This window comes from Cnephaeus nilssonii (genome assembly GCF_951640355.1).
Source record: "Cnephaeus nilssonii genome assembly, chromosome: 22".
NCBI classification, from domain to species: domain Eukaryota; kingdom Metazoa; phylum Chordata; class Mammalia; order Chiroptera; family Vespertilionidae; genus Cnephaeus; species Cnephaeus nilssonii.
In genome coordinates, this window is record NC_137093.1 from 12,574,265 (window position 1) to 12,702,175 (window position 127,911).

Sequence of the window (127,911 nt, forward strand, 5' to 3'; positions counted from 1 at the left end):
TTGGAGAAACACAGGGCATTTGCAGCAGCAGCAGCAGGACATACCTCAGTGTGCAGGTCTGCAGGCTCTTCCCCCAGCGGGAGGGCGCAGGTGAGGAGTCTGGTGCAGGCCTGAAAAAGCGCAAGGCTGGCAACAGCTGGGTTTGCTGCGGAGCTACATTTGATCCCAATGCACTGAAGAAGTTAGAGGAGCTTAAAGGAAGTCTTGGGAAGAATTTTTTTTTTTAATGTGAAAATATCAGGCTCACTATAGCTTCCAAAGAGCAACATAAATGAGCATAACTAGTCATATAATGACAGTATCAGAAATTGCACTCAAGTTCACCCCTCCCCCAATACAATGCATTGCACACAGTAAATTTGTAATAAAAATGCAAAACACAATCGCATATTGGAAAATATTAACACAAAACACACATTGGAATTCATAGCAAAGATGCAAAACTGAATTCTAAAATATGTGAATAAATTCAACTAAGAAGTTTTCATACTTTTCTACATTAAAGAAAAAAATTTATACAATGCCCCGTTATAGGAAGAAAAGAATAAATAGAATTGAAGGGAAAACCAGTTGGTAAGGGTCTCATTTTACAAGAAATATTTACATTCAGAATTCGAAAGAGCTCAACATTTCTATATATACACCCTTATGTACACATATATAAGTACAACATAAAATTAGTAGGTGGGTATCGATTTCACCTCAAGGACTCAGGAAAGCATGACTAGCTAGCTTGAGTGGCAGGTGTCTAGATGTGCTTCCTCCACCTCCATGCCCTTAAGACACTGCTTTTGTATTAGACATTGGCAGCCAATGAGGAATTTCTGCAAATGGATTTTGCTCAGAGCTGCGGCCAGGCAGGTATGGACTGTGAGCTGCATAGACTTCGAGTAGCCGAGTGTGCACAGTGGGTGTGCATGGGTGCGGTGTTAGCGGGGAGACCCCAGACACAGGGAGCGGGGTCAACAAGTGCCCATCATCCCAGTGGCGACCACGGTCACCTCACAGGCTGAACTAACCAAACATGTGATAACTGGGTCCCAGCCTACCAGCGACTCTCACGCAGCACCATTCTTAGAAACTACTGAATATCCCTCAGGTACGTTTTAAAAACCAGAGGTTTCAGACAGGGACCTTCCTCTTCATCTCACCAAGAAAAGGACCCGAAGGGAAGATACTTGGCCTCTGCTCCTACTTTCATCACCTGGGATGCACCCGTCATTTCTGTTCTATCGCTTTCCCCCTCTTGCTCAATGGGAAAGTGGAGCGGGAGGGAAAAGGCTCCCGTTACACAACTGTAAAAGCTGAGCGGGTACCCTCTCCTGTCAAGCCTGCCACAAGCTGTCTAATAGCATCACAGCGATTAGCAAATGAATGCCCAGGGGCTCCAGCCAGAAAACTCTGTCTCTAAAAGAGTCTATTTCCCTGGAGTTTGGTATTCTAGACCTTTCACTTTTACAGATGAGGCAAAATAAAACGAAAAGGTGCATTGTTGCAACTCAAAAAGGTTTCTGAAGTGCTAATTGGACGGCAATAAATATATATACATACACGCACTACTACATTGCTTTGGACGCAGGATCTTGCTAACTTATATACTGGTGTAAAGATACTGACGAGGGGATATGCAATTTAGCCGCAAAAAGGGGAAAACTGCTTAAGATATTTACTTTTTGATTAAGTTGTGTTTAAAGTACTTGGTTAATACCTTTAGGAATTCACACCATTGACACCTATCTGGATAACCCACTAAACCGAAGATAGACTTGTAGTGCGGAGGGTGCTAACTTAGGGGAACACTAATTCCCCCGAGGTACCGTCTGAGCAGCTCTGGACACTGTAAACTCTGAATACACTCCCGTGATTTACAGGCCAATCTTTGTGCTCAGAGTCGTATTGCTAAAAAGGGAGAAAAGGCATTGCGGAGGCCAAGTGGGCTCACACGGAGATCCACAGAGCCCCTGGGTTCAGAGGGGCATTCAGATCCTGAAATACACGGGCCTGCTTCAGACTTGATGTTCTGGCAGAGAAGGACCTTGAATGCCGGGATTTCCCATAGTTGGCCAACCTGAACTTGCTGACTTGGCTAAGGGCACAGTGTAAAGGTCATATGCTCGCCTCCAGGAAGGGGGATGGGCAGCAGGCTCTGGCACACCACCCTCTGCAGGGGGTGTGAACGGCACCTCAGCCCCCTTCCACTTGCGCTGAGTGCTGCCTTTTAGAGGTCTACTCTATTTGAGAGTTTTCAGAGGCCTTATTTCTGGACCTTATTTAAAAAGCAAAACAAAGCTGTTCTACCGAGAACAGAACATCTGACTGCCCCTTTGCATCAGGTAGCTATTCCAAGAGCAAACATTACATCATGAACCATGGGGCCACTAATTGCAGGCTAAAGAATCCTCATCCTGACGCTGCCTGGGAAGCACCGTGACCTGCTGGTACCCATACACAGAACAGGGAAGCTGGCCTACAGCCCGAGTCTCTCTTCCTCCCCAACCCAGCCGCTCGGTCGTACTGGAGGGGCCCAGCGGTTCACCTTAGCATGGGCGCGAGATTAAAAACGGACACCTGGGAAGCGCTGCTGCAGGCTGGGGGTTGATCTAGAAGCCCTAACAAGGGATTGGCCGACATACATGTGGATCACTGCCTGAGATATAGGGACTAGACTGAAGATAAAAGTTGCATCCACTAGGCAAAATATGCCAAAGAACAGAAATTATTCTCCATTTGTCTCTTAAGCATCAGGAATAAATGAATCCAAAGAAAGCAAACCTGTGGTAAAGGCGACACAACTGAACTGACAACCACACTCAGGCGGGAAGAAACACAAGAGGACGAAAGCCCAGCTTTCGGCCACCATCACTACCTCCCCTGCTCTGAGGCGTCTAAAAGGTCACAAAGGCAAACAACTCAGCCGGATGGATTCACAGGTACTGCATCTCAGCCCTGCATCTCAACACCTTCTCATTCTAAAACCCGAGACACGCTGAGCAGCACCCGAGTTCTGCAGAACCCCCGTCAGACTACCTCTGGAGGTGGTGGGGCCTAAACAAGAGTCCACTGCTGGTTCGGATAACAACTTTTTATTTGACATCTACAAGATGGTGGTATCTTGCAGCTTTTGACCAGGTTTATACAATCTCAGTTTTTCAATAGTGCAACCTGTGCAAGCAAAGAAAAAGGAAAGGAAACAAAAAGACCAATTGTCCCCTCACTTGTTTTTATAAAACATCTATTATAGGCGAAACAAAACTTACCCATATTATAGATAAGTGTCTATTCACATTTGTACATTACCATTTTTAACAGCTTGAGATAAACTCTACAATGTCTTACAACACATTAAACAATATTCAAGTTACTAGGTAACAATAACAAGAAATAAACATACAGCAGAAGCCTCAAGTGTTTCCTCATTGTCTACTTTACAGCTCAAGTATGGTTTCCTTTTTTATGAGCGACCAACATATTACGATAATAAAGTAAAAAAAAGATGATTTGCAAAATGGAAGCCGAGTTGTCCTTTTTTCTAAAACTATCTTAAGTTAAGGAAAATGGAATTTTGAGAAAAGCAGGCTTGTAGCCGTTTTTGCAGCACTCATTAGGAATACTATTAATACATTAAAATTAACTTTTAAGAGTTTTATCACACACAAAAAAATGTTTGTACTTATCACCTTAACAAGAAACCTGGGACAGGGAGAATGGGGGTCGGGAGAGGAGTCACGGGGTTAGAAGCAATACCCAGGTATAAACGTTATAAAAATGCAGTGACCAATGCTATACACCTACAAATGCTTCTCTCCGTCACATGACATCTGTTAATCTTGTTTACGCATGCTTTCAAAGACATGCACTGTCAGAACAGAAACTAGAAAAGAACCTGAATGTGTGATGTGCAACCTTTCGTTTCATGCTTTAATAGACCTAGTGTTTAATAAGTTGGGTAAAGAAACCAATATATATTTTCAATATTTATAGACCCAAAACACATGCATCCGGGGAGAACTCCCACAGCAATGGCACGGATGACCTGCGTTAACCCTGAGCACTGTGGAACATTAAGTAAAGCCAGTTGGGAAGTTCCAAGCATTTTTAAACCAATTGTGGTTCGTAGCCTTTAACAAACTCACAAACAAACAAACAGACGGACACACGCACGCGCACACACCCCTCTGCTCCCCCAAAGTAGGAGCATATGGGAAGTACCATGGGCAAAGCAAAAGGAAAGACATATGTACCACCATCGGCACTGTTGATTTTCAGTTTTGCTATCTATTCCAGGTTTGTCCTTATTCCCAAAAAAATTAACTAGAGAGAGCACAACTGAAAAAAATTATAATTCTTTGGAAACTGTCCCTGATTTTTATGCAAATGATATGCTTCAACAGCATTTCAGATACATCCATGTTGAAACCTGTCTGTTCTTATGCGTTGCTCAAGCTGGCAATGCTCTGGGGGTGGCGCTGCTGCCAGAGCTGTTTCTGTTGGACCGCAAGCTGTTGAGACTGGTCTGAAGTTGACAGGAGATTTACAAGAGGAGCCACACAATTTGCAGGGATGATCAGACCTGCCATTAGAAACAAGAATTTTTAAAGGTTGCATTCAGGAGCAACCACACAGTATTTTACACTGCACAGCAAATTCCCAGTGAGGCATAATCTTAAGTGTAACAAACACCACTCCACACAAAACCTAAACAAATACCTAACCACCAAAATGGCTCTTTCAGAAGAAACCTGATTCCTCGGCAGTGTTACCCACAAATACCTGGGCGTACACACGTGTCTTCACGTCACACTGTCTCTTTGGTGGAAGAACAGACAGTGAAGTCCCGGACCTTCCTATCTATTATCTTTCACAGCTCCCCAACATGGCCTTCTCTGGCCAGTACTAATGTAACAAAAAGACTAGAGTTGTGGTCACAAACTCAAATGCTGACTGAGGCAGGCAGGTGCTTGCAGACTGGACAGCAGAGGCCCTGGGTAAGGAAACTCGAGACTTCTCCCTGGTGGGACGGGAGGCCTCAATATTCCAGAGAAGTTGCTGTGTGTTTTGAAAAGATGAAAATCCAGGCTTTTGGATTTTACATGTTGGCAACTAATTCAAATAAATGAAAACTTGCAACCAAAAACACTGTGTGAAAAAATGTTCACAGATTGCCTTTGGCCACAGGCTACCACCAATCTGCAGAGGAGAGGAAGGTTCCTGCAAATAACACAGAGACCAAGGAGCGGGAAAGGGAAAGAACTGGGGGAATCCCCGGAGAGCCTGGGACAGAGCAAGTGGTGGCAACAGCCAGCCCAGCCCTGCAGGACCCCATCCACCTCTGGGCAGTGGCTCTGAGTGCCATCATCCCAACCTGGATAATAAACGTGACAGGGTGGACTTCAGACAACCCTGGGGCAAGAGGCTGGGAACCTGCACAGACGGCCAGTGAAGAAGAGGAGGAAGGAGAGCAAGAGCAGCATAAAATAAAAGACCCATCCCAGAACTTTAACCAGAATCAGCAATGTCCATTCAAAGGTATAACTTCTGTTCAACTCTTTAAGAACATATAAAGCAAGTTCTACCCCACTACAAGAAGAGACGGTAAGATTCTAAGGTGTAAAAAGCAAAATAAGAAAAAAATGAGATCTTTTCCCCAGAACTCAAACAAAAACAAACAAACAAACAAAACTCACCTACAATCCGCTGTCCATCCTCTGTTCTCAGCCGAACTATCTGCATTTTCACATTTGTGCCACTGACAGATGCTAGAACACCCTCAACTTTTGTCCAGACGCTCAGTACTGAGCCACATAATACATAATACGTGCGGCAACGAAGACCTATTTCACAAACTAGTCCCAAGCTTGCTTTTTTACAATTGCCACGCCTAGGAGAGAGGGGGAGAGGGGATATTTATGAACACACACTCAAACAAAAGGCTTGCAAGGTCTACCCAAATTTCAAGTGGAAAATACCTTGTCTTTACTGGCAGTTCCTTAGAGTATAATCCTTTCAACATAATGAATTATCTTTCCAATGTGAGCTACCACTACTGATTTTTAACATTAGTTATTTCTGGGACCTAACTCCCTATACAATGGCTGATTTACTGGTTTTATATCCACTTAAGCATTTGTCATTTTCTATCCATTAGTTTACTTTGGATATTACTATATTAATGCAAGCTTATAAAATAATCCTGCCAGTTATTTCTATAGTATTTTGGGTAAGTGGAAAAGGTCTCAGCAAACAAAATAAAAACATATAAATTTATTTTAAAAGCTATGAAAAAAAAGACATACAAAAATTACTTTCACAATTCATCGATAAAAATATCTTTCCAGCCGAAACCGGTTTGGCTCAGAGGATGGAGCATCGGCCTGCGGACTGAAGGGTCCCAGGTTCGATTCCGGTCAGGGGCATGTACCTTGGTTGCAGGCACATCCCCAGTAGGGGGTGTGCAGAAGGCAGCTGATCGATGTTTCTCTCTCATCAATGTTTCTGACTCTCTATCTCTCTCTCTCCCTTCCTCTCTGTAAAAAATCAATAAAATATATTTAAAAAAAAAATCTTTCCAGTATTAATTCAAGATGAATATACAAGTATTAGGGCACTTTTCTTGCTAAAACTCAAAGCAAATGTTTGAGAGGATTTTTGCAGGCTAATCTTTAATATATTTTATCTTAAAGAGTTTTCATAAGTTAATTTCTAACACCACTAATTTACTCTCAAAACAAAAACAAAAACACTGTTGCCTGGTTGGCGTGGCACAGTGGTTGAGCATCGACCTATGAACCAGGAGGTCACAGTTCAATTCCCAGTCAGGGCACATGCCCAGGTTGCAGGCTTGATCCCCGGTAGGGGGCGTGTGAGGCAGCCAATGATTCTCATCATTGATGTTTCTCTCACTTCCTCTCTGAAATCAATACAAATATACTTATTTTTTATTTTTTTATAAATATATTTTATTGATTTTTTTACAGAGAGGAAAGGAGAGGGATAGAGAGCCAGAAACATCGATGATGTTTGAGAAACATTGATTCAGCTGCCTCTTGCACACCCCCTACTGGGGACGTGCCCGCAATCAAGGCACATGCCCTTGACCTGAATCGAACCTGGGACCCTTCAGTTCGCAGGCCGACGCTCTATCCACTGAGCCAAACTGGTTAGGGCCAAATATATTTATTTTTTTAAAAAACTGCTCACATCAAAGCAAATTAAAACAAAACAAAAAAACAATTCATCTACCTACATATGTAAAAATAAATTTAACCTTTTGCACTCGGATGTCAAGTGTGACTTGACCCAGTTAGCATCGGTAGCAGCTCTTTTTATACTCTTTGAATGTATCAATAATTTGAAATATAAAAAAATCCAAATAAATAAGTTTGTATGAAAAGAAACTCCAGTTTTTTATTCTACTGCCGCGCTTTGTAAAATCTGGGGTATTGAAAAAATTAAATTCCGAGTAGAATAAAGGAATCGAGAAAAAAGCAAGCGAGTGCAAAGGGTTAAAAACCTAGGCATGGGTAGCTCAGTTAGTTAGAGATCTTGCTAATCACCAAGGCTGCAGGTCAGGGCACATAAAAGAATTAACCAGGGGAGGGTCAATTGGGGAAAAAGGGGCATATGTAATACTTTAAACAATTAAAAAAAAACCCAACCATACACATCCTATAAGCATTGCTGACTGAGAGAGCCACACCACACAGCAAATAATGTGCTCATATATTTATAGACAGCACTAGAGTAAAGGCATGTTTAATTAAATCTTGATGACACTGAAGAATGTTGTGAGAAACATGAAATACTGACCAATAAGCATGAGTACAAGTGTCTGCAGATGAATTATACTGATCTAACCAGTGAACCAGGGCATCATCCGAGACGACCTGTTGAAAGTAAGACAAAAACTCTGTTGGAAAGAATTGTTGTACACAAACTGGTTGCCTAATCTGGTCTGTAAAGCCAACTTAAGGTGACCTCTATTCAGAATACCTGACCCTTGCTACAGGCTGCATCTGAGGGACATTATCAACTTCTGCCATGAGGACCTTCCTATGTAACACAGTTTTCAAATAGCTTAATTATAACTAGAGGCCTGATGCACAAAATTCGTGCAAGGGGCTCTGTCCTTGCAGCCCCGGCTTCATCTGGAAGGTCGTTTAGCTGTCTGGTCTAATTAGCATATTACGCTTTTATTATTATAGAAGATTGTTTTCAAGTGACAATGGACAAGAGAATAAAAGTTTAAGGTAGCCGAAACCGGTTTGGCTCAGTGGATAGAGCGTTGGCCTGCGGACTCAAGGGTCCCAGGTTTGATTCCGGTCAAGGGCATGTACCTTGGTTGCGGGCACATCCCCAGTATGGGGTGTGCAGGAGGCAGCTGATCGATGTTTCTCTCTCATCGATGTTTCTAGCTCTCTATCCCTCTCTCTTCCTCTCTGTAAAAAATCAATAAAATATATTAAAAACAAAAAGTTTAAGGTAACACTAATAACCCTATCCTATATAATAAAAGACTAACATGCAAATAGATCGAACAGCAGAACAACTGGAACAACCGAACATTGCTATGATGTGCGCTGGCCACCAGAGGGTGTGCACAGAACATGGCAGGCATCTGCAGTGGTGCAGCAGTGGAGCAGGTGAGTGGGGGTGCCAGACCAAGGCAGGCGCCGGTCACTGTCATCGGGGTGAGCCTCTGGTGGTTACTGAAAATTCTTTGCTCCTGCATGCCACGGTCCCACCCAGTGCTCGCACCTGCTGCCAGCGCTGGCCCCGCTTGCACCCGCTGCCGGTGCCTGGCGCCAGTCTGGATCGCTTGGTGCCATCAGCAAGTGCGAGTGGCGGCTGCCAGCACTGATTGCCCGAGGGCTTTTCCACCTCCCCCTGCTCCTGAGGGGCGATCGGGGCGGCAGCAGCCGCTTGCACCCACTGACAGCGCCGGCCCAAATCACTCCGCGCTATCAGCAGGTGCAAGCGGGGCTGGCGCCTTCTGCATGTGGGAGTGGCGGCGGCAGGAGCGGGGCTGCCCGCAGTCAGAGAACTGGGGCAGTGGTGGGAGGGGTACGGAGGATGGGCCGAGACCCGCCCCTGTTCCTACAGCCTCGTGGCCCACAGTTCCTTTCAAGGTGCACGAATTTGTGCACTGGGCCCCTAGTAATAGTAATGTTAGGAAAAACATAGTCATTCACTGTTTTTCTAGAAATCATTGCAAAATATAAACAGCAGCTCACAATGAAGCCAGAGTTGGTGGGAAGGAATTTCAGTCTTGCACATCTTCCCTTTATTTAAAAACTTCTAGTTTCACTGAAAGCTTTTTTTCTAACAACACAAGCTATTTTAAATCATCACCTTACAGGTTTCTTAATAGCAGATAACAAAACTGGGTATAAACATACTTTCAATCTTATTATAAAACAAGTTATTTATAAATAGCATAGTGTACAAATGAAAAAAAAATACCTTCTTATATTTCTTCTTTAAATCAGCATAAATTTCTAATTTGAGTTGTTTCCCAGTATTTGGTCTATAGACTAAGAAAAGCTTCTTTTTTGGGTTCACTTCTTTGACTAAGATGGCAGTCTTCTTGTTGTTCCTTATCTATTAAAAAAGTGGGGAAACACAAAGATTGGTGACTGCTCACTCTGAGACACACTGGTGTTTGGTGCCATCACAATGGCAAGTGGAATCCCTTGACCGCAGCAAAGCAAACACAGGAGCATGAACGTGAAATGGAGAAGGATGACACGCTGCAGGAGTTTCAAATGGTCTCTCCAAAAAGAGGGCTCTGGGACCTGAATTCTGAGGAGGCTGAAGACTTTCCTTAGAAAATGGTTTTGAATAAGCGTTAAAAGCATAAATGTCCAGTGGAGACACTTCACAAGTTCTAGTCCACATACCTGACTCAGAACCCAAACAGCCTAGAGACAAGTGAGGCAGAGGTCAAGGGAGTGGGCACGAAGGGACTTCACAGGAAAATTCTGTTACCTCTGCCATGTGGCTAAAATTTTTCATAATTGAATGCTGTAACAAATGTCACTCTCCTTCAAGTTACAATAAAATATAACCTCAAAGATAATGATTTTGATTACCCATAGGCCTCTGAGTTCATTTCATCCTTCGGTGCCACCTACCCCTACGGCTGCCCCAGGGAGATCCAGTGCTGAACAAGAACCACATAACTACGTATGTAGAAGTGGAAGAAAAGAATGCACCTGACAAATGACAGAACTTACATAAATTTTTTAAAGTCAGAATTATGAGAAAAATCCTAGGAAGAAGGAGTTATAAGAAGCCCCATTTAATTCATGAAAAAGTAAGATTGGAAAATTAGTATCTCCTTTAAAGCAGTGGTCGCCAACCTTTCAGACCTCATGGACCACCAGTGGTCTGCGTACCATCGGTTGGTGACCGCTGCTCCGAAGGTTTCCTTAAACCAGCGGTCGCCAACGTTTTGGACCTCACGGACCACCAGTGGTCTGCAGACCAACAGTTGGCGACCGCTGCTTTCAAGAATGGTTAACGATGACTAAGCAATAATCTATGACAGAAAATTGAAAGAAAAAGAACAGTTTCAAAGTGAAGCCCTAACCGGTTTGGCTCAGTGGATAGAGCATCAGCCTGCGGACTCAAGGGTCCCAGGTTCGATTCCGGTCAAGGGCATGTACCTTGGTTGCGGGCACATACCCAGTAGGGAGTGTGCAGGAGGCAGCTGATGGATGTTTCTCTCTCGTCAATGTTTCTTACTCTCTATCCCTCTCCCTTCCTCTCTGTAAAAAATCAATAAAATATATTAAAAAACAAACAAACAAAAAAAACAACAAAGTGAAGACATTTCCCCAGCTGCTCTACAACATGAATGTCTTGCTGAGCAACTACGTTTTTATATTAAGGTCATTCTTACACTGATAAAAAGACAACATTTTACTTTTCATGGATATTAAAGATCCTTTGTCTTTTACTGGCTCAAATGATTTGAAACATTTTTTATATAATTCTGCAAAGTCAATAAAACAATGGTTAAAGTGAAAATTACATTTTCAAATTTTTTTAATCAGTTGAGGTAAAACACTTGATAAACTTATAAAAGTACAATGTTTCAAGCAAATAACAGTGTGATCTGACTTGGTAGAGTCAAGTAAGTTCACTGTATTGTAGCCCAGTGTTTTAAATTCTAGCAGTAATTTAAAATGAAAAACAATAAGCAATACCCTTTGTGGGCCAAGCAAAATCCATCTAAGGAAGAAATATGGATAAAATCTGGTGAACTGTATCGATATCCTGGTTGTGATATTATATTATAGTTCTGAAAACTGTCACCATTAGGGAAACTGGTGTACAAGAAATTTCTCTGTATTCTTTCTTATACCTCATGTGAATTTATAATGATCTAAGTAAGGTTTTCAAATAAGCAAGCAAACAAACAAACAAAGAGCCAGATCCAATTTGAGAGCTTTAGCTCTTGGGTCAGGGATCAGTAAACCAGGCTTGTGGACCAAGTCTGGCCTTCAGCTCCCAAGTTTAACAGTGGCAGGAGGGGAGGGAGGTAGAAGGGAGGAGGAAAAGCCAAAACAGAGACCATATATGGCCTGCAAAACCTGCAATATTTACTATCTGCCCCTTTACGGAAGGCAAGCAGGACTCCTGCTCTAGACAGCGTCCGTGACTGGCCCTGCCTGCAGCATCACAGACACTCCACTGCACACAGTTACATCTTGAACCAGGCCGTCACTGACAGTCAGTCACTCCATAAGCATCTATACATATAAAAGGCTAAGTGACGGGTTGATAAGTATGATGCACACTGACCACCAGGGGGCAGACACTCAACACAGGAGCTGCCAAGCAACAGCAACTTTGCAGAGTGCCCTCTCACACTCTGGGACCTCTCAGGGGATGTTGGACTGCTGGTTTCGGCCCAATCCCTGCAGGCCAGGTGGAGGGACCCCACCTGTGCACAAATTCATTCACCGGGCCCCTAGTATTTTAATAAAACTGTTAAAAAATTTTTTAAAAAAGAAAGATAGATAATTCAAGAGAAGGTAATTATTAGAAACAGGCAAAATCTGCCCTGGCCTAGGGTAGCTCAGTTGGTTAGTGTCATTGGGTGTTTGATCCCTAGTCAAGGCATATACAAGAATCAACCAATGAATGCATAAACAAGTGGAACAAGTTGATGTCTCTCTCACTCTCAAAATCAATAAAATAAAATAAATTTTAAAATTGCATCTAATAACATCTCTTCAATATAGTAAATGAAATTGTACATGAATGGAAAAACCCACAATTACAGTGATAAATTATCAAACCAGAGAAAGCTAAATATAATTGGGAAATATGCTCAAAGCCAAGATGAGAATCACAATGCTGGCAATGAAAACACATATCTGGATAGTTCGCATCTAAAGGAAACGAGTCTTGCTGACGTGGCTCAGTGGTTGAGCATCAAACCATGAACCAGGAGGTTCGATTCCTGGTTGGGGTATATGCCCAGTTTGTGGGCTCGATCCCCCAGTGTGGGGTGTGCAGGAGGCAATCAATGATTCTCTCTCATCATTGATGTTTCAATCTCTCTCACCCTTCCTTTATGAAATAAAAAACAAACAAACAAACAAACAAACAAACAAACAAACAAGTCTTACCTGCAGTGACAAGTAAAAGCCATCATCTGGTCCTGTGAGCTCAGCCCAAATCTTGGTAGCTTCCTCCCAGGACATCCCTCTCTCTACACTAATCTATAAGAGAAACAATAACAATTAAATTCGACTCACTTCTGTGAGTGCCTATCACAGAAGGACAGCACACAAGTGTCACATGACTGCCAGACTTACTGTGTATAACTCTACATGACCAGAGGTTGAATATCCCGGAGTCAGAAACTTCTTAACGTCACTTTTTCTCACTTTCTCATCTCCAGAACCAAGATCTTAAATAAGAAAAAAGCAGCATATAAATGTAAAAAGAACATTTTATCAGGAATACACATTTAAAATTTTTCCCACTGCTCTGGCTGATGTGGCTCAGTTGGTTGGGCACCGTCCTGTGCACCAAAAGGTTGCCGGTTTGGTTCCCAGTCAGGGCACATGCCTGGGTTGTGGGTTCAATCCCCAGTAGGGGATGTGCAGGAGACAGCCAATTGATGTTTCTCCCTCTCTCCTTCTCCCTAACCCTCTGGAAAAATCAATTAAAAGAAAAAATTCCCCACTTACCTAAGATTCCCATATCGTATCTTCCATTTTTTTTGGCATTTTGAACAACTGCAGTGAGCGTGTCTGCAAAATACTGAAATAACGCATTCTGTTGGTGCACCTCCATGCCCAAAATTCTATTCAGGAATTTCCCGATGTTGTTATAATCTGCAATGACAAGAATATAGGAAACAATTTAATGCACAAAATTGGCAATTTAAAATTTGTTCATCTAAGCTTAGTTCAAAAGTCTCGCTTTTTCCTCTAAAGTTTTCATCACACATCCTGCACTGTCCCCAAAACAGCTTTAATCAGACAATTTCTAACTCGAGCAACTAGCATGACCATAGTCCATGCTCAAAGGATGTTTGCTGAACTGAATTTTTGCATCTTCAACTTCACTTATTAAAAGTATGAACACAATTTAGCATGAAAATGTTCATTCTCCAACATCAAGTCTCAGCTAGTCAATTGTTAAGTGCTAGACGTCAGTGAAGCTCAACTTTGGCTGCACAATTAGGATGTCTCAGAGCTTTGGCCCAGCTGGCATGGCTCAGTGGTTGAGTGTCGACCTATAGACCAGGAAAGGTCACAGTTCAATTTCCGGTCAGGGCATATGCCTGGGTTGCAGGCTTAATCCCTAGTGTGGGGCGTGCAGGAGGCAGCTGATCAATGATTCTTTCTCATCACTGATGTTTCTCTCTCTCTCCCTCTCCCTTCCTCTCTGGAAGGTAACCATGCCTGAGCTCTAGCCCTAACTTCAGTATTTTTTAAGAGCTTGGCAGCTGATCATAGGTGCAACCTGGGATGAAAACTGCTACTATTAAGACAGAACAGAAGTTGAACCTCTTTTGAATAACCAGAGGAGAAAGAAACCACCCAGAGTGCTTTGTGAGCACTCAGTAATGAGGGATTGAAAATTACAAACTTGAACCTTCCCCTTCAAGTTGATAAAGGCATAAATAACAAAATGGGCTTTACCAAAACAGCAATAGCTATGTGTATATACAAAACTAATACCAGTACCTTTATCTAGAGTTAGAATTCCTGAGCGGTCTTCTACATTTATCAGGCCAACCCCTATCAGTCCTTGCCGAACATCTGTAAGAAAATAAATTAATAAAAATCCTCAAAACCCAAATGAACCGTCACCTACCTAATCAAACTAGATCAAGTTCTAGCACTAAGACACAAACTATGTATCTTCCACAGTTCCTATTAGCCAAATTAAATGGAATCAACAGGCCCAAAGGTCTTTAGACACTCAGAACTCCTACAGTAGTACTCAAGCCTCACACTCTAGTTTAATATTTCATTAAATATCTTATGGCCCTGGCCGGGTTGGTTAGAGCATCATCCCGATACACAAAGGTTGCTGATTCAATCCCTGGTCAGGGCACATATATACAAGAGTCAACCAATGAATGCATAAATAAGCGGAATAAAAAACCCAATGTTTCTCTCTCTAAAATAAATTTTTTAAAAATCTCATCTTTCCAACAGTAATCTTTGGCAGTGGATATCTTTGACTACCAGCTGTCAGCCATAGAATGTGCAACAAAAAACAACATCTCTAATAGTAAGCATGTTCTGAATTTTGTTACTAAGAGAGCAGTTTATGGACCTTTAAAACATACTGGTGTCTTGCAGAATAAGGAAGTGAGGGAAAAGGGTCAACAGGAAGCATGATGACATTGTTTACACACTTTCATTTGCATGGTCAAAACTGTCTATATTCTGCAGATGACAACTGTGTAGCCAAAGATCTCTACTGCAAAAACGTCTCCTTTGGGAACCCTTCCTATCCCCATAAATTACTTGTATAGGGTGGGGCAAAAGTAGGTTTACAGTTGTTCATATGAAAAATCATATTAAATACAAAAATTAAGTATTCACAACTGTAAACCTACTTTTGCCACACCCTGAACAGAAGGATATAATCCCAGCACTGTCTGTAATGGCAAAAACAGGAGAGTCCACTAAATGCCAGTTATTGAATAACTAGAGAAACTTACATGAGCTAGCCGTAGAACATTATGCAGCTACTAAAAAAGTATTATTGCTATAGCTACTGGCTTATGAGATGTCGGTAAGGTATTAAGTGAAAAGTACTTTGTAAAAGCAGCATTAACTGCATTTAAAAGATAAGATGTGTTTAGATGAAAATGGAGAAAATATGCTGGTAGGCTGTCACTGTTCAGATTGTCAACATCTGTAACCTTGGTGGTGGAAATGAAGGTGGGAGTTAAGGACAAGACTGACTCTTCACCATACACTTTAGGTTTCTTTCATTACTTACGATGATTAAGTAACATGTAATTTTAAAGAGAAGGGGAGAGGGAGAGAGACAACAATAAGGCCAAGACTATAGAACTGGAAAGGTCCTTCCAGTGAAAAATGCTAACTCTACAATGATACATCAAATACCTTACAGCTACTTCTTACACATCTATTTTCCAAAATATGTTCATAGTTTCCTGAGCTACTAAAACCATCTGGACTGCTTACATTTATGGGGTAGAGTCTATATTACAGATCTGCGAGACAGGTCTAAGAATTTCCTTAACACTACCTAGAATTTTCTTTTATTTAACACTAATGGCCCGGTGCATGAAATTCGTGCACATTAAAAGGGAATTAGAGGAAATATTTTAATATTGCTATTTGCCCTTTCTCTATAATAGAAGGGTCAGAGATGAAAGAAAATTAGTAAAATGTATATGAAAATCTCCCTCCTGTCAGAATCTGGGGTGCATCGCGGGACCCAGAGTCAAGTCCCTGCCCACCCACTTGCGCCTTGAAATTGTGCAAGACCCAGACCCAGCCGGCCCCACCCATCAAGCCCCGCAGGGCAGGGGGTGCAGCCTCAGGTCCCTCGGCCCCGGGGGTGTGTGGCTTCAGGTCCCCTGGCCCTGGCGCAAGGGCATAATGACCATTTGCATATTATCTCTTTATTATATAGGAGGACTAGAGGCCCACTGCACGACATTCGTGCACTGGTGTGTGTGTGTCCCCCTCAGCCCGGCCTGCGCCCTCTCACAGCCTGAGACCGCTTGCTCCTTACAGCCTGCCTGCAGCGGAGACAGGAGAGGCTCCCGCCACCACCACTGCACTCGCCAGCCGTGAGCCTGGCTTCTGGCTGAGCGGAGCTCCCCCTGTGGGAGCTCACTGACCACCAGGGGGCAGCTCCTGCATTGAGCGTCTGCCCCCTGGTGGTCAGTGTGCGTCATAGTGACTGGTCGTTCCGCCACTTGGTCTATTTGCTTATTAGCCTTTTATTATATAGGATGAAAATTTCCAAACACGTACAAATGTAAAGAAAATGCCATGAACCACATACATTCTCATTACCCCATTTTAACAACTGTTAACACATGGCCAATTTTATCTAGTCCCGTCCCCCCCCCCCCCCGCCGACCAATCTCCACAGATTATTAACCAAGGTACTTTAACTTTCATATTTAATTTTAAAAGCTACTGGACATAGTGATTTCAAATGAAACTAAAAACACTTTCCTCCATGAATCTAGTAGTAACATGAAGTACACAATCAAGAGCAAAAACATCTTCACTTGAATGAAATTTAATAAATCGACTGCTTATTACAATTGATCAACTTAGGTGTCTAATAACTTTCAATTTCTAAGTTTTATAAAAAGTAAAACAACACTGCACGTTAGAACAGGTTTGAGTATCTCATCAGTACTCATTTTCCTTTGTTATGATTATTCTTAAAATTTACCTTTAAAGAATTCTCCAGGGTAGTCTGGAGGTGGTGATACCATAGGAGAATCTAGGTTTACAATGGATTTCATGACAATTTCTAATGCATTTCTTCCATACTGCAATAAAACAAATAAACCAGTTTTAACATTTGGGTACTCTTTAATCACATGACCAAGTCAATACTATAAAAATGATAATTATATCACAGAATCAAAAACAGCAGGAATAAATTATCTTTGTACATATTCTGCACTGCCTAATGCCTACTTCACACCTCTGCACATAGCAGACATTCAATCAAGAACTTCTGGGAACTCACACCTCATTCATTCACAAACATGTGTTATAGTCCTATTTTCAATAGGAATAAAAAGATAACTATATTGCAGAGCTGATCACTGAAGATCTCACTGACGTGTGAAATCTTGTCTTCCTGTCTATGGGAAACCATGATTTTACAGCAAAACACGGAGAGGTACCATTGCTAGGTTTTCAACAGTCCCCACTTCCACGAACCCAGCACACTACTGCGAGATCAGAGATGGAAATCTGAAATTACCTTATTGTCAAAGTTGAACCTGCTCAAATCTCTGGATTCTGTTGCTCTTCTGTCACCATGTGTAAGTGCCCCCTATCAAAACATAACATTTCCAATCAGACAGGTAACATACACCAGACTGTACATACATCTATACAATTCCTAAACTTACCAAACTCTCAAGTCTTTTAGCAACAATAGATGCAAATCTTTGTTCTCCCGCCAATTCAGAAATTAGAAAGACATATTCGGGAGCAGTAACTTGGTTTGATCTATGAGTTCGTCCTGTAACCACATTAAAAAAAAAAAAAATCAGATTGTGTTCACTAGAAACAGAGAATTCTGAGATCTATTCCTAACATTTAACACCAAGATGGGATTCAGAAACCCTGAAACAAGAGGAAAAATATAAAATTGTTAAATGCGAAGCATATCACTATTGCTACCCCAGTTTGGTTAACCACAATGTTGCTGATGCACAGCTGCTCTGGATTCTGCCCAGATTCTTGTTTATAATCACTGGGTCCCAGGGACGTGAAGATGGAAGGAGGGGAGGAGCGATGTGCCCTGAGTGAAGGCTGTGGGGATTGAAAAGGACGTGAGCAGCAGCTGCTCTGACATGCCCTGACCTTTAACCTAAAGGTCTGTAATGAAGACACTCCTGAGAAACCCTGTTCTGGGAGAATGCCACAAGCCCAATGAAGCCCCACTGCAGATCTTTTACATCTTTTAAAACAGGTATGAAAGAAAAAATATTAAATAAGTAAAACAGGCATGAATTCATGATGCAGTCACTATTTCAAGGTACATGCTACACACAACACTTCCAAAATCTGTATGTATGTGGAGTTTAAGATGTCTGACATTAAATACAGACTGATATGCACACATTTCGGGACCTTACCAAACTGCTGAATGGCTCTGTCTGCACTCCAGGGCAACTCCAAAGTCATGTGCACTCGCCGTCGTTGATTCTTGGCTCTCCGATCTGCTTGTAATGAAATACCTGAGCTGGCAGCTTCCGAGATGATAGCAATATTCTGTACCAAATATAAGAGAAAAAAAGGTAGTCTTTGCACAAAGACAAGCAGGGAAGTGTAAATAAAGTCCTTAGGTAGATTACTGGGGATCCATCAATACCAACTCTCCTCTTTCTAAATTACAGAACCCCCAATTTTAGCTGGGTGCATGGATGCCCAAAATGAAGATTACATTTTCCAGTCTCCCTTGAAGCTAAGTATGGACATGCTCCAGCCAGCAGGTAGTAGTAATGTGAACAAGGTCCAGGAAATGTCCTTAAAGTTGAGAACAAGCCAGTGTGGCTCAGTGGTTGAACAACAACCTATGAACCAGAAGGTCACAGTTCAATTCCCGATCAGGGCACATGCCCAGGTTGCAGGCTTGATCCCCAATAGGGGGTGTGTAGGAGGCAGCCCTTCGATGATTCTCTCTTATCATTGATGTTTCTATTTCTCTTCCTCTCCCTTCCTCTCTGAAATCAATTTAAAAAAAATATATAAAACATGTAAATGTTCATTGTGTGCAATTACTAAAATAATATAGGATAACAACATTCAACAGGGACAATTCATATTAAAAGAAAAAAACCTTCTAAAGATTAACCTAAATGTCTAACTATATGGACAGTATTCTTGTCGCTGAAAAGCATCCCACAAAAGAAAGGAAAAAAAGAAAGCATCCCAGAAAAAACATACCTTATCTCCATCCATAAACCTTTGTTTTTCTGTGATATTTAATATTTCCACAGGGACGTCAAGTTCAGATCTTGACTCATAAGATATGCTTCCATCATCATTGCTTACGACCCTCCCCTTGCGGCCCGTCATCTGCAAAGCCAAACAAACCGTGCCACTTACAAACTGCCACTTACAATTAAGGTGCCTGATTCAGACCCAGGACTCCTTCACTGGAGAAACCTGGTGCGAGGCAAAAGATATGATGAGCCAACATGTGTTGCACAGCCTGCACTGCACCAGGCACTGTGGGAGAGACATTGCAACATAGCCCCTGGTCTTGAAAAGTTCAGATTCCAGTGGAGATAGCAGACATGTGGCAACGATCAGAGGCCGCCTGCGGCGCAGGAACAGAGGTGAGTGTCTCAGGGCAGACACGCAGATACTAGGAGCTTGGGATGAGAACAGAGTAAGAACAAGAGCCCTAAGATCTGAGGAAACTAGACAGATCATTATGTGATGATACCCAAAATATCACTCATTCTACAGGGTTTTAAAGGTGGCAAAAAAATTACCAAGGAGAGACACAGCCCTGCTCAAATCCTATATACCTCAGCAACATTCTCAGGGCCGCCAAGTTCATCAATCAGCTCATCCAGGGTATTAGGAGGGAGGTCTTCAGCTAATTTTTCTAGTTTATCAAGTAGGTCTTTCTTCATTTGCTGGGCCCTTTCCACGGCATCCTGACTTGTTATAAGGCTGCTGTTGCTGTTGGTGTTGCTGTTAGCTAGATAAAGTACATTTATTAAAAATCAATACAGAGTTTAAATATTTGTTTTGTTTAAATTAAAAGTACATTTCACAGACAAAGCAAGCTTTCACATGGATACCTGGTGCACTGTTAGGAGCAGGTGAAATAACTGGTGTGGACGAAAAACTAGGTCGTTTTGATCCAAGACCTGATGCTAATAAGGCACTTTGAATAGAATCTGGATCTATACTTTTCTTTCTTTTTTTATCTTTGTTTTTCTTGTGGTCTTTTCTGATTAACCAAGGATCTGAAAGTTAAGAAAAGATAGGTGTCAAATAATTTGTTAAAACAAGTGGGAATCTTCAAAGGACAGGACCATTGAGCTTTTTTGTATTGTTAACGGATAACTTGTAAACGGTTGCCAACTACAGTGTCCAGTACATCCACACACAAGTCCATGGTTTGAGGTTAAAATAACTGCACAAAACTAAGATCATCTCACATAAGTGAGCTAACACTCCAGAAGACAGACAGGCTACGAGCTCTCCACCAAGCAAAGACTAGAATCTGTGTCATGTGTTTACTTCACAGAGGATAAAAGGTGTTAGTTACTACAATATCCCATGTCAAATACCCAGAAGGAATGACCCCTCAGCTTCCATTTAACACACTGACGAACTCACCGTCCTCATCGTCCTCACTGGACTCATCTCTAAACGGGTTGAAGTCATCGTCATCTCCAGAACTCAGGTTCTTGGAGCTCGCATAGTCACTCTCCTCGTTATCAGAGGCATCGGATTCGCTCCCACTGTCGTCAGAGCTGCTCCCAGTGAGGCCACCCACTTTCCGTGCTTTTTTGGCTTCTCGAGTTATTTCTTCGCCTACCCTCAAACCCCAGACAAGACCGTCAGCCAAACACACTGTTCTCAAAATCCAAGAAATCACATTTAGTTCATGAGTTAATTCAAATGAGACCGGTAGAAGAGAAGCATTTACGTAAATATATAAGAACAAATAAAATTTACAAAAAAGCTAGGTTATGTTCAATTATGTATCTAATTTATTCTTAAAAAAAAATTAGATACATATGTAAAAACTCAAGACTGCCTTCAAGTGCACAAGTTTCAAATGAAATCATAACAGAGATAAAAAAGAATCTCTGGTGCTGTCACAATTTAATTGTTTATCAGGCTGAGAGAAGAAGCCTAAATAATCATAGTTTTACAGAATACTTAACATATTAAAGCCCTAGCCGGTCTGGCTCAGAGGATAGTGTCGGCCTGCAGACTGAAGAATCATAGGTTCAATTCCAGTCAAGGGCACATGCCTGGGTTGTGGGCTTGATCCCTTGTAGGGGGGTGTGTGGGAGGCAGCCGATCGGTGATTTTCTCTTATCATTGATGTTTTTATCTCTCTCTCCCTCTCTCTTCCTCTCTGAAATCAATAAAGATATATTAAAAAAAAAAAACTTGCTGGAATACAGCTGACCCTTGGGTCTGAACTGCGTAAGTCCACTTATGTGCTGATCTTTTTCAATAAGTACTGTAAGTGTCATTTTTACAATCTTATGATTTTAATAACATTTCCTTTTCTCTGTCTTAGTTTATTATAAAGATACAGTATATAATACACAGAATATAACACAAAAAATATGTGTTAACTGACTGTCCATGTTATCGATAAGGCTTACAGTCAACAACAGGCTGTTAGTAGTTAAGTTCTGGGGGAGTCAAAAGTTGCACACAGATTTTTTGACTTGGGGGGGGGTGCTGCTAACTCCTGTGTTGTTCAAGGTTCAACTGTACAAACAGTAGATAAAACTGTTCTTTTAAAGCCACAGAAGGTGCTGATTTGAATTATGTTACTCAATATTCAGAAGATAACTGAAACAGCATTACTTTTCATGCCATGACACTAAGATAATAAAAACACTGCCAATTATACTATAATAATCAAGCCACTTTCAGGCATATTAGAAAATGTATTTCTTAGAATGAATGAAACAAGGTTGAAGTGTCAGGCATTGTGTTTGAGTTCACAGCATCAGGTTTCACAGTAAGTTATCATCACCCTTTATAAAGAGCATGAGAAGGCAACTTCTCAAACAACTTAGTAAGCACCTTAACACAAACCCATGTTTGTATTACTATAAAATGTCTAACAAACATTGGCTCATGTATTTCAATTATGAAATAATAAACTAACAGAAGCCTCTTTAAATAAGACTATAAATACACATATGTGCAGTTTTGACAACACAAAGGCCTGGATTCTGCTTCCCATATATCACCCACTAGCTGTTGTGAACCTGGGAAAACTCCTTAACCGCTTTGTCTTCCTGTACCTTAATTTCCTGTCTACAAAACTGAAAACCTAAAACCTGCTTTCATATGGATGCCAGTGCTTAGCACCATGCTAGCACTATTTTTTAAAAATAAATTTTTATTGATTTCAGAGAGGGAGATGGAGAGATAGAAACATCAATGATGAGAATCACTGATCGGCTGCCTCCTGCATGCCCCACACCAGGGATCAAGCCCACAACCCGGGCATGTGCCCTGACCGGCAATTGAACCGTGACCTTCTGGTTCATAGGTCAATGCTCAACCACTGAGCCTCGCCAGCCGGGCCATGACAGCACTATTCATATGGTTCAAGCCATGATTTAAAAAGGGTTTCTTGCGCACTGGAAACTACATGAGCGACACTGAAAATATGCAGCCACTTGCTGATTGAATGAAAGTAGTTAATTACCAAAGTGTATCTGCTTCAAATCTATACTATTTTTAACAACATTTAAAACAACAACAACAACAACACACACACACACACACCTTTCCGCTTCTTTATTTTATTTTCTTTACAGGGACTGTCTCTTGGTGAACTGTTGTTACTTGGAGCTGTCAAATCAATTCCCAGCAAACTATAAAGCTTTTTCCTGTCTGGAGCAGGGAAGTGTTTTTCAATGAGTGACTGCAACACTCCTCTGTTTGTAGGAGAGAGAAAGTGACAATGAGCTGTTCAGTGTTTTTTTTGTTTGTTTGTTTGTTATTTATTGATAATTAATATGCTTTGTTCAATCGTACAAAATACTGATAATCCAGGTCAAATGAATTTAAATATTCTAGGCCAAAGCTGTCCAATTGCAATATAATGCAAGCAGAGCCAAATACGTAATTTTTACTTTCCAGTAGCTACATTAAAAAGTAAAAGAAAACGTAAAATTTTAACAATATATTTTACTTAGCTCATTATATCACTTCAACATGTAATCAATTAACTATTTTATGTTATTTTATCTGAAATCTTTGAAACTTGGTGTGGATTTTATACTTACAGCACAACTTAATTTGGACTAGCCAAGTCACCTCAATATCCACACATGACTAGTGACTATCATTTTAGAAAGGGCAGTACTAGGCACCCAAGCACAGAAAAACACAGATTAGCAAGGGCATGTTCTGCTTTTAAAAGTCGTTTTTATTTATATATTTTTTAAAAGGAGCCATTTGAATGTATCCCCTAAAGCCGTGGTCGGCAAACTGCGGCTCTCAAGCCACATGCGGCTCTTTGGCCCCTTGAGTGTGGCTCTTCCACAAAATACCACAGCCTGGGCGAGTCTGTTTTGAAGACGTTTAACCCTTTGCACTCGCTTGCTTTTTTCTCGATTCCTTTATTCTAATGCTAACCGTGTGGAGTCACACTCGACATCCGAGTGCAAAAGGTTAAGTTTAAAAAATTTGGCTCTCAAAAGAAATTTCAATCGTTGTACTGTTGATATTTGGCTCTGCTGACTAATGAGTTTGCAGACCACTGCCCTAAAGCAAGAGATAGTATGGTGGCAAAAGTCATTTTGCTAATTTTACTACCACAGTAGGAACTGGCAGGATAGGCAAACAAACTGAAATACAATGCCAAAACATTTTTCTAAAACTCTTTCAATCTCATGACTATTTGCAATTATTAGAGCTATCTAAATTGGGACAAACTATAATTATTGCTTATATACTTATTGAAATTGCAATTTCAAATACACAAATGTGAAAGTAAAACAGAAACTAGACCCAGCTGTCACATTTCCAAGAGGTGCAAAACAAACAAAAATCAAGCCCTTTTGTTAATCATCCAAACACTTGGAATAATACTGTCAAAATGCTTAATATTTCCGCATTTCTGTTGTTTTCCAATTGATATAGTGTATGGATCCACACAGAATTGCAAAAACTAAGATCAGAAAAACTTTAAAAGATGATATAGGTGAATCAAAAATTTTACCTCCAGGAAATGCCAACATTGAAGTTAATCTAAGCCAGTGATTTTCAACCAGTGTGCCGCAAGAATTTTTAAAACATCCAATACCAATTTTTAAAACGTAGGGGCACTGACCTCTTTTCTCTTAGATTGTCAAATAAAAAAATGACAACAGCCAACACAACAATAGACATCCAGTATGAATCTATCAAAATTATACTTTTTTTTTGTCAGATTGGCAAAGAAATATATATTTTTGGTGTGCCACAGAATTTTCATTAGTTTATGTGTGCCATGAGATGAAAAAGGTTGACAATCACTGATCTAAGTAAAAAATAAAAACTAAAAACATTACTTGGCCGTTGAAACAAAATCATTCAGCTCTCCCCCGCCCTCTTCCAAGGCTTCTAATGTTCTGGCTTCTCCTGTAGACTGCAGGCCAATTACAACACACTGGAGAAAAAGAAAATATAGTGATTATAAATAAAAACATGCAGCACATGGTTTTAAAAGACATTTTTACATACTTAGTAAAATAAAATATTTCAAACAAGAATGAGCATTATTGTACACATGCTCATTTATTTAGTCTACATGTATTTGAGAGATGCTACGTGTATAAGAACTTAGCTAGGAAATAGCATACAGCAGTGGACACGCTGGAAACCCCGCCCCAGTTCTTTGTGCTTTAGGTAGAGATATATTCATCAAAAAGAAAAAAACCTTACTAAATATATATCCACATGTTATCAGTAGTTATATCAACAGATGGCCAAATTATAGTCATGGTTATTTCTTTACATTTTTTGAATTATCTAAATTCTTTATAACCACAGGTTGCTATTGTTATTTTAAAACCTGTATTTTTTACAGTCTTAGCTGTATTAATACTTTTACTACTATCCTTTAAAAGGAGCAGGCTTTACAGAAAACCTCAGTACTCAAAAGGTTTAAAAAAAAGCGAAACACATAACCAAAGAAGAAATCTCTTAATATGTTTTCCAACTTACTTTTCCATTCTTGATTTCCTCTCGAGCCAGCTGCACAACTCTCTTGACTTTGGATGCTATGCACAAGTATTTGAAAAACCTCTGGTGAGCAGACCAGAACTGACCCCACATGGACTTCTTCATGCGCTGCTCAGCATCAATAAGATCCGCAGCTTGCTGAAACCGCTCTCTTGCAATGACCCACTGAAGATGCACAACCAACATTTTCAGTATTTCAACTTTGAGTGCAAATTATTTTAAAATAACTGGTTCAATCAAATAATGTTACAGGCAAGACAATTTAACATTAATTTAATGAAGCATATTCAGTAATTTTAGGATCTCTAAAAAGGATTTTTAGGATGCTTACATAAAGCTGTCCCAAAATTCTTATGAACTGATAAAGGTATTTTAGGAAATAGTTACATTGTGATTTTTAAAACCATGCAACTTAAATAAATGGCTATTTTTAATAAATTAGGAAAGAGAAGGCTTGGAATATTAGGAAAATAAGGATACGGTGATGTGTGTTTTTTCTGGGAGAAATATACTCTCATGGGCTCACCCACATTACATTGAACAAAACTGACTAACAGAAACATTAGCAGGTGCATTAAAAATACTAGGAATTAAGGGGAAAAATCTCACCAGCTTGACTGCTTTGTTGTACATTTTTACATAGCTCTGAGAAAGAAGAACTTCCTCAATTTTGAAGGTCACTCCAGTAAAGCTCAGCTGTCGAGCAATGTACATTCCTCTAAGCTTCATATCCATAGCAACTATTTCCATGGCACCAACACCTCTGAATAAAATTAAAACACACAGTAACTATCATTAAATATAGTAGGGCTTTAACATATGGGAGAGAGGTTTTAGCAATACACATCTTCTAGACTGCTTCTGAGAGCAAATAGTGTACGCTGTCAGTTGCATTACCTCCGTTCCACTGCTTGAATAAAATCACTGAATTCTCTAAATGGAGTTCCTTCACCCCATATTCCAAGACGGTTCATATAGGCCATGTTTCGTGGTTCAGAAGCACCTGAAAAAGACCAAAATAAGACATATTACAGCTGAAAAAGACGACAGCTATCTTTTAAATAAACAGCTACTCACCAGTGGCACTAGCATAAACAACTCTGGCTTTTGGCAATTTGTTCTGAAGCTCTAGAACTGCTAAGCCTGTCTTGGTTGGCTTTGAAGAACCAACAGGACATAAGTTTTTTGCTTTATGACACTCATCAAACACTATCTGTAAGGAATGAATTAAGGAATGTATTACATTAGTAGCATGTGTCTTCAATCTCCCAGGAAGTTAACTTTTATTTCCCAGTAGCATTTGGAAACACCCAGGATTTCTAGGGTGGTGGCCCTGGCGTAAAATTCAAGATTCTTAGGAGAAAGGATGTTGTTGATAACAAGCTCCTGGGTAGTAACTTTTTAAAATAACACCTACGTGCCTATCATCCAGCGATGTCCAATCTTAACGTTTTGCCCTGTTCAGATTTTCTTTTTAATTGTTACAAACATCAATGAAGCCCTCTATGTGCCTCTCCTTGACTTCAACACCTCCCTCCTGCCTCACAAGCACCCACTGAATTTGGTCTTCAACTTAACTGGATATTTAATTATTAATTAGAATGAAGGAAAAGATCCATGCAGCAAGTTAAGTCCACCACACAGATAATTTTGTCAAACTCTGTCCATAGAAGCACTACTAGTAACGCACTTAGTCGGCATGTGGAATACTGCTGTCCCCATTTAGGACAGTGAGGGTGAGCTGTGACCAAATCAGTCAGGAAGGCACGGAGGCACCAATGTCACCTGTCTTCTCAGGCACTTTACCATGTGGGTCCCCAAAGGGAAAGAGTATTAGCATTTCCCACACCTCCAATCACTTTCCTAACTAGGGACTGCGATGCTGGCCTCCTTCACAAAGCAGAGCCAACTTTCTGACCCGCTGGACTCTGAGTAATCATTAAAGCTGATGTCCCAGCAATTTGTTTATTTAATCTCAGGATTCCTGTTTTCCAAATGTTCCTCCTTACACTAACTTTTGTACCATTAAAAAATATGAAAACACTTGTTGCAAAGGATACCACGCCATCAAAGTCATCGCCACACCAATGCAGAAGCTGTTTTAGCCTTGTTTTGTATTTACCGCCGGACTGACTCTCTCCAATAAGGGAAGAATAGGTGGCAAAAATCACACCCTTTTTCACACTCCCATTATGTTTGGAAGAAATTTTTCCATACTTAAACTAAAAAAGAAAGAGAAGAATTTAATAAATACACTTTTCTCTCTGAAACATGAATCCCATCCGCATGTTTGATAGGAATCTGGTGGTCCACAGTGGGCTTCAGGGGAGTTAAGGACTTCCTAAGAGCATACACAAAATTTCTTACACATATGAATATACATACACACACACCCACATATATGTATACACAGCTTTATGCTACAAGGGTACAGTTTTCAAAGTCTAAAAAAGTCTATCACACAAAAAAGATTACAAATCAAACTCCCCTACAAAAGTCACAATATTCATTCTATATAGAAATCACTGTAATTAAGTAATGAGGGATATACAAGAATTGCGATTAATAGTTAATGCGCCCTTCTTCAATTACACTGTCTCAGAAATAAAAAAAAACAACATTTTAGGTGCCAGTTACATGTTTTTGTTTTGAACAGTTAGTAGTCATTCAAGCCCTAGCACTTTACCTGCCAGTCCAGTCAGGAAGGCCCACCCTGAAAAGCACCGGGAGTACAACACTGAGCCCACCTGGGCCTCGTGTGGCAGGTAGATTCATGTTTACTTATTGTCAAAAGGCTACAGGGAGAGGCGTGCAGGAATTGGGTCTGTCTACTCCACCCTGTAACTGAGCAATTGGTGCAGAGCTGGAGGACAACGAAGATTTGCTAAAACCTAAGATTCTAATCACATTGGACTGTGCTATAGACGCTGAGACACATTTTCTTCCACTTGACAGAACTGTCTTAATATGAGCACAGGTCTGGTACACAGTCCACTGATGCACAAGGGTCTAAACCAGTCTCCAACCGCAGTAATCGCCTAAATGGTGTGATGGGCACACCATCTGTCCAGCTTTATTACACTGTACCCTTTCAGAAGTTAATTCAGCACTCACTAGGTTTCCTGTGAAATAACTCACTGAATCCTTACAACAACCCTCTGAAAAAGAAACTTATTATTCCCGTAACACATGAGTCAATATTTAGTGAATGACCAACTGAATAGAAAACTTTCATACCTTATTTAATGAATGGACCAAAATGTTTTTTGCTCCAATATCCCTCAAATCTCTTTCAGCATCATATTTCAAATCATTAGAAACACTGAACCTGCCACAAAAATAAATAGTAAGTAAATAAATACATACAAATTCCATCATTCTGCCAGTTTTCAGAAATAAAGCCAGACCGTAATCCTTCAAAAACTATATACCTACTCATTAAACCCCCTGCCCACATGCGGAAGTAACTACCCACATAGGAAAGCTTCCACAGCCAGTCTTTAGCACTTACCACAATGCTCGTTTTCTACTCAACAAATAATTTTCATAGATGATTCCTGCTATTGTTCTTCCTTTCCCTACACCAGCACCATCACCTATTAAGAAGCCAGCACGATCTCCATTAGGTAGGAATGTTTCATGTTGCTGGGAGAAAAAAAAAAGCAGGTAATTACTACTTTTGATATTTTGGTGATCTGTCTTTCATACATTTTGTTAGGGTTATAATAACATGACCTATGTTTATATAAATGGCATACAGCTTGGCTTGGCATGGATATTTCCTTTTATTTACCACAGTCAATCTTGCGACCCTCGCATGTACCAGGTTAACTAAAATTAAAAATGTAACACGAATTCTTCCATGCCCCCTTCAACACCTGCACAACTTTCAGCCACTGGGGGGAAAAGCTGCAACAAATAGCCATGTATGTTCTTATCCAGTGGTTCTTTGGGATAGACTCCCAGCAATGGAATCGCTAGGTCAAAGGATATATGCATTTTCAGTTTTAATACATATTCCCACTGAATTCCAAAAAGGAATAGCATTTGTCATTTTCACTAGCAATGCACTCCACACACCCATGCTACCCATTTAATTTCCTAACACATAAAATTATAAAATTATTATATTCACAAGTTTTTCATGCAAGGAAAACTTACCTCTGGACTGAAACAACTATATTATATAGACTAAGACTAAAGAATAAATACTGTATAAAACATTACTGCTTACCTGGGCTGCATATGTAATTGCCTCAAGCTGTAATGCTGACAACCAGCCATTGTCAATGGTTTCTTCAGAAATGGATGCTTTGTACCAAACATCGGGAGGAGTAACACTGGATAAAGAACTAGTTTCCACCACAGCATCAGGATGACGTAGCCCAATTTTTACTAAATGAAAATTTAAAAATATTTCATTTTAATCATGCTAGGTAATACTTCCATTTATATTACAAGATATTGCAGTATTTTACCTATGACAGAAACTGTAAGTAAATAAGTAACTATACAGAGTCACTGACTGATGGGAAAGTACTATTTAAGTTTGATTAAAATGACCAATTTATCAACTATCTGTTTTAAATAGTGACTTGGTGATTAAAAAGACTTAGAAAAATAAACTTAGTACACACCAGGTTCTCCCCAGTAGTAACAGAACATAATCCTAGATTCAGGGGTTTAAGTGAATGAATCATTCACTTCCATCAGTGGAAAAGGTTTGCAATATAATTTTAACTTGAAAATTTCAAAAGAAATCCTGGCTATAAAATTAAACAATAACTAGTTCCCCAAAATGTATAAAGCGAGTATAATTTCAAATAGGGGTTGGGCCCTAGCTGGTTTGGCTCAGTGGATCGAGTGTCAGCCTGTGGACTGAAGGGTCCCGGGTTTGATTCTGGTCAGGGGGCACATGCCCGGGGTGCTGGCTGGATCCCCAGTGGGGGGTGTGCAGGAGACAGCAGATCAGTGATTCTCTCTCATCGAGGTTTATGTCTCTCCCTCTCCCTTCCTCTCTGAAATCAATAAAAATATATTTAAAAAAAACAACAATATAAACCCAAGCTTTTATTCTTTTGTTTGTTTGTTTTTTTAAGTATCTTTATTGATTTCAGAGAGGAAGGGAGAGGGAGAGAGAGAAACATCAATGTGCCCTGATAGGGAATCGAACCGTGACCTCCTGGTTCATAGGTCAACAGTCAACCACTGATCCACACTGGCTGGGCAAAGCTTTTATTCTTGATTTTAAAAGACTTCAAGACACCTTAATCAATAAAGAAATTTTTAAAAAAAGAAAAAAGACTTCAACCTAAAACAAAGTTCTAACTTTGTATAGAAGAAAAAAACAACACAGTATATATGTATATATTTTCAAACATATTCTAGTTTAAAACATTACAAAGCTGGTGCTTGTCAAATCCTTAGGTGCCCACACTGACAAATCCTAATAGATAATAACGTGTGTGGGAAAGTTTTTAAGTTCAAGAGGAACCTGGAAGTCTTTCATTATTTTGGCAAATCCCAAAGACATACATTTTATTGGCATATACTCTGCGTAGGTTTCTGCATGACCCATTTCTTCTTCATCTTCTTCCTCCGGTTCATCTTCCTCTTTTACAACAGGAACCTTCTGTAACACAAAGAGAGCATAATCAATTCTAATTCGAGAGACTAGAGGCCTGGCCACACATAAAAACTCTTCTGCAGGAATACCCACCATCTTTAGTCCTGGAAACATTCTCTGACATCGGGATTCCTCATGGCTTCCCTGCTTCTCCAATGAGCACAGATCATCCATGACTTGCTCTCATCTCTGACACACAAAGGGGCCACCACAGGGCTCCACCTGCCTTTTATTTGTGTAGCCTTGGGCAAATTAAAATTCTAAGTCCGCCCACCTCCACTTTATCTCAACTATAATAGGAATGCATACTCTGCTAAATAACCAGGCTCCTTCTGTCTCCCTCTACCTTAGCTCCCCTACTTAAATTTAATTAGAGGATAAGATGGTAATACTAAAGGGTCACAAAATCCAGGGACTACACAGGTAATATTTCTAAGCCAGTGGGATATACTAGTAAAATGGCAACTGCCACCAAGCTTAGAATATAGGAGACACACAGGAGGCACGGAGACTGTGGGACCTGGGCAATGCCTGCCCAACACACAAAGTAAATATCCACTAGTCAACTCCAGGCACATTTTACTGGGTGAGGAATGTGGGCCTGGGGTTCTCAGGTACTCCTATTTTTTTAAGAGGACCTAGAAATCAGGATTTTTATGTGTTAGCAAAAATTTAATAATTTTCAAAAACTTGGGGAGGCCAAATAAAACACATGTATCCACTGGTTTTGGTCCATAGGCTACCAGTGTGCAATCTGTTGGATGTTCCCAAACTGCAACACAATATAAACTTTGGCATATTATAGGCAAACATGGGTTGACTGTGAACCTGAGCACTAACTACATACAACATTTCTTGGAGAAAAATGCACTGTTAACTTTCCAGAAATCCGCTTAGGTAAGCTGTTGATGCACAAACATCAAGTCCTGGGACTGCCAGCACCTGTTCTCCAGGTCCCCGCACACAGCCTCAGGCACAGCTGCGCTGCCGTCTAATTCCTACTCCATTCCCAAGTCCCATCAATCCTCTCATACTGTTATGTGTAGTTGTCTTGTACCGTTTTCCTTTTCCCTGTTCCCCTCATCCTTTCTAATGCCAAGTTTAGAATTATTTAACCAACCTCCTCCAAGCTCTCTCTTCCCTACCCGAACTCATCCTGAATCATTTGCAGGTCCCTCCACTTCCAGGCTGCTGCACCAAGACCAAGGTCCTTCAAATTCAAGTCAGGACCCTCCACAAAGCCCAAATCAACCACTCCATATTCTGCAAGCCATGTGCCTTGGTTTAGTGTCACCTAAGCACTTGGCTGCCACCACCTCCTCTGTGCCTATTAATGCTTTAATTTCGCTCCCTTCCAAAAATGCCCTCTTGAGGTCTCTCCATACCCAACACCCAAGCTCCGTTATACCTCCTCTATAAAATGAAGTCTTCGCATGCCCAGGAGATCTCACCTTCCTCCACACTCATAACCCTTGTTGTGAACATCATAATGTACCTTTTGCTGTACCTTGTTAGTTAACATGTTTGTCACATTGCATGTTTATTCAAGGGGGAGCCATGCAATGCAGTACACTTCTGGTAGAAACCTACCACACACACTCAGTATTATACGTAGTGCAGTTTTTACATAAATGTACAGAATTGATGGACTCTGTACACTGGAAGCATACAGCATTTCCAAAATGTAAGAAAAATATTATCCTATTAATTACTCATACCTAGACCATTATATGATCTGACAGCTCATAAACAGCTATACATTCATATTCAATCCTAAATGAACAGTTACCAAATACTTCCCTGGGTTTTTTCCCCCGATTAGATGTGATTCACAATAAAAAGATGTTGTCCTGCCTGGTGTTGTTCAGGGGTTAGAGTGTTGGCCCACGCACCAAAGGATCAAGGGTTCGATTCTGGTCAAGGGCACCTCTAGCTGGGTTGCAGGTTCAATCCCTAGCCCCAGTTGGGGTGCATGCGGGAGGCAACCAATGTGTCACTCTCACATTGATGTTTCTCTCTCTCTTTCATTCTTTCCCTTCCCCTCTCCCTCCCACCCTTCTACTCCCTCAAAAACTCAATGGAGAAAATATCCTCTGGTGAGGAGTAACAAAACAAAAAACAAGATGCCAGTACTTCATATATCATGACATCCATCTTATCAACTATGCAAGTTTTAACCACCTTGTTCAGTATGTATGTTTTTTTCCAGTGACGTTTAATACTGTTTCATTAGTTTATGTAGCTGAGTAGCCCACCTTTACCCAAAAAAAGTTTCCTGAGGATTGTTCTAGAGCACTTTTAGGCAAGTGTCTTTCACATGACACAAAAATACAGATACAGCTTTGAAACTCACCATGGTCGGGGAAAAACTCCTCATCTTCATGTCATTTATCCATATTCTTGCTACTTCTTTATTAGAAGACTCTTTCTTTACTGTGCCGTTGCTTACATCAGCTGAAGGGGAGAGTCAATTTACATTTTAGAACAAAGTCTCAATTCCTTTTCCTACAGTTTTTAAAAAATTCAGTAAAGTTTACCCACTTCATAAACCCAAATACACCAATCTGCTTATCAAACTAACTTAAAGTTTGTATAAGGATGAAAACATTCAAAGCTGTGTCCCATTTTGGAAGAATTAACCTTAGAAAACAATTTAAAAGGAAATGTGCACAAAAAACTTGAAAGCTATTTATCAAAAAGAAAGCTTTAACCAGAAGTATTTGATAGTTCATTTCAATACACATGCCAAGGGCCAGCATTTCTTAAAGATACTTCACTTGGGGACCTGGTTGGGGAACTCAGAGGTTACAAAGTCATCCTGATATGCCAAGGTTGTGGATTAGGTCCCCGGTCAAAGCACATACAAGAAGCAATGAATGAATGCATAAATAAGTGGAACAACAAACTGACATCTTTCTCTGCCCTCCCCCCCCCCCCGCCCCTTTACTCTCTAAAATCAATTTTCAAAAAAGATACTTCACTTGGTTCATTAAAAACCAACAAAGAAACAACAAAACCTAGTATTATCACCAAGATAGAATCAATCTCACTGGATCTGAAGGTACCTACTAACTTTCAAGGCAAAAGAATTATTTCCGGAAAGGAAAAACAACAACTGGGGACTAGCTTCCTCCTTTCCTCAGAATAAAAACAAGTAATTTAGGATGAACCTTTTCTTCTCTTATACCAATGCGTTGCATACTTTTTAGATACAGCAACAGAAGCCCTCAATCTGAGTGTCTAAGTGTAACTGCTTGGTCAGGGAGTCCAGAGCCCCTGTAACTAGTCTACATCTCTAAGTATTCGGGAAGCATCCTGGAACCTGGGATTCTTGAGATCATAGTGTGAAAATCACACCAAAGGCAATGATTAGCGTCTTGTCTGTTCTACCAAAAGATGGGGAGTATTTAGGAGCCTGTCACAGGGAGTCCAAAACAACTAGGATTAAAGTGCTGACAAAATAATGCTGAACAAAGACAATAAAGTTACTTTGGGTCCCAATTTGTGTCACAGAACTGTAGGAGAGCCAGTGAACAGTTCTCAAAGTGGCAGGACTGGAGCTCAAGTGAGAGATGAGAACCCCTAAGGGCTAAGGGCTCCAAAGAGGGCAACAGCCAGAGATAAGAAATACAAGAAGAACATGCAACACCTTGCTCTGTGCAGTTTCATACTTTTAATGTTCTTCGCTTTCACTATAAACATGACTCTCTCCTGCAACACAAACATGTGCTTATCTTCAGCATTCACTTACTGTTTCTTTTTCAGCCCTGGCCTGGTCTGACAAGAGTTGCTCAGGCTTCCACACAAGGACGGCCTTGATTTGCAGTCTTTTGTCTTGTAAAATTTTTATATTGGATGTGGGAGTGTTACTGTACCGCTCCACTCAGAGATTACATTTCTACTGTTTTCTGTTCTCTCTAAACTTTTTCCTCACATGGCATATACCCTCTCTTTTAAATTATGAAAGCACATACTGACTTGAAGGGTGGAGTGGAATACTCAGAGAGGCACGCACATAAAAGCAGCAATCTCTCTTCATTAAACCCAAAAACTTTAATGAAAAGCAGCTTCTACTAACTGCTGATCACTCCAAGTTTCCCAGGAGCCATTCAGATGTTGCCCTGCACCTCAACTAGGTGCCACAGTCCTGCTCTCCACAGCAGAAAATAGAAATCAGTCCTAAGACAGTGAAAATAATTTCTCAATGGTTATCTAGCTGCCAGATTACAGTTAGTTCAAGAGAGTGACGATGAGAGTAAGACTATAGTGATAAAGGCACAATAGTATAGACCCAAACATAAAGATTAGATTATCTTGTATCTTTAATTGCATTTGTCCCTGAAGACACAGCTAGTTCTACATCATCTTACAAACACTTTGCCTCTTCCTTTAGAATGTCTCTAGTCCTCTACTTTATAAACACAAGCACATTACAACTTCTAAGCAGTCAATTCTACCACAAAATTATACATTAGTCTACATCAGGTATTAAAACTTATCTCCTGCCAAAACTGGTTTGGCTCAATGGATAGAGCGTCGGTCTGCGGACTGAAAGGTCCCAGGTTCGATTCCGGTCAAGGGCATGTACATTGGCTGCGGGCACATCCCTGGTAGGGGGTGTGCAGGAGGCAGCTGGTTGATGATTCTCTCTCATCAATGTTTCTAGCTCTCTATCCTTCTCCCTTCCTCTCTGTAAAAAATCAATAAAATATATTAAAAAAACAAAAACCAAAAAACTTATCTCCTGCCTGGCTGGTGTGACTCAGTGGTTGAGCATTGACCTATGAACCGCGAGGTCATGGTTCCATTCCCAGTCAGGGATAATACTATATTATATAGTGGTCAGCTCAGGATATAACTGAAATTAGAGTTAGCATCTCCATCAGTCAACATAGTTTGTTTATATATAAGACAGGGACTCAAATACTATTTAGTTCAATGGAGAAGACAAGGAAAAAAATATCCCTCTTAAGAATTCACATTTTTCCATTTCTAAAGATATACTACTAAAACTTGATATAACCAAAATTAAAAAGAGACAGATTAATTCTATTTTACCTTTAAAAATAACCATACTATACTAAATACGAAGCTTCAAATTATAACCTCTTCCTGCCCTACACAACATTTTCAGTTTCTTTCCATCACACTTATCCCTGACATATTATGTAACTTACATGCTATGAAACGCCACTAGAATGCAAGCTCCATGTGGGAAGTGATTTCAACAGTTTTCATCTCAGCCATAGCCTCAAAAACCCCAGAACAGTGCTTTACATATAGGCACTCAAGTATCTGTTCAATGAGTGAGCAACAACAAAAAAAGCCACACCAGAGCAGGAAAACTAACTATAAAATCTACATTCTTTATGCATAAATGAATTCCTAAAAAGGTGTGATCAAAATATTATTGGGCTGTTTCCCTTTAAATCTAAACCTATCATTAAAGTATTATGGATTAGCTAGTGGTAATGATTGTACAATCCTGTGAATATATTAAAACCCACTGAATTGTATAGTTTAAACGGGAAAATTTTATGGTATGTAAATTGTATCTCAATAAAGCTGCTATAAAAAATTATTATAGGGCCCTAGCCGGCTTGGCTCAGTGGATAGAGCGTCAGCCTGCGGACTGAAGGGTCCCAGGTTCGATTCCAGCCGAGGGCACATGCCTGGGTTGCGGGCTCAATCCCCAGTAGGGGGCATGCAGGAAGCAACCTATCAATGATTCTCTCTCATCATTGATGTGTCTATCTCTCTTCCTCTCTGAAATCAATAAAGAAATATATATATATATATATATATATATATATATATATATATATATATATATTTAAAATTATTATAGGTGTTGACTCTTCAAAGAAAACATAGTGAATTATTTTATAACTAGAGGCCCAGTGCATGATTAAATCATGCACATGTAGGGTCCCCTACACGCTTTCGCTTTCGATCACGGGGGAGCTGGGTGCCTGTCCGCTGGTGCACCAGGCCTTTCAGAAGCCTCTGCCACGCCGGAGGCTTCTGAAAGGCCTGGTGCCTGAGCGGACAGGCACCCAGCTCCCCCGCTTTTGATGGTCCCCGGCGGGACGTGAGCTTGCTGCCCCAGAGGCCCCTTCTATGCCGCAGCACAGCCATGGCGCAGACGCTGAGCTCGCGCCTCCGCTGGCGACGCGAGCTCAGCGTCCCGCCGGCCCAATCAGCTACCCCGGCCTCCCCGAGTCCCGCCCCCCTGGCGCCTCCTGGCCAATCGTGGGCTATTTGTCTATTATTAGGTAGGATGAGAATATATGTACTTTAAAGGAGAATTTACTAAAAACACAACTGTCCATAAGTAATGAAGCCAATGACAGGCAAAATCATAAAACTGTAAAGGTCAGAGTTCAAGTATCAGACTATCAGTTTAAAGCTTGTTCACCTCAAACATGGTCCAAGGACCACCAGCAACAGCATCTCCAAAAAGCTTAGAAATGCAGAATCATGGGCCCCACCAGACCAGAGCTACAGAATCTGATTCTGTTTTTGAAGAAGATCCCCAGTGATTCACAGGCATATTAAGTTTGAGAAGCACTGATTTAAAGGATTGAGAAAAATATTAACCGGTTATTCACCATATATAAAACTAAGGTCTCATGATGTCAATGAAACTACTTGGCAATTCCACACCTCATTTCAAAGTTTAATGCTAAATCTTCTAAATTTTTGCTTCACTTGAATTGTGTAAGTACTATAAGTATACAGTCATAAAGTTATTACCTCTTTCATGTCCAATTCTTTTAAGACCCAAGAAAGCCTTAAAAACACACTGATATATCGTATCAAAGGCAGACAACTGACACCACTGAAGGCAGACTTACTAGCTGCTGTTGCAACTGGCTGAGCGATGTTAGCTGGTGGCTTCAGTTTCATGAGTTCATTCAGACTATTATTTTTCAGAAGGTCCTTCAGTTGAACCTGGTCTTTTGAAGGTGCAGAGGTCATGGCATTTCGTACTGCTGGTACTGAGACCGAAGGGCGTGTGTTTGCAGAGGTCTGGATAAACTTTGTTAAAGTGATGGTTTGCCTATTCGTTGTTACGGGTGGTGTTTTAGTCATTACAATTGTAGATCCCAAGGTCGGAAGTTGATTTATTTGATTCAGCACAAATGTTGTTGTAGATGGAGGCTGCTGCTAGAAAAGAAAACCATACACATCACACCACTGAAAAATGCTGTCTCCTCTAATGTAGCCACTATCATAAGCAGAGTAGTCCATTTAAAACCTAAAATTGACTGTTATTCTTACCTAACCACTGGCATTTCATTTTTAATTAAATGATTATAATAAACTATCAACTGGAACACACCATTTTGAGGAAAAGAAGGTACAGAAGTGTAACATTTTATATAACTGTTGGGGAGAGCAAAAGTAAAATGGGACTCTCCTAAGCAAGCTGTGATGTACAGTAACCTTGTAACACAAGGAACAGAAAAGAAAGAGTGTATAATCTCAGCACTGCCCCAGCTAGGTACATCTCTTCACCTCTGGAGGCCCAAGCTCTCTGAGGACCGTTTTCGGTTTCTAAGATTCCAGGACTCCTGTCCAATGTTTGCTATCACACAGATTCTACTAATGTTTAGGACAAGATAAAACCACCAAGCAGAGCTCTAAATTCCCAAGTCACACAAATGGTCAGACAGGTACATTACAAATAATCGGTTATTGTGTCACCAATTAAAAAAAGGTCAAGATTTGAGATAACAATATGTCTGTGACTACAAGCAACTAAAGTATAACTGAGATACTTTTATAAATGTAAGTTATATTTCTACTTCCTTTTCACCTCAAACTATGTTATTTCTCCATGACCCCTGTAACAACAATCTTCCAGATACTACTTATCACTTTTAAATAAAAGTCAACAAGTTTATCACATTACCAAATTTTAAAGTTTGTCCAATAATTTTATACCATTAGGCTTAAGTTAATAACTGCTATGTTTAAAGCACAATTATAATCACATAAAAATTACATACCAATGGACAATAACTTAAGTGAAAATGGAGAACAGTGGGATAATGCAGTTTATCTTTTACTTCATAAATTTTATATCATTTGCAATAAATAAAATAAATTTGTTTTGTCCAAATTATCTTTTGACCAATATAAATAAATAAGAATGAAACAAATGTTTTACAAAATAGGTGAGAGCAGAATATTGGGAAAGAAGTAGCAAAAATCAGAACTAGTGAGATAAAACTGTTTTGTATGAAAGGTTATTTCCTTACTATATCCTAAACCCGTGGTCGGCAAACTGCGGCTCGCGAGCCACATGCAGCTCTTTGGCCCCTTGAGTATGGCTCTTCCACAAAATACCACGGCCTGGGCAAGTCTATTTTGAAGAAGTGGCGTTAGAAGAATTTTTAAGTTTAAAAAATTTGGCTCTCAAAAGAAATTTCAATCGTTGTACTGTTGATATTTGGTTCTGTTGACTAATGAGTTTGCCGACCACTGTCCTAAACTATTTCCGTAGTAATGCCAAATCTAAATAATTCTTACCCTAACATTTAACAGTGCTGGAGTAGGTACCGTCTCTGGTTCTTGTTTAACAGGAACTGCTGCTTCAGTCTCCAAACCTAGTTCTAATGTACTAAGTGGCACTGACTGGAGAGAAAACAACATCGAGAAAAAGAATGACGCAGTGAATTCCGTTTCAAGAACAAGAGATGTATGTATTTTATTAAAACAAAAAATATTAAGCTTTACATTCAAATGGAATGTAAAATCACTAGTGCCAAAAAAGCAACAAACTCTGCAAGCATACCAGCTTCACAAAATTTCACTAACACCAGAATCTCACTTTTGCTTTCAGAAAATGTGTATAGTAAAACCTCAGAAAAATGCCCTATAAAGTACATAGAGACAACTAGTAAGGAAATTAACCATTCTCCCAGGAAAATAAACAATTCATCTCTTACTTTTATATATACAACGAAGCAAAAAATGTTTTGATTTTCATTGCAAATGTTTTCCACCTCATGAATGAAGACTAATACTCAACATAAAAATAACCTTCACATACATGTTTAAGTTAAGCCTTAATATTACCTACTTTTATAAGTAGAAATTAAAATTAAGGGGAAAAAATCTACTTTTTAGAGGCTTTGGAAGACTCTTACCTGGTGAACTGAAGGGGTAGGTGTTGGAGTTGCAAGCCCCGCATCTCCACCATCAATATCAAAGAGGTCATTTGGACTAATTCCACTCTCACTCAAAGCAGCAAGCAGTAAATCTTGTCCTGGCTCCACCATCTTTAGAACAAAATATTAAATATTAACATAAAAAAAGTAAAATGATAATTAACTTTCTTCTAAATATAAACCAGCATTTCATTTTCTACAAGATCCATTCATTCAATGTTTATGAAGAACTGGCTGCATGTCAGGCAAAAAGGAGGAATAGTCTCTGATCCCCAAAAATTCAAATCTATAAGAATAATAGCGCAATATGCTAATCAGACTGGATGTCCTTCCTGAGGAAGCCAGGGCTGCAAGGGAAACCCAGGTCCCGGGTGCCTGCTGGTGGCAGGAGGGAAGCCCAGGTCCCGGGTGCCAGAGGGAAGCCGATGCCGGCAGCTGGGGGAAGGAAGGCATACTTTTGCACGAATTTCGTGCATCAGGCCTCTAGTTAAGATATAAAGGACAGCAAAGTATGTCAATCACAGCAAGAATACGTCCACAAAATGCTGTGGGAAAAACAAAGGAAATGCTGAACTTTGCTGAGGGAGAGGTTACGAAGATGACATTGGAGCTGAGAGTCAAGGAAAATCGCCAGGTGGACAAGGATCTCCTGGACAGTGTATTCAAAACCATGGACGCGTGAAAGACATTGGCACTCCTTAAGACCAGAAGCAGGGAGACACCTTAGGAAACTGCTACAGCAGACCAGGAGAGCTGATGTGCGCAACAGCAGGAAATAAAGAAGCGGGTATGGATTCCAACATATTTAGGAAAAAGAATCCCTAAGACCAGGTTTAAATAAAAGCTCAAAATGGAAGGGAGAATATGAAGAAGTAGTAAAAAAAACAAAACACAAGTTGATGGATAATTAGAGTTAAGCCAAGAAAGAGTAACCAAAAGTTGAGCCCAGGAGACCTGAAAGATGAGTTATATGGATCTTAAAGGGGGAATGCCTATTTAGGAGCAAGCAAGTACATTTTAGATTGGGGTTTCCCAATTGTACTCTTAGGAGTGAGATCAAAGTATTCTACCACCACATGCAACAAAAGCTTAACAGAACTTTCTCAATTTTAACTTTTCTCATTAATTTATCTGAAAGAACTAATTTATATATATAAACATACTTATGGGAAATCTGTACTTGTTTTTCTCAGAAAGCTAATTTCATGTTATATAAACATACTCATTTTCAACTAGTCCATTTGTTCTCAAACTATGCAACAGAATTAAACATCAATGTTTCGTTATGTCCTACAAAAAGGTGTTAGCCAAGAATGCAATAAACATGACGTCCAACATATACTAGTAAGAACTACTATTTTAGATGAAAGCAATATATTTAACAGAGCGATCTTCTCCTAGGTAGATCTATGCCACACAAGCATGTTATCACTTAGAAGCTCTAATGAACCCATGAATGAATATAAGGTAGAAAACTACAGACATCCAGAACTGAAACTAAGGGCAGACTCACAGTTTAAAAGATGGGAGGAAGGACAGACTTCCCAAAACTTTTCAGAAAAAGGAAAAGAAGCCTACGAAAGAAAACAATTTGAGCAGGAAGGAGGAAGGGAAGGGAACTGACAGTGACTAAGTACCTTTTACAAGCCTGACACAGTGTTAGGCTCTCCATATACATAAGCCCACAACCCTAAGCAAGATGAACTGAGGCTCAGAAAGCTTACTAGTAAATTCCCTGGTCAAGATCACCCATTCACATCTATATCTTCAAAGCCCATTTATTCTCTTTTCAAAGAGTAGATCAAAAAGTCAATGTTGGTAACCCTGAAAGTTTCAACACTTAACTTAAAATTGGAAGGGGATGGATTATTAGACAGCAAGATGCACTGTACAAATATGTACTTTAAATGCTTTAAAAACATTTTCAATCCATAAATTACCTCATCCTAGGACCTGTGGGAATAGGGGGTCTTGGCCCACTTACTATGGCTAATCTTGACCTAAATTAATAGAACTTGAGACTATCAAAATGCCATATTTTAAAAGTAATTACTGGAAATAGTTTATGTACATTAGAAACAAAAGCATACTGGTTTAAGGCAGTGACTACTAAACTACAGACCACAGAACCCTTGGAGGTCCCAGGGCCCTTTAACCCCATCAGTTTTGCACCAAGCCTGATCTACTTATACTCAAAAGTACAGAAACGTCATTAATTCAAGAAACAAAACAAAATCACCGAAAAGTGTCACTGAATGAGAGCTTTTTGAAATATACTTTCTGAACAATGAGCATTAAAAGCACAAAAATATGCCCAGCTGGTGTTGCTCAGTGGTTGAGTGTCAACCTATGAACCAGGAGGCCACAGGTGGATTCCTGGTCAGGGCACATGCCCGGGTTTCAGCTGCATCCCCAGTAGGGGTGTACAGGAGGCAGCGACCAATGATTCTCTCATCATTGATGTTTCTCTCTCTCTCCCTTCCTCTCTGAAATCAATTAAAAAAACCTATTTTTTAAAAGTACAAAAATATCATGGAAGGGAAGAATTTGGGGGAGAAACTTGATATTCAGACAAGAAATGATGGCAGCAGTTCAGTGACCTACTCAAAATTCATTCATAGGAATCACAATTTGAGACTTCTGATTTGAGTAGTGACCTAGTATTGACAATGCCTGTAAAAGATATTTTCTCTAAGGAGCTATTAATAAAAGGCATTTTAATTTTATATACATTTCACACACAAACAAATCTAGGGTTACTCTCTCTTAGCCAATTGAATACAAATTCTCTACTTGTACTTTTTTGCAGTGAGGAGGAGGAAAAGGGATAGAGAGGGAACATCTGTGCCATTCTCTAACTCCATTAGGCAAACCCCTTAATATTTAATCATATTCCTATTCTGAAATTATTACAGACTCATGGAATTTCAGTGCTCAGCTGAGAGAGCCCTTAAAAGGTAATATTGTCCAATCTTCTCCCCCTTGCTTTATAATACTAGTAAGTAGGATTTATTACTGAGAGGGAAAACATTTTCACTTTGAACCATCTAATACAATATAAATGCAAATAGTGTTAGGTGTAAGAGAACTATGTTACGTTGTGTCTACTAAGGATCACATAGACCTCGGATGACATGCAACATGTAGCAATCTAACAAACCCAAAAGTTAGTAACAGCAGTGATTCTCAGACAATGGACAATAAAATGGCTCCATTTTTATCATAAATACATTTGAAAATAATCACCTAGTTCAAAATAGTACACTATAAAAGCGACAATGATAAACAAGAAACAAGGACACAGTAGTAGAGAGAAACTAAGAGCCATCCTTGGCAGGAAGAGAATCCTGAGGAAACAATAGCCAATCGGAAGAATGAAAGGATACAGTTCCCACAGAGAATACCAACACTGAAACCTATCAAGGAGGACAAGGTTTCTCTTGTTGAGACCTAAAACAGATCTTTATAGCTCACAGCTCATGCCAGATACGAGGGATGTGTCTGCAGTGGCAGCCGCACACAACAGAGGTTGAAAAGACCATGGAGTCAAGCAGAATGTCTGGGTTCAAATACTGGCTACATCACCCACTTAGTAAGTATAATATGGTCAAGTAATATACTATGACTCAGTTTCCTCATCTTCAAATAGAAATAAAATAGAACTTGCCTAATAGGAATTGCTGTACTACTTAAAACAAAAATTAGCTATTATCATTTTGGTAAACATTAGTATCATGTCCAAAATATCTTTTTTTTTCCTATATCACTGATGAAACACTTTATTTCCCAGAATACAAACTATTTGTTGGAAACCTATCCAGTAATTAATTTCCAAATTAGTTCTATAAAATACGAGTTCCCTTTTTACCAAAAGTGTCATGTATCCAGTTAATCAGAGTCTCGGACACTGATAGATATCTTCAAGTGTGCACAGAAAATATCACTTAGCAAGTTATCTTTGCCAGAACTAATAACAAAAAGGTTTATTTCTCCTTACTTAATAGTGCTAAGCATGTCTGATTTTTGACTCAGCTTCAATTTTGCTTTCATGCAGCCCAGATGTGTGACTGACATACAGTTTAAGAATTTGGCCCTGTCCAGTGTTTTCAGTGGTTAGAGCATAAGCCCACGAACTGATGAGTCTCAGGTTCAATTCGTGGTCAAAGGCACATACCTGGGTTGCAGGTTCCATCCGCAGCCCCAGTCGGGGCACCTACGGGAGGCAACCAACTGATGTGTCTATCTCCCTTCCCTTCCTCTCTCTGAAAATCAATGGGAAAAGTATCCTTGGGTGAGTATTAAAAATATTTTTTTAAGGATAATAAGCCACTTAGAATTTAGCAGATATAGTCCATCAACAAGTATTCATTTTTTAAATATATTTTTATTGATTTCTGAGATGAAGGGAGAGGGAGAGACAGAAACATCAACGATGAGAAGAATCATTGATCAGCTGCCTCCTGCACACTCCCTACTGAGGACCGAGCCCACCATCCGGACATGTGCCCTGACTGGGAATCGAACAGAGGACCCTTCAGTCCACAGGCAGATGCTCTATCCACTGAGCCAAACTAGCTAATACAAGAAGTATTTATTAAGTGTCTACTGAGTGGTTCATTAAGAATACAAGGAGAGACCTGGCTGGTTTGGCTCAGTGGATACAGCGTCGGCCTGCAGACTCAAGGGTCCCGGGTTTGGTTCTGGTCAAGGGCATGTACCTTGGTTACAGGCACATACCCAGTAGGGGGGGTGCAGGAGGCAGCTATTCGATGTTTCTCTCTCATCAATGTTTCTAGCTCTCTATCCCTCTCCCTTCCTTCCTGTAAAAAATCAATAAGATATATTAAAAAAAAAAAATACAAGGAGAGCCCTAGCTGGTTTGGCTCAATAGATAGAGCGTGGGCCTGTGGACTGAAGGGTCCCAGGTTCGATTCCAGTCAAGGGCACACACCTGAGTGGCGGGCTCAGTTCCCAGTAACGGATGTGCAGGAGGCAGCTGATCAATGATTCTCCCATTAATGATGTTTCTATTTCTCCCCTCTTTCTTCCTCTCCGAAATAAGTAAAAATATATTTTAAAAAAAGAACCCAAGGAGAAAAATGGTCAGAATAAAGAGAGTTTTCTTTACCTAAAAAGATATTACTTGTATTTTTTAAACACCTAATTCTCAAGGGAGCAACTGCTCAGTTAAAGAGCCCTCCTCCCATTCTCATTGCAAAACCTAGAGGAAGAAAGGATTCACAAAGCAATCTGTAGATTATAAACAAAGTTTCAAGCCCTGGCTGGGTAGTTCAGTTGGTTAGAGCTCATCCAGACACGCCAAGGTTTTGGGTTTGATCCCTGGTCAGGGCACATATAAGAAACAACCAATGAATGTATAAATAAATGGAACAACAAATTGATGTTTCTCTCTCCATTCCTCCCCCTGGGAAAAAAAAAAAAAGAAAAGAAAAACAAAGTTTCAAAAATCTTCACAAGAGAAAAAAAAAAGCTTCACAAAAGAAACCTAAGAATCAGGTAAGGCCTAGCCTGTGCTCAGTGGTTAGAGCATCCACTCCCAGGTTAGGTTCTGGTCAAGGACATGTACCTTGGTTGCAGGCTTGATCCTCAGCCCTGGTGGAAGTGCGTTCAGGAGGCAACTAATTGATGTTTCTCTCTCTCTCTTTCTCTCTTCCCCCCCCCCCCCTTCCATTCTCTCTTTTTTTAAAAATTCAATGGGAAAATATCCTGTGAGGATTTTTTTTTTTTTAAAAAAGGGGGTATCAAATGCAGAAAAGAAACAACTTTCTTGATCACCACCATCAAATTCACATGGCTAGCTTTATTTTTAGCATATGGTTGGATTTTCTTTCTCTTTTAACCTTCAAAATAGTCCCTGAGTAAATGCTACCCATTATCCCCTTGTCACAGATGAGAAACTGAGGCCTAGAGAGGAAATGCAGGAAGATAACAACAAAACCAGAGTGGAGCAGAATTACAAACCCAGGAGGTCTCACACCACATACCTCCAAGATTCTGTACTCTTAACCTTATTCTAGTATTTTTTCAAACTGCTGGCCACAACACAGAGGGTTGTACAATCAATTCAGTGCACCATAACCATTATTTTTAAACATCTCAGCGCAGAACAGAAAATTAGAAAACATTACTTCATAAGACGAGTTTTTCAGTCCTATGTGTCTATATGCACTAGGTCACAATGTAAAATGTATTTCTTACTGTGGTATGCAGTAAAAAGGTTGCGGGGGGGGGGGGGGGTGTTTCAGCACTATCCCAAGGTGGTCCTTAATATTTAGTAAATTCAACCACAAAGTGGATCTGCCAATTAGCACTGAAAAACAAAGACCATTCCAAAAACCTTAGGATGACACCATTTTGGTTATTAATTTGGTTATTAATTAGCTTTTTAATGTGAAAGCAATTCCTCCCAGAAATTACTTTAGGCAGACAAGGCATGGGAACCCACAGAGCCTCATGAAAAGTCAGATTACTCGGATCTGAGTGTTCATGTCCTTCACAGGTGGCAGCTCTGAAATCAAAGCTCAATTTAGAGACTAAGAAATGCCAAAATGTAGCTGTAGCTAGTCTTTGAGGTGAATCATTTTAAAAAGCATGTAAAGCTCTGGCTGGGCAGCTCAGTTGGTTAGAGCGTTGACCAGATACGCCACAGTTGTGGGTTCAATCCCCAGTCAGGGCACATACAAGGGCAACCAATGAATGCATAAATAAGTGAAACAAGTCGGTATTTCTCTCAAATCAAAATATTTTAAAACTTAAAAAAAAAGCATATAAAGAATCTCCATACTGCCTATTTCTTTTTCTAATTTTAATTTATTGATTGAATGTAGAGAGAGAGAGAGGAAGAGGGAGAGATGGGGGGGAGGGGGGGGAGAGAGAGAGAGAGAGAGAGAGAGAGAGACATCGATTTGTTGTTCCACTTACTTAGGCATTCATTGTTTGATCCTTGTATGTGCCCTGACTGGGGATCAAACCTGAAACTGGCATTACCGGGGACAATGCACTAACTGACTGAGCTATGCGGCCAGGGCCCATACTACCTATTTTTAATTAGTAATTTCAGCAAAGCCCTTAAAACATGTAAAATTGCCTGACATAGCAGCATTCAATGAATGAATGAACAGCAAGCCCTTTTTAATGCTTACCCAGCAACTAATGTAAAATTTATTTAAAATTCTGAAGAGAATCATGTGGCATAAAGTTAGATTGGGAGATAAAAAGAAGCGGGGCGGGGGGGGGGGGATGTCACTGCTCTGGTCAGGTAAAGCCTCTTTAAACATGAAAATAAAATGTTCCCTTGCTCGCAAAATAAATATGCCACTCAAGGCACTAGTAGCAAATCCTGCATTTTACCCTAAAAACTCTGGACAAACTATGTTTTGTGCAATAAGGTTGACCCCCCCCCACACACACACACACAACCCGTCCCCCAGCCTGAAAACCAGTTCTGACTGCCCTAAGCAACTGGGGGAAATGGAATCCATCAGCGCTGGTAACTGGTTCGAGTGTGTCTGCAATCGCGTTCAGTCTGTCGGCGCTGGTGCAACCTGGGGCTTTGACAGCGTTTGCGACCCTCCCGGCCGGCCCGTGAGAAGCCCCATTCCGTCTCTAATGCTGGTTGTCTACAGAATATGAAACATTTAACTGAACATAAACAAGCTAATAATCCACTTTCAAAGGTCAAAGGGGACCCAGGTTTTAACCTTCCCTCGTCAACACGTGTTCAGCACAAACTTCCGGGTGCAGTTACAATTGGCTGCGCAATTCAATGAACAAAAAACGTAGCTTCATTCGACTCTCGCTTTTCTCGTCCCGTCCTTTTCCCACGTTTCTCTACCGACGACCACCCCCCCCCAAAAAAAAACACAAAAGCCTCCCACAGTACACGGAGCACGCCCGGAGGGGAAAAAAAAGAGCTTCTCTGTGCGAGGATCAAGTTAGTGGTCCGCAAACATTAACCAAACAGAGGCACAAAGCCGGGGTGGAAAGGGGAGGAGCTGGGTGCCTGGGTCAGGAAAGAAACAATCACTAGCGCAGGAACATCCCAATCTCCTCGGCGGTTAAACAGACCCCAAACCACTTCTGGGAAACCACCGCGTACACTGGTTTGGGGAACTTTAGGTGCTAGTTACGCCAAACTCTCTCAAAGTATAAGCAAATTCCTCAACCGCCCTTCCCCTCCACAGACAGATGCTCCGGGAGACGGGCGAGATCGCTGCGCGTGAGATTAACCTCCAGACCGGGCGAGGCGTGAAGGTGGTCCCCACGTGTCCCGGACCTTCCCCACCACCCCGACAGCGAGGAAATTAGGCACTGCAAGTGCGGGGTCCGGTTTGGGGGCGACCCAGTAGCCTCCCGCACTCGCCCTATAATACCGGGCGCAACCCTTGGGCGGGAGGACTTTTGAAGGATCGCGGAGCTCACTTTCCTACGGGTCCGGGACCTCGCAGCCCCGGTGTACAGCGGGAGCAGCAAGGGAGGCGACCCCAGCGGAGCCAGCGCCGGCGTCCGCACACCCTGCTTCCCCGCCCAAAGGGGTGCCTCTGGCCCGGGACAGCGAGGCCCCCGGGCCCGACAGCCCCACGCGCGGCGACCGCAGGGCCCGGCGCTGACGGGCGGAGGAAGAGAGCGCGGCGGGGCCGCCGCCGGGACCGTGCCCCCGAGGGCCCCGGGGCGAACAGCTCAGGGGGCGGCGAGGGAGGCCCCGAACCGGGGTGAGGTGGCGGCGCCCCCCCCCCCCAGCCCGGCCCCACACGGCCCCCTGAGGAGGGTGGGAGTGGGAGGCTGTCCGGCAGAGCGAGTGTGGAAGCTGAGGAGGGTTCAGGGGAGGACTTACTTTCCTTGCGGGATGCGACGCCGGTACACCTTCTCCCGGGCGGCGAGAGTTTGGAGAACCACAGGCGACAGGAGCGGAGGCGGCGGTGGCGGCGGCAGCAGCGGCGTCCGGCTCTGCCTACCTCCCCGCCGCCATCTTGACGCCCCTCCCCCCTATCCCCCCGCCCCGCCGGGAGGGGCGGAGGCGGGGCGACGGAGAAGGCGCAGCGCGCGCAGCGCGCCCCACGTGACTTCCTCCCTCCCCCACCGCGCTCCCCGGCGCCCCTCTCCGCCCCGCCTCCCTCCTAGGTGAAGGAAGATGTCTTGCCCCCCCCATCTTGACCGCCCCCTGCCTTCGCCGCCAAGCACGGGCTCCGCCGGCTCCCGCCGACCCGGTACCAGTGGTTGGATCCAAGGGAATTCCGGAACCCAAACGGTCCATTACCGCGGCTCCGGGGTGGGCGAAGGGTGAGGGGGCCGGGTTTCCGAGAAGGGGGAGGGGGAAGCCGAAGGCCGCTTCGGAGAGTCACGTGTCTACTGCTTCCGCCGGCGCTCGAGAGACCTCGCGAGAATTCCGTTTCCCCTCCCTTTCTATCCCGCTGGCTGCCGGGAAGAAGGTCTGAGCTCTGGGTGCCAGGAGCAGGTCAGCGGGTGGGCCGGGCGCATGCGTCCCACACCTGCTTGCAAAGTCGGGCTAGGAGGGGCCCGAAGCTGTTTTCAGATCCCTTTTGGTGTGTGGCTTCGGCCCAGGAAGTTACCTTGTGGCTTCTCTGGTACTTTGGAAAGCTCTTCATTACATATTGAATCCTAGAAGAAAATGTTCGCATATACATTGCTCGTTCAAAGCACTTTATTCAATATGAAACCGCAAATAACTCGGAGCCCTTTGGCAGATCCAATGCTATTATGAGTGTGAGCACCATCAGCCCCGCTTTTTTCCGCGTACACACCCAATAACCCGAACAAACTATTGCAGAATAGGTCTGTCGCTACCACCTCTCACTTCCTTATAATAATATTATATGACCTAACACAGAATAAATTAACTTATTGGTAACCCTTTTGTAAAGTCATTCTGAGAACGCTGTTTGACTCTGTTGCTTAGTAATAGGCACGCCTGGTTGATTCTCGCCCCCTACTGGCGGCGGCTCGCACTTGCCTAGTGCTGAAAGGAAACCTAGGAGTTGAAATGCTTGGAGGTTAAGGTGTGAGCTCTTCAAGAGGAAGTGTAGGGCGGGGAGTAGCCATAGGAAAAATAATTATAAATCTTCCAACATAACACTTTTATACATAAACGTGTATTATATATGTGTGTCCACATAAATAAACATTTTAAATTGCCAACTAATTGCTTTGTTAAAACTTTCCTTCCATTGTTTCATTTAATTTAAAAAAAAACCTATAAAGGTAAAAATATATAGTTCTGTAAGAACAAGGCTATATCTGTCTTGTTCACTGCTACCCACTAGACTAGTTTATTGCCTAGAAGGTAATAACAAACAATTACAACTCTGTCACATGAAAGGAGAAAAAAATATGGAAAAATGCAGCAAAAAAAATCTAAGAATTGTACTTAATACATCAGTATCTTTGGAGCTTGGTTGGAACAATTCAAAGTGGCCCCTACACTCTTGCTGTATACAAGGACTAGATGAGTACTAGATTCTGAAAACAGGTCTGACCTAGAAACTCACACCCTTTGAGGTATTTTCTGAGCATCCATGCCAGATCCTTGCCAGATCTCTGCATAAGCTCTTTACCTTGAACCAATATAAAAGATGGTGTTTCAATGGACAGTTATAATATAGCTGCCACACATATGTACACAAATGTTATGCACAAGGTTATTAGTCTCAGCATTGCTTAATGAAGCAAAAGATGGGAAACAACCTAAATGTCTTTGAAGAAAGGACTTGGTCAACTAAACTATGGGACTTTCTACAGTGAAACAGAATGAAGCACCTCTACCTATGAGAATATATAGGAATATATTTTACTTGCATGTATATACAGAGAATCTCAGAATGACAACACTAGAAACAGTTATGTCTTGATGGGAACAGATGCTACTGGAAGCAGGTGATTCAGGAAAATCCCTATTCAGGCATGGTATTGACTTCCCCTTGGCCATTTACACATATACTTCTCATTACATTCAACAAATATTTACTGAGCCCCTACTTTGTTCCAGCTACTATGTTAGAAGTTAGGGATACAAGTTTAAGAAAAACATCTAGGGAGGAGCATTGATGGTCCCCGCCCTTAAGATAAATGCCCTTGCCCTAACCAGTTTGGCTCAGTGGATAGAGCGTCGGCCTGCAGAGTGAAGGGTCCCAGGTTCTATTCTGGTCAAGGACATGTACCTTGGTTGTGGGCACATCCCCAGTAGGGGGTGTGCAGGAGGCAGCTGATCAATGTTTCTCTCTCATCGATGTTTCTAACTATCCCTCTCCCTTCCTCTCTGTAAAAAATCAATTAAAAAAAAAAAGATAAAATGCCCTTGCCCAACCAGCCTGGCTCAGTGGTTGAGCATTGACCTATGAACCAGGAGGTCACGGTTCAATTCCTGGTCAGGGCACATGCCCAGGTTGCAAACTTGATTCCCAGTGTGGGGCATGGAGGAGGCAGCCGATCAATGATTCTCCTTATTGATGTTTCTATCTCTCTCTCTCCCCCTCTCCCTTTCTTTCTAAAATCAATAAAAAATATATATATTTTAAAAAGACAAATGCTCTTACAGTCTAGTGGGCACTAATAAAAAAAATTCCACAAAGTGTAAACTCGGAAGTGTTGCCAATATTACAAAGAAGCTAACAGAGCCTGTTATAAAGGCATCTGACCTCATCAGGGAAGTCCAAGAAGGCTTCCTGGAGGCAGTGATAACTGAGCTGAAATGCAGGTGTTATCTAGGCAAAGGGAAGAGGCCACTGCATTTCTGGGAGAGGAAACAGCACTCCCTGAGAGGGGCTGGAGCAAAGTAAGGAGAAGGTACAGTGACAAGGCCAGTGCGTCCCTTACCAAGATAGTGTTTCTCAGCTCCAACCTCGGCTTCCCTCCCTGCTTTGCGATGCACTGCAAAGCGACTTTCTGCTCTGCCAGCTGTCTCAGGGAACTGCCCCAAGGAGTGCTCCAGGGAGACTGCCAGGCTGGAGGAGGAGGAAGTTGCCTGTGAGTGAGGATCAGACCCACAACCTATAGCCAACTGCACCACCTGGCCAGGGCTTCACCTGTTTTGATTTTTGTTGTTTTTATAGTGTGTGTGTGTGTTTTTTAATGGATTTTTAGAGAGAGAAATAGGAACATTGATGAGAGAAAGAGAAACATCGATTGGCCACCTCCTGCAGGCCTCCTATTGGGGATCGAGCCTGAAACCCAGCATGTATCCATATGGCCCCCCATGGGGAATCAAACCGGCAACCTCTTGGTGCATGGGTCAACACTCACCCACTGAGTCACACTGGCTGGGCTCACCTGTTTCTTTTTTCTTTTCTTTTACTTAATTAAAAATTTAAAAAGTTGCCGAAACCGGTTTGGCTCAGTGGATAGAGCGTTGGTCTGCGGACTGAAAGGTCCCAGGTTCGATTCCGGTCAAGGGCATGTACCTTGGTTGCAGGCACATCCCCAGTAGGGGGTGTGCAAGAGGCAGCTGATGGATGTTTCTCTGTCATGGATGTTTCTAACTCTCTATCCCTCTCTCTTCCTCTCTGTAAAAAATCAATAAAATATATTTTTTAAAAAATTTAAAAAGTTTTCATTATGATAAGAACACTTAATATGAGATCTTAATAATACTTTTATGTGTAGAAATGTAGTATTGTCATCTATAGGCACAGTCTTGTACAGTGGAGCTCTGGAATTTATTCATCTGGCATAACTGAAATTTTATACTCTTTGGTTAGTGAGTCCCCATTTTTCCTTTTCTCCAGCTCCCAACAATCACCTGTTTCTTAATATGGATTTCCAGAATGTTCTGGCAACTATTCACACAAACTAAGTGTTTGTAGTCATTATCTGTTTGGACCGTTACACCAACCCTATCTCTACCTTCCCTAAGGTGACGGTAGCATATGCATGGGATAGTCCTGCAGGCGACGGGTTGAGTTAAGGAGGTGGAGAGTTTCTGTCTGACATTTTCACCCTATGTATGTATTCACTTTAAAAATGGTGAGGATTGGCCTAACCGGTTTGGCTCAGTGGATAGAGTGTCGGCCTGTGGACTCAAGGGTCCCAGGTTCAATTCCGGTCAAGGGCTTGTACCTTGGTTGCGGGCACATCCCCAGTAGGGCGTGTGCAGGAGGCAGCTGATCGATGTTTCTAACTCTCTCTCCCTCTCCCTTCTTCTCTGTAAAAAATCAATAATATATATATATATATATTTTTTTTTTTAATGGTAAGGATTAACAACAACAAAAACTGTATATTTTGCCGAAACCGGTTTGGCTCAGTGGATAGAGCGTCGGCCTGCGGACTCAAGGGTCCCAGGTTCGATTCCGGTCAAGGGCATGTACCTTGGTTGCGGGCACATCCCCAGTAGGGGGTGTGCAAGAGGCAGCTGATCGATGTTTCTCTCTCATTGATGTTTCTAACTCTCTATCCCTCTCTCTTCCTCTCTGTAAAAATTCAATAAAATATATTTTTAAAAAAAACTGTATATTTTTATGGACACCCTGCTATTCATTTTTGTAAACTCTCCCTTAGAAGCATTTAAGATACCTAAAATCATTGATCGCCTGCCTCCTGCACGCCCCCTACTGGGGATCGTGGCTGCAATCTGGGCAAGTGCCCTGACCGGAAATTGAACCAGCCACCAATCTTTTGGTGCACAGGACAATACTCTACCAACTGAGCCAGGGTTAGGGTATGTATAACTTAAAGCCACCAAGTCAAAAAGAATTTCTCTCACTTCACCGATCTCTCCCCACATTTTACCCCATTTTCACTGTACTCATAGCATTACTATGTAATATTACCTTCTAAAAAGTGGCCTCTTGTTTCTTCCCTAAAAAATATGGATGTGTGTCTTATTTGCCACTGTATTATCCTTGAGGGATCAGACAATGCCAGGTATACAGCTCAAGAAATGTTGAATTTACAAACTTTAGAGAAAGTAAAAACCGCTGTATATTTGTGGAAGCTGGAAGAAACCTTGGAGATCACTCTTTGCCCAACTCCAAAATCATTTGACAGCTTGAGGAAATTGAGGGCCAAGGAGCTGAAATGACATGCCAACGCTATACAGCAACTTAGCAACTGCTTTTCCCAGTGCTTTCATATACCTCACTTTATTTTGCTTTCCTACTTTCCTGGTGCACTAGTAGACTCCTTGGGCAATGGTGGGGTCCCTAAAATCTTCTTGGGGACCAAAGGGAGAATGGATGAGTGAGTGCCTGTATTTGCCTACATCCCCAGGAAAGAGCTGTAACTGGATACCGTCCCTTCTTTCAAAGCAAAGAATACCCAGGACACCTGTGCTTCTCTGGGACCACACCCACAGTGGCTCCCCTGGGTGGGGAACACTGTAGAGTTGTTTCCCTGGGATTAAGGTAATTATCTAGTGGACTAACAGTCCAAAGATTGGTCCAGGCCCTGCAATTAAACTGCTGGGTGACCGTGGGCCAAGTAAGTTACCTGTTCCCTCTGGTCCTCTGCTTCTGTGAAATGGGTGGGTATGGTGGGCTAGGATCTCTGAGGTTCCACGTTTACCTACTGACCCAGTTGGTAGGAGCTATGCCAGCGGTTTTGACAACTGGAATAATGGACTGTTCCAATAAACCTTTCGAACCTAGGAATGAATGGATTAAACTGCTGGAGGAGGTCATGGTATTGGAGATGCCAAACTGCTGGGAGTTAGGCTTCCCAGGTCATAAGGGGAGGTCGCGGGTCAAAGGTCGGGTTCCAGTCAAGTTGGAGAAAAAAATGGTCCGCTCTGAGCTGGGTCCTCCAATCACGTGACTAAACCTCCCGAGGCGGAGCTTCAGCGCCGTGAGGGGAGGGGGCGGAGTTTGGGGCCTCCAACGGGAACGCGGATGTCCTTCCACCGCAGCCAATCAGCGCAGGGAGACGGTACAATTTAAACACCCCCCCCCCCCCTTCCACCTCCTCCACGGGGACCTGTCCCGATAGCGTTTGTAGAAAGTGCGGCCGCTCGCCCCGCCCCCAGTCAGGGAGGCGGGGAGAAGGGCGGGCTTTCCCTCCCGCGTTCGCCTATCACGGCGCGCGACCAGGGGAGAGGCGGGCGGCGGCGCCAATCAGGGCAGCAGCCGGTGCTCCGTGCAGCAGTTGGCTACAGTTGTTGTAACTTTTTTCGAAAGCTGCGTTTCCCGGGAGATCCCAGGCGGTGACAGACCGGGACCATGGGTAGAGGTATGTGTGTGCCCAGATGGCCAGAGCCTGGGCGGCTGGGGTGGGAGGTCGCGTGCAGGAGGGACTGGGTGGCGGGAGCGGCGGAGGGGAGGCACCTTCCTGCGGGCTGCTCCCACGGGGCGCGGGGACCGGGTGAGGGTGGGGGTGGGGGTGGGGGTGGAGGGTGGGGGTGAGGGGCGCTGCGGAACCTTCCATGCCCCGCAACCTACCCCCTCCCGAAGCACCCAGAAGCCCCTCCCGCACCTCGGTTTCCCCTCTCTCTAAGTGTTGGCACCAACTGACGTGCCCCTCCAGAGGCAAGGGATCCATATGTCAAAGCTCCTTGGAAATTAAAGCGCAGGTCACCTCCAGGGAATGGTTGTTATTGATGATAAAGATGGGCGAGGGCGAGGCTTTGCCCATTTCGGGACTCCCTCTCGTTGGGAAAGGAGGTGACCCCGAGGCGAGGGCGCGGATCGGTCCCCCATATTGTGCGGAGCGCGTCGGAGTGGACCGCACGGCAGGCGCCTTCCTTCCCTCCCCACGCCCTGAGCCAGCTCTGCGCCGCCGGGGCCGAGGGCAGGGACCCGGGCCCGCTGGCCAACTTTGGGGTGAGACGGGTGCCCTGGCACCTTCTGGGGCAGCTCTTCGTCCCACCGCTGGTCAGGACCCCTGCCCATCAGAGAGGCGGGTGGGGGGGCGGGGATGTCCCTGCCCGAAGTCCTTTGCACACTTGGTTCGCTGTCAGGACAGTAAGACCCATCTTATGCGGCAAAGTGATCTGCTGGTCATTTCCAGCTGCTGTGTCTCCTTCGTGCAAAAACTTGGGCGTGACGTTTGACTAGCATTATGATTTTTAAAAACTAAGCTGTTTTACATTTTTCTCAATATCCCAAGGCACTGCATTTTAGTAGGAATTTGCCTTAATGCAGTATGCTCCCAATAGCAATGATAATGAATAAAATAAGGATTTATTCAGCAAATATTTATTGGGCCCCTTTGTTTTCGGTTCCTGCACCCAGTTGCATCATTTATTCTCCCAGCATCCCTCTAGGGTCTTTAGGGACAAGGCTTACCCAGATTCTGATTTAAAAATGAGGCACAGTGAACTTCAAGTTAAAGAGCTTAATAGCTCAATCCACAGAGGAAATTAAGATGAATATTTTTCTTCAGAAAAGTGTTAAGCATCTAAAAGTGTATTAATAGTACCTGACTAATTTATCTGACAAATCTTAAAGGTATGCTTCCCTGATTCATTTTACCATCACAGCAAAATAAAGTAAACTACCTATTTCAACAGTAGTGCATTAAAAAAAAATAGTTTGCTTTAACTAATCTATGGGGGGGGTGCAAAACTAAGCACTTTGCCATTGAATTACTTAAATACTTAATAATTACCATTAAGGGCCAGGCACTTTATTATCTCAGTTAATCTTTACAAATTATTATTTCTATATATTTTTAAAAAATATGTTTTTTAATTCATTTCAGAGAGGGAGAGGGAAATAGAAACATCAATGATGCCCCTTACTGGGACATGAGCCATAACTAGGAATCTAACCCTGACCTCCTGGTTCATAGGTCGATGCCCAACCACTGAGCCACACCGATGGGGCTGTTTCCATTTTTCAGAGGTGGCATCTGAAGTCCAAAGCCACTGTCTAGACTCTGGCCATGTTGTCTTCGCTGGTTCCACTGTACCTCTCCTATCATGGCAGGCTTACACTTCACCTTGTGGTTTATTGGTTAGTGATTCTCACTGTCTCACCTGACCCCCACGTTAGTAGTTACTTATTTCTTAGGCTACATTATTCTTGCAAACTATTAAATTGGGCATTTGGGATCGTAAATATCAAGTTATCTACAGCCCTTCAAATGAGGAGTCAGTTTGTTTGTTTTATTCTAGGAAAGTGATCTTTGTTTCAAACTTGTAGTTCACGAGAACCAAAGGTTAGACACCAGGCGACTCCTCCCTGGTTTTGAAGTTTTACAATCACGTGAATATTTTCAACCTTGAGTATGTTCGTTTGAGGATCGGTCCATTTCTCCTGCCACTGTCAGACGGCCTCCTAATTGGTCTCCTTCTTTTAACTTTTGTCATCTCCAATTTATTAGCCCTCAACTGCTAGAATGGTCCCCAAGAACACAGGTTTTTATCATATGACCTTCACTATTCCCCCTGCCCCCAACTTCCCCTTTGCTCTTAGGATCAGATCCTCAGTCCTCACCATGGTCTCTAGGGCCCTACGAACCCCTGTCCTCACTGTGCTCCATCGGCCTCTGTGTTCACCGTTGTGTCCTTACCACAGGGCCTGACACAGAGTAGGTGTTCAGTAAATGTTTGTGGAATGAATGCATTGCTATGTTAGTGTCTGAGTTCCACAGATATTTTTCATTGCAAAGAACCCTCATATAGCAGAACTGGGTTCAGAAACCTTAGGCAAGTGAGGGTTCTCTTCCCTGAGCCTCAATTTCTACATCTGTAAAATGGAAATAGGACCTTCTCATAAACGGTTGGGAAGGTTCAATGTAATAATGCCTTATTATAGGGCCCAACTCATAGTAAACAGTCAATAAGGGTTAGCTCTTGGTATCACTGCTGTTGAATACTGTTGCTAGGGGATCCAGGAGTTTCTGCTGATGGGTGTATTTGTTATAAGTATATATGAACACCTTTTGTACAGAGAAAGGAAAGACTGTTTTGAAACTTATACCAAATGATTTATGTTACAGTTTCTAGGTACTAGAGCTGCAGAGCTGAGAGGAGCAGGGTGCTAGACTTGTACTTTAAGGTATCCCCTGCACTTGCCTAAAACAGAGAACACTGTGGCCACGAGGATGTGTGTGGAGGGTGGGGGTTAACATACTATGTGACGTGGATAAGGCGGTCTGAGCAGCTGCCCTCAAACCACGATTCCGTGAGAGTTTGGCAACTGCAAACCTCTGCCCTGCCGATGTGACGGACACTGTCTTGAATGACTCCTCCACCTGGTGTCAGAGTGTCCCTTTACAATCCTCTTTCACTCCCGCATGGCCTCTTGGTGTTCAAGTGGGCAGAGTTAGTGATTGGGAGGGTGGGGGCGGGATGACCCTGAAGGATGCTAAAGCCTGAGCTGGTTTGAGAGGCTTTTCCTGAGCTGTGTCCTGCCATTTAATCCTATTCAGTCTTATTTCTTTTAAGGAGAGGCAGCTACTTAAAGTGACAGTTGGTTGTTGAATCTGTGGATGTTGGAAGGTGCCCTGGGTGGGTTATGGAATTCAAGGGTTTTGCTTTTCATCCATGAGGACACTGAGGCCCTAGACTGGGAAAGTGACTTGGCCATGGTCACAAAACACCCCGGGCCTGACGCCCTGAGAGAAACCCAATCTTTGCTCCCAGGTCATGACCCAAGTAGCAGGGAGTGAGTTGCCCCAAGGTGTCTTGTTTACATCTGACTTTGCACAAATACAGGGACTCTTTGGCCTCCGCCCTTAAACTCTGATGACTACGGTAGAGTGAGACAGGGCACTGAGCTCTGCGGAATAAGACACCACAGTTCCTGGAACCCCTGCCTGGCTAGTACCTTTCCTCATGGGGGTGGGGGTGGGGACAGGAGCCCCTGGTGACTTGCTAAAAGTCCCCTTCTGCAACGCCATTTGCTCCTCCCAGCTGTAATGACCTCATCTGTAACCCGGAGGGGTAGTGGCTGGGAGTGCAGACCCTGGGGTCAGCTGCCCGGAAGTCCATTTCTAGTTCTGAGAACTTGGGCCACCTCCTCACGTTTCTGGTCCTCAGTTTTCCCGTCTGTGAAAAAGAGATAATAATGTCTATCTTCCTAGGGTTTGTGAGGTTTGAATGAGATAGTCTAGGCAAGGAAAGCACCCAGCAAACTTCGCATTATAACCCTGGCTCTCTCTCTCGCCCGGGTTTCTCACTTTCCAGCTCTATGGCCTTGGGTAAGCCCCTCCCTCACCTCCCTTGAGCCTCAGCATCCTCATCTTAAACGGGTTTGCCACAGGACCCGCGCCCCACGGGCTTGCGAGAAGGATTAAATGCCCATTAAAACGCTTCGTGCGCCCAGGCTCGGGCACACCGCTGCTGATCGCGCCTGGCACGGACAGGTCTCCCAAAATACCCGTGAGCCGGCGAGAGCGGGAGCCCGGCGGGCGGAGAGCCGGCTGTCACGATCGTGTTTCCCACCCGGGCCTCGGCGAGTGGCTGAGGACGCGCGCGAGGGGGCGCGCCCGAGCCGGGATTCGTCGCCGCCGCGCGGCCGGCCCTGCCTCCCTCCCTGCGGAGGAGCCTCGCAGCGCCGCCCCTGCCGGCCCCTCCCCGCGCCGGGAGCTGGACGGTGGGCGGCGGCGAGCGGGCGGGCCGCGGAGGAAGCGCCGCCAGCGCCTCCTTCCCTGCGTCCTCGGTCCCGGGCCGAGGGCGCGCGGGTGCCGGGCCCTGCCTCGCAGGCCATGGGGGAAGGGGGCGCCGTGGGGCGCCGCCGGCCCTTCCCCGGGGCGCCGCGGCGGCGCTGGTGGCGGCGGCAGCAGCAGCAGCAGCGGCAGCGGCAGCGGTGGTGGCCGGGCCGCGGCGGCGGCGAGGGCGCGGGGCGCGCCGCCATGGGCCTGGCGGGGCTGCAGGTGGGTGTGTCGGGCCCGGCCGCGCGGGGGGCGGGCGGCGCGCGGGGCCCGGCGGGAGGGCGACGAGGGCCCCGGCCAGGCTCGGCCGGCCGGCCCCTGCCTCCCGGCGGTGCGGGCGGCCCATCGCCGCCGGGCCCTCGGAACATGGCTGCGGCGGGAGGCGCCGTCGCGGCGCCCGGCCCGGGCGGCCCCGCTCCCCGCCCCGCCGCGCCCTGAGCGCCCCCTCCCCCGCTTCCCCCGGGTCCCCCTCTCCAGGCAGGAAGATGTCCAAGCCCCGCGCGGTGGAGGCGGCGGCGGCGGCGGCGGCGGTGGCGGTGGCAGCGACGGCCCCGGGCCCGGACATGGTGGAGCGGAGGGGCCCGGGGAGGCCCCGCGCCAACGGGGTAAGCAGGCACCCTCCCCGCACTCACTCAGCGCGCCCCGAGGGCCGGGCGCCCCGCCGGCCCCGCGCCGTGAGCACGTGGGCTCGCCCCACGGCCCCCGCCCGCCGCCCTGGGGCCGGGATGCGGGCGGGACGCCCGGCCGGGCAGCTTCCTTTTCTGTTGCCTGCCTGGGAGTGGCGTCCACACCCGCTCCGCCATGACCCTGGCAGTATCTGACCTCGGAAAAGTTTGTGTCTTTATGGCATTTCCACCCGAGACCCGGCTACCCCGGCGGTGGCTGCCTTCCCAGGGGTGCGGGGCCTACCCGGGCCTCGCTGAGTCGGTGTTTAATGGCTCATCAGGCAGAAAGGCTCTAGCAGTGTTTCTGGGGGAGCCCTCCTCCTGTCTGCTTACTCACTGGAGAGGCCCCACACCCAGAAACACCAGCAGTGACCTGGGCTACCCTACCGGCCTGCCCATCCTATGCCATTTGCAATAGAGGGACCGCCTTAAATGTGCTGGCATCGGGCCCTGCTTTTATTAGCTCTCCACCCCCACCCACCCAGATACCCCCTGAGAATCCTCCCACCTGCAGCCAGCCCACGGTCCTGGGAGGCTGCTGGGCTGCTAGGCTTGGGCACACACAAGGCTCAGACAGTAGTGCAAGTCCTACCAGCTGACCTTGGGGCCCAGAAGTGGTTAATCAGGCTCCCTGAGGCCTGCAGCTCCTGCCAGAGTTGGCCCCTACCCCCTGCCCGCAGGCCTTGCAGCGTCCGCATTTGTTTCCTCCGGGCCACTCCCAACCCAACTTCCCTGCTGTGGTAGGTGGACTCCTGCTTATGTAGAGCTTTGTGTGCAGCTGGTCCTCCCGCTGGCCAGGTGTCCCCTTAGTGACCAGAGCTGGAGACCACACGTGTTCACGACACGGCCATCTGAGACCCGGGAGAGCCGCAGCCTTCCGCTGGTCTTCCCGGGCTGGCACCCCGGCAGCCCTGCTGTGGAGAGATGATGGTGTTGGGTTCTTTGTCTTTTGCGGTCTGCTCGTTCCTTGTCCGCTCAATGCTGTGGGGTCGTCTTCTTCCAGCCTCTCAGAATATGCATTTGTCGTTCTAGGAGAATGTGTTTACCGGGCAGTCCAAGATCTACACCTACATGAGCCCGAACAAATGCTCTGGAATGCGTTCCCCCCTTCAGGAAGAGAACTCAGTTGCACATCACGAAGTCAAATGCCAGGGGAAGCCATTAGCCGGAATCTACAGGAAACGGGAAGGTAAGCCTGGGAAACAGCCCTGCGCTGACCGCGGCGGCGTGGGCCACAGAAGCCTCTCTCCTCCATAACTATGCATCTCTGTTGGGTCTTTATCCAGCCTTTTCATACCCAGTGCGAAAGGAGCCACATTCTGTCTTGCTGCTAAGAAACAGACACGGGGGAACCGGCGGCCTATCCCAGGGCGTGTGCCCTGTCGGCCTAACAGGTTCTACCGCTTTCACAAGAGTTGGCGCGTCCTTCAGGCTTGCTTATCTTGCTGGATTGCAAAAAATAATGCCCCTGGTTTGTAAGGAAAGAGGCTCACAGGTGCCAAATGTGCAGAAATTAGGAGTCTGGCTTGTTCAGAGCAGCCGCTTGCAGGCCTGACTGTTGTGTGAGCACCAGGCCCTGACTTCCTTCCCTTTCATGAGCTGGCCTTGACCTCATTTCTAAAGTTTCTTTCCACTCAAGTGTTCAGAGCTCCTCTCTCACGCAGCATAATCTGCAGTGAGTTTAAATATTGAACAAGAAAAGTATACGGTTAGTGAAAATTCTGTCTGGACCCGCAGAACAAGCCGAAATCCTGCTCTAATGCAAACATCCGCTTTCCACGTGGCATTGGGGAGTGTGGGCATGCCCCAGTTCACCATGCTCCCTTCTAGTAACAGTTGCCTTAAAACAGCAGAACTCTGACCACCAGCAGCTCCATGTTAACAGAAAGTACCGCAAATGGCGGGTTAGCCCAGCCTCTGGTGCCAGAGCTGAGAACCAGGGGCAGGAGCCAGCCCAGCCTTTATTTTAAATATATTTTTATTGATTTCAGAGAAGAAGGGCGAGGGAAAGAGAGACAGAAACATCAATGATGAGAAAGAACCATTGATCGGCTGCCTCCTGCACACACCCCCACTGGTGGCCGGGCCCACAACCTGGGCATGTGTCCTTGACTGGAATCGAACCTGGGACCTTTCAGTCCACAGGTTGACGCTCTATCCACTGAGCCAAGACAGCTAGAGCGCCAGCCCGGTCTGGATCCATCCCAGTGCACAGGGCCATGCTATTTCGTTGCTCTTCAGATGACCTGGGTTCTAACCCTCATCTGTCAGTCACGTGGAGGAGGCTCGGGCAGATTGCTCCTCTTTTCTGAGCCTCGGTTCTCCCATCTGTCAAGTGGGAGAAGGTGGCTACTCTGAAGGTCAGCTAAAGCATGGAGGCCAAAGGGCCTTGTGAAATGCTCCCTCCGACAGTCCTTCCTCTGCTGGATCTCCGGTGTCCCAGTCTGCTCCTCCCTGAATAGCCAGCACTTAGGGTAGCAGCGGCCACGTAGGGATGGGCAGAGGGGTTCTCTCTACGTGTGGTCAGCCTGTCTCATGTCCCTTCTGGAATGGGGCAAGAGTAAACGGTTTTCAGTGGTGACACGGCACACAAGCAAGCGTGTGTGGCTCATAGTATCACTAAATGGCAACGAACAGACTTTGGGGCCAGATACACTTAGGAGGAGACCCCAGAGGCCAGGCTCTTATTCTTGATTTTCAGCCTTGATGTGATAGCTGCTGTGCCTGGGATCCCTGAGCTCCTGGCCCTCCCTCCCTCTGGTTCCGCTCAGAAAGGCCTGGAAGGGAGCGAGAGCGGCCTGGAGGGGTTTCAATGTGTATATTTTTTCATCGCCCCCAAAGCAATCCAGTATTAATACTCACACCCCATTCCTCCCTCGTCTAGCCCCAGGCAACTGCCAGTCTACTTCCTGTCTCTGTGGATTTGCTTGTTCTGGACAAGGCCTGTAAATGGAATCATATAATACGTAGCCTTTTGTGCCTGGCCTCTTTCCCTTAGCGTTTTTTAAGATTCATCCACGTTGTTGAGTGGACCAGTACTTCATTCTTTTATGTGACTAAATAATATTCCCCCATGTGGCTAGACTACGTTGTATTTACCATCCATCAGTTGGTGGACGTGTGGGTGTTTCCACTTGTTGGCTATTGACATTCATATACAGGTTTTTACGTAGATACATGTTTTTAATTCTTTTCATAGATGCCCAGGAGTGGAATTGCTGGGTCAGATGGTAACGCAATGTCTAACCTTTCAAAGAACTGCCGGCCTCTTATGCACCATTTTACATTCCTACCACCCGTGTATTATTTACTTTTAAAAAGTTAATTATTGTTGAGAGTATTATAGATGTCCCCCTTTATTTTAAAAATGTTTTAACTTATTTATTTACTTTTACATATCTTTATTGATTTCGGAGAGGAAGGGAGAGGGAGAGAGAGATGGAAACATCCATGATGAGAGAGAATCATTGATCGCCTGCCTCCTGCACGTCCCACACTGGGGATCAAGCCCACAACCCGGGCCTGTGCCCTGACCAGAATCGAACTGTGACTTCCTGGTTCATAGGTCGACGCTCAGCCACTGAGTCATGCTGGCCGGTATAATTTATTGATTTTAGAGAGAGAGGAGGGGAGAGAGAGAAACATCTATTTGTTCTTCCACTTATTTATTTATTTATTCATTGATTGATTCTTGTATGTGTTCTGATTGGCGATCAAACCTGCACCCTTTACATATCAGGACGACGCTCTAACCAACAGAGCTACCCAGCCAGGGCAGTCAATTGCAGCTCAATAAAGCTGAGAAAAGTGCAGAAGACCAAAAGCTCTGCCCAGTGTCTCTGTCAAACAGTAAAGCCCGGTGACTCGCCTGGTAGCCATTCATGGGCATGGGGCTTAACAGGCAAGGGCACACACCCATGACCCCCTCTTCCTCAAAGCCTGTCTTCGAATGCAGCTGAAGTCTAATGGGGCGTCTAGAGTAAACCTCTCTCTCCCCTCTGCCTGCAGAGAAAAGAAACACTGGGAACGCAATACGAAGCACCATGAAGTCCGAGGAACTAAAGATCAAAGATGCCAGGAGAGGTCCCCTGGCACCTTTTCCAAACCAAAAATCCGAAGTAGCAGAACCTCCAAAAACTCCGACCTCGTCTTGTGATTCCTCCGGTGCAGCCATCGCCAAGCCAGCCCTGAAGAAGCCCGTCAAGGGCAAGCAGGCGCCTCGGAAAAAGTGGGCACCTCCCAGACCCCGCCCCCCCTCACGCACTGCAGTTTGGTGTCTCTGGCCCCGGGGAGCTGGTTAGGGTTCAGCAGGCCACCCCCTCCCTGCTTCGCTCCCACTGAGGCTCACATCAGCCTCTCAAACACTGAGGCCACACCCCTTGAGTCACCCCCCAGGGACCTCAGCCTCGGCCAGCACCTCGGTCTGCCCTGTGTGCAGAGCTCAGGAGCCCTCCCCTCCCCCGCGTGGCGCCCCCTCCACTCCCCCACCCCCCACAGAGAACAGCCTGCTGCTTATACTCTCTCTGAGGCCCCCACGGGCACACAGGTGTTGAAGCGACCTGGTTTCCAGGGAGCTGCCCCTCAGGAGTTGTGTGCCCCCCAGGGTGCCAATGTGGTTTTCTCTTCTTCCCCCTCCCCCCAGAGCTCAAGGAAAAACGCAACAGAATCGCAAACTCACAGATTTCTACCCTGTGCGAAGGAGCTCCAGGAAGAGCAAGGCCGAGCTGCAGGTAGAGTCCTGTGGTTTTAATTCCAGCTCTTGCGGGGGGGGGACGGGACAGGGCTGCCCAGTGGGCAGTGCTCAGCATGTGGACCCGGGATCCTCCAGTGTTCTCTGTGGCCCAGTGGGGATCATCCTGACGCTCGGTCACCATAGGGCTTGGTTAACATGCCTCTGGGAAGGGGCCTCGGAGCCTGTGGCACGGGGGGCAGGGAACGTCAGGCGTGACCCTGAAGGCGGCTCTTCCGGGGCTTGCTGGCAGGGCCGGTGGAGCCTGGCACCCTGGGGAAGGCCATGCACGCATTCAGAGGCTGGTCTGTCTGCTGCCCAGAAGGTCCCATGTCGTGTCTCGAGGTGGTCAACAGCGGTGGCTTGGGAGCCACTGACTGGGTGTATCTCCTCCGGCCAGGAACTTAACCACTCTGTGCCTCGGCTGCCCTCTCTGTAAAACGGGGTAATGGAGCATCTTATGGGGTAGCTGGGAGGATTAATCACCTTAACGCACATAGAACCATTAGAACCAGGCCTGGCACACAGTAGGTGCTGTGTTTCCCCGGCCTTGCCCCTTCCCAAGGCTCCTCCCTGCTCTTGGCCACCCCGCCATGGCCCCTAAGCCCCTGCGAAAACCGGCAGGCCGGCCAGCTGGACTGGGGCCTCCGCCCGCTGAGTTGGCAGATGCTGAGCTGTGCGGCCGTCTAGTGGGTCAATATTTGATGCAGTGGGTGTGGTTACTGCCTTTCTGAGAAGGAAAGCCGGGCGTGCTCTGGCCCTGCAGCCCACTGGCTGCTTCCCTCACCCTCCACCCCGGGGCCCCTGAGCTGAGGAAAACGGACCTGGCAGCCCCCCTGCTCTCGCACACCCCAAAGCAGCCTGAGGGAAGAGGGCCTGTGCTAAGGATGCCGCCCCACTGAGAGGTGGGGGCCCCTGCTGCAGTAGTCCCCTCCAGCGTTTTTTATGTTAAATCTCTAGGTACAGAGAAGGCAATTAGTATTTTCGCTGAATTGATGAGGCTTCCTTAAAAGAAAAACAAAATAAGGGGTCCGCTTTCCCCTCCGGAGAGAAGCTTTGGCTTGATTTCCTGAGAAAGGCAGTGTCTTTCGGCCAAGAAGGAGCTGTTGTAAGATGTTTGCCTGCAGTGAGAGGCCGTGCTGGGTCACGGTGAAAGACAGCATTGCAGAGGGCAAGGCGGTGCCAGGCCCAGCACGCAGACGCCTCCCGCCTCCCCGTGCGGTCGGAGCTGCAGTGTGCCCACACAGGGAGGCCGCGGGCTGCAGGGTGGGGCAGCCGAGTTGGCCTTAAAAAACGGGCTTGTCTATCTGGGGGAGTGAAGGCGGCAGCGGGCCGGGCTGTGATGCTCGTCTGCTGAGCCTGGCACCAGGCGTGCGGAGGGGAACGGACGCTCGCTTCCCCAAAGCTTGGCCCGCAGCAGGTGGATCCGCTCAGTCCCTGGACCGAGAGCCACGCTGTGTCCCTCATGTTTGCATTGGCGCTGCTGAGTGGACACCATGGCCAGGTGGTGGCTGGCCGGGCGGGGGGCCAGGGTGGTGTCTTGCCCTGCCTGCCCTTCTGGGCAGCAGAACCCAGGACCTAGGTGGGTGAGCCGTAAGAGAGGGGTGTGGGGAGCCAGGGGTGAAACAAATTAAAAGCCTGGCAGCCACGTCATTGAGTCTGAAGACAGCGTGGGCAGGGCCGGTCCAGGGTCCAGGCAGGAGGGTGGGAACTGGGCCTTCGAGACATGCCCCAAACCACTCATTGCTTCCCTGTGGCTGGTTGGCCTGGTTGTGGGTGGGGTGACGGCCAGCACTGGGGCAGGGACTGTGCTGGTTGGCAATGCCCTGGCTTCATGCCCAGCCCAGCCCTGGGCCTGCTGTGCACACACAGCTTGCTGACTCCAGTTCAGGGGTGTCTCCTCCTGTTCAGTCTGCCTATGGGACCCCTGTGGGCCCAGGAAGCCTCGAGCTGGTTGTTTGTGTGCCCCAAACCATGCAGCCTTCAGAATGAAACAGTCTCTTTGGCTCTGCATTCGAGGCATCGAGCGGGTCCTAGTTTTCCTCAGCTCATCTCCTCGGTGCCATGTTCCCCACCGCAGGAAAATCCCGTCGGCTGCCCGTTTTCCTGCAAATACTCCCACCGCCTCAGCCCACCGTGCCTCTTCCCCCTGGGCTACATGCTTATTAGCTAATGATTCCGCGTGGTGGTTGTGTGTGTGTGTGTGTGCGTGTGCGTGTGCGTATGTGTGCGCGTGTGTGTGCATTTGTGTGTTGTTGCTTTGAGGGCTTACTAATGTGCCAGGCACCGTTCTGGGCCAGGAGATTCCACAGTACACCAGCCCAGTACTCATGGAGCTTGTGAACACATAACCAGAAACCAAGATGACTTTGGCCAGCGCTTCTACATGAATAAACAGAGTAGTCTGAGAGCAGCCAGGCCAAGCTCCATTGGCCATAGCAGTCAGGGAAACTTGTCCGCGGAGGTGCCTCGGGGGCTTGGGGGGCTTGGGCATCCCTGCGGCCCGATGTCACGGAGGCCGACTGGTGACCTGGCGGCGGGGTCCAGAGGGGCCTGGGAGGAAGGCTGACGCGCCCTGTGTTCTCTTCCCAGTTTGAAGAGAGGAGAAGAATAGACCAATTGATCGAAAGTGGAAAGGAAGAAGGCATGAAGGTGAGGTGGCGGGCTGTGGGCTCAGGTCAGAGTGACACCTCATTGCTTCCATCCCTTCGTGGTTACTGGCTAGTGGCACTGTTAGTTGGTCGAGGGGCCAAATGCCAAAACCGTTGTCAAGGGTGAGACTCCTGCGGAAACATAGTGGACTCTGTGTGGAATGTTAGCCCAGTGGTCGGCAAACTCATTAGTCAGCAGAGCCAAATATCAACAGGACAACGATTGAAATTTCTTTTGAGAGCCAAAAACCGACTTCTGCGCATGGGCCACGAAGTTTCAATCGCACTGTATGTGCGTGCCGGCACGTGGTATTTTGTGGAAGAGCCACACTCAAGGGGCCAAAGAACCGCATGTGGCTCGCGAGCCGCAGTTTGCCGACCATTGTGTTAGCCCAAGGAAACGTTTTTAAAATTATGGTAAGCCCCAGCTGGTTTGGCTCAGTGGATAGAGCGTCAGCCTGTGGACTGAAGGGTCCCGGGTTCGATTCCAGTCAAGGGCACATGCCTAGGTTGCGGGCTCGATCCCCAGTAGGGGGCGTGCAGGAGGCAGCTGATCAGTGATTCTCTCATCATTGATGTTTCTCTCTCCCTCTCCCTTCCTCTCTGAAATCAATAAAAATATATTTTTAAAAAAATTTTTTAATAAAATAAATTTATGGTGAAATACGTGTAACGTAAAGTTTAGGATTTTAGCCATTTCAAAGTGCACCATTAAGTGGCATTGAGTGCACTCAGTGTTGTGCACTGATCACCCCTGTCCACTTCCGAACCTTTTTATCTTCCCAAAGGGAACTGGAAACCCCGTGCCCATTAGCAGGCGTTGCCCCAGCCCCTGGCACCCACCAGTCAGCTTTCTGTCTGTCTGGACCTGCCTGTGCCGGACAGTCCTACAGACGGGATCGTAGAATAGGGAGCTGCTGTGTCTGGCTTCCTCCATTTAGCACCATGTCTAGGGAAACTTTTAAAAGGAGAAACAAATACATTTTTCCTAAACTGTTTTTGCCCTAGCTGGTTTGGCTCAGTGGGTAGAGCATTGGCCTGTGGACCAAAGGGTCCCAAGTTCGATTTTGGTCAAGGGCACATGCCCAGGTTTCTGGCTCGATCCCCAGTAGGGGGTGTGCAGGAGGCAGCCAATCAACGATTCTCTCTCATCATTGATGTTTCTATCTCTCTCTCCCTCTCCCTTCCTCTCTGAAATCAATAAAAATGTGATTTAAAAAAATTTAAGCTCTGTTTTCCTGGGAAATGGCAATGCCCAAGAAACTTGCTTTTCTCCTGGTATTTTCCAGACACATTTGGGTGGATGAGAGGAGAGGAACTCTGGTAGCCAGACGGTCTGGGCTGGGATTCAGGGGCAGAAAGCTGTAGTCTCCACCCACCATCTGGGGAGATCTGGACTTAAGTCTGGGCCCCTGAAGGAGGGACTCAGAACGCTGGGCCCTCCTGCTCTCCCGAAGAGGCCAGCTGCGTGGATTGGAGTCCGTGCTACACCACTTCCTGGCCACATGGCCTTGGGCGTGGGTCTGCCCCTCTGAGCCTACGTTTTCTCACCCACAAAACGGGGCAACACCCACCTAGCAGATTTCTCAGGAGACACGGGACACTGCTTTGCAAATGGGCACAAGGGGACCTTCTGAGGTGATGGATCGTGGCGATAGTTGCACCCCTGTGTACAATTTAATATACTTAGAACTGAACTCTGCGGCATACCTCAAGAAAGCTGTTCACACGAAGGCAATCCCCAGGCCTCCTGAGCCGGCCTCGCCGTGGCATCTCTGGCTGTTACGAACTAACCCTCTCTCTCATCACCTCCCAACAGATTGACCTCATCGATGGCAAAGGCAGGGGCGTGATCGCCACCAAGCAGTTCTCCCGGGGCGATTTTGTGGTGGAATACCACGGGGACCTCATCGAGATCACCGACGCCAAGAAGCGGGAGGCTCTGTATGCGCAAGACCCCTCCACCGGCTGCTACATGTACTATTTCCAGTATCTGAGCAAAACCTACTGGTAAGTCCCCGGGTGCTGCGCACGGCGGGTCACGCGGCCGAGGCCAGGACACCTGGTTCTGTGGCTCTGGCTTCCTGTGGAGTTCTCGCTGCCTTTTCTCAGAGCGGTGAGGCCGCTCTCCCCCACCCCCTTCCCATTTCCCAACTTCGGATGCAGACGTGGACTGGTCACGTGGACACTGCTCCGAGGCTCACCTGCCGCCTCCTCTCAGGGCATCTGGCCAGGGCGGCTCTGGAAATGCTGGCTGCTCCGTTCTCCAGATGGCCCGTGTCGTGGATTGCTTTTTGTTGTGTGTTGTTTTTTAATAGACTATTTTTTAGAGCAGGTTTAGGTACCAGCAAAACCGAGTGGAAGGTACAGAGAGTTCCCATACTCCCTGCCCCCCCCCCCCACACACACACACACACGGCCTCCCTCACTCCCCGCACGGTTGACTTGTATTCATTTCTCGATTGTGCTGAACTCTACCGTTGCCTCCCGAGCCTCCACAAAGAGCCCTTTGCATCCCTGTCTCCTCCCACCCCCTGCCTGAGACACCCCACCCGGAGCCTCTCTAGGCTCTGGAGATTTTTTTTTTAAGTTGAATTGTTTTCCCAAAAGGCGTGGCCATAAATTGACGTCCTACCAGAGTTGAGAGCACGGGGGACTCTGGCTGGCTGGGTTCAAAAGCCTCTTTATCAACCTAATAACCCTCTGTTGCCCTCCCTCCCCGCCAGCGTGGATGCAACTAGAGAGACAAATCGCCTGGGAAGACTGATCAATCACAGTAAATGTGGGAACTGCCAAACCAAGCTGCACGACATCGACGGCGTGCCGCACCTCATCCTCATCGCCTCCCGCGACATCGCGGCGGGGGAGGAGCTCCTGTACGACTACGGGGACCGCAGCCGGGCCTCCATCGAGGCCTACCCCTGGCTGAAGCATTAACCGCCCGCCTCCCCCCCCAGCGGACAAAGTGCCCTCAAAGGGAATTGATTTTTTTTTTACACACACTTAATATTAGCAGATTACTTCAGATGTTTTTAAAAAGTATATTAAGATGCCTTTTCACTGTAGTATTTAAATATCTGTTACAGGTTTCCACAGTGGACTTGAACAGATGGCCTTATATTACCAAAACTTTTATATTCTAGTTGTTTTTGTACCTTTTTTGCATACAAGCCGAATGTTTGTGCTTCCCGCGCTCGCGTGCATGCCGTCAGGCTCGGCACAGGTTTCAGAGGAGAGAGTCTTCGAACACGAACCAAGGAAGTGGGGGGGCTGCGGAGCCAGGACTCTTCCCCGCACCCCGACGCGCACCCAGGTGTCGAGCAGCACGGGGCGGCCAAGAAGACGCCTGCCACCTCCCGACGGCCCCCACGGGATGTTCCCAAGCTCTTGTTTTCCTGCCGTCTGGACAGGCGCACACGGAAGTGTATGAATATTTTTTAAAAGGGTTTCGCAGTAAGTTCGTCTTCCCCTCTGCTTTCCTGAAAGCTTGCTGACCCGGTGGCCCGTGGGCACGGGCCGGGCCTCGGTTTACTCTTCCACGGGCTGCCGCGTTTCTGGGCACCTCGCAGCATCAGGGCGGGTGATGAGTAGATGCGGGCAGGGAGGAGCATTGCTTAGCCAGCCCCGCCAGGGCAGCGCTTCCCGAAACGGGGTAATTCTTTATAGAAATGTGAACACTGAATTTATTTTAAAAAATAATAATAAAAATCAAAAAACACAAAAGGCAAAAAAAAAAAAAAGAGAAAAACCACAGAAAACAACTTACATGTACATAGGTCATAAAGTGAGTGGAGTGGCTGCGTTTTTTTCTTTTTTCTTTTTTTTTTTTTCCTTTTACTTTGGGTTTGGTTTTTTTGTTTGTTTTTTATAGAAGAGATTTGAGATGGTACTCTATTCTAATAAAAAATAAAGTTTTGTAGTGGGACCAGAAATTACTTATCCAATCCTCCCCCCGACATAGCCACCCTCACCCCCACCCTGACCCGATTCTGCTGGGTTGAAAGGTCCAGACCTGCTGTCATGCTGTTTGTCAGACCGCCTGGTGGTCTTCCTGCGACACGCAGACCGCGCAGCCGTGAACCGAGGGTGAGCCCACGAGCCCTGGAGTGCAGGCCCCACCCCAAGGGGAGGGGGCAGGTGCAGCACCCAGGGGTCAAGGCTAAGGGCAAAGTTTTCACCTCGACTGTGATGACTGTGACGGCAGGAGGCGTAGGTAGCTGCCCCCTCCCTCCCGAAGGGGGACCGATTCTCACTCTCTCCACCTGCGGTCCAGGGGGCCTGGGCTCTGGAACCACCACCTGGGGTCTCCTGACCCCCTGGTCCCAGGTAAATGTGAATGGAGACAGGTGTGAGAGCCTGTCCTCAACCTTGGTGCCCCCCAGCCCCCACCCCACGCACCCCAGCCTCACGACGGTGCTACCTAGGAAAGTCTTCCCCCCGCCCCACACTTGCCTGGTCAGTGGTCAGCCAATTGGAGGAGGATCCGACGGAGCGTGTCAATGTGAAGTAAAATGTCTCGGTTGTACCTGTTTGTGGTTTAGCTTTGTATTTAAAAAACAAAAGGAAATAAACTTGAAAATTATTTGTCATCATAAAAATGAAACAAAAATTAAAATATTTATTGCCAGGCGAGGCCACCTGTGTGTGTGTTTCTTACTAGGCGGAGGTAGGAGCGGAGGGGTGGGTTTTGGGGGTTTTACAGAAGGGTCATCCCCCGCCCCCAGTCGGTTTCAGTGCATGTCCTGTGATGGTCACTCAGGTCCTGGGTTTGATGTCGGACCAGCCGCGCCTGCCTCGTGCGGAAGTCCCTCCTGCCAGCCCTCCATGGGCTGTTGGTCCGCGTAGCGGAGTGGGACTGGGCAGCGTCCTTGGTTTACAAGCAGAACGCTTCCAGCGCCGTCTGGGAGAGGCTGTCAGCCGTCCCCTCGGACAGGTCCTCTCTGAAGCTTGTCCGAGTGGGAACCGCCTCTGCCTGCCTGCTCTGCAGGGTTCCTGGGGGTCCACTCCATGGATTGTTAGCGCCTCGGCTTGGAGGTCAACGGTGCAGTCGGGGCTCGGGGATGTCAGGTTGATGCCGCCCGTGGAGGACGGATCTCGGCTGGACTCCACACTCAGTCCCAGGAGCCGCCCCTCCCCCCTCTCCTCTGCTCTCGCTGTCCCTTGGTCTGGCCCAGGTGGTTCTGAAGTCAGGGCTCAGATTTGTTTCCCAAGTTGGCCCTCACCCCCAGGTGCAGGAATCGCCCATCACTAAGAGGGGACACCCAGTCAGGGTGGTGGTGTCATACGGAGTTGGGAGTTGGGGCCCTGACCTAAGACTGCTGAGATGGCATCCTCCACCAGACTCTTACAGGATGCTGACTTTTCTCAGGAAGCCAAGGGGTTGAGGCCTGGGCTGGGAAGTCTGCACCTGGGCTGGAGCCCCTTTTCCACCACTTTCGAGCTGGGATCTTGGACAAATCCCTCAGCCCCGCAGTGCCGGGACCTAGGCGTGCCATGGGAACAACTACCCAGCCCGCAGGGGTACTCACACGGCGCAGGCGAGGCCTGCCACGAATTGCGTTTGTGATTAACGTTAGCGATTTTGGAGAACTGGGCTTGCACAGCTCCACGGTAAGAACCAGGCCTTAGGCATTTACATCCTGGGAGCCACCTCCTAGCTACATGACCTGTGACCTACGTTAGCCTTTCCGAGTCTCAGTTTCCAGTTCTGTAAACGGGGTGGGGGTGGAGGGGTGAGTACCAGCCCCCGTCTCCCGGACTTGTTACAGAATGAAGGAGAGGGTCCCTGCAGCAGTGCGCCAGCGGCCTTTAAGACACAGGCTCCCCGGGCTCGTTAATTTCTTTGCCAAGTGCAGGCACCCACTATCTATGTCCTGTATTTCGTCAATTCCTAAATGTACATCCTTTTCACATTTAACATCTCTGTAATCAGAATGAGCCTTAAAATCAATAGTGCCTCAATGTTATAATTTGTAGCATTTTTTCTCTCACACCGACACACAGAATAATGGTACATCACTTAGATTCAATGCACCAAAGATACACCAGATATCCATATACACACAGTTTACAGACGTGGAAACCGAGACCCGGAAAGGTGACAGTACCTTACACAAGGTCACGCAAGCTAAGAGACAACTCTAAAATACTTAAAGCAGGGAAGTCATTTTACTTTAATACAAAAATCTCCTCGTAAAGAAAGTCATGTTAGCAAAGTCAGATAGTCACTAAATATCAGTGAAGTCCCCGGAAGGTCAATACCACACTTTCCGGCTTCCTCCCCTCTCCCTTTGGGCTGGTGCATGCTGCTCGGCTGCTACACAGTGAAGAGCAAGGTCAAGTGGTGAAGAGCAAGGTCAAGTGCAGGACCAGAGGGGCAGAGCCTGAGATCCCTCGACGGCTGACGTGGGCAGGTGGTGGCCCCCTGCACTGTCCTTCTGCTTTCGTGTTTTTATTTTCTGTTTTGTTTTTTTTTTTTTTCCTTCTGCTTTCTTGATTTCTGGGTGCCACTTGCCCTGCCCTGGCCAAGCCTTCGAGGGTGTCCAGTTCTGCAGCCAGGGAGACAGTGATCGAGAGAGAAGCACACCTCCTCGCTCCTCGGGCTGCGCTGAGGGGAACACGAGCGAGTGCCGTGGGCCAGCGTGGCACTGAGCAGACTGGGAAGTCTTCCTGGTGGGTTGTCTTCTAGAATCTCAGAACCGCCGCCTTAGCTCTATGTCTGCTTCCCAGACCGGAAGAAGAACCTGGTGGAGAGAGAGAGGGGTCAGGGGGGACAGACAAACAAGGCAGGGGCAGAGGACCTGCTGCGGAACCTCCCGAAGCGGGCCCTGGACTCAAACATGTACTCAGGGCTCATGATGAACAGGCTCTGACTGGGGCTTTTCATCCATCGGCTCGTTTCACACTCATAACAACTTGAGGAGGTGAGCACAACCAATATCCCCATTTTATGTTTATTTATTTATTTTAAAATATATTTTTATTGATTTCAGAGAAGAAGGGAGAGGGAGACAGAGATAGAAACATCAATGAAGAGAATCAGTGATGGGCTGCCTCTGCACGTTCCCTACTGGGGATCGAGCCCGCAACCTGGGCATGTGCCCTTGACCGGAATCAAACCCGGGACCCTTCAGTCTGCAGGCCAATGCTCTATCCACTGAGCCAAACCAGCTAGGTCATCCCCATTTTATAGATGAGCAAACTGAGGCTCTAGGAGGTCAAGTCACAGGCCCAAGGTCATGCAGAAAGTTGCGAGCCCAGGGCCCACTAACCGCTGCGCTATACTAACAGATGGACTCTGCCACCTTTTTTATTTTTTTTATTTTAGGTGGTTTTATTGCAGAGGAAGCATTAGCGTTTCAATGCTACCTACAACTGTAAAACGGATCTTTGCAAAAAATAGAGATTAGCATGTGAATTCTTGGATAAGACATAAAACACACAAAGCTATCTGAATACCAAACTTTCAAGTGTTTTCCTGCAAAGTTTGGAAAAGGAACAATGATGTCTGGGGTTGCCGGGGAAGTACAACCTCAGCGCTATTTCCAGTTATGGGGACGAAGCCAAGATCGCTGGGGCTGGGGGTGGCAGGGGGGTGGGAGGCTGAGAGGTCAGGATGGGATCTAGGCTCTTGCTTCTTACCAAAGAAGAACTCCCTGAGTGCTGCTGGCAGCGATGGCTGCTGTGAGCCCTGAGCTGGTTTGGATCCAGGCCCTAGGGCTCTGCCACCCTCCCCTCCCCCGCCCCAGTGCCCTCTCTCAGGAAGTGACATCATCCCTGCCCAGTCATTCGAGCCAGGAACCTGGGAGTTGTTCTCAAGTCCTCCCGCGCAACCCCCCCCCCCCATCTGCTACATCTTAGTCATCGTGCCCCAAATATGTCCCTAACCCCACCACGTTCATCTCCCCCACTGCCACCCCCAGTCCAGACCTCAACAGCCTCCCTGCCGCCCCTACAATCCATGCGTAGCAACCAAACGTCTCCGTCACTGTGTAGAGCTGTCTCCCCGGCTTCAGCCCTTCCCTGGCTCCCCGTCGGCTCTATGCACTGAACGAAGACCAAAATCCAAATACTGTGTGATTCCACTTAGATGAGGTGCCTAGAGTAGTTAAATTCATAAGGTCAGAAAATAGAATGGCCAGCCAGTGTGGCTCAGTGGTTGAGTGTCGACCCAGGAACCAAGAGGTAGCCAGTTGACCCACGGTCAGGGCCATGCCCGGGTTGGAGGCTCGATCCCCAGTAGAGGCTGTGCAGGAGGCAGCCGATCAATGATGTTCCTCTCTCATTGATGTTTCTATCTATCCTTTCCATTCCTCTCTCTCAAAATCAATCAAAACATTTTTAAAAAGAAAAAGAAAGTAGAATGGTGGTTGCCAGGGGATGGAAGAAGGATGAATTGATAAGTTAGTATTTAATGAGCCCAGAATTTCAAGATGGGATGATGAAAAAATTTTGGGAATGGATAATGGTGATGGTTGCACAACAATGTAAATGTACTTACTATGACTAAACTGTACACTTACAAATAGTAAAAATCATAAATTTTGTTATGTGTATTTTACAGTGATGGCGAACCTATGACACGCGTGTCAGCACTGACACGCGTAGCCATTTTTGATGACACGCGGCCGCTGAGGCGGCCACATGCCGAGGATGAAACATTTGCTGCTCCTGAGGATGAAACATTTGCGAAATAATGTTTTTTCCTCAAAGTGACACACTACCAGAGTTATGCTCAGTGTTTTGGCGAAGTTTGACACACCAAACTCAAAAGGTTGCCCATCACTGTATCATGATTGAAAAAAATTTAGCCCTGACCGGTTTGGCTCAGTGGATAGAGCGTTGGCCTGTGGACTCAAGGGTCCCAGGTTTGATTCTGGTCAAGGGCATGTGCCTTGGTTGCGGGCACATCCCCGGTGGGGGGTGTGCAGGAGACAGCTGATCGATGTTTCTCTCTCATCGATGTTTCTAACTCTCTATTCCTCTCCCTTCCTCTCTGTAAAAAATTAATAAAATATATATATTTAAAAATTTAAATCATTTGAACTCAGTTCTTCATCAAAGACAAAGGATCTTATCATGTACTGGCTAAAGCCCTGATACCCGATATGGTGGCCACCAGCTACACGTTGCTTTTGAGCCCTTGACACATGGCTGGTCTTACTGAAATATGCTGCAAGTGCAAAATATACATCAGATTTCGAGGGCTCATATATATTTTTAAATTTTATTTATTGATTTTAGAGAGAAGAAGGGAAGAGAGAGAGAAGCATCAATTGGTTGCCTCCCGCACACACCCCAAGAAGGGTCAGGGATGCACCCAGATACGTGCCCTTGACCAAGAATAGAACCTAAGATCCTTTGGTCCTCAGGCTGACACTCTAACCACTGAGAAACACTGGCCAAGGCTGGAACTGAGTTTTCTTATTGGCTGCGGCACTACCACTGGGAGAGTAGGACCTCCCCACCCGGGGTCGCTGGCCAGCCTCCCTCCGCCCCCACTCCGTTCCCCACTGATTCAGTGGCAGCAGCGGGCAGCGAGGTGACTCACAGCTTCCTAATGATGGTCTTCTCCTCCTTGTTTCTGCTGGCGTTGCTGGCCCTGGCAACCACAGCGTCCTTTCCTCTTCTTCCTTCTGGGCCTTCTCTTGCTGGAATCAGGCCACTGGAAAAAGGGAGCAGACAAGTGGGTTGTTTTATTGCGGACCTCTTACTGGTGCGGTTCTGAAAGTGAAGAGCCTTAATCATTATTATTATATTAATAATTTCAGCACGGAAAGCTCTGGAGTCAGAAAGATTCTGACCCAGATAATGGGACTCTTCTCTCCACGTTTCCAATGCTAAAACCTCTTCTTTCCTTCTCTTGTCTAATTACATTGGCTACCAGTTCAAGCTTCTCCACTTTGTAGGAATGTGACCATGTGTAAATTCTTTAACTTAGGCCTTGGTTTCCTAAATGGTAAAATGAAGATAACAGAAGTGCCTACCTCCTAGGATTGAGGGATTAAGTGAGACAATAATACATGGCACTCATTCAACCAATATTTATTAAGCGACGTACTGTGCCATGGTGCTGTAGATACAGCAACAAACAAAACAGAAAATATATTCTCTCATGCAAGTTACATTCCAGTGGGGAAGGGAATGGTAAGTTAAAAAAAATAAGTAAAAGAAAAAAATATATATAGTGAGTTGGATGATGATATAGAGCTAGATTGCTAGTGATTGACAAGATCCGGAGGTCAGGTGATCCCAGGAGGGCCAGAGTATTCCCCTGGACTTGATGGACAGAAGCTGGAAGAAGGCTGTTCTGCCAGCAGTCATGCTTCCTAAGATTCAGAGAAGGACTGTCCGTAATGCAAGATAATGAGGACAAAGAGAAGCAAAGAGGAGAGAACAAGGCACCGATCCCTGGTGCCCAACCCTGAGGCCTTCGTTACAGTTTTTCTTTATTTCTGAGAGCAATTCCAGGATCCTTCCCAGCTACGTGGGCCAATCAATTGTGAGAAGAGACACCAGAGGGCTTGCGCGTGTGCGCGCGCTCCGCCCCCCCGCCCCCCCCCCCCCCATGAGGACACAGCCAGAAGGAAGTTGCCTAGGAGTCAGGAAATGTCAGCACCAACCATACTGGCACCTGGATCTGGGACTCGTAGCCACCAGAACCATGAGAAAAGACACTTCTGTTGTTGAAGCCCCAGTCTAGGATATAATCCTATATAATAAAGAGGTAATATGCCAATTAACCCTCACACCCTCACAAGATGGTTGCCTATGACCAGGCTGGCAGGGGGGTTAGTGAGGGACGACCAAACGACTGAACAAGCAGGCTGCATGGGGCGACCAGGCAGGAAGGGGGGTTAGTGAGGGATGACCAAACGATTGAACAGCAGGCTGCATGGGGCAACCAGGACAGCGGAGGGGGCTGTGAAGGGTGACCAGACCAACGAGGGGGGGGGGGGGCTGTTGGGGGCGACCAGGCCACCAGGGGGGTAGTTGGGGGCGACCAGGCCACCAGGGGGGCAGTTGGGGGCGACCAGGTCGGCAGGGGGGCAGTAAGGGGTGACCAGGCCTGCAGGAGGGAAGGGGCAGTTAGGAGTGACCAGGCTGGCAGGGAGGGGGCAGTTAGGGGCAACCTGGCCAGCAGCAGGGGCAGTTAAGGGCGACCAGGCCAGCATGCAGAGGCAGTGAGGGGCGATCAGGCTGGCAAGTGGGGGGGGGCAGTTGGGGCGACCAGTCAGGCAGATGAGCAATTAGGAGCCACTGGTCCAAAATTGTGAGAGGGGTGTCCGACTGCCGGTTTAGGCCCGATCCCCGGGATTGGGCCTAAACCAGCAGTCGGACATCCTCCAAGGGGTCCAGATTGGAGAGGGTACAGGCTGGGCTGAGGGGACTCCCCCCCCCCCCATGCACAAATTTCATGCACCGGGCCTCTAGTATTATTATATTTTTATTATAATATTAATATTTCATAAGAGGCATCATCTAAAAATTCTCCTTTTCCACTATCTATTGATATTTGACACCCTGAAACTTAGATTTACAACAGGTGGCTTATGAGTCTCAGGATGGCTGACCTGCTTAGGGTTGGCCTGGTGGCTCTCAAGCAGCTGCACTGAATTGGTGGATGAGCTGGGGGCTGGGACACGTTGGTTCTCCTTCATGTGACCTCTCTTTGTGACTGCCTTGAGCTTCTTCACAACATGGCAGTCTCAAGACAGCATTCCAAGAGCATAAAAAATGGAAGCCTGGAGGTCTCTTAGATCCTTAAGCCAGGAAGCCAAATGGCATGTTCCATTGATCAAAGCAAGTCATAGAGCCGCCCTGATTCAAGGGGAGGGAAGTCTCTACCGCTTGATGAGAGGAGAGGAAAAATCTCCTTGCAAAAAGCGTGCGGGGGGCGGGGGGGGGGCAATGGTAAGATATGTACACATATAATACCTTAATAAAAAAATGAACAACAACAACAAAAAAGCATGCGGGATGGGGACAACAGTTGTGGCCCGCTATGGAAATAGCCTACCATAGCTGCCTTCAATCTAAAATGATCTTCAGGCCTGGCCAGCATGGCTCATGGTTGATTGTCACCCTACTGGTTGTGAGCTCGATCCCCAGTAGGGGGTGTGCAGGACGCAGCTGATCAATGATTCTCTCTCATCTTTGATGTTTCTATCTCTGTCTCCCTCTCCCTTTCTCTCTGAAATCAATAAAAATATATTTTAAAAATATAATGATCATTAGTATGAGCTTGGGCCTCCAGATGCCATTGCTCAGAGAACACCTCAGTTGACATGCTTGTTTCTCCAGGACAGAGCGCGCGAGACCAAGCCGAACCCTGCTGTGTCTCGGCCTGCACCCGATGGGAAGTGCACATCTCTGTTGGCTGGGAATTCATCCCTGGCAACACAGGGTGTTGCTTTCTTCACTCACAAGCTGCCAGTCGAGCGGCTCCTGGTTTTAACCACCTGTGTCTGAAATACTTATCCAGTGAGGCAAAGACGGGTCTTTCCGTGAACATGGCTCCAACCTCGGCAGGAGGCAGACAATGGAACGTCTGTTGACAGAACTCAGCCCTTTCGGATTTGGCCTCCTAGAACGTTTCTGCTTTGCCACTGCTGTCGTAATGATGCTCCGCGGGAGGAACGGAAAGAGTAACATCACTCCGGGCTTTGTATGGAATCAGGATCTGCCCCGACTTCCCCACGTGCAGGGTCCAAAGGGGGCCTGACCATGACAAGTGCAGGCTCTGCGCTCAGGCTGCCTGAGGACACGCCCCACTGTTGCCACCATCAGCCGTGGACTTCAGGCAGGTACCTGACCGCACAGGCTTGCAGGGAGCACTAAATGAAGTGATGCCTGGGAAACACTTAGCCGAGTGCTGACACGTGGCAAGCACTGCTAACCATTAGCTGGCTCTGTGGTTTTAGTCGCTTGCTCTTACCCTCTTCTGCCTCTAAAGAAACCTACCTTGCCGAAGCCGGTTTGGCTCAGTGGATAGAGCGTCGGCCTGCGGACTCAAGGGTCCCAGGTTCGATTCCGGTCAAGGGCATGTACCTTGGTTGCGGGCACATCCCCAGTGGGGGGTGTGCAGGAGGCAGCTGATCGATGTTTCTCTCTCATCGATGTTTCTAACTCTCTATCCCTCCCTCTCTCTTCCTCTCTGTAAAAAATCAATAAAATATATATTTTAAAAATAAAAAAAAATAAAAAAAGAAACCTACCTTGTGTAACTCAGTGTTTCCCAGAGTTCTTCGACCACACAGCCCCGCCCCCCCTTTTCAAGAAACACCAACATGAAAGACAACATTTAGGGGAACAGAGGCTCAGGTGGATAGAGCTAAGTCCAACCCTGATACGTCAACCATTTCCTTATTTCCTCTTTCCCTCGTCCTATAGTCCCTCCGTTCACATATTACTGTGATATATTTTTTTTCCCTTTACTTCTTTATTGATTTCAGAGAGGAAGGAAGAGGGAGAGAGAGATAGAAACATCAATGATGAGAGAGAATCATTGATCGGCTGCCTCCTTCACGCCCCCCACTGGGGATCGAACCCGCAACCTGGGCATGTGCCCTTGGCCAGAATCGAACCTGGAACCCCTCAGTTCGCAGGCCAACGCTCCATCCACTGAGCCAAATCGGCCAGGGCGTGATCTTTTTTTTTTATTGTCTAAAGTTTTACATATGTCTCCTTTTCCCCCGATTGACCCCCCGCCCCCATATTGTGATCTTTTATAAGTTTTTATTTTTATATAATTTCAAACTTACAGAAAAGTTGTAAGATTAGTAAAAAAGACTTCCCAAATAGTTTATCCCAGATCCCCCGATTATTTGTTTATACCATCTTATCTTACTTTTTAATCTTATTTTGTCTTATCTTTCCATCCACCCACCCTCCCCACCCTTCATGCATATACCTTCTTTCTGAACCACTTGAGAGTAAGTTGGAGACATCTTACTCGTTTATTCCTAAAGAATTCAGTGTATATTTCCAAAGGACAACGATATCCTCTCATAACCAAATAGTTCAGTTATCAAAATCACCACATTGATCCTTTCAAACATCAGATCTCGTCATTCCCTCGATTAAACCTTCCCTACTTACAATAAAATCAGAGCTCTTGCCTAAGGCGGACAAGGCACCACTCCCCAGTCTCTTCTGGACCACCCTCCCCTGCGGTTCAGGTTCCCCCCTGCTGGGTCTCTTTAACTGGCCACGCTGAACTTCTCTGAACTTCTCTCTCCATTCTGGTCCCACCGAATCTATACATGGTTGTCTGCTTCCTGTCATTCACCCCAAAGGGGTTGTCCCTAACTACCCAATTTAAAACAAGTCCCTCCCTGCCCCGCCGGAGTGGCTCTGTGGTTGAGTATTGACCTATGAACCAGGAGGTCACGGTTCTATTCCAGGTCATGGCACACATGCCTGGGTTGTGGGCTTGATCCCCAGTGTGGGACGTGCAGGAGGCAGCCAATCAATAATTCTCTTTCATCATTAATGTTTCTATCTCTCTCTCCCTCTTCCTTCCTCTCAAATCAATAAAAAAGTATTTTAAAAATAATAAATAAATAAAACAAGTCCCTCCCCCCAACTCCCTCAGCACTTGGTCTCTGTCACACCCCTGGTTTTATCTTTGCTAGAGCAGATACCAGGATCCTGAGTTTATTTCAGGCTTCCTTGCTGCCAGCCTGTCTCCCTAGATGAGCATGCACTTGCTCTGTTTCGGTCACGGCTACACCCCCACCGCCGGGCATCATGGGCTTGGATAAGTCGGCTGAATGGCCATAGGAACAAATCCGGGACATTTGAAGGCGCCCTCACTGGCCGCAGAGCCCACCTCTTGTAGCACTGCAGCTCCTCCTGCGCCAGCAGCAGCTGCGCCTTGAGCTTGTTGCGCTCCTGCAGCACGTCCCTCAGCTCCTGCAGAGTGAAGCGCGGCCGGTTGGGGTCGGTCAGGTCAACCACCATCTTGTCTGGTCCCAGGCTTCCCTGGAGAAAAGATGTCACTGATGCAGCTTCCCTTGGGAGGATGGGCTGTCCACCCCAGAAAGCAACGTTCTCTGGTTTGGTTACTCCCAGGGGCCCTAACGAGAGGGGGTGTGGCCTGTTGGGAGTGTTTGGCTGGTGGTAAAGAAGCAAAGGTACCATTCTCCAAGAAAAGTGCGAGGGCTCCTTTGGCTCAGTGGATAGAGCGTCGGCCCGTGGACTAAAGGGTCCCGGGTTTGATTCCCGTCAAAGGCATGTCCCTTGGTTGCAGGCTTGCACCGTGGCCCAGGTCAGGGCGCATATGGGAAGCAACCAATCTCACACCCATGTTTCTCTCTCTCTCTCTCTCTCTCTCAGCATGTCATCCAGTGAGGATTTAAAAAACAGGAAGGAGATGGTGACACATGGATGAACCTTAAAGACATTATGCTAAGTGAAAGAAGCCAGTCACAAAAGGACAAATATTATATGAGTCTACTTACAGGAAGTACCTAAAATAGGCAAATTCATAGAGATAGAAAGTAGAACGGAAGTTACCAAAGGCTGGGGGGAGGGAGAAACGGGGAGTTGCTGTTTCATGGACACAGAGTTTCAGTTTTGCAAGATGAAGAGTTGTGGAGAGGATGGTGTGATGGTTGCACAACCATGTGAATGTACTTAGTGCTACTGATTTTTAAAATGGTTAAAGTGGTGAGTTTTATGTGTACATGATCACAGTTAAAATAATAATTTAGAAGAATAAGTAAAAAAGAAGGCCTATTTGTATGAACTGTCTAATGGAACTAAACATTCATTCTCTCTGCCTTTTCCCCACCCCCCGTTCTGAAGACTGTGGTTTGGGAGGAAAATGTGCCATCTCAACTGCTGGCTGATGAAGCCTGTCCACTGTGCCCCCCTGGGAAGTCACACTGTTCATGGTCCCTGGTGGGGCCTCCTCTGTGTCCATGTGCCTGGAATTGAAGGTGATGGGAGGAGGACACAGGGTGTGAGCTGTGATGCTGGGTGAATCACTGAACTGCTCTCGAGCCCCAAAAGCCAGGCTGCTCATCATGATATTCAACCACCTCCTATGATGATACAAAAGTAGAGCCTTGCCCTAGCCAGATTGGCTCAGTGGATAGAGCGAAGGCCTGCAGACCAAAGGGTCCTGGGTTCGATTCCGGCCAAGGGCACGTACCTTGGTTGCAGGCTCCTCCCCAGCCCAGGCCCTGTTCGGGGCTCGTGCAGGAAGCAACCAATCGATGTACTTCTCTCACATCAATGTTTCTCTCTGTCTTTCCCTCTCTCTTCTACTCTCCCTAAAAATCAATGGAAAAATATCTTCAGGTGAGGATTAACAATAATATATATATATATTAGAGCCTTATCTGCAAATGTCATTGCCCCTGTGACTAAGGAGGAGGTGAAATTCGAGTGTGGCAGGAGAGCTACCAGAAACCTTCACTCTTCCCCGGGAATTTCAGCGACCCTGGCCGTTGGGCTTCCAGGGCTCGCTCCTCAGTCTGTGATCTTGGATCCGCGTTCTGGAGGAATGTGTGTCTTACTCCTCCCACGAGCTGTGAGCCTCCAGAACGCAGGGCCCTTGTCTGATTTACTTCCATGGCCCCAGAGCCCACACAGTGCAGTCACTCAACACATGTTGGTACAGCATAAGGACCAAGGAACATTTTCGTATGGTGTGGTTAAAAGCAGCATCTCTGAGCTCAGACCCTGCCTCCACCTCCTACTTGCTCCAAGTCCTTAGTAAATTATTTGCCTGTTCTATGCCTCCATTTCTGTAAAATGGGTATAATCCTATATAATAAAAGGCTAATATGCAAATTGACTGAACGGTGGAATGACCGGTCGTTATGACATGCACTGACCACCAGTGGGCAGACGCTCAACACAGGAGCTGTCCCCTGGTGGTGAGCGCTACCCAGCAAGAAGTCAGGCTCACGGCTGGCGAGCGCAGCGGCGGTGGCAGGAGCTTCTCCTGCCTCCACAGCAGCGCTAAAGATGTCCAACTGCCGGCTTAGGCATGGAGAGCGGGCCTAAGCCGTCAGTTGGACATCCTCCCGAGGGCTCCCAGACTGCGAGAGGACACAGGCCAGGCTGAGGGACTCCCCACAGTGCACAAATGTCATGCACCGGGCCTCTAGTATAGTATAAAGATTAAGTGAGAGAGCCCACTTAAGGCAGATCTTATTTTTAAAACTGTGGCTGAAGACCCTGTACTGAGTATGATATTAACTTAGTGAGTTGCAACAAGAATTTAAAAACTCATAAAGTAGGAAATATGACTGTGCATCATGTTGAGTTGGGTAAATTGCTTCTTGAAATGTAATCTTGTAAAATGGAGGTATAACATACATACAGTAAAACATACTACTCTTGACTTTATGGCTTGATGATCTCTGCCATATGTATATACCCACAGTACATTTCCTTCCTGCTCCCTCTTGCTGTCCCCTCCCTGGGGTTAGGTTAGCACCAATCTGTCTTTTATAAGTAAAGATTATTCTGCCTGTTCTTGAATCTCACATATGGTAGGCTGTCTTTTGTGCCTAGCTCCTGTCTCTCAATGCAACACCTGTGAGGGTCATCCACACAGCTGTGTGTATCAGCACTCTGTTCTTTTTCAGAGCTGTGTAGTGTTCCATTGCATGGATATCCCACCATTTAAAAACCCACCCATTCCTCTGGTGCATTTGGATTCTTTCCAGTTTTGGCACAATTATGAATAAAGCTACTCTGAATATTCTCACACGGGTCTTTTTTGTGGTCATAAACACTAACTTCTCTTTAGTCAACTTTACTTCTTAATCTAGGTCGAAGACACTCACAGTGTGATGCCTGGACCAATAGCATCAGCATTATCTGGAAGCTCGTTTGAGACGCATATGCTCAGGTCCCAGTCCTGACCTACTGAATCAGAAACTCTGGGGCCGGGGCTCTGCAGTCTGTGTTTTAAAGAACACCCGGGTGATGGTGATGCCCGCTAAAGCGTGAGAACCACTGCTCTAGGTCATGGTAAAAAGTGCTAGCGGCCACTGATTGAGAACTACCCAGGACAGGGCCCAGCACCTAGTAACTGCTCCATCAATGTTTACAATCGCAGTGTTTCCAGTCTGAGGGCTGGATACTCGCAGTGCTCTGCTTGGAGGGGCTTGGATATTCAAGAGAGGAAAGGGGCCCGGCCAGTGTGGCTCAGTGGTTGAACGTCAACTAATGACCCAGGAAATCACGATTCCTGGTCAGGGCATAAAGCGGGTTGCGTGGGACGTGCAGAAGGCAGACAACCAATGATTCGCTCTCATCGTTGATGTTTCTATCTCTCCCTCTCTGTTCCTCTCTGAAATCAATTTTAAAAATATACTTTAAAAGAGAAAGAGAGAGGAAGGGGGCCTCCGTGCCAGCGGGCTCTGCCCCACGCGCCCCTGCCTCCCGCACTCACCTCGGGGCTGGCCGCCGCGCCCTCTCTCCGCAGCCCCTCCACCTCCTTCCGGAGGCTGTCGCGCTCCAGCCTCAGCTCCTCCGCCGCCAGGCTGCCCTCGTTCACCAGCGTCTCCAGCATCTCCAGCACGCGGACGATTTTGAACTGCAGCTGTGTCACCCGGGGGTCGCTGCCCAGCGCCATCAGCTCGCGGCCCACCACGTAGGACATGTCATACACGTCCTCGGCGGTCAGCTGGAAGGGGCTCTTGCCCAGAGCCCCCTCGGGCCCAGCCTCGTCCTCCTCCTCTTCCTCCTCCTCCTCCTCCTCTCGCAAAGGGGGCTCCTCCATGGCCGCGCAGAGCCCCGCAGCCTCGGGAGCTGCTGCCCCGAGTCTCCCAAGGTCCAACTTCCTCCGGACACAGAAAACTTTCCGCTGGGCCGTGGAGCCCGCCTGCCCGCGGCAGGGAATGGCCCGGGAGCGGCCAATCAGCGCGGCCGAGGGGGGAGCCGTGCGGATCGGGAGGCAGCGCGCGGCTCTCAGGCCCCGACGCCCGGTGCGCCCTCCGGGCTGAGGACCCGGCAGAAGAGCGCCTCCAGGATGTGGTTTGGGGAACGAACGACGACCGACGGGAACGGAGGGCAGCCGAGAAGAGGAACGGAGAGGATACGGGGTGACACTGGCTGCACCCCACCTGGGAGCCGTTGCAAACTCGGGGAGGAGCTGCGGCTCGGAGCTCCGCCCCTGGTGACTGCGGCTACGGACGCCGAGTTTCCACGGAGACGGGGGCGGAATTTCCGACGTCAGGCGGAGAGAGGGAGTAAAAAAAGCACCCGACTTTTTCCTTTCTACACTCAGGCTTTCCAGCCTCAGAATTGGCGTTGCACCTGGAGGGAGATCGGGGTCTCTGTGATAGTTGCTGAAGTCTGCGACAAGACCGAAGGCAGTCGTTGGGGGCCGCGCGCCGGTGCGTCCGGGAGCCTGGGTTGCGAGAAGCTCCCAGGCCGATGGTCGCCAGGGCCTGGGGCAGCTGACCCTCAGTAAACGGGAGAATCCCTGCGCTGTGCGCTTGGCCCATTCCTGGGCTCCTCCAGGCAACCGGCGTTGTGGCCTTGGCCAAGTTACTTAACTCCTCCGAGCCTCAATGTCCTCCCCAGTGAATAACGGTACCGAAGTGGAGGGGTTGCTGCGAAGAATATACCAGATGAGATAATGAGATAATGCGTGTGACAAAACGCACCTAGGAAGCGCTCAAAAACGCCAGCTGGTATTCTCCTTCCTTTCCAAAAACAAACACGAAGCTTGTGTGCCAGACGGACACTTGGCACATGGGCTGGGGTGGGCACATTCCCCAGATATACTAGTAGAGGGTATTCCTGATCGATCAGCAGTGGGGATTGCAAAACGAATTACTTCTGTTTTGCTGAGAGGTTTGTAACAGAGGGAGAAAGCTCAGCAACCGAGCTTGCCTTTCCCGGGAATACACTGCCAGCTTTCTTTGTAAGCAAGCAAAACAGACACTATTTCCAGAGGGCATGACGTTCTGAGGATCCAAGGGAGGATCCGAGACAAGGGCTCAGAGGTTACAATGCCCAGTGATTAAACACCGAGATAAAATATAAATAAAACGGTATAGCCGCACAATGGAATAGTGTTCAGCCATAAAAGCGATGAAGGAATCGGGAGCCGGAAATAAAACCTAACACACACAGTCAAATGGTTTCCAACGAAGGTGCCAAGGCCATTCACCGGGAAAGGACAGTCTTTTCATCAAATGGTGTTGGGAAAATCGGATACCCACATGCAAAAGTGTGAAGCTGGGTCCATACCTTACACCATACACAAAAATTAACTCAACATGCCCTAACCCCGTGGTCGGCAAACTGCGGCTCGCGAGCCACATGCGGCTCTTTGGCTCCTTGAGTGTGGCTCTTCCACAAAATACCATGGCCTGGGCCAGTCTATTAGGAAGAAGTGGCGTTAGAAGAAGTTTAAGTTTAAAAAATTTGGCTCTCAAAAGAAATTTCAATCGTTGTACTGTTGATATTTGGCTCTGTTGACTAATGAGTTTGCCGACCACAGCCCTAACCGGTTTGGCTCAGTGGATGGAGCATTGGCCTGCAGACTGAAGGGTCCCAGGTTCAATTCTGGTCAAGGGCATGTACCTTGGTTGTGGGCACATGCCCAATGGGGAGTGTGCAGGAGGCGGCTGATTGATGTTTCTCTCTCATCGATGTTTCTAACTCTCTATCCCTTTCTCTCTGTGAAAAATTAATAAAATATATTTTTAAAAAAACGATTAAAAACAAAAGTGTGATATACTGCTAGAGGCCTGATGCATGAAATTCATGCAAGAATAGGCCTTCCTTCTCCCAGCTGCCAGCACCAGCTTCCCTCTGGCACCGGACCCGGGCTTCCCTCGCAGCCCCAGCTTAGTCTGGAAGGACGTCCAGTCTAATTAGCATATTACTCTTTTATTATTATAGATTACCAAGAGGGGTTTATTCCAGGGATGCAAGACTAGTTCAAAAAAATCATACTAGCCTTGGCCAGATAGCTCAGCTGGTTAGAGCATCCTCCAATAGGCCAAGGTTGGAGGGGTGATCCCTTCTCAGGGCACATACAGGAATCAACCAATAAATTCACAAAATACGTGGAACAAGTGGATATCAAGGCACATACCCTGATTGTGGGTTCGATCCCCAGCTGTGGCGCCTGTAGGAGGCAACCGATGTTTCTCTCTTGCTCTCAAAATCAATTTGAAAAAAATGATAAATTTCATCTTATGTGCTCTTGACCAAAAAATTTTAAAAATACTCATTTTTATTGAGTTCGGAGAGAAACATCAATGATGAGAGAGTCACTGATTGGCTGCCTCCTGCGTGCCCCAAAAAGGGATCAAGCCCACAACCCGGGAATCCAACTGTGACTTCCTGGTTCATAGGTCGACATTCAACCACTGAGCCACATCAGTCAGGCTCAGCTCCACAACGTTTTACCTGTGTATATACCTGTTTGACCTCCACTGAGATCAAGATATAGCATATTTGCAGCACTCCAGAGAGCTCTCTTAAAATTCTGGTCAAGAACTGCTCAGCTGGCATAGCTCAGTGGTTGAGCATCGACCTATGAACCAGGAGGTCACCATTCCATTCCCAGACATACCCAGGCTGCAGAATCTAATGCCAGTAGGGGGCGTGCAGGAGGCAGCCGATCAATGATTCTCATTCTCTCTTATCATTGATGTTTCTGTCTCTCTCCCTCTCCCTTCCTCTCTGTAAAAAATCAATAAAATATATTTTTTTAAAAAAAGAGGAAGGGAGGAAGACAGAGAAACATCGATTAATTGTTCCACTTATTTATGCATTCATTTATTGATTCTTGTAGGTGCCCTGACTGGGGATCGAACTCACAGCCTTGGCGTATTGGGATGATGATCTAACCAACTGAGCAACCAGGCCAGGAATTCAAGTAGTCCTTTTTTTTTTTTTTTAAATTACTTTATTGATTAAGGTATCACATATTTGTAATCAACCCCCCCTCAAGTAGTCTTGACTTGGACCTCACAAATTCCTATTTGCTGGTACATAAGTCGGATAAAATTCCCTAATCACTCCAAATCCCCATTTCCTCACTGTAAACTGGGGGGGAAAGTAGCCCTTAAGATAGGATTGGATGAGATAAGGCATAGAAAGTGCCTATTCCAGTGTCTAGCACATCATAAGAACCAATGGATGTTGCTCATTATTACAAAGTATTAATAACTCTTAGATTCCTCCTACAATTAATTGCACAAATTGTTGGCAGGTAATCATGACCCTTCTTTCTCCATTGGGAAATTATGAAACAATTACAAGTTTTTGTGTTTTTTTAAAAAAATATATTTTAAAATTGATTTTAGAGAGGAAGGGAGAGAGCTAAAAACATCAATGATGAGAGAGAATCATTGATCAGCTGCCTCCTGCACACCCCCTACTGGGGATCGAGCCCGAAACCCAGGTATATGCTCTTGGCCGGAATCAAACCTGGGACCCTTCAGTTCGCAGGCCGACGCTCTATCCACTGAGCAAAACAGACTAGGCACAATTATGGGTTATTGTAGAGGTTCTTAAAAGTGTGCTCCATTCATTCATAATAGCCCAAAGGTGGAAATAACCGAAATGTCCACCCACGGAAGAATGGATAAACAAAATGGCTCCAGACCAGCCACAGAGGCATCACCTGGAAACTTTTTAGAAATGCAAATCCTTGACCCACTGAATCAGAAACTTTGGGGGTGGGCCCCAGCCATCTGTGTTTTGACAAGCCCTCTAGGGAATTCTGATGCACACTCAAGTTTGAGAAGCAATGAGTGGTAGCATAGTATTCAGCCACTTGCAAGCTGTGTTATATTAGACGAGTAAATTAGGCCTCTCTCTACTCCAAGCTGTTTTCCCAGTTGTAAAATGGGGCTGAGGACAGAAGAGACTTCCTAAGACTGTTGTGAAGAGCTTTACAACAGCGTCTGGCACATAGTAAGTGCTCAGTACACGGCGGCTATTATAAACTCCTTTTATCACTAAAATGAGAAATAAAAGAAATTTCCCAAGTTCATATCATTACATGGGAACAAGATACAGAAAGTTAGATCAGTAACACCCATAGAATGCCTACAAAAAGTTTTTTAAAAAATCCCAATGGACCCTAGCTGGTTTGGCTCAGTGGATAGAGCGTCAGCCTGTGGACTGAAGGGTCCCAGATTTGATTCTGGTCAAGAGCACATGCCTGGGTTGTGGGCTTGATCCCCAGTAGGGGGCGTGCAGGAGGCAGCCGATCAATGATTCTCTCTTATCATTGATGTTTCTATCTCTCTCTCCCTCTCCCTTCATCTCTGAAACAATAAAAATATATTTAAAAGAATAAAAAGTCCCAATTAACCCTGCTGGTGTGGATCAGTGTTTGAACGCTGACCTATGAACCAGGAGGTCATGGTTGGATTCCTGGTCAGGGCACATGCCCGGGTTTTGGCTGCATTCCCAGTGTGGGATGTACAGGAGGCAGCCAATCAATGATTCAATGATTCTCTCTCATCATTGGTGTTTCTATCTCTCGCTTCCTCTCTGAAATCAATTGGAAAAAAAAATGTGTGTGTGTATATATATATATATATATGTGTGTGTGTGTGTGTGTGTATAGATATATATATATACATATATATATATACATATATATATATACACATCTATGTGTGTGTGTATGTGTGTGTGTGTGTGTGTGTGTGTGTATATATATATATATATATATATATATATATATATATATATATATAAAAGTCCCAATGATACGTCATGGTAACAAGGTTTTAAAAATAATTTCAAAACCAACTCTTCCCCAGAGATTTAAGATGGGCATGCAGCCATAGGCAGCTTTTTTTTTTTTCCCCTTTTCTTTTTGTAGAAACCAAAGTGACTATACAAGCGAGTACAAAGTTAGGTCATACCTTAGTCATGGTTAAACTAAGGAAAAAGTGAACTGGGAACCAAAAAGAAGTGGGTGGGTCACACTTAATAAAAATGGAAGCATGAATGTTTGGGGACTAAATTAGTCCATCAATAGGAAAGTCCCACTGGCTGCTAACTGGTGGTCCTATTTTGGTACGTCAAGCACAGTAAGTCTGATGCCCTTCCGTGGCACCCTTTATTTCCTGAAGGGCCCATTCACTCAATATGGCCTTCTTCCTGTTCTCTAAATTATTTTATGGTCTTGATACCCTTCAATCCTGCAGGGACACAGCAAGGATTTTGGAGATGTTCCAAGTTTGGGTTAAATGCATACAATCCTGGGTCAGTGACTTCATGTCTTGGCGTGAAAGGTCTTTAGAAAAGAATCTGGTTTCAGGAAGGGTGGTACCCAGGGCACTTTTTTTGAGTTCCTGTTTGCATAAGAGCACACTTAAAATACACATACAACTTAGGTGATGCCCTAGCCCGTTTGGCTCAGTGGATAGAGCATTGGCCTGCGGACTGAATGGTCCCGGGTTCGATTCTGGTCAGGGGCATATGCCTGGGTTGAGGGCTCAGTTCCCAATGGGGGGAGGGGTGCAAGAGTCAGCCAATCAATAATTCTCTCTCATCATTGATGTTTCTATCTCTCTCTTCCTTCCTCTCTGAAATCAAGACAAATACATTAAAAACCAAAACCAAAATGTTTATTCACCGTAAAGAGTTGGGAGAGCAATAAAGATTATGGTGGTCCTCCCATCACCACCCGACCCTCCATGCCTACTGGTGCTCCACCATGGAATACAGCAATCCACTCCTCCAAGAGTGGTTAAGAGAATGAAATGAGCTTAGCTCAGTGCCCAATGCTCGGTGGTTGCTTTAATACCAATCAGAAAGAATGTATTAACCCCTATGTTCATAGCATCGCTTTTTTAAAAATACTTTTTTTTATTGATTTCAGAAAGGAAGGGAGAGGGAGAGAGACAGAAACATCAATGATGAGAGAGAATCATTGATCGGCTACCTCCTGCACGCCCCACACTGGGGACTGAGCCCACAATCCGGGTATGTGCCCTGACTGGGAATCGAACCGTGACCTCGGTTCATAGGTCGATGCTCAACCACTGAGCCACACTGGCCAGCAGCATTGCTATTTACAATAGCTAAGATTTAGAAATAGCCCAAATGCCCATCAGTAGATGAGTTGATATAAAAGCTGTGGTACATTTACACAATGGAATACTATGCAGCTGTGAAAAAGAAGGATCTCTTACCCTTTGAGACAGCATGGAGGGACAGAGAATATTATGCTAAGCGAAATATGTCAGTCAGAGAAAGACAAATACCATACGATCTCACCAATATGTGGAATCTAATGAATAAAAGAAACCGATGAACAAAATAGATTCAGAGACATAGAAGCATGGAACAGACTGTCAGATCTCAGAGGGAAGGGGGGTGGGGTGGGAAGAGATTAATCAATGAACTTACATACATATATCCATAACCCACAGACACAGACAATAGTGCGGTGAAGGCCTGGGGGGCAGTGTTGGGTTGGCTGGGGTCAATGGGGAGGAAAGGGACACCTGTGATATTTTCAATGATAAAGACACATTAAAAAAAAAAGACTAGTAGAGTAGGCCATGTTGCCCTCCAGACCTTCTGCTTGGTTTATAAGGTGTTTTGTTAAGTAATTAATTTTGTATGTAATTTTTATTTGGAACAGGGTGTCTCCAAAAATGTATACACACTTCAACAGCTGATGGCTCCATTTTGAAAGTGAAATCTACTTTAATAAGCACTGCCTTTATAATTATTCAAAGTGTGCGTATACATTTTTTGGGGGGGACACCCCATAGATGTGGCCGTCATGGGGATGCCTTTCAGATGACCCTTCCCTTCGAGAGGCTAATAAGCATCAGAAAAGATGCTCAACATCACTGGAGAAATGCAAATCAAACCTCCAAGGAGACGTCCCCTTGCACCCAGTAGGAAACCTCACGGTAATAAATTCCCAGGCGACAATCAAGTTTGGCTTGTGTGAAACGGGAACTTATCAAATCTAGGGGTTAGGGAAACTCTGGGCAAACGTACCAAATCTCACTCGAACCAGCACAGGCATTTCCCGAAGAAGCCATAATATGAAGTTGAAACCATATTTAATGGTCAAAGGGAGTCTAAAAATAAACTCTCCAGACGCTGACGGAGCCCAATGTGGCGCAGAGAAAGTCCGCGGCTCTCAGACACCTAATTGCAGATTCGATAGTCTTTCAACTCAACGGTGCAACTGAACAGGTCTTGTCTTCGTGGGGGAAAAAAATATTAGATATTTCATTCTGTTCGTAAATAATACGCCTTCGATGCTCAACACAAGGGATTATATATATTTTTTCTAACAAAAGCAAAAGCGGAAACGGCGCCCGTGACGAATCTGCTGTTGCCAATATAAAGGTCCGGTCGGAGGCGGCACCGAGAATCTTCCATCCTTAGGATCCCGGCGCCGGTGTCCGTGGGAGAGGGAGCCCGAGCCTAGGTGAGGTGTGTGGGAGCGGCGTGGCGGGAGCGGCGTGGCGGGAGCGGCGCCCACCTGGCGGGAAGGACTTAGTTAATTCCGACTGCACGGCCGGTCCGCGCGCGTGTGGGCCGCCATGTTGGAACCTGGCAAAGCGGGAGATCTTTCGGGGTTGTGTCTAGAGGAGCTGGGGCGATAGCTGGGTTGGAAAGATTGCCCTTTCCTCTCTACGTCCACCCGGAAGGTGAGGGGCCGACGGCCAAGGCGGAGGCGTTTTGGGGTTTGAGGGGTACAGGCCTTTCCAGGGACACTTCCGCCTTAGCGTCTGCGTGCCACTGCGCATGCTCGGCGCCACTGCGCATGCTCGGCAGGACTGCGGGTCCCGCCTTCAGTCCTCCTGGGTGGGAAGCGCGGGAATGTTGTGCTCTCAGACTCAGTGAGGACAGAAGTGCTTTCATTGCTTAATAATAACGTCATTTGTATAATAATTTATAATTGTAAAGCAGTTTCAGAGATATTTATCTAATCTTCGCCGGTGAAGTGGTGTTTAGCTACATTTTATTTTATTTTATTTTTTTTTAGCTACATTTTACAGATGATTTACATTTTGCCCAACATAGGACGAGGTCTTAAACCTGGGTGTTCCTGATTCCCAGTCTCATGCTCTTTTTTCACTTTCCACGCCTTTATCTATAACGGTTAACTGCCCCACCCGCCTCCACATGACACCATTCATCTCTCACATCCTATCCCCATTTATGAAATAATGACGAATCTAAAACTCCTGAGGGTTCAAATACAACTTAACCATAGTTATAATGGTCTTTGTTTTTCCCCCTGCAACCTTGTGATGGAGGTTAGGATCTAAGAATTTGAGGGCCAGTAGAATTGATGTAGAGAATAGGAGAGCAGAGATTCCAACAACATAGTGGTATCTTTTTTCTTCTTCTTCACGTGTGGAGAAATTCCAGCCACCAGAGGGAAAAGAGGTGAAGTGCCTTAGCGGCCGAGCCCGGGCCCAGATGAAATCGCCTGACCTGTGTCCGGTGCGCCTTCGTAGCTCCAGCTGTTTACCAGCCTTTTATGATGAGGATTCCCGAGGTGCCTCCTCCAAAGTGGCCTGTTAATGATGACGGATATACAAAGCCCTCCTTTTACAAAGTAGTGACAGCGTCACGTCCCGCCTCTCAGTCCTCAATGAAGTGGTCCTTTTCATCTGATTTGGACCAAAAGAAGTTCAGTGAATTATGATTGCAGTTGGTTCAGTTCCCCGGCATACACCGGGAAGGGTCCTAAGATCGAGATGAAGGGAGGCACATCTTAGACTGAAAAGCGTTTACTGTGCGTTGGGGGCAAAAAAGTGTTGGGTCTGACCGAGGAGCTAGGTGAGCTGTGGGAGAGGCAAATTTGCTTGATGGGGTGGAGGCTGGGAGCTGGGCGTGGAATGTCCAAGGTGGAGATGTGGGAGGCGGGAAGGAAGAGAATATTCCCAGCAGAGGAAATTGCGCCGACAGAGTCATGGGCTGGGGAACTCGGGCACATTCAAGGCACGAGGCGCAATCCTGGGTAGAATAGGTTTTGCAGTGGAATATGGTGATAGGCTAAGCGAGGGTCAGGGGGCTTGAGTCTGTTGACTTTGGATTTTATTCTGAGGGTGTTTGGCTTTTTATTGGGGGAAGGTTCCACAGTGTACCTGCCAAACAATCACTCCTTCTAAATAACCCATGAACTGAAGAAGAAGAAAAGCAAAAGGATTCTGGAGGGAAATGTGAGAAGGAGGGGAACATTATAGGTATCATTTTAACAAGTGTGACGGGAAGGTGCTCTTAGCAAAGCGCCCTGGGTTTGAAGTAACATTTCAGCAGTGGCTCTAAAGACTTACAGAGGTGGTCACATGGTTAGCAGCAGTGTCTGAAACGTTGGCAAGCACTGCATTATTCCAGCAGGTTCTCATGAATCGATGATCAGGTGTCAGACTTGCATTTTCCCACCCACTTTCAAAAACAATGGTCATGTATTGGGGTGAATGACAATTGCAGTGTGCTTGCTGGACTAAAATGATCATTGCAACCAGCTCTTGTGCTCCAAGGCACAAGCAGGTTATCTGTCAGCTAGGGACCTGGGAAGAAATCTCCTATTCCTTTGACCCGAAGAGCCCACCGCTGGGTGACTGTTGTTTTAGCTTTGCTGTCTGCGCACCGACAGATGCGAAACGCTGCATTCCAAGCACCGTTTTCCCTTGTAGTTTGGCTTTTGAAAGAAGCCTTTATCTTGTAGTGATGCAGATGAAATGTTTGCAGATGAGTGATGTAAACGTCTAGAATTTGCTTCAGAATCATCGGGGAGTGGTGATGTGAGTGGAAGCATAAAGCAAACAAGGCCGGCCCCATGTTGGTCAAAGTGGAAGCCAGGCAAGGAATTCGTGGAAAGTTATGCCATGCTCCACATTGGTATGTTTGGAATTCTTGGTAGTAGAGTTCAAAAAGTTTTTTAAAAATTGTTTTTATTGATTTTAGAGAGAGAGGGAGAAACATCTAGCAGCTGCTTCCTGCACACCAGTGACCTCTCAGTGCATGTTTTGATGCTCAACCAACTGAGCCACACTGGCCAGGGCCTTGGTAGTCAAGTTTTTAAAAATGACATTTCTGTAGCGGTTCCCAGGCTGGTTTTCCTGACCATTTTAAAGTCTCTAAAAGGTGAGCCTGGCTTTTGATCCTCGATTTTGATTCATTCTCTACGTTACAGTTAGTTCCTGGAGTTAGTAAGTTCCCTGTGGTGGTTAAGCTGGAGGATAATACATATCTCAAACTCAGGTGAGGTGGCCCTCTGCCTCCTCCTGGGAGGGGCGGTGGGGGAGTGTGGGGGAGAGCTTCTCAGAGCCCCACTGCCTGGCTCTGATGCTGTCTCCCCCACTTTCTAACTGGAAGGCCTCAGCCTCTGGGAATCCACTCCCTTCCCTATTAAAGAAGGTGAATGATGGTGCCTGCTGCACGGGGTTGTTGTAAGGATCAAATGAGTAGCGCACAGTAGGTGCTACATAAATGCTTGCTGTGGTCCTTCCTAGAACATGAACGATTGGATGCCCATCGCCAAGGAGTATGACCCCCTTAAAGCTGGCAGCATCGACGGCACGGATGAGGACCCCCACGACCGCGCAGTCTGGAGGGCAATGCTGGCGCAATACACCCCCAACAAAGGCGTCACGGGGGACCCCCTCCTCACCTTGTTCGTGGCAAGGCTAAACTTGCAGACCAAAGAGGAGAAGTTAAAGGAGGTATTTTCCCGCTACGGGGACATCCGGCGGCTTCGGCTGGTGAGGGACTTGGTCACGGGCTTTTCCAAGGGCTACGCTTTCATCGAGTACAAAGAGGAGCGTTCCCTGCTCAAAGCCTACCGGGACGCCGACGGCCTGGTCATCGACCAGCACGAGATATTTGTGGACTACGAACTGGAAAGGACTCTCAAGGGGTGGATCCCCCGGCGGCTTGGAGGGGGGCTGGGGGGGAAAAAGGAATCTGGGCAACTGAGATTTGGGGGGCGGGATCGGCCTTTCCGAAAACCCATTAATTTGCCCGTTATTAAAGGCGATCAGTATCGAGAGGGAAAGAGGGAAAAGAGGGAGCGATCCCGATCCCGAGAGAGATACTGGGAGTCGAGGACAAGGGAGCGAGACCATGACCGGGGCAGGGAGAAGAGGCGGCAGGAACGAGAGCCAGCCAGGGCGTGGCCTGGAAGTGACTGGGAGAGAGAGAGGGATTTCAGAGAGGACAGGGCCAAGGGGAGGGAGCGGAGGGACAGAAGTAAGTAGAGGCTCCGCACCGCCACCAGCAGAGCCCAAAAGGAGGTGGAACAGAAGTAAAAGCACAGAGAGGTCTGCATTGCCTTTATACAAAGGTCACCAGTGCTAAAGAAAGCTCCCTGGTGATGCTCTGGCTCAGGTGGCGCAGTCAGTTGGGCGTCGTCCCGTGCACTGAAAGGTGCTGGTTCGAATCCTGGTCAGGCCACATGCCCGGGGTGATCGATGTTTCTCTTCCTCCCTTCCTCTCTAAAAAATCAATTAAAAAATATTTAAGAACAAACATACTTACTGATGATAAGGCAGTTTGGGCAAGTTTCCTTTCTAATCTGAAACCCAGGTTCAAGCGGAACACACCGATGTCATGAATTTCTCTTCTTCATCTTCGAGTTCTGCGGGCACGTTATTTAATGAGCTTGAGAAACAACTTTGTACCCGCCAGCCTCCGTACCGAAGGGTGTGTGCAAGGAGCCACCGGTCTTTCGTTCGGCCTTAGGAGATTGGTTTTGAGAATTTTATTTTCTCCCATCCATTAGAAATGACCATTTTGAGGGCCTGGCAGAAAGAGGTGATGGCCCCAAATTATTTGTATTGACCTGGGACTCCTGGGAACACGGATCTGGTCAGAATATGTTGTATGTTTTCCATCCTTACGTCTATAGTGCAAGGAGTTGCTGAATTGAAATAAAAATGGGATAGAAAAGTGAATCTGGGGGAAATTTCCAGAGACTTCATGCTAACCACATCACTCCTTCCTGCCAAAACAACCCAGCAGCCCCTGGCCCCTGGCCCCAGTCCCTGTGTCCTTTGCACTGAAAGTGGTAAGTCTCAGCAGAGACAAGCAAAAATACCCCAGCCCCCTCTAGTCATAGTGGAAGAAGACCTGGGGGGTCATCACCCCCGCTGGTGCCCCCCACCCCGCCATACCTGAAGGTGTCTTCCAGGCAAGCCTTGGGGTCTCCACCGACAATGAGGAGGTCTCCTAGGCTCTTGAGGAAGAAGAGCAGAGGCCCGCTGGAGCACCCAGGCACAGGCGGCCGGCCAGAAAATAGGGGCCACCCAGGAGCTACCTGGGAGACAGGAGAGACTGGGCCAGATGCCTCCTTGCAAATGCCCTGCCCCTGCCTCCCTGTCCCCCTGAGGGCAGAGGCGCTGCCTGTCCTATGCCTCTTCCTAACCAGCTCTGGGTCAGGAGGTTGGCCCAGCTGAGACCCAAAAGAAGGCCAAGTGGGGGAGGGAGCTCCTCTCTCACAGGGGACGTACCATCCCCCCAGGGGCCTAGCCCAGGCTCTCCCTGTCTCACAATAACCAGCTCTGAGGCTGGCACCCTCCCTCCAACCCCCCGCCACAGGCAGAACACAGGCTTTTTAGGGCAGTGAAACCACTCTGTGTGGTACCTTATGGTGGGTACATAGAATTAGACATTTGTCCAAACCCATAGACTCTACAACCCCAAAAGTGAACCCTGGTGTGCATTATAGACTTTGGGTGACAGTGCTATGTAGGTTCATTGATTGTAACAATTGTCCCACTCTGGTGGGAGATGTTGATAATGGGGGAGGTGCTGGGGGGGGGCATGCAGGAGGCATATGGGAAATCTCTGTACCTTTCAAATTTGCTGGGAACTTAAAACTGCTCTAAAAAAATGAAATCTTAAAAAATATAATAGACAAAATATTTGAAGAGATTCTTCACAAGAGAAGATAGATGAATGGGCATACTGAGCAGATGAAAAGATGCTCAACATTGTGAGTCATCAGGGAAATACCTCAGTTAAACCACAATGAGACACCGTTATGCATTCACTAGAAGGACTCAATTAAAAAGATTGCCAGTACCAAGTGCTGATAAGGATTTGGAACATGTGGAATTCTCACACATTGCCAGTGGGAATGTCCAACAGTATAATCACTTTGAAAAAGTTTTTTCTACAGCTAAACATACCTTCATTATTGTGTGTGTGTGTGTGTGTTTTTTAATCCTCACCCAAGGACATGCTTATAGAGAGGAAGGAAGGGAGGGGAGGCGGTGAGAGAGAGAGAGAGAGAGAGAGAGAGAGAACATCGATCGGTTGCCTTTTGTATGTGCCCCAACCAGTGATTGAACCTGAAACCCAGGTATGTGCCCCGACTGGGAATCGAACCAGCAACCTTTCAGTGCACAGGACAGCCATCAACCTACTGAGTCACTCTGGCCGGGCAACCTTCATTATTAGACTCAGCAATTTACCCAAAAGAAATGAAAACATTGTCTACACAACAGCCTGTGCAGGAATGTTCACAGCAGTTTTATTCATGGTGGCCACGAATCAGAAACAGCTCAAAGTCCACCAGCAGGTAAACGGATAAGCAAATTGTGTTATATATCCATACAGTGGAATAGTACTCAGAAATACCAAGGAATATATATTAATACATGCAACAACCTGCATGAATTTTTAAAACTTTATCTGGAGCAATGCATGCATACAGCATGGATTTATGTCAAATTCAATATAGAAAAGGCCAATCTGGGCTATAGTGACAGAAAACAGGTCAGTGGTTGCTTGGGGCTGGGAAGGGGTGGGTTATTGATTGCAAAGGGAGATTTTGGGGGGATGTGAATGTTCTACCTTGATTGCTGGGGTTTGGTGGTTTCATGGGTGGATAAATCTGTCAAAACTCATCAAATGTATACTTAATGTGGATACATTTTATTATACGCAAATTATACCTCAATAAAGTTGATTTTAATTTTATTTCTTTATTGAGTTTCAGAGAGAGAGAAACATCAATTTGTTGTTCCACTTATTTATGCATTCATTGGTTGATTCTTGTATGTGCTCTGACCGGGGATCGAACCCACAACTTTGGCGTATCAGGACGACACTTGAACCAACTGAGCTTCCCAGCCAGAGCCAATAAAGTTCATTAAAAAAAAAAAAAATCAATTCTTCAGAAAATCCTTTTCTGACCATGCATGCCCCTCAAACTAGGTCAGCCCCACCTGCACCTCCACCCCCGGGCTATACACACCTTTCACAACCTGTATTTTTCTTCCACTGCATTTCCCTGAGTTTGTAGTTACGCTTTTATTGGTTTCCTGTTTGTTAACGGCCTGTGGGTGGGGAACACCAAGAGGCCCAGGATCCCATCTCTCTGGCTCACCACTATTGCTAGGCACCTGGCACCGTTCCTGCGCACAGTAGGTGCTCATTTAATAAGCACTCATTAAATGAACCAATACAGGAGCTAGTAAATGGAGAGGAAGCAAAGGGCCGAGCGGAAGTGAGATCGGGGCCCCAGCCGCCACGGGGGGTGGGGGGGCTACAGCTCTGTGGACTGGGTGACCTTCGGGCCCCTCCACGTGGGGCCCTGGCTCCGCCCGGGGAAGTTGAGTCGGTGCAGTTCTTCGGAGATCTCCAGGAAGGTCTTGCCCTTGGTCTCAGGAAGGAAGAAGCCCGTGTAGGTGGCCCCACAGACACAGACAACGAGGAAAGGCACATAGAGGAAGTAGGACAGTGCCTCCTAGAGGTTAAAAGAGACCCTGAGACCCAGTGTGGCTCCGTTCGGCCCCAAGATGCAAGGCCCCATGCCAGCTCTGAAAGAGGGACTTGTCTTCCTTTCTTAGCTCAGCCCCATCCCCTTCAGGCTCCGTCTCCTGGGGTGGAGCCCTCCCACTGGGGTTCTCATGCGGACAGGGACAAAACCTAAGGCAGCTCCCCCTGGGGGGAGGGGCAGGCCTACCATGATGAAGGGGAACCCCAGCCCAACCAGGAAGAGCATGGTCCACATGAGCGCCCCGCAGACCATGTAGGCAGCAGGCCGGGCCATCTGGTCAAACAGCTCCGTGGCCAGGATCCCTGTCACTCCAGCTGCAAGGAGGGGGGGGACAGGGGGCTGCCAGCCAGGGAAAGTCCCCAGATGTGGCAGTGGGGACCCCTTGGTGTTCTCCCAGGAGCTTCGGTACAGGTGGGGGTGGGGCATGCGGGTGATACTGCATTCACACCCACCCCTCCTTCACCCAGGTGCCCACGCTCCTTCAGCAAGTCCCAAAGCCCAGAGTCCCTTGAGCCCACTCACCGGGGCCGATGCCAAAGCTGAGGATGAAGGCAAAGATGCAGGACATGGCCAGGTAGGGCATCCAGGGGAAGGAGCTCTGCAGCAGGGGGCTGGGGTGAGGTGGGGATCGGCCGGCACCCAGCCACCCTCCTCACCCTGCCAGCTACCTGCAGGCACAGGGCCGCGGTGAAGATGCTCCCCCAGCAGGTCATCAGGCAGTAACCCCCGATGAGCAACACCCGCCGGCCTACCCTCTCAATGACCATGCACTGCGAAGGAAAGGGCCTCGGTAACTGCCTGGGACCCTGGGCCACGGTCCCCTGGGTTTGGGGGGAGCAGTGGCGAGAGGCCTCACGAGGAAGCGGATGGTGGGGCAGGGAGCAGTTTATTGCTTCGGTTGATTAAGAAATTCATTTCCGGCCGACACCGGTGTGGCTCAGTGGATGGAGCGTCGGCCTGCGGACTGAAAGGTCCCCGGTTCGATTCCGGTCGAGGACATGTACCTTGGTTGCGGGCACATCCCCAGTGGGGGGTGTGCAAGAGGCAGCTGATCGATGTTTCTCTCTCATCGATGTTTCTAACTCTCTATCCCTCTCCCTTCCTCTCTGTATAAAATCAATAAAATATATTAAAAAAAAACAACAACAAGAAATTCATTTCCCATAGCCACCCAACTTCACTGAGTTCCCTCATCTCAAAATAGTGGTTTGAGTGCCCAGCAAATAGTAGGTGCTCCATAAGTGCTGGCTAACTCCCCGTATTTTAACAGAGTGGCCTGGAGTGGGAAATGGCTGAAAGAAGAGGACTGAGCACCCCCCGGTCCCCCCTCTTCCACTGGGCTGGGGGAGGCCCCCCCAGAGCCAGACTCACGCTGATACATGCTGTGAGCAGCTCGCAGCAGCCGGTCCCGATGATGGCATACTGGACCTTCTCCTGGGGGACTCCCGCCTCTCCGAACACGGAGGACGCATAGGCGTACATCTGGGGAGGCGCGCACAGGGCCGGCTCTGGGGCACTGGCTCCCTGCAGCCGCCCGTGGCTCCCAGGGTTCTGCAGCACACAGTCCGGGGGGAGGCGGGGAGGCAGGGGCGGGGGATCTCACCGAGTCGTTCCCGCAGAGCTCCATGGCGCTGCCCAGGACTACGAGGCTCACCACCTGCCTCCGCAGGGTGCGGTCCTGGAACAGCTCCCAGGGGCGCCACGCTCGCAGGCCCTGGCAGGCCGCCCGCTCCTCCTCCAGCTCCGCCAGCTCGGACGCCAGGTCCGCAGTGCCTCGCAGCCGCTGCAGCGCTGGGACAGAGAGGGGGTGCTGAGCTCTCGTTCCCCTGGCCTCTCTTTGGTCCCCCACAATGAGCTTCCTCTCCCCAACTCCCCCCCCCCCCTCTCTCTGGGCCCCGGGAGGTCAGATGGGATGACCTTCCTGGTCCTGTCATGGACCAGAAAGGACTGTAGGACCTGGGGACTCGGTGGATCCATCCAACAAAACGCAGCGACTGGATGAGTCCGTAGGGAGGGCAGGGCCCTGTCCCAGCCCACGCCTTCGGGGACCCGGCTCATTTCTACTTCGCCATCATCCTAAAAACGCGCTCGGCTGGCCCAAGGGTCCCAGAAGGAGCCGAGATGGCCCAGCTGGTACGGCACAGATCGGCCGATGCCCAGTAGACCTGCATGAGTGACCGAAAGGGGCAGAGCCACCAGCCAGAGCCAGCCCCACATCGGCCAGAGGCTCGAGCTACCCAGCTGCTTCTGCGGTTGGCCGCTGAGGTGCAGCGATTGTTAGGCAGAAATAGAGAGCGGATCAATAAACTGGTACAGGGAGCGGGTGCCGCCGTAACTAAGACCTGTGACTTACGGGATTGGTTCCAGGACCAGACAGAGAATGGTGAGGAGGCCGGACAAATGCAAGCACGTACCTGGGTTGCAGGCTCCTCCCCTGCTCGGGCCCTGGTCGGGGGCTCGTGCAGGAGGCAACCAATACATGTGTTTCTCTCACATCGATATTTCTCTCTGTCTTTCTCTCTTCCACTCTCTAAAAATCAATGGAAAGATATCCTCGGGTAAGGATTGAAAAAAAAAAAAAAAGACATGAGCACAAAAAGACCTTCAGAGGGAACAAATTGTAATTAAATTTAACTTATTCCAAATTTGCTAGGTTAGTTTAATAAAAACAAACAAAAACAAACCTCTTTCTTTTTCTTTTCTTTTTTTTTTTTAAAGTATATTTTTATTGATTTCAGAGAGGAGGGAAGAGGGAAAGAGAGATAGAAACATCAATGATGAGAGAGAATTATCGATCGGCTGCCTCCTGCATGCCTCCTACTGAGGATCAAGCTGGCAACCCGGACACGTGCCCTTAACCGGAATCAAACCCGGGACCCTTCAGTCCATAGGTTGACACTCTATCCACTGAGCCAAACCAGCGAGGGCTATAAACACTTTTTTTTTTTTTTTAATAGCAAAGATGAAGATTTGTTGAAGAACAAGTACAGACTCCCACATGGTGGTGGTGGGGGGGAGAGTCCCACAGAACTGACTCCCGTGTAGGGAGGGGGAAGAGTCCCCTATAAACACATTTTTAAAGAGAGAAAGAGAGACAGACTCACAGAGAGAGAGAGAGGCATGTGCAGCAGAGCTGAACGGCCCCAGCCCAGACCAGCCTGGACTGGCCCATCCTCAGCTGCCTCTGACACCAGCCCAGGGCAGCCAGCCCAGTGAGTCAATGAGTAGAAAGTAAAGTAAATGATTGTTGTTTTTAATCCTTACCCGAGGATATGTCTATTAATTTTTAGAGAGAGAGGAAGGGGGAGAGAGAGGGGGGGGGGGAGAGAGAGAGAGAGAGAGAGAGAGAGAGAGAGAGAGAGAGAGAGAAAGGCTTTGATCGGTTGCCTCCGTGACCAGAATCGAATTGAACCTGCAACCGTTTTGGTGTATGGGATGACGCTTCAACCAACTGAGCCACCTGGTTGGGGTACGTGGTTGTGTGTTTTTTTTTTAAATTTCTTATTAAGGTATTATATGTGTATATATCTTACCATTGTCCCCCCAACCCATTCCCATACATGCCCTCACCCCCCCGAGTTTTGCGTCCATTGGTTATGCTTATATGCATGCATACAAGTCCTTCGGTTGATCTCTTATCTCCCCCCACTCTCCCTAACTTTCCCCCTGTAATTTTACAGTCTGTTTGATGCTTTACTGTCTCTGTATCTATCTTTTCGTTCATCAGTTTATAATGTTCTTTATTATCCATAAATGAGTGAGATCATGTGGTATTTTTCTTTCATTGACTGGCTTATTCCACTTAGCATAATGTTCTCCAATTCCATCCATGCTGCTGCAAATGGTAAGAATTCCTTCTTTTGCCCTAACCGGTTTGGCTCAGTAGATAGAGCATCGGCCTGCAGACTCAAGGGTCCCAGGTTCGATTCCGGTCAAGGGCATGTACCTTGGTTGCGGGTATATCCCCAGTAGGGGGTGTGCAAGAGGCAGCTGATTGATGTTTCTCTCTCATCAATGTTTCTAACTCTCTATCCCTCTCCCTTCCTCTCTGCAAAAAATCAATTAAAAAAAAAAGAGAATGCCTTCTTTTTTATGGCAGCATAGTATTCCATTGTGTAGATGTACCACAGTTTTCTGATCCAGTCATCTGCTGACGGGCACCTAGGCTGTTTCCAAATCTTAGCTATGGTGAATTGTGTGTGGTTGTGTTTTAAGCCAAAGATGTGGGGACCGTTCCTGGGGCATCATGACCTTGGACACAGCGAATGAGTAAGGCCGTCAGCACCCGCTGGCCTTGGGCCAGTGAAGTCCTACCTGGCATTTCATTCTGCGTGTGTGTGGGAGCTTTCCCTGCACCGCCCTGGGGTTCAGAAGGGACTGGCAGATGGCACAGAGAGGGACAACCTTTCCCCGAGAAAAGGGAACCCACATGCTCTGAGCAGACGCGCCCAGTGGTCGAGAGTGGTCTAGGGACCCGAGGTCAGGGACTCACCTGCCAGGCAGGCCTCAGTGTCGCCACGGTCAATGAGGAGGTAGCGCGGGCTCTCGGGGAGCAGGGGCAGGGAGGCCAGCTGCAGCACCCCAGGCACCAGGCAGCTGGCCAGCAGCAGGGGCCAGGCCTGCCGGCCACCCAGGAGCTCCCTGGAGAGGCAGAGGAGAGGCCAGCCAGACACCTCCTGGCCAGAGCCCCGCCCCGTATCCACCTGCTCCCCACCCCCCAACTTGCCTGCCTGCCCTTTGAGGGCAGAGGGTCTGCATGGCTCTGTGCTTCTTCCTAACCAGCTCGGGGCCTGGACACCAAGCCCCCTCCCACCAGGTAGGGACCCCAGCCCGGGCAGGGCCGTGGCCCCACCTTCTCCCTAACAACTCCTTTCCCAGGACGCCAGGCTTTGCCTTCTCCTCTCTTTTCTGGAATGACCAAGACATGCTCCCCTTCAAAAGCCCAGACCTCCCCCCTCCTGTCTGTAAAGACCTGCTTTCCGCTTCCTGATCTGGAGAGGATGAGAAGTGTGATTCACACTGAAGTGTGGCTCACTGAGGCCCGTTTTGTGTACCGAGGGATGGAAGTGGACAGGTTTCACTGCCTTTGTATTCACTTTGCAATAGAAAGAAGCAATGATATGCCTTAGCACAGTGGTCGGCAAACTGCGGCTCGCGAGCCACATGCGGCTCTTTGGCCCCTTGAGTGTGGCTCTTCCACAAAATACCACATGTGGGCGCGCACCTACAGTGCGATTGAAACTTCGTGGCCCATGCGCATAAGTTGGTTTTCGCTCTCAAAAGAAATTTTAATTGTTGTACTGTTGATATTTGGCTCTGTTGACTAATGAGTTTGCTGACCACTGCCTTAGCATATCATTAGCATATTACACTTTGACTGGTTATTTGATTGTTCTGCCGTTCGGCCTATTTGCATATTACCCTTTTATTATATAGGGTTATTATATAGGATTGGTGGTCACCTGACCCAGATGTAGCCTCACCACATGATTGGTCTAGGGGTAGGCATGTGATCCAACCAGATGTGAGGGAGTATGTCAGCCTAATCTACGTCATAGGTGGGGAGGAGTCTAGGCAAAGAAGGGCTTTTCCTGGCCCATGGGGGGCGCTTACCTGAGTCCCACCACTTGTCCCATCACGATCCCCAGGGCGGTGAAGATGGCTGAGGTCATGGCCACGGCTCCTCGGAACTCCTTGGGGGCACTCTCCCCCAGGTACATGGGCTGGATGCTCATGCTCACACCTGGCCGTGTGCACGCGGACAGTCAGACCGCAGGCTGGACCCCCTCCCCGCAATGCCCGGGCCTGCCTCCCCACCTCCTGGCACCTCATCTACTGGATCCTGGCACAGAGCTGCTCCCTCACCCCGTACGCTTAGAGCCCCCCCCCCACCTGCTGTAGGGCCAGCAGGACCCCAGGTCTCCCCCACCCCTGCCCCCAGGACCTCTGAGATGGAAAGAAGTCTTTCTCAGATCAGCCCCATCCTGTTCCCTCGCCACAGTCCCACTCTGGTCATCGAATCTCTCTAGACCCTGTCACTGGGATTAATGTAAAGGGCTCCCAGGGGGCTGAGCGGGCGGTGGGAGAAGGGGGCGGTGGGAGAAGGGGGGCTCTCACAGTGACAGTGTCACTGACCACTACGGCTGTCGCGCTCACCTCGTCCTGACTTCTCCAGAGACACCGGGCACCCAGGCAACCAGCGGGGAAACGGAACTGGACAGCGCTCCCCCTGCCCACCCCAGATGGCGACCGCTGCCCAACGCTAGGAGGCCAGTATCTGAGCATCACCACCTTCTGGGAGTGCCGGTCCCTCCCTGCCTGGCCTGGGATCAGGAACCGGGTCTCATCAAGGGCCTGCGTCCCTCTGAGCACTGGGTGCAGGGAGCTGGGAAGAAGGTGATGCGTCGATGGCCAAAGCCTCCGAGGGGCCCTGCTCTCCCTCCAAACAGGTAGGGACCTCGCCTTTGTGCTGGGTCCTCGTCCTCGGGGCACACAGACAACGTCTGGCCGAGTTCCTTTTCCCTGGAGTGTGGGCTGTTCCTAGTGACTCACTGCTCACAAGCAGACCGTGGCAAAACTAACCGGGTATGACTTCTGAGATTAGGACATAAAAAACAGCCCAGCCGGGGTGACTCAGTGGTTGAGCATCGACCTATGAAGGTCATGGTGCTATTCTCGGTCAGGGCACATGCCTGGGTTGCAGGCTCAATCCCCAGTAGGGGGCGTGCAGGAGGCAGCCGATCAATGATTCTCTCTCATCATTGATGTTTCTCTCTCTCTCCCTCTCCCTTCCTCTCTGAAGTCAATAAAATATACTGTATATTTTTTTAAAATTGGGACTCCCTCCTTGAGCATACACACATACACATACTCTTCTTTCTCTTTGATCACTTACGCTGGAGGAAACCAGCCACCGCGGGTGAGACCCCTGCCCACAGTCATCCTGGAAGCAGATCCTCCAGCCTCGTCAAACCCTCAGTGACTGCATCCCTGCCTGACAGCGTGACCCCAGCCTCCAGAGGGCCCAGCCGGAGCCACCCGGCTAAGACACTCCCAGGTCCCAACCCACAGGAACCATCAGACGATGAACGTTGGCTGCTTTAAGCCACTACATTTTTACATACTTTGTTTTACTGGACTAGATCCCTAATATAGACATTTATACCTGGCCGTTTACACAGTAGGGGGTCAAGAGGGGATTTGCTGATGGGAACCCCTAAGAGCCCAGATGGATGTGCTCAAAATTCTGCTCCCTCACATGACAGGCCCCCCCCCCCCCAAAACTGAGGAGCCCCTAACAGGCTATTCTGCCTCTGTCTGGAAGATCAGAGAACTCATCTTAGATGCCTTTTCACCTTGGCCGCCAGGAAGCTTATGTCTACTCGGCGCGTTACTCAAACACAGGACCCCTGTTAGTGTAGGTCTGGGAATGTTTGTCCTCACATCCCTATACAACATTTTTTATTTTCCTGTATCCACTCTCCATGTCTAGTTATATGAGCCTTTTAAGATAAACCATACTTAATCATTTTGCAAAGTTAAGGTAGGCATGAGTGAAAAGTCAATCAATGGATAAAGAGAATAAATGAATGAATGAAGAGAATAAATGAATGAGCAGGAACGGGGAGGCAGGTAAGATGCCCCCCCCCCCCCATACCTGCGCTGACTCCCACGAGCAGCCGTCCCAGCATGATCATCTCGAAGGAGCCTGCTCTGTGGCTGAAGCCAAACAGGATCGCCGCGGCCACCACAAAGACGTTGTTCACCAGGAGGGACTTCTTCCTTGGGGGAGTGGGACACCGGCAAGAGAGGCTCAGGTCAGTCCGGAGGGACGATCCCTGGGGACCCCCCTTTGCAACCCCAGCCAGCCCTAATCAGACCGTGTCTGTGTGTGTGTGTGTGTGTGTGTGTGTGTGTGTGTGAACTGTGCTAAGGGCTCGAAGCGACTGGGGGGAAGTGATCACCAGCCATTGTACCTGGGTCACACGTGGTAAGCCCCAACGCACTTCAAACCATTCTCCTTCCTGCCTGTCCCATAGCTTGAAGTGACAGATTCAAATATATGGCTTTATTCCTCAGATTAAGTACCCATCTCCTCAAACTCCTTTGTAAAAAGAAGGGACCAATAGCCCTACTGGCGTGGCTCAGTGGTTGAGTGTCAACCTATGAACCAGGAGGTCACAGTTCGATTCCTGGTCAGAGCACATGCCTGGGTTGTGGGCTCGATCCCCAGTGTGGGGTGTACGGGAGGCAGCCGATCAATGTTTCTCTCTCACCGTTGATGTTCCTATCTCTCTCTCCCTCTCCCATCCTCTCTGAAATCAATAAAAAATATATTTAAAACAAAAGAAAGAACAGATTGGCTACAAAGGGGGAAATGAGGCCCAAAGGGGGAAATGAGGCTACTGTTTACAAATGGCATTTGTTGGCAAATGTGGAACGGGGAGTCCTCCCTCTCACACAGCGGACTCCTCCCTCGGCCAAATCCGCTTGGAACTGTGACTCTCATGGTGAAACTACAGGCAGAGTGGGAGGCTGGGCCTGCCAGGTACCTCCCTTCCCCCACATTCCTCGGCCTGCAGACCGGGGCGACCCTCCGTAAAGGTCACTGGGGGTACACAGGAAGCACTTACCTTCCCAGCATCACGGCCAGGGGCCCTGCCAGCAGCGCTCCGAAGAGGCCCCCCAGGGGGTACAGAGACACGATGAGGGACCACATGATCAGGATCAGGTGGTCAGGCAGTGGCTGGCCAGTCCTCGCCTGCCACGTCTGATTGGTGAATTCTTGAATGTGCTGTGGACAGAGATGCCAGTCAGCCTCCCAGGGCGGGGACTACACGCGCTAGGCCTTCTCCCCCCAGGGAGAATGAAACTACAGACAGAGCAGGAGGCCAAAGGTCACCGTCGCTTTCAAGGGGCTCTGCGCCACATGACCCCCCGTCCTGTGCTACTAAGTCTGCATTGCTAGGACTGCACTCCCTCTGGCCCGTGTGCTCTCGGCGCCCCACTCAGTCCTTTGTGGTGTCTAACCCTACTCGACTTCTCTGGAGTGCGCTGCGTGTCTCCTTGGGCCCCAACTGCGGCAAGTACTCGTCCGTGAGAACACATGGCTCTGTTCATGGGTAAGACTGGGAATTAGGCCCAAAGAGGTGAAATGCCTTGCCCACCGCCTGAGCCACAGGTCAGGGCTGCTGCCAGGTGGTTCAGACACCCCGGAGCCCCACCCCCAGAGCTGCCACTCAGGGAACTGGACAGAGGCCACGTGGTTAGGAATGCCGGTGCTTGGGAAAGACCCCGACACCCGCTTCCCTTGGGTAGAGACGAAATGTCGGTGTCTGGCGGGTCTTAGGCCTCCCACCCAGATGTGAGGGAGGAAGTCAGGAGGGCAGTGGATTTAGTGTTGGGCCTGGTACCCACTAGGTCCCCCCTGGAGGAAGGACCTGCCCAGAAGAGCCAACCTTGACGGGAACTCCTCAGGAGTGACCATTCAGTGAGGGAGGGGAGGCTCCGAGGTTCCGAGGCCAAGAAAGTCCCATGGGGTGGGGGTGGGGGCCTAGTGATGGCTCACAGGAGACAAGACGTGAGAGTGCCCGCAAGTAAGTCTGCACTGGTGGGCATTCACATCCTTGTTGAGCGAGCAAATCAACAAATGCAGCTGGTTCAGACCTCCCTTTCTGAAGCCAGCAGTTCTTCCTTTCTTTAAGAGGCTGGCGGCTAGAATTGTTTCTGCCCAGAAGGTACTCCCAGCCCGGGCTTCTGCTACCCACTTCTTCCTTTGGAGGCGTTCTCTTCCATTGTCAGTTATAGCCCCTACTGGAGGCCCGGTGCACGAATTCGTGCACGGGTGGGGTCCCTCTGGGTGGCCTGCAGGGATCGGGCTGAAACCCGCAGTCCACACCGCCTGCAGCTCCTACCTGCCGCTCCCGCTCATCCCGGCCCCACTGTGCCTGCCGCGGGCTCGCACCCGATCAGTCCCGATCTGGAGAGGCTGGCGCTGCAGCAGCGCTCACCAGCCATGAGCCCCGCATCTGGCGCCCTCCCAAGGGGAGTGGCCTGCAGAATCGGGCTGAAACTGGCTCTGCGACATCCCCCGAGGGGTCCTCAATTTCAAGAGGGCGCAGGCCAGGCTGAGGGACCCCACCGGTGCAGGATCGGGTCGGGGAGGGACCGTGGAAAGGTTCCAGGGCATGTCCAGTCCATCTCACTCAGTCCCGAGATCAGCCGGACCCCAGCAGCAAGCTAACCTACCGGAGCATCTGCCCCTGCTGGTCAGTGAATGTCATAGTGAGCAGTTGAACAGACTTAGCATATCATTAGCATATTATGCTTTGATTGGTTGTTCAGTTGTTCTGCCGTTTGGTCTATTTGCATAATACCCTTTCATTTTATAGGATTGGTGGTCACCTGACCCAGATGTAGCCAATGGAAGTGGTCTGCCCTCCTCACCACATGATTGGTCTAGGGGTGGGCATATGATCCAAGCCAGTTAATCACTCTTCCCAGGCCTCTCTGTGGAGAGCTACCAGGGAGGACTTTTATTTGGGGATTCCCAGCTGATATAAAGTGAGTCTGGCCTGGCCAGTGTAGCTCAATGGTTGGGCATCGACCTATGAACTAGGAGGTCAGGGTTCAATTCTTGGCCAGGGTTTGATTCTTGATCAGGGCACATGCCCAGGTTGCGGGCTTGATCCCCAGTAGGGGGCGTGCAGGAGGCAGCCAATTAATGATTCTCTCTCATCATTGATGTTTCTGTCTCCCTCTCCCTTCCTCTCTGAAATCAATAAAAAAAAATATTAAAAAAAAATGAGTCTGGTGACAGCTGCTGTCTTGTCACTGGGTAGAGGATGAGGCCAGGCAGGGACAGGAGAGCCCCAGTTCCGTCCTAGGGCCTGGTTCCTGCAGCTCTTCTCCTCCCCCCTCCAACACACGGTTTGTAGCCCCACATCTTCCCCAGCAAAGTGACAGGACACTTGCCCTTCTTACTTAAGCAAGTCAGAGGAGGCTTCTATCACTGGGGCTCACCGACTCATCCTTCCACAGGCCCAAAATGAACATCGACAGGGGCCAGGCCAGCAGCAGCTGCTGGGGACTCACAGATGGTCCAACACTGAGAGCAAGCCAGCAGGAGGAAGAGATGGGCCCCAGACAACCAACACACAGCCCGCGTGCTGACAGCCACACCGAGGGCGGAGGAGGGAGGGGAGACGTCCAGCGTGGGGTTGGTGAGGGAAGGCGTCAGGAAGGTGATGGCATTTGGGTGGTTCCTGAGGGGCTTCTGTGAGGGGAGGGGGTGGAGAGAGAGGGCTTCTCAGCAAAAGGAGGGTCTAGGAAGGGCTGTGTGCATTCAGGAGGCTGCATAACCTGCTTGGTAGTGGGGCTGGGCAATGAAGGGGGGAGCCATGAACAGGCTCTGATCCCAGGAGGCCTTGGATTTCTGGGCTGTGTCTGTCCTTATTCCTATAGGCACTAGGAAGACAGAATGTTCTGGGCTTGATCAGACTTGAGGGGATTGAGAAGGGGAGAAGCTGAAGGCAGGGAGACCAGTGAGGAGGCTGGGCCAGCAATCCAGACAGGAGAGAGAGGGTCTGAACCGGGGTCCTGGCAGAGACATGGGGAGAAATGGCTGGATGCTAGCGGTAGTTAAGAAGGAGTTGTGTCAGAGTAAAGGCTGACCGCTGGTCCCTGGGCGGACGGTGGAGTCGTCAGGGGTTCAGGAGGAGGGCCGCTGAAGGGGGAGGGTGCAGAGCTGGATTTGAACCCCAAGTACCTGTGGGACATCCCAGTGGGGGCGGATGTGTGGGAGAAAGTGCCACCAAGTGGATGCTGGCCTGAACACCGCTGGGGACACCTGTCAGCCCTCACCCAGCACCCACTCAGCGGGTGATCGCAGGCACAGGAGGTACGTACCACGGTTGGGGCATTGATGATGGAGAGGTTATAGCCAAATTGAAAAGTCCCACCAATGCCGGCTGCACAGATGGTCTGGAGCAGGACCCTGCCCTGAGTCTAAGGAGAGAAGGGAGGACACGGAGTGAGTCGCAACAGCCTCCACCGCCCTCCCAGGACCAGAACCTACCAATTAGAACACTGCAATGCGTGTGAACCAGACAATGGAAACCGAGGACAGAGGAGAGGAGTCACCCAGGCCACGTGGCTGGCAGAGAGCAGAACCCCACCCAGTCTTCTGCTCTGAAAACTCAGTGTATGCTGAAAGCTCTCTACTCCTCCAAGGTATAACCGGGAACTGCTTCCCTCAGCTGTCTTCCTAGGCACTCACAAAGTAGCTGACTGTATAAAAATCAAGTCATTGATCTTTTCCCAGTAATTCATACTGCCTTTCTTGTTTTGGCAAATTCGTCTGCAAATTTAAAGTGCTACAAATCAAATTTATTTTATTTTTTAAACAAGTAGAGTTTGCCCTAACTGGTTTGGCTCAGTGGATAGAGCGTCGGCCTGCGGACTGAAGGGTCCCAGGTTCGATTCCGGTCAAGGGCATGTACCTTGGTTGCGGGCACATCCCCAGTAGGGGATGTGCAGGAGGCAGCTGATCGATCTTTCTCTCTCATTGATGTTTCTAACTCTCTCTCCCTCTCCCTTCCTCTCTGTAAAATATCAATGAACATATATTAAAAAAAAATAAGTAGAGTTTATGGCAGAAGGATATTTGGCTAAAAGAGTTTCTGAAGAATTTCCCGAGGACTACTTATTCATTCATCAGTCCATTTCTAAGTGCCTGCCCCATCCAGGCACTGTGCCGAGGACAGATACAGCCAGGGAAGAGACAAGCATGCATTCACCATTTGGCGAGATACTGTGTGGGGAGTGGTGGGAGGAGAGGTGAGGGAGGGGAGGAGTGGCTCCAGAGGGCAGGATTCTGCCAGAGATCTTGCCTCAGGTCTGCACACAGCTCCATGATAGGCACCCTGCCTGCCCTCAGCTCCTATAAGGCCTACGTAACTTCCTCCCAAGCTGGAAGCTACAGGAGGAAGCCAGGTGAGGACCCAGGGGGTTCGTCTCACTGTAGTCACATCACAGCCCCAGACGGGCTGCAAGAGACACAATGCCTGATGAAGACAAGTGAGCCCATGTGGCAGGAGATGCTGGCAGGTCTCCAAGGCAGCAAGAAATGGTTTAGTCCACGGAGATGGTTGGTGGAGACGGCCTAGAGCAAGCGTCCTCAAACTACGGCCCGCGGGCCACATGCGGGTGTTTTTGCCATTTTGTTTTTTTACTTCAAAATAAGATATGTGCAGTGTGCATAGGAATTTGTTCATAGTTTTTTTTTAAACTATAGTCCGGCCCTCCAACTGGCCCCCTGTTTAAAAAGTTTGAGGACCCCTGGCCTAGAGCAAGCATGTCAAACTCGCAGCCCGCGGGCCGCATGTGGCCCACAACGAATATTTTTGCGGCCCAGCCAATATAACGGTATGTAGGAAGCATTTTAATAAAAATGTCGTAACTTAATTTTTACAACATCCTGTTATACATAATTATTAATAACGAACTACAACATTCACTAATGACTGATTTGTGTTGCATTCATTTCCCTTACGCACCTTACACGCAGGGGCACCATTTCTCTCCACTAACACTAGCAGCGAATATTTTAACAGCCAATGGCCACGTCATTAGTCTTGTACTGACTTGTTTGGTGTGCGCAACAGGAAATACTTCACTTTCGGAGAACAAGAAAAATAGGTTTATTTGCGTCACGCTTATTAATTTGGGCAGTTATTCGATGTCTGGTAAGTTAATGTTCGAAAAAAATATTAATTTTTATTTAAATGTTCTATTATTTTATGTTAACAATGACTCATTTATCTCAGCCCTTTGTCTTCAGCATGTCTCTATCGAAATAAACCTACGTTTCTATGAAAATGGAAGCTTTTGTTTTTTTGCGGCCCACATAAACTTTTTTTACTATATATTTTTATTGATTTCAGAGAGGAAGGGGGAGAGAAAGGATAGAAACATCAATGATGAGAGGGTATCATTGATTGGCTGCCCCTGCACGCCCCCCACTGGGGACCGAGCCTGCAACCCAGGCATGTGCCCTTGGCTGGAGTCGAACCTGGGACCCTTCAGCCCATAGGCTGATGTTCTATCCACTGAGCCAAACCAGCTAGGGCAAGCCCACATAAACTTAAACCTTGTTTATGTGGCCCCTGTTAGCCTTTGAGTTTGACATGCTTGGCTTAGAGCCATGGCTGGTCATGAAAAGCAACCAGACACTAACTATGATGGTGATGATTAATTCAGTGAACAAATATTTCTTGCCTCCCTATTATGGACCATAAACCTACTGCTCTGGGTGCTGGGGATATAGCAGTGAACAAAAGAGACAAAATCTGTGACCTCACGGAGCTTTTCTTCCAGTGTGGGAGACAGGCAGTAACAAAATGAACAAGCAAAGTGTATAGTATGCCAGCTGGGGCGACTGAGACAGGAAGCAGAGAAGGTGAGAGGGGGTGTTTGCCCCGAGAAGGTGACATCTGCATAGACTTAAAGGAGATGAGGGGAAGCCCCATGCAGAGAGCTCATGGAAATCAGTGCAGGTTGGGGGAAACCCAGAGATGAGCGGTGTGGGCTGCCCCCCATTCTCTCTGTGAAGCAGGGCAAGACAGGGTTTTATCGGAGATGGAGGAGATGAAGGTTGGGGAGAGAGGTGAGGATGGGAAACAGTCAAACCGGGGCGTGTCTGGCCTGCGTGAGGACACAAGATAGCGCAGGCATCACGAGGGATGCTAGCCTGGGCGGCTGGGGTCCGCAGGTCCTGCAGATGTGTGACCACATGCAACCCTGCACTAGCCCCCAGGCCATACCTGCGCACGAACACCTGCATGCTCTTCTGAGCCCACACACCTAACTCCACTGTACAAGCAAGCACGAGACAGTTTTTGTACGTCTGACGTCTCCGTCAAGCCTTCCAGAGTGGCTACGCCTGTGCAGTTCACGCCGAGCTGCAATTCCTCATCTGACACGCCAGGGCCAGGCGGGGTTTGGAATGCCGACCTTTCCAGATCGCAGGAGGGCATCGGGCACGTACACATTCCTCCCGCATTCAGGAGAAGAGAGGCCTGCGGGGTGGGCTTTGCCCCGCGAGGGAAGCAAGCGCGGTCGCGGCGCGGGGGGAGCGCGCGCGCGCAGAGGGAGGGCGGTGCGAACCATTCCCGCGGGAAGCCGGGAGCGCCGCGGAGCCAGGCGGAGGCGCATGCGCAGTGGGGCCTTGAGAAGTGCAACTCATCACCGCAGCCGAGGCGGACGCGCAAGCGCAGTGCGTGTCGAGAGGGTCGGGGAGTGGAAGGCTGCAGGCGCGCGCGGCCGAGGTGCACGCGCAGGGGGCGCAGAGCATCGAGGGGCGGGGGTGTCCCGCCGGCAGGTCACCTGCGTCCGAGGCTGTAGGGGCGGCTCCTGTTCGTCTTCCATCCCTCCCTTGGCGCCGCGCTGAGGTGGAAAGGCCACTCGCTCCTCCTTACTCAGCCGAGCCTGGGGCCCCCCCTCTGCAGACCGGAAGGGGTTCTGGTCCGAGGTACCCCGGCCGAGCCCCTGCATTCGTCCCCGCTGGTCGCAGCCGAGGGCTCAGATCACCGCCGCTGCAGACTCGCCCGAAATCCGGCCCTGGCTCCTCGTCCCCCTCCCCCGCCGCGGCCTCCGGGGAGGTCCCTGCCTCCCTCCCTCCCAGCCCCTCGGCCCGGCTCCCTTTTATCCGGATCGGGCGTCCCCAAGTCCCCTCTCCCCGGGAGGCCCTGTCCCCGGGCCGCTTGCTGAGGGCCCAGCCCTTGATGCTAAGCAGACACCCCCCCCCCCCCCCCCCCCGCTCACCCAGTTCCGCTCGTCCACCCCTCTCCCCCGAGGAGGGGACGACCGAGGAGGGCCGCAGGCAGACCCACCGGGCTCTGGAGCACTGACATCGGTCCGTCCGGGCAGAGCCGGCGGCTGTGAATGCGGAGGACCCGGCTCGGGTTGCCGCCAGGAGATTTATTACGTGGGAGGCCGGTCCGGCCTCGGTCCCGACGCGCTCCGAGGTGTGGAGCCACGGGGTTCGCTGCGCTGGATTAATCTTTGCTTCCTCAGGCCCAGCATGGAATCAGGCCAAGCCGAAAGCAGACTTGCCCAAGATACTCCTCGTGGCCATGGAAACGCAGCCGGTACAGTAACCTTAGGAAGCCAGCAAAGCCTGGGGCGGACATACCCTGGACATGCACCCGAATGGGTCCCGCAGCGGCTCCGCGGCTCCTGCTTCGTGTGTGTTTGATTCTCGCTGCGCCCTGGATTTTAGAAAGCATGCAGTTAGCCAGCGCTGATATCTTACCATGAGGGTGTTCTTTATGAGCTCAGTGATGTCCGTGGAGTTTCTAATGGCAAACTATCCTTGAATTCTTGGGGTAAACGCAACTTGCTCATAATGTTGTATGAACACGTGGTTGGTTTCAGCTGCGAATATCTTATTTATTGTTTCAGAACAACTATTGTGTGTTCTTTCTCAGAAATTGGTGGAGAGTCTGGCTGGTCTGGCTCAGTGGTTGAGTGTCAACCTATGAACCAGGAGGTCACATGCCCAGGGTTTCAGGCTTGATCCCCAGGAGGGAGTGCAGGAGGCAGCTGATCAATGATTCTCTCTCATTATTGATGTTTATCTCTCTCCCTCTCTCCAAAATCAATAAAAGTGTATTTTTAAAAAATTAGTGGAGCCCTGACCGGTTTGGCTCAGTGGATAGAGCCTTGGCCTGCGGACTGAAGGGTCTCGGGTTCGATTTCCAGCCAAGGGCATGTACCTCGGTTGCAGGTTCGATCCCTGGCCCAGTCAGGGCACATGCAGGATGCAACCAATTGATGTTTCTCTCTCCCCCTCTCCTCCCTCCCTTCCACTCTCTCTGAGAATCAATGAAAAAAATATTTTCAGGTGAGGACTTAAAAAAATTAAAACTCTGTGTTAAAAGACACCAGAAAAAGGTGAAGCTAAAAGCTACCAGCTAGTGCCCTGGCTGGTGTGGCTCAGCTGGTTGGAGCCTCACCCTGTGCACTGAAGGGTCAAGGGTTCGATTCCAGGTCAGGGCACATACTCAGGTTTCAGTTCGACCCCCTGGTCAGTGCGCCTATGATTCTCTCTCTCCCTCTCCCTTTCTCTCTGAAATAACTTTTTTAAAAAAGAGAGCGAGATAAAAGCTACCAACTAGGAGTTGCCCACAAGCTCATGAGCAACGAAGTATAGTTGTAGTAAAAAATACATAAAGAATTCCTACATATCGATAAAGAAAACGGGCAAAGGCCATGAACAGGGAGTTTACAGAAGAGGAAACGGACGTGGCAACCAACAGCAACGAGTAAAAAGATGCTCGCTTGTTATTGGCAATCAGGAAATGCAAATGGAATCCACAACAGCGGACTGTTTCGCTCTCAGCAGGCCGGCAGCGTAACTCTGGTAATACACTAAGGTGGGAAGAAGCAGCTGGAATGCTCGTACGGTTGATGAAAATATAAATCGGTGCAGTAACGGGAGAGCCCGTCTTCTGTTCACAAAGGCAACCTTGTTTCTATCAGAAAACGGTTAACCACCCAAATGTCAATATTCAGGAAAACAGAGAAATAAATTGTTAATATACATTCGAAGGCCATTCGTCGGGGGGGTAAAGCAATGAAGTAGAGGAACTGTATTAGCACAGGTAGACCATAATGCGGTGGTGAATAAAGATGTAGAAAATGTCATAAACCATAAAGCCTTTATGTTAAGCTTGGGAATATCCCAAACCACACTATGTCTCACATTGGGTAGGAAGATATACATATGTAGCAAAAAACTGGAGAGTGTGCATGGGAGGATAAATGCCAAATCAGAACTGGGTTTAACCTTCTGCGTCCAGGACCCTGCCGCGCTGTGTGTACCCCACCTCGGATCGCTGCTATGGACATCCGGGCCGGCCCTCCCCTCCTCCCTGGTTCTCCCTGAAATGCCACCTGGGCACCTTGCTGGCTCAGTCCCCCCCCACCCCCGGCGGGTGGGCTTTCCCTTCATTATCCGCAAGCTGGGAAGCTTGAGGTTTCTCTTGGGCAAGTAGTAACCTGAGCATCTGAAAGTCATGGTTGTATTTGCGGACCCAGCGCTGTTAATCTTTCAACCCACAAGTGGGTGTCTTCAGCCTCCTGTGCAGAGGAGGCCCTGAGACTCCGCAAGGTCAAGCATGTGCCCGCGTCCACCTGCCGGCAACCCCCCTGCTGGAAGTGGGAGCTGGACTTTCCCAGATTTCCAGATCCAGCGGGCGCACGCCGCGGGATGCGGACCGGAGCCTGCCCAGCCCCCGCCGAGCGCTGCCAAGCCGCCCAGGAGCTGGGGACGTGTTGAAAGGGCCGCCACTGACTTCCAGCCCTGGGCGGGCCAGGGGAGGAGGGGTGCCGTGCCACCAGCTGCTCGGGGACTGCGTGGCCTGTGGCCAGTCCGGGGTGGTGACACCCCCCCTCGTGAGGGGCCACGCCCCCATGCTCCTTCCTACACGCTAGCGACTCTCACTCTGCAGATGAGGAAACCGAGGCCCGGGAGCGGCAGGAATCTGCCCCTGGAACCCAACAGGAAGCAGGGCTCACACTAAAAATAAAATAAAATAAAATAAAATAGCAAAGCGGCTCGCCGAGTCTGCCCCCACCCCCAGGCCGGCCGGCTCTTCATCTCCCTACACCTGCAGAAGTGGGTCGGCCCGCCTCCCCGACCGGGGCCTAAAAATGCCTCTGCTGTTACCCGGGCCTGGAGACCCGGGCTCCAGCGAGGGGCGTCCCCGAGATTCGGTCTTCAGATCCTCGGGAGTCCCATTTGGTCCGCCCCAGACTCCACCCTCCACCCTCCACGCGCACCCCTGTTTCCCGCAATGTATCTGACGCCACCGAGGCCGGCTCCGGCCACGAGGGGGCGACAAAGCCCAGGCTCTGGATCCTGCACCGCCGAGCGCCGCCGCCTCCCCGGAGGAGGGGGAACAAAGGGGCCTGTGGCAGCGCTGCCCAGCGCCGTGGAGGGCTGCCCCGCGGCCCCGGGCTCAAGTGCCCCCGCTCCACCCGCCGCAGGCGATTTCACTTCCTCTGTCCAGCGCAGCCAGCGGTTAGGCGCCAGGTAGGCTGGGAGGCCTGGCGTCCAGGCCCACCATGCCTCTGCTCCATGGGGGGGTGGGGCACGGGTCTCCGGAGGTGCCTTCCCCTACATCCAGGGCTCAGGCTGCACTCGAGGCCCCTGGCATCACCTCCAGGCTCAGCCGAGCAGCAGGCCGGCCCATCACCGGGGTGAGTGGTGGGTACAGAGTGGGGTACCTAGCACCTGACACCTGTAGGCTGAGTTGCTCCGGGCTGCCTCTGCCTCTCTAAGCCTCCGTTTTCTCATCTGTCAGCTGTGGCTCCATGGGCAAGCTGCTCAAAGGCCCTGCTTGCAGCCCTGTTCCTCCAACTTGAACTGGCAGCCTGGCCCCACGCCAGGATCCTCCCCAGGCACACCTTGGGGAGGTCAGGAGGCCTCTGACCTTAGGCACCGGGCTACCAGAGCGGGCGGTGAGCTACCTCCAAGCCCAGCAGCCCGGCTGCAGCCGACACCAAAGAGGCTCCTGCAGTCCTACAGGTACGCCCTCTCTCCGAGTCTCCAGTTGCCACCTGTAAAGTGAGGACATCATAACCTCGTGGGCTCTGTGCCCTCAGCACCCTGGGAGTCTGTGCCGACAGCCCCCTGTTGACCCTCCAGCACTGGGCATCCTGAGGGGCAGGCACAGGCTCTCTCTTGATCCCCAGACAGAACCTACCCTTGTCTGGGTGAACATGGGGGGCTACAGCCTAGTTGGGCATCCTCGGCCCAGGCAGGGGGTGCAGGGCGCAAGGCCCTGGAGCAGCTCCTGCAGGCTCCACCCCAATTCCTGCTTTGCCCTCCCCCCGCCCCAGCGCTGGCATGTACTCCAGTTCGGGGTCACATTTCCAACTTAATGGTTCAAAAGAAAGAAAGAAACCCAACCTACAGCCAGCTGCGGCAGCCCCTCCTGACCGCCCTTTGATATCTGAGGACTGAATAATGGGGCTGATGGCGGATAGGAGACTTGAAGTCATCTTAATTAGAAGGAAAGAATGTCCTCGTGGTTGGCTGTGCTAAAAATACAGCTGCACCCACATCTGGAAGGGAAAGGGGGGGGGCGGCGGTTAGTCCGGAGCCTGGAGTGCTGATGCCTGCATTCCATGGTTGGGGGGAGGCCCCTCCAAGCAGACCCCGTGGCAGGGGCGAGGGGAGGACACCGGCCGGCCGTCCTCCTGGCTGGGCCACCTGGTGGGCCTTTGGGACGGAGTCGAACAGGCCGCCCATCCTTTCTTGGGTCCGCCTTCCCCCCTTCCCCGTGTGCTCCCCACACCGCAGACTCAGTTTCCTCCGCTGTACAGAGGGGCTCTCGGGGGCCTGGGTAATGCATGCTGGTTCTTTTACCAACCCCCGCCTGGCCTGGGCACCGCGGGCATCCAGCCACAGGCTTTAGACCAGGGAGGTCATTTTTTCTGGATTTTATGATTTGGGGTAGTATTTGTCAGCTTTTATGAACTTTAAAAAAAATATATATTGATTTCAGAGAGGAAGGGAGAGGGAGAGAGAGAGAGAAAAACATCAATGATGAGAGAATCATTGATCGGCTGCCTCTTGCACCCCCCCCTTCCCACTGGGGATCGAGCCCGTCACCGGAGCATGTGCCCTGACCAGGAATCGAACCGTTCATAGGTCGATCCTCAATCACTGAGCCATGCCAGCCAGGTTCTTGACGTTTGTTTTATTCTTATTCTAATAATATATTCACTTTTGTACCTAATCTTGCATTTGTTTTCTTAAAGAGGCTATTAGTACCTCACTTTCCAAAGGGCAAGGCCTGTGAGGGGTAGACTTTCTTGAACAGAATGTGCAGGCAGGAGTTCTAGTGGTGCCACCAGGGGAGGACAAGGACGCCTGGGTTTCTGTCCCAGCGCGCTTCCCGTCCCGGCAGGTGGGCATGCACCAGGCACGGGGAGGACCCACCGGCTGTGTGTGTGAGCAGGGCCGGGGCTGCCTGGCGGATATGTCGGTGAGGAACACCAGGCGGGAGGTGAGTGAACCCTGGACCTCTCAGAGCCTCTCCATCCCCCTGAGCTCCGAGCCACTGGCCCCAGGCAGGGCAGGGAGGGACTCCCAGAGCAGTGGCCCCTGTCACTCCAGGTCCCTGCCCGGCCTCCGGTCAGACCTGCCCGAGCACCTGGCCAGCAGGTGACGAGTCGGAAGACCGTAGGACAGTGTGGCCTCACGTCCCACAGGGGCACCCCAGGGCCACACGGCCAGGCCCGGGGTGCAGCAGACTCGAGGGCCTGTCTCCGTGTCTCGAATTCTGGCCCGGCCATTGGCTGAGGCGGCCAAGCAGATCATGTGCTTCTCCCAAAACACAGCCGCGTGCTGAGCCCCAAAATAGCTGAGGCGGGGGAGGGAGAGGCCCGCTGGACACGGGCCTCAGGGGACAGGCTGAGGTGGCGTTGACATTGTGGCCACAGCAGGAGCGGGAACAAGGAGCAGTTGCTGAGGGCGGTGAGGGGCCCATGCTCGGGCTCACCTGGCAGCCGGGGTTGGGAAGGGACCATCTCGTCCAGGCATCAAGGACCAGACACAGTGACATTGAGGCTCACACAGGGCCGCGTGCCCAGGCTGCTCAGCAGAGGAGCATCAAGGGAGCACAGCCTTTTTTAAAAAATATATTTTTATTGATTTCAGAGAGGAAGGGAGAGGGAGAGAGAGATAGAAGCATCAACAATGAGAGAGAATCATCGAGAGGCTGCCTCCCGCATACCCCACACTGGGGATCGAGCCTGCCACCCGGGCATGCGTCCGACCTGGAATCGAACTGTGACCTGGTCAGGCAAGGGAGCAGAGTCTTATGTCAGAGACGCTCCAGGAGCCCAGCGGTGCAGAGAAGTTTGGCCTCCAAACCACAGCTGGAGAGGTGTCTGCGTCTGCCTGGTGCCGGCTGGTTGGTGACGCCCCCGGGGGCTCAGGCCGCTGGTGAATCCCCTCTGTGCCCCAGCAGTGGGGGGGAGCACCTTGCCCCCTCCCCGCTGACTCCTCCCATCACCCTCGTGGTGGCAAAGCCCGGATTGGCACACTGACATCTTGGTACCTCTCTGGCTGTGTGTCCTCAGGTTTGTTACTCTAACCTCTCTGAGCCTGTTTCCTCATTTGTGAGGTGTTGGTGAGGCTTAAGTAAGGTGAGCAAAACCTGTGGTACCTGGCCAGCGTGGCTTGGTGGTAGAGCATCAAGCTATGAACCAGAAGGTCACGGCTCGATGCCCAGTCAGGGCACATGCCCGGGTTGTGGGCTCGATCCCCAGTGTGGGGCGTGCAGGAGGCAGCCGATCGATGATTCTCTCTCATCACTGATGTTTCCCTCGCTCTCCCTCTTCCTTCCTCTCTGAAATCAATAAAAATATATTTAAAAAACACATACCTGGCCCTGACCGGTTTGGCTCAGTGGATAGAGCGTCGGCCTTCGGACTGAAGGGTCCCGGGTTCAATTCCGATCAAGGGCATGTACCTTGGTTGCGGACACATCCCTAGTAGGGGGCGTGCAGGAGGCAGCTAATCGATGTTTCTAACTATCCCTCTCCCTTCCTCTCCGTAAAAAATCAATAAAATATATTTAAAATAAAAAATAAAAAACACACACGTGTGGTGCAGAGTCTGGTGAGAGGCCACGGGCAGCTGTTATCACCGTAGGGACCGGCTCTGAGCACCCCCACTCCGCAGTGGCCCTCCCTCCCCCTGAGGCAGAGTTCATTCCTGCCTCCACACCTTGGCTCAAGCCACGCCCCCTGCCTCGCATGCCCCTCCTCTTTCCACCCCCCCACTGTCTTTGTCAAGAGCCTCGTGCATGCCCAGCAGAGGGCCTGTGGTTCTTTGTCCTTGGACCCCTCACCTGTCAAGCTCCCCTTCCTGCTCAGCGTGAGAGTCTGAGTCCCCCCCCCCCCCCGCCCCCCGACCAGAGGAGGGGCTCCTGCAGGACAGGGGAGCCCCACCGCCGCCCTCCCATGCCTTCCGGCTTCCATGGGGGTTCCTGACCCCAGGCCGGTGAGAGCTGGGGATCAGGAGGAGGCAGGCGAGGACAGGGCTCGGGAGACAGTCCTTCCCCAGTGCAGTCTCCCTCACGGGCCTTCGCTCAGTCACAGCGGAGACTGGCCTTGGAGGGGCGGGTCAGCCGTGCCTGTCACGGGAAGGCACCCCTCCCAGAAATCTCCAGTGTCCCCATCGAGGGGTACAGCCTTTAAGCTAGAGGAGACGCTACAGACTCTTCCAACTGACCCACTGCTCTGGAGGAGGGGCGTGGGAGTGCCGAGCCCACCACCGGCCTAAGGCGGCCGATCCGGCCCTGGCGTCCAGGTCGGAGGCTTGCCTGGGCCCAGCACTGAGCAGCCAGGGAGAGAGAGAACATGGCACAGAGCTTCCGCGGGCATGGAAAGAGCCACAGGGGGCGAGGAGCTGGGGGACTGGACTGGGGTGGCCAGGGAGCGCTCCCCTGAGGCGGTCATGTCCCCACTGCACCCCAAAACTCGGCCTGCCCCCAACCGATGGGTGGTCTCCCTCCCAAACCGGGCCTCTCCCATGTCTCGGTCCTCTCTCTGCCAAGTGCTAAGGTCTGTGGCTTCATCTCCTTGACCCACTCACCCCCTGTCTGTCACGTGCCTGACACCGTCCACTGCCCTGGGGACAGCGGCCACAGCCTGCATGGCCCTGCTCGGCCTGGTCCCAGCCTTCTCCAGCCTCACATCACACGCAGCTCCTTCTCACGGCCCCTGCCTTCCCTGTCCTCCCATGCCACCTCAGGACCTTTGCACGTGCCATTCCCCTGTTGGGTCTGGCTAACGCCTACTCAGCCTCTGCCTCCTTCCTGCCCCTACCACCCAGAGTGCCCCCAATTCCCGCCAAGTCCAGATTCTGCTCCCAGGCTCCGAGGGCCAGGCTCAGGCCGCCCCCTCGGCTGCGCAGGCCTGACGCAGCCCACCTGGGTCGTTTGTTATTCTTGCGCTCGGCCACAAGCAGCTGCTGCCGAGTGGGTTCCGGATTCGGTGCTAAAAATATCCCGTGACCTAGACAGGAAGGGCCAACGGCCTCCCAGCTGCTCCTGGGAGGGGCTGGCGGAAGCTGCGGTAGAGGCCCACCCACCGGGGGCCTGGGGGTCCATGTGCTGGAAGGGAGTGGGCACAGAGCTCACAGCCCCCGAAGAAAGGCCCTGGATAGAGGATGTTCAGGGCCAGCAAGGGGTACCATGTGTTGTCAAAAGGAAAATGCAGCTGCCTCCAACATGCACACAAAAATACCTGGTTTCTGATTCTTCTGGTTTGTTACCACGGGCATGTGTTGCCTTTGGAATAAATGACCTTTAGAAATTAAGTGTGTGGGCCTAACAGAAGATAGATGGGCTCTGGTCCCTTCCAGGAGGGCTTCCTGGAGTAGGAGGCATTTCTACCACCCTCCCTTGCTCTCCTCTTATTTATTTTATTTTATTTTTAAAAATTAGGTTTATTCTCTTTTTATAAAAAAAACCATGTTATTTATTTATTTTATATTTTATTAATCCTCACCTGAGTATTTCTAGAGAGAGTGGAAGGGAGGAGGAGAGACACAGAGAGAGAAACATCAATGTGAGAGAGACATTTTGATTGGTTGCCTCCACACACACCCCAGTCAGGGCTGGGGATCGATTCTGCAACTGAGGTAGATGCCCTTAACCGGAATCAAACCCAGGACCCTTCAGACTGCAGGCCAGTGCTCTATCCACTGAGCCAAACCAGCTAGGGCGATTTTATATACAAAAAAATATATATTTTTTTATTGATTTCAGGGAGGAAAGGAGAGACAGACAGAAACATCAGTGATGAGAGAGAATCATTGACCAGCTGCCTCCTGCTCTTCCCCCATTGGGGGTCAAGCCCGCAACCCAGGCAAGTGCCCTGACCAGGAATCGAACTGTGACCTCTTGGTTCATAAGTCGATGCTCAACCACTGAGCTATGCTGGCTGGGCTTGCTCTTCTCTTTTAACAGAACATATAGGCTGATAGGAGGAAAATGAATGAATGAATGAATGAATGAATGAATGAGCCAGAGATCTGGGCCAGTCCCAGGAGCGAGAGGCTGAGTGAGGCCTGAATGAGAGGTGGCGGTGGCCTTGAGGTGTGTTGGAGGGGATGGGTGGGGAGGGACTGGAGAGTTCCATGGGAGCATCAGCTTCGATGTGGGGCTGGGAGTGGGACGGCGGTGGCCCAGGTTTCTGGATAGTCACCGACTGGCGAGGGTCTCTCCTCGGGTGTGAGGCCAGTGAGGAGGAAGGCAGGCTTGGTGGGCACTCTGGGGTGCTGCACTGCCTGTAGGCACTGGGCGTCCTGGACAGGGGATTCAGGAGTCCTCTGGGTGTCTCCAGACCTGGGGATCCCGGGGCCCCTTGCTCTGCAGCAGCAGGCAGGTTCACAAGGCCAGAGAGGCAGCTGGGGAAGGAAACACGGGCCTCCTCCTGCCGCAGCCTCAGCACAGGCGAGGAGGTGGCCAGCCCCAGGCTTAGGACAGACAGCTAAATCAGCATCCAGCACACTGCCCGCCTTCACCTCCAGGCCCCTGGGAACATGTGGTACCCAGGGCTCCTTTCCATAAATAACCGTCTAAAGGTGCCAGAGGGTCGGAGAAGTAGACCTGGTGTCTCCAGGCTTGCCTGTCCTCGGCCTGGAGACTGGACAGGAGAAGCCGGGATTGGGCCCCAGGCCCTGCCCTGCCTCCTACTGGGCCTCAGTTTCCCTCTCTGAGGATATCCCAAAGCTCTGAGAAGGGCGAGTCTGCAGCAGAACCCAGCAGTTGCTCCCTAGCTGTCTGGCCCAGCTGGCTGCCCCCACACTGGGCTCCAGGAATGTGTTTCTCCACCCCCAAACGGGGCGCCTGCCTTATCAGCCCTGTCTCAGGAGAGACAGACCCCCCCCCCCCTGTTGATTGTGACAGCCCCTCTGTTAGCCCCAGCCTGACCCCGAGTGGAGGGCCAGCCCGCGCCAGCTAAGTGCCTGGAGGCAGCAATACCTCCCCTTCCCCACGCAGACAAGAAATCCGACCTCCCTCGCTGGCTCCTTCCTGACAGGGAGGTGCCCGCCCTGGCGTCAGAGGCCCTGGATCCCCGCCCTGCTGCCATGCCTCCTCCTTGATGGCATCTACTCTGTCCAGCCCACCTCGAACATAACCTTGGCCTGCTTCGCTGGACCGTGGAGGCTGACTGAGGGGGGGCTCTCAGCCCCTTCCTTGGTCCCATTCCTGCTGTATCAGGCCGGTTCTCTCTTCACTGCTGAACCAATAAACATCTCCCTTCAGTGCTCCCAGCATCTCCTCCGGAGTGGGGGGCTCCCAGCGTCTCCTCCGGAGTGGGGGGCTCCCAGCGTCTCCTCCGGAGTGGGGGGCTCCCAGCGTCTCCTCCGGAGTGGGGGGCTCCCAGCGTCTCCTCCGGAGTGGGGGGCTCCCAGCGTCTCCTCCGGAGTGGGGGGCTCCCTGAGCCACGCTCCAGGGGACCTCTCTTAGTGCCCTCGTGGGTCCCTCCACTTGGGATCCACCTGCGATAA

The 127,911-nt window shown here is 48.2% G+C and overlaps 5 protein-coding genes across 18 annotated transcripts; 2 read left to right on the forward strand and 3 right to left on the reverse strand.

The window, feature by feature from the left end:
* Nucleotides 1–3,067: 3,067 nt before the first annotated feature.
* Nucleotides 3,068–49,071, reverse strand: SBNO1 (strawberry notch homolog 1). Of its 4 annotated transcripts, none has more exons than XM_079762428.1 (32): nt 48,832–49,071; nt 39,957–40,088; nt 39,337–39,441; nt 37,656–37,965; nt 33,152–33,252; nt 30,708–30,804; nt 29,407–29,567; nt 28,684–28,817; nt 28,410–28,500; nt 27,233–27,394; nt 26,250–26,385; nt 26,070–26,175; nt 25,782–25,935; nt 25,155–25,337; nt 24,500–24,597; nt 22,728–22,879; nt 20,577–20,774; nt 20,033–20,200; nt 19,754–19,929; nt 19,164–19,295; nt 18,353–18,488; nt 17,621–17,733; nt 17,470–17,541; nt 16,927–17,026; nt 14,211–14,285; nt 13,206–13,352; nt 12,828–12,922; nt 12,639–12,731; nt 9,460–9,597; nt 7,807–7,883; nt 5,685–5,878; nt 3,068–4,570 (listed from the first exon to the last, which is right to left on the reverse strand). In XM_079762428.1, the coding sequence occupies exons 2-32, from the start codon at nt 40,086–40,088 to the stop codon at nt 4,428–4,430; spliced, it is 4,179 nt and encodes a 1,392-aa protein (XP_079618554.1). In that variant the 5' UTR covers nt 48,832–49,071; the 3' UTR covers nt 3,068–4,427. The 4 variants fall into 4 exon arrangements, with proteins under 4 accessions (XP_079618554.1, XP_079618553.1, XP_079618556.1 ...); XM_079762427.1 differs by having other exon boundaries at nt 37,656–37,968; XM_079762430.1 differs by lacking the exon at nt 39,337–39,441.
* A 10,402-nt stretch (nt 49,072–59,473) lies between these two features.
* KMT5A (lysine methyltransferase 5A) lies at nt 59,474–72,220 on the forward strand. Of its 2 annotated transcripts, XM_079762877.1 has the most exons (8): nt 59,639–59,762; nt 60,018–60,145; nt 61,238–61,394; nt 64,214–64,433; nt 64,848–64,935; nt 67,527–67,586; nt 69,405–69,595; nt 70,312–72,218. In XM_079762877.1, the coding sequence occupies exons 2-8, from the start codon at nt 60,026–60,028 to the stop codon at nt 70,520–70,522; spliced, it is 1,047 nt and encodes a 348-aa protein (XP_079619003.1). In that variant the 5' UTR covers nt 59,639–59,762; nt 60,018–60,025; the 3' UTR covers nt 70,523–72,218. The 2 variants fall into 2 exon arrangements, with proteins under 2 accessions (XP_079619002.1, XP_079619003.1); XM_079762876.1 differs by lacking the exon at nt 60,018–60,145 and having other exon boundaries at nt 59,474–59,762; nt 70,312–72,220.
* Nucleotides 72,221–72,253: 33 nt separating this feature from the next.
* On the reverse strand, nt 72,254–93,710 carry RILPL2 (Rab interacting lysosomal protein like 2). Of its 2 annotated transcripts, XM_079762878.1 has the most exons (4): nt 86,004–87,087; nt 82,419–82,570; nt 77,136–77,249; nt 72,254–74,328 (listed from the first exon to the last, which is right to left on the reverse strand). In XM_079762878.1, exons 1-4 carry the CDS (start codon nt 86,331–86,333, stop codon nt 74,298–74,300), a joined length of 627 nt encoding a protein of 208 aa, XP_079619004.1. In that variant the 5' UTR covers nt 86,334–87,087; the 3' UTR covers nt 72,254–74,297. The 2 variants fall into 2 exon arrangements, with proteins under 2 accessions (XP_079619004.1, XP_079619005.1); XM_079762879.1 differs by lacking the exons at nt 72,254–74,328; nt 77,136–77,249 and adding an exon at nt 93,560–93,710 and having other exon boundaries at nt 81,534–82,570; nt 86,004–87,168.
* A 138-nt stretch (nt 93,711–93,848) lies between these two features.
* Nucleotides 93,849–100,361, forward strand: SNRNP35 (small nuclear ribonucleoprotein U11/U12 subunit 35). Of its 3 annotated transcripts, none has more exons than XM_079762880.1 (2): nt 93,849–93,998; nt 97,042–100,361. In XM_079762880.1, exon 2 carries the CDS (start codon nt 97,045–97,047, stop codon nt 97,783–97,785), a length of 741 nt encoding a protein of 246 aa, XP_079619006.1. In that variant the 5' UTR covers nt 93,849–93,998; nt 97,042–97,044; the 3' UTR covers nt 97,786–100,361. The 3 variants fall into 3 exon arrangements, with proteins under 3 accessions (XP_079619006.1, XP_079619007.1, XP_079619008.1); XM_079762881.1 differs by having other exon boundaries at nt 93,892–94,003; XM_079762882.1 differs by lacking the exon at nt 93,849–93,998 and adding an exon at nt 94,030–96,673.
* Nucleotides 100,362–100,938: 577 nt separating this feature from the next.
* On the reverse strand, nt 100,939–117,748 carry SLC2A11 (solute carrier family 2 member 11). Of its 7 annotated transcripts, none has more exons than XM_079762871.1 (13): nt 117,203–117,748; nt 116,697–116,812; nt 113,220–113,318; nt 109,946–110,106; nt 108,970–109,094; nt 106,926–107,055; nt 105,805–105,953; nt 102,916–103,103; nt 102,684–102,794; nt 101,981–102,082; nt 101,835–101,910; nt 101,499–101,626; nt 100,939–101,279 (listed from the first exon to the last, which is right to left on the reverse strand). In XM_079762871.1, exons 2-13 carry the CDS (start codon nt 116,736–116,738, stop codon nt 101,079–101,081), a joined length of 1,512 nt encoding a protein of 503 aa, XP_079618997.1. In that variant the 5' UTR covers nt 116,739–116,812; nt 117,203–117,748; the 3' UTR covers nt 100,939–101,078. The 7 variants fall into 7 exon arrangements, with proteins under 7 accessions (XP_079618997.1, XP_079618996.1, XP_079619001.1 ...); XM_079762870.1 differs by having other exon boundaries at nt 117,135–117,748; XM_079762875.1 differs by lacking the exon at nt 117,203–117,748 and adding an exon at nt 112,335–112,587 and having other exon boundaries at nt 116,697–116,715.
* Between the last annotated feature and the right edge of the window lie 10,163 nt (nt 117,749–127,911).

Bases quoted from the DNA above. Each gene is read 5' to 3' on its own strand.
- SNRNP35 (XM_079762880.1), top strand. From the start codon at position 97,045: ATGAACGATTGGATGCCCATCGCCAAGGAGTATGACCCCCTTAAAGCT.
- KMT5A (XM_079762876.1), top strand. From the start codon at position 59,595: ATGGGGGAAGGGGGCGCCGTGGGGCGCCGCCGGCCCTTCCCCGGGGCG. The intron at 64,434-64,847 runs GTGGGCACCTCC...CCCTCCCCCCAG, and splicing joins AAGCAGGCGCCTCGGAAAAA to AGCTCAAGGAAAAACGCAAC. The intron at 67,587-69,404 runs GTGAGGTGGCGG...ACCTCCCAACAG, and splicing joins GAAAGGAAGAAGGCATGAAG to ATTGACCTCATCGATGGCAA.
- RILPL2 (XM_079762879.1), bottom strand. From the start codon at position 86,333: ATGGAGGAGCCCCCTTTGCGAGAGGAGGAGGAGGAGGAGGAAGAGGAG. The intron at 82,571-86,003 runs GTGAGTGCGGGA...TCTTTTCTCCAG, and splicing joins GCGCGGCGGCCAGCCCCGAG to GGAAGCCTGGGACCAGACAA.
- SBNO1 (XM_079762427.1), bottom strand. From the start codon at position 40,088: ATGGTGGAGCCAGGACAAGATTTACTGCTTGCTGCTTTGAGTGAGAGT. The intron at 39,442-39,956 runs GTAAGAGTCTTC...TTTTCTCTCCAG, and splicing joins CTACCCCTTCAGTTCACCAG to TCAGTGCCACTTAGTACATT. The intron at 4,571-5,684 runs GTGAGTTTTGTT...TTCTAATGGCAG, and splicing joins GGATGGACAGCGGATTGTAG to GTCTGATCATCCCTGCAAAT.
- SLC2A11 (XM_079762873.1), bottom strand. From the start codon at position 116,362: ATGTGTACGTGCCCGATGCCCTCCTGCGATCTGGAAAGGTCGGCATTC. The intron at 101,627-101,834 runs GTGAGTGGGCTC...CCCTCCTTGCAG, and splicing joins CAGCTTTGGCATCGGCCCCG to CTGGAGTGACAGGGATCCTG. The intron at 101,280-101,498 runs GTAGGCCTGCCC...TTTAACCTCTAG, and splicing joins TGGGGTTCCCCTTCATCATG to GAGGCACTGTCCTACTTCCT.